The sequence below is a fragment of the Mytilus trossulus genome, chromosome 14, assembly GCF_036588685.1.
Source record: "Mytilus trossulus isolate FHL-02 chromosome 14, PNRI_Mtr1.1.1.hap1, whole genome shotgun sequence".
In the NCBI taxonomy this organism is placed as follows: Eukaryota; Metazoa; Mollusca; class Bivalvia; order Mytilida; family Mytilidae; genus Mytilus; species Mytilus trossulus.
Window position 1 is genome coordinate 55236605 of NC_086386.1, and position 121050 is coordinate 55357654.

Consider the following 121050-nt stretch of genomic DNA (forward strand, 5'->3'; position numbering starts at 1 on the left):
CCTATCCATATATACAAAATGTAGGTAAGGTGTTGAAATTGAAGTTCAAATGAATACAAATTCAATTAGATCGAATTATTAACTTGCAAGTGAATAATTCATCATCAATATTTCTTAGCTTAATTTGACAAAATTGAACCACACTGGCTGCTAAAAGCGAATTATAATTTTTACTATTGCACTTTCATTAATGATTGAACAAATAAAATCATACTTTATTTTGTTCATATAACTAATGCAAATGCAAATGCCCGTTTATGAAATGATGAATATTTAAATAGTATTATGATTATTATTTAAATTTACACCCAGTTTATAAATACCGTAAAAAATAGTGTGCGGGATAAAGACAAAAGAAGGAGTACACTGTCAGTATGGTAATTCTCAGTATAACATAAAAGGAAATATTTATTTTTGAACCCCCTCTGTTAAGAGTATAAGCTTTAACATACACGAAGAAAAGCTCCATTGGAATTTTTGCCCACAAAACAAAAACTTCACAAACGGCAAATTTTTTTTTAAACCCGAAACAGTTTACACAACTTTTGTGTAGGGGTTGTCTGAGGACTTAGTCTACCTCCGGATGCGGGATTTTCTCGCTGCGTTGAAGACCCATCGGTGGCGTTCGGCTGTTGTCTGCTGTTTAGTCGGGTTTTTTGTCTCTTTGGCATATTCCTTATTTTCATTCTCAATTTTATTATATTACTGTTCATCATCTCAAAGTCACAATGACGTCTGCAACACGTGAAAAAGGTCACACATAATTGAAAGAATAATTCCAAAAACATTTTTTGATTGATGCCATCTGTTAAATTTTTGCAATACCACATGCGACTACTTTCTAAGCAAAGATACCTGTACTAGTATATACATGTATGTTCACGTGTTTACAAGCGAGAAACACATGCTTTCTAAACACTGAATTACTCAAATGACATTTTGGAAACAGGCCAGTTGATAGATCTCTTGCATTACCATATATATAGATATGGGTTCCTATCCAGTAAAGTTTTATCATGTTAACAAGTATTTAAATCACAAATAATTTCAATAAATGAAATAAATTCGTGCATGATCATCTGTGTAACATGGAGATATTGTTTAGAATGTTGTAATAACGTTTATCCAATCTCTTCTGCCATTTTTGTGCATATATGTTTGCACTTAACACTTTAAAATATATATCTTAAAAGCATTCAAAAACTAGACATGTAACAAGTAATAATTGATATATGCAGCGATTGAAGGGAAATTTTCGTGCATAATATAAATATGAACCACGAAATTGCGTGACTGTTATTTTCCGTTGACTGCGTGGATATACAAGTATGTGTTGTACCTGGTAAATAGTTAATGATCAATCGCACTGAATATGCAGAAAAGAGATTACATAAGGATACTTACACAGTGGATGATCTACATGTAAGGTTTTGAAAGGGGCTTTATCCCTGAAAAAATATACACACGTAGCGAGGCGAACATTTATTTGTTTTTAAGAATTATATTTTTTTTTTATTTGCAACAACTACTTCAATCTGCATTCATTCCACACCAGGACTATTTTCATAAACGTTTGACAAGGTTATAATATATGATATACATGTAAGACTTATTCATGTGAGATACACTGATTTTTTATTTAAATATGCAGATTCCAGCTTCACTTTGTTGCAAAAAACATGCATCTTATAGTTTAGTTTAAACATTTATTTATAGTGGATTGGGAAACAAGTTTTTCAACTTATATTAATCCCTTTCCACTTTGCGGGTGCATTTTATAGTATTTGTTATATGAAGTTCAATTTCTAGGATTCAAAATCCGTTCATACTTTTAGAAGAGTAAAACCTCCAATTAAGGTTGCCGCGATTAAGCGAAACCCTGTATTGTTGGGTCACTCTCTCTTTCGACCACTGTTGTAATACCAGTCCAGTCTAATTCGAAAATTATTTCAAAGACCATCACTCCATACAGGAAGGCCATTTATATCTTGTCCCAATGGTGACCTTATCAACATGTATACGAATATCTGTTATGTTTCTCTAACTCTCTTACAGTACTGTATGTCATAACGACTCTGTGGTTAACTGTAAATTGTACATAATAAATACTTCTTCCTTTTTAATGTTTTTTTTTTTTTTTTTTTTTTTTAACAAATACGGAGATATGGTATGATAGCAAATGCGACAATTATCCATCAGAGACCAATATACTCTACTAGGCCATCGTACTGCCTTCCTAAATGAGCAAAATCAGTACCGTATAGTAAGCCATAAACGACCGCTGACAGAAAACATTTTAAACAATTCACAAGAGAAAACCATTGTCAAGATTGATGCTACAATTAGCAAAAACAAAAAACAAAACAAAACAAAAAAAAAACCAAGAAAATTAGCAACTGACTACATGTAAACCTTTTATTGTGTGTATAGTTGTTGTTTAGTATATTATTTCATTAGTCCTTCTTTTTTTTTTTTTTATCTTAGTTTGGATATATTACTAAATTAAAGTATGTTATTCTGTGTAAAAATCTTATATGGGCGTTTTTCAATAAAAGCATGATTTTCAGACCTAAAAAAATTGGAAAATCAACTTGTCTAAAATTTAATTTCAAGAGTTATTTTGAATACCTCTATAATAGACCTGTTTGTAAACAAAAATTGCAATCTTAAATATTCTTTAAAATGATATTATTTTCATAATTTGTGTACTGTTTCGTAGGGGACTTTTGTCCCCTACGAAACTTCTTCTAAACACATATATTTTTTGCAATATTAAATGTTTCCTATAGACATTCCAGTTTTTTTACTTTAAAAACTAGAAAAGTATCATTTTTTTCTGAATTGGAAAACCATTTTGATCGATAAAGATTAGACAGTACTTCACATATGAAGGTTCAACTCATGTTACGTAGTGGACATTTTGATGCGTTAGGTAGTGGACAAAACCGTTTCGTAGTGGACAAAAAGTTTCGTAGTTGACATCAACCCTATCATATGTTAATAAAAACATAATAAAAATTACATGAAACTAATCCTTGTTATTTGTTTTGCACGAATATAATTAAAAAAATATTAAAAAAGACTGCATGGTAGTGGTAGTGTCCACTTCGAAACGTTTTTCTCCCATACTTGTTTCGTAGGGGACCGTTTCGTAAGGGACGTATTTGCATGTTTTATTTTTTCCCCACAATTCCTATATTGCAATAGTAACAATACTGATTGTATTCATCAAAGCATTTATCAAGCTGTACACTGATATTTTTTTCATCATTTTAAAACCAGATACTGAAGGAGATATGACCAGTTTCGTAGTGGACATTATCAAAAATACGGTATCACTCTGGTCAAATTAATGTGCTTAATTTTTCTTATCAACAATTTAATTGCCGTTATAAAAGCATCACTTCTTTTGTAAGACCCTAATGTTTATATCTCTTGCAAATAAAAATGACATTGAATTTATAAAACTGTTTATTGACAAATTTTAATGACTTCGTTTCGTAGTGGACATTTTATGAGGGACACACCTTCTGAAATTAAAAAAACCTATATTGAAAGCTGTTTATTAAAATATGTTGGCTTTGAACATACTTTTGAATTATTAAAGAACCTATGTTAAGTAAAAAACCCATTTATTTCTTCATTTTTTTACAATATTTTAGAGTATGAATGTTGAACAGGCGGTCTATGGACATGCCATTTTGGTTGTTTTGGACCATTCAAGAGTCAATATCTTATCAATCCCTCTAAAAAATAAACTGTTTTTTTGCTTAAAAATGTTAAATCTAATTCAATGTACTGACTGCACAAAAAATTACTTGCAAAGATCAAACACATTTTTTTTAAAGTGGCTGGGACAAGAAAATAGGTTTTTATTGAAAAACGCCCATATGTGTACATGAATAGTTCGTTATTGATGTTCTAAGCTACGGCTTGTTAGGCTATACATTGTATACATTGTAATTCTAAGAGCTTTCACAAAATATATATAATTGATTGTACCCTATGTATTGCAACAACAGTTTTATTATCATTTTGCGTTCTCATGACTTTTTACATGCAACGGAATCTCTGCCCATTCAGCTGGTGTCTCTAAAACAATCAGAGTTATCTTTCTTATTGCACATCGAATACATGGTACACATTAATAGTGATTCGCATATTTCAGATCTGTTATAGTCATGATAGCTGGTTTATTTTCAGTCAAAGTAATTTTCTATTAAAAAAAATATGTATAAATAGTAACTATTTATTGTTTCATGAGCAAATAAATTAATTGATTTAAGCAAAGAAAAAATCTGAAAGGTTTAAATGAATGTACACACATTTTCAAAATTATAATAACAAAACACGATTCACGCTATCTGCTGTAGGGACTAATAGGGAAAACGGTATAGTATAACATTTTCCCAACATCGAAGAATGTCAATTTAGGAGCGCTGTGATTCCTGTAGGATGTAAAGGTACAATATGTTTTTTTTTATTCTTATGAGACTATGAATTATTGCAGTGTCAAATATACAATATAAAATTGGAAACCTATTAAAATATTGAGAATTATTCGAGAAAAAAATAAAATAATTCACATGAGGTGTCAATTGACGGTGGGTATGGATAACACAAACAAGCTCCATTGGTAGTCGGTCACGATACTATTGGCTTCATTGTTTTAAGGAATTTGGCTTCTCGGTTTCAAAATAATTAACTTTTCAAAACACTAGCATATATTGATACCGGTTATATTGATAGGGGATTAATAAAGGAATTAAAAGAGCAAAACATATATATATATATAGGTCACCGTGCTTGTTTTCGAGATATTAGCCATTGACATTTTAGCGGAAAAAATTTCTCTCTTGACTTTTCATAGCTTTATCATTGACAAGTTAAAGTCCACAAAAACTATTAAAAATAATTAAAATTTTAAAAGACTTTGACAGACAGTTTATCATTATACATGTAAAAGAATTATAAAAAGAAAACTGGGGGTCACCGGCCAAATTTGTTAAGGCATTCAGATGGATAAAACCAAAGAATTCTGAAATCTGACCAAATTCAAAGATATGAGAAGCGAGTTTCCTTAAACAGAATAATAAAGAACTAACATCACACACCTGTGTTATTCCTTTTTTTTTAAGTGGAAAATCTAGAAAATGTTTGTATGGCAAAACAAATAGTACCGTTTTCCCTGTATATAGATCCATGTTATATACAACTCGTCTAAACATCAACCCAACAATGTTAGATCTGTAAATTTGCTCCATGTTATATATATATAGCTAATTTATGAACGAAGTGCGACTTTAACTCTGAATGTCAATTATTCTAACATGACGTTCTTCAAACGCTTTGAGTACACACCCGTGGTAAAATTTGAATATATTTCATGGGCTGTTCCGATCGTACTCCCACGTCATATGCTTTTTTATGAATGAGTTTCGCGACGTCATAATACGATGACGTTAGAATATGAGCATTTTACGGGAAAATACACGCTTGAAAAACCGAAAATCATCACAACATGGCAACGTAAACAAACGATGCTAAAATGTGTTATAAGCCATATTTGTTTAAACATTTAAGACATATAAGTAAATTATCATTTAAAATAATTCAAAACTATCTATATGCGTTATTTTAAATAGTTTAAGCATGTCACTAATTCAGTTTACTCCGTTCTTTTACGCCAATTTAATAGTGCGTTTATTTATGGGAATGGCAAATATTTGCCTCCACCTAGAGCGCTTCGATCCAAAAGAATTGCCGTATTTGACCTATTAGAATCGAAATAATTCATGGGGGCTTGAATATATCTAGATTTTACCACGGGTTGTCCCTTTATGCCGATATTTTACCCCTCGCTATCGCTCAGGGTAAAATATTTGTCATAAAGGGCCAACCCGTGGTAAAATCACGATATATTCAAGCCTCCATGAATTATTTCTTAATTCTACAAGACTTCCTAAAACGGATTTAAAAAAAACTTCGGTCTCGTTACGTAAAGGCTGGGGCTTTTAGAAAAGCTATGGAATAATTTACAAAACACCACAGACTGAAAAAGATATGAAATATCTATAACCTAATTCTATAAATATATGGATAAAACGTCTCAATCACAGTGAGGAGTGTACAGCAAACAATGTCTCAAAATGTAATGGGACAAAATGATTGTGTGTATTCAGACATGTCACACTTTCTAGACCTGCATTAGGAAAACGAAAGCAAAGAATATTATAATTATTTTAAGCGCTTTCAATTTATGTATAAATGTCCACTAAATCTTGCAATAATGTCTGAACTGTTAAGTGTCTCACAGTAAATTTGTTGTTTCTTTGATGTAATGTGTATTATCGAATTATTCTATATGTCCTTAGTCTCATTTTCACTGTTTATTTTTTTTAAATTCTAAGCTCCTTAGTTGCGTTTTTTTAAAGGTTAACTTAATGTGTCATGCATTTAGAATCTCTAGAGGCTTGATTGTGATTTCATTTGTACACATATTGTAGTCATTTTTTATGGTCCGTGGGGTTGTTATATGAAGGGGATGGCAACATTTCTGTATTTTTTCAAATATAAAGACATAACGATTGTCCACTGTTATAAATTGCTCGTTTAGAACAGTTTCTTTTTGTTAATATACAGTCAGGGGCGTTACTTAAACAAGTTATTTTTTTTTAATTACTTATATAAGTATTTTTTTATTTTAAAAATAATAAAATTACTTAATAGAGTTATTTTAATTTTCAATAGAAACTAACACTAAATGTAGTTTTCATGATTTTAAACAACATTTTATATCATAAAATAAAGAATTTATCAGATTTGAGAGGAGTAAAGAGATAAAGGGTTACTTTGAAAATAATGACAAAAATATTACCTGAATAAGTTATTTTAAACATTTTTGAAAAAAATAGCAATAACACTTATCTAAGGCAAATATTTAATTGATTTAGGTTACAAATTATAAATAACTTCAGGTCTTAATTAATTCACAAGTATCTATCTATTTATATCAGTCTACCTTCAAGATTTTAGAGGAAAATGATAATTTAATAGTCCCAAGAGACCAATCTTTGATCCAGAAGCGTCGGTATGAAAGATAAGTGCGTCGGAAAGTTAATTAGTGTTTCAGAAGAATTAGTTTTTATATATCAAGGGAAAAATAACCAGATAACTGTGAAAATTATTTAAAGCTAGTAAAATCTGTATTCTTGGACACCTTTAAAAATAATATTCAGAAAAATAACTTTTATAAGTTATATTTAAATTAGCCTCGTTTTCAACATTACCGGTATAGGTAATTTTAATTGTTACTTGTTTAAGTAATGCCCCTGACTGATATACACAAACAATCTGGTTTCTAAACCTTGACCTCCTTGGTACAGTTGATGAGGGATAGATAGTCATTATATATATTTTTTTATTGGTGTTTGTTGTTTAATCAAAATGTCAATTTTGAAATTTGAAACACAGACTTTCAACAGATTAAACAGTTATTATAAACGCAAGTGAGAATTGTTACACTAATGGATGACTGCATGACCATTCATTTTTATACGTCCATGCTTAATATTATAATTATGGGCATTGTGTGTTCTGGTCTGTCTGCCTGTCCGTTCCGCATTATGTTAAAATTAAGTTTTGGTTAAGATTTACAATTATGTTAATATGGTCGGTTTAACTTGAAATCATGTACACGCGTTCATAATGGTGTTATAACTTAATGCTGAGTTCACACGTAATTCGAATTCGATTCGCATTAACTAATTCGAATTAGTTTAATTCGCATTCAAAACGTTAAATACGTTCTAACTCAATTCTTATTCGAATTGAAATGCGCGTCAAAATCGCTTTTCTGTCCAAACGTGGTTCACTTTTAATTCGTATTAACAAAAAAGAATTTCTAATGCGAATCGACTAATTCGAATTTGTTAATTCAAATCAATTCGAATTAAAAAAAAAAAAGAAGAGTGTGTGAACGCGATAAGCGAATTTGATTCGCATTCGATTCGAATTCAATTCGAATTAAATGTCCGTGTGAACGGCGAGGAATAACTGTCTTTAATATGACAAATTTCCAATTTGGTTTCGGTGTATTAGTCCAGTAAACATGGCAATATAGATTAGTACGAGCTGGTCACTGTCATACTAACACATTTTCGTGTCTATCTTCATTTTAGAAGTATTTTCTTAATGTTACACAATAGATATCAATCTGATAACGATGTTTAGTATAATCTTTTAATTTGTTCACACGAACAGTTATCTTTCTCAAGTAAGTGCATGTGTTTTTATATTCAGTAATATATTGTGTAATAATCTCCGCGACCTAAACATTAGTGATAGCATGTAAGATAGACGAAAACATGTTTCTGCAATACATGTACTTGTACGAGAACAAATAATCGACCTGTTTATAAATTTCGGTCAGAGATTAAGGAAATTCTAGTCAACAACTTTTTGTCTGAGTTAATTCATGCAACACGCGTTTTAAAGGCATTCCCTTTTTCTTCATGCAACACGCGTTTACAAGGCATTCCCTTTTTTCTTAAAAAAGCAAATAGTGTAAAATAGTAATGCTCTTTGAAATCTTTTTTTGTTTTAGTATATCATTTATTTATTCTTATTGATTTATATGTCTGTGTTCATTTTTTAACCTCGCCACACTTTTACCTTATTAAGTTCAGCATATTTACGGATCCAACATTTGAAGGCTTATATAAGTTAAATAAACAACGAAAACTTATCTAGCGTCAACAACCAGATTGAAACTCATTTCCAGGTTTCAGGTATTTACGAACTCTTTAACTAATGAGACATATTTCAATCACTCCAAAGAAAATTTGCCACCCGGATCCTCAAGATTTAAGATTAATAATTCGTGTATAAGAAAAGCCAAGAGGCTCCCCTTCAAGGACGTAAGATAGATAAAACTTTTCCATGACGCTGTGTAAGGGCAACTAATCATTAAACAAAAATCTATGTGTCCCGAAAGATAAAGTTCGGAATCTTTTCTTTTCACTCTGGAACCATGGGAAAGGTAAGACATCCGGGCATTTTTTATTTTTTTCATATTAACCTCTAAATTATAATTTTCAAATAGTATAGTATCTTTATTAATAAGTGAAGAAAAGATAATATATTCTATAAATGATTTGTTATTTTCCTTTTACTTTAAGACAGTACCAATATGATTAATATTATTTATATAAAATTTTGTTTATTCAATTAGAAATAGTATTTATGATAACGCGAGAAACTGATAAATTATATTTTGTCACGTTTGAATCGAATGAATGAAAAGAAATTTTACGATAGAACTAATGCCATTCACAAATTCAATCATTGATTTCTTAACTTTATAAAGGACTTGCAAAATAAAAAGATAAGACTACAATACTAAGCGCCAAAATCACTGATAACCCATATAATAATGATAATGTTAAAATTGTCTTTTAATATTGACGAAACAAAAATAAAGCTAAACAATATTTAACCTATAGCTGTACAATGTAACCTATGGAAGTGCAACCCGAGTATAAATCCCAATAACCGAAAATTATACCATAGCTATCCATGGTATAATTTTCACAATTATACCATGGTTTTGTTGTATAAGGAATTCAAAAGAAAAAAATGTCAAGACCTGGCCGCGTCCGCCCGAATTTATTTTATAGAAACAACAAAGTTAGTGTGGGGCCACTAAGCTAAACTGCCCGCTTTGCACCAGCTGAAATAAATGATTGCTTAGGGTGGGAATCGAACCCACATACACCAACTCTGTTGTCCTATATTTTAAATGAACCAAGATTGGCTCTTAGAACAAACATTTTTTTTTTAAAATATGTTGATTTTCGGTTTATATTAAATGGTAAACTTTCTATAGGCTCCACTGTACAGCTACATTTACATGAATCACAACTTACCGTTTGTTTGGCTAGGCGGATTAGTTTTTAAGTGACTTGGGGGGGGGGGGGGGCTTTTAAAGAACTTTAAATATGGTAAACAAATAACCTATTTAATAATATTTTCAAATGTTGGCATGCTTTACCCCACCCCCACTTTAAAAGTTTTTGATCCACACCCGGTTAATAAAACATTGCTGACATCTATACTTTTCATGAGGCTATTCTCTATGTTTGACCGTTAAAATTAGATAGTGTTTGTTTACCCTAAACAGATTTAAGATATACTGATTCCAGCTCTAAATAAACGATTTCTATTTTTTTTTAATTATATCGTCGCATGTCAATGAATTTAATCGAGAATATTTTGAAATCCCATTTAATTACTGTACGACATGGCCAAGGGTGGATAGGACCTTTATCGGGACTCCGGGATCGGGTGTTTTTAACCCCGGTGTCCGGGAATTCTTTTTTTTTTCGAATTTCGGGACCTCGGGATTTCGTGTTTTTTAAGCCCGGCATTTCGGGATTTCGTGTTTTAAAGGCCGGGATTGCGGGATCAGGACTTCTCCACCCTCCCTCATGAACTTCTGGTTTAAAGTTAAAAGTGGAATAATTCATACAAACTCTCAGACAGATTCTTGTAAAATTAATTTCCTCAAAATCATTAATATAAAAAATTAAAACATTTCGAACATTTTGAAAACAAATAATAAAATTATAAAAAAACCTACCTTTTGCAGTTCAATTGTACGTAAGTTTGGGAGTGCAGCAATCTTCCAAAATCTCAGAAATCTGTACTAGAAAGTTCTTGTGTCCTTATCCAGAACATCTTCAACAGTTTTTTCGTCACCACTGTAAAGATGCATCCATCGCTGTCGAAAAGTCTTTTCAAACTGAATACCCGCTGTTTCTGAAGCTCGCGCTAGTTTTAAAAAGTAGGCGGAGCCTTAAGTGTAAGGTCCGAAAAGGGTTATTTTACAGATTCTTAATAAACCATTTCGATGTTAACAAACAAAAATATATGAAATACACAATTTTTAACAGCGAAAGATACAATAGGTTAAAACAGATATTTCATATTTTTTGGAAAGTTTTGTGGTGTTTCGTAAATTATACCATAGTTTTTGTTAAAACCCCTCGGCAACCTCACTCGACTTCGTCTCGTGAGGTTTTTGCCGGGGGTTTCAACAAAAGCTATGGTATAATTTACGAAACACCACAAAACTGTCCAAAAGATATGAAATATCTATAACATATACTACTTATTTTCTTTACAAAATGTCCCTATAGATTTTCAAAAATATATTAGTATAAAGTCTATGCCAGTACAGGGTACCTTTCTGTAGCAACCGAAATATTTTGATCTTCAGAATATCAAATTAATCTTAACATATTTTGTTTGTTTGTTTGTTTACTTATTTATCTATATTTATTCGTTAAATATTTGTTTGGTTTGTTTGACGTTTACTTTGATTATTAGGTATTCATTATTAACTTAAATGTTCACACTGGTTTGATACATTTTTTGTAACTGTATCAGATCCTTAATGATTCATATTTGTATTCCATTTTTTTTTCATTACTTTGTTTTTTTAAACGAGTATATAAAAAAGAAGATGTGGTATGATTGCCAATGAGACAACTATCTACAAAAGACCAAAATGACACAAACATTAACAATTATAGGTCACCGTACGGCCTTCAACAATGAGCAAAGCCCATAACGCATAGTCAGCTATAAAAGGCCCCGATAAGACAATGTAAAACAATTCAAACGAGACAACTAACGGTCTTATTTATGTAAAAAAAATGAAGTATAGTACTTTTATGATAATTTTGTCAAATATGTTTGAAGCGTAATTAAATCATAAAATGCATTGGAAAACATACATATACACGACCATGATGCTTTTAAAGCTCAAACAAGAACAGGCACAGTAATGAAAATAGATTTATAAATTTGTCCGAAAATCCCATTTCGTTGGTTGCGATTTTGATTTACAGATAATATTATAATACACGCATGCATTGCTAACTTTGAGACATTCCTCACATAGAAAAAGTGACTCGATTTCAATGGGTTAAAAAAAAACAATTGAACACAATCAGAGGTGACCTTTTGCAAGGCAAAGTGTCTGCCCCTTTTCAAAAAGTAAAATAACAAAAATATCGAACTCAGAAAAAAAATCAAAACGGAAAGTTCTAAATCAAATGGCAACGTCAAAAGCTCAAACAAATTAAATGAATGGATAGCAACTGACATATTTCTCATTTGAACAGGCATTCTCTAAAGGTGAAAATGTTGGATAAACCTGTTTTTTTTTCGCTAGCTAAACCACTAAGTTAAACTCGTATGACAGTCGCAAACAAATTTCATTGTTTTAACAACAATGTGTAAAGAAAACAAATTATACATTATATGTATAAATGTGAAAATTAGGAGTGCAGTAGTCAACACTGTTATCACCTTAATCAATATAAAAACCACAAATATGTCAACTACAAAAAAACAACAAAAAGGCATATAAAGAAAAAAAATCTATAAACAACTTCAGTACCTAGAATCTAAACTTCGTGCAATGACCGGATATATAAGAACCGAGCCTCATTTCCAATATATATATATATGCCCGAAATAATTGCCACTGAACGGCAAGCACGTTATATTCCATACATTAATACATAGAGTCTCGATAAGTACAAAATGTATCAAATTGGTTTGTAAATATTATATAATTCAAAAATCAAAATAAGAATGAGGGCAAAAAAACTTTTAAAAAACAGCACACTTAATAAAAAAGGTTACAGAAAAGAAAAAGAGAAAACTTAAAACATATTTTTTGTATTGAAATAAAAATGAAGTCGCATTTAATTAATCAATTATAATACTTCAAAAGACATTTGATGTCAATAATTCTGTTGATGCGAACTTATCGTAAATGTTTTGACAAACACACTATCTTAAGTCAACAGGTCATTTATTTTGAAATACAGTTTAATTTTAACAGATTTTTCGGTCGTGGACATGAGTGGCTCGTAGAGATAGTTTATATGAAGACTTTATCTGGATGTACCTGAAAGTTTAAATCAGGTTAATTTAGCACACATTTTTCGATCTTATTTTTCCCCCTGTCCGACATGTTTTGGGTCTAATTTAGTATCTAAATATGTTATGTCTTGACTGTGACTGGCTCGTAGATTGTGTATATGCAGACCTTATTTGGAAAATTTTGGTGTCATCCTTCAGACCTGAAAGTTTAAATCAGGTTAATTGAGCACATAGATTTTAGTTTTGCCCCTGTCCGACATGTTTTTGGTCTAATTTAGCATTAATATGTTATGTCTTGACTATGCATGGCTCATAGATAGTATAAATACATGCAGACTTTATTTAGAAAATTTTGGTGTCAACCTACATGTACCTGAAAGTTTAAATCAGGTTAATGGAGCACATCGATTTTAGTTTTGCCCCTGTCCGACATGTTTTTGGTCTAATTTATCATTAATATGTTATGTTTTGACTATGCATGGCTCATAGATAGTATAAATACATGCAGACTTTATTTGGAAAATTTTGGTGTCACCCTATGTACCTGCAAGTTTAAATCAGGTTAATTGAGCACATGGATTTTAGTTTTGCCCCTGTCCGACATGTTTTTGGTCTTATTTAGCATTAATATGTATGGTCTTGACTATGCATGGCTTATAGATAGTATAAATACATGCAGACTTTATTTGGAAAATTTTGGTGTCACCCTTTGTACCTGAAAGTTTAAATCAGGTTAAATTATATCTTATTTTTGACCCTGTCCGACATGTTTTTGGTATAATTTATTAACTAATAACGACTTGCCTTGACTGCAGCTATGACCTGTTTTAAGCTTTTTAAATACCCGTTTGGAATTTTATCAGGCTATGATAACCTTTCTACGGATACAAGTTCAATAACATCGATTCTGTACTTAAAGTGTTAAAACTATCACCCATTTAACTGTCAAAATTTATAAGTTGAATTTTAATACAAAACATTGTACTAGTAAAAACAAAAAGAGAAGTTCGTATTACGTAATTGTATGAAAATGCACTTATCTAACTTTAAAGGTTCACATGAACTATCTATTTACTTTCACCTACTTTGCAAAGTTGATTTAAAAACGGGAAAAAAATATAAACGTACTACATGTACAAGGGACGATTATGTAACGACATATATCAATGTGTACGAAAATCAGTTTTAATCCTTAATCCAAAGTCACATTACACTGCATATAAAAATCGCATTAAAAGTTCTAAAAAAAAATGACAATGTGTGTTGTACATGTACATGTAGTTATTCGTTCCTTTAAAAAAGTGTATTTGTTTCTATAGAGATATTAGCCAGCACGGTACCTGGCTCACTGACTGCAACACTTGTAAACGCTTACAGTAGCCGAAGTGTGATAGGCCACGATGCCAGGCTACTGAGATATCTCATATCGATTTTAATTTCACGAAATACCCGAAACAAGCATGGGGGTCTAGATGGGTTTTAAATAACCGATAATAATGATCTCAAAATAAAGTATAGAGCTAAATGGGAAATAAAAAAGAAAAAAGCACAAAAATGTTAAAAAAAATATAAAGAATGCATGCTAATAGTATAAGGTTTTAAGTTTATTTTATAGGAAATATGTCTCATGTATATTTCAGGAAGTAGAAAACAGGCATGGAGTAACAAGGTAGAGTTCTTCCTGTCCTGTGTGGGATATGCTGTGGGCTTGGGGAATATGTGGAGATTTCTTTATAAGGTTTTAACTTTATTTTTAGGAAGCATGTCTTATGTACATAATGTATATTTCAGGAAGTAGAAAGACAGGCATGGAGTAACAAGGTAGAGTTCTTTCTGTCCTGTGTGGGATATGCTGTGGGCTTGGGAAATGTGTGGAGATTTCCTTACAAATGTTACAGGAATGGAGGAGGTAATTTTTACGTTTTTCAAGTACAAATTAGTACTGTGGATTCATTATTATTTGTTGTATACCAATTTTCGTGGGTTTCGTAGTTAAAGGTGAACTACGAATTCAAATGTTCAACGAACAATATATTTTCAATAGGCTGTGTATACAGTTATGGGCAAAACCACTTTATCAAATATCCACGAAAATGCAGTTTTCATGAATCCACGAAAATTAATACCCACGAAAATAAATTAATCCACAGTACCTAATTATGATTATGTACTATAATACTACATATACAACGATAAATTTTCAAGTCATAACTGGAATTTATCGTAAACTATCATAATATTGAAATAGAAAAACAATACCCTGTTAAATCTATTACAAAAATATTTAATGCAAAACTAGTGCACATGGTTTAGAAAATTTGATAGTTTTCAAATATCTGTGATGGGCTTAAAAACAATTATTAAAATCTATTTCAAGTTGCAAATGTTGTTTTTAACATTTAATCAAAAACATGTTTTTCTTGAATATATATATATAAAAAAAAAGAAGATGTGGTATGATTGCCAATGAGACAACTGTCCACAACAGACCAAAATGACACAGACATTTACAACTATAGGTCAACGTACGGCCTTTAACAATGAGCAAAACCCATACCGCATAGTCACCCCCGATAAGACAATGTAAAACAATTCATTGTACATTGTAATTGCGAATATTTTTTTTTTTGCCTTTAAAATCTGTCAGACCTGATTTTTTTTTTTTTAACACGATTACCATTTGACTCATCCGCGATTGCGAGCAACATGTTATCCGGCTTTCGATAAACGGGGTTTGACTTAACAAGTGTTTATCACAAAATGAACGAATGGATGGAGAGTTGTCTCATTGGCACTCACACCACATCTTCCTATATCTAATGTCATTTCCATGCATATTGATATTGTTTTTTTTTCCTTTTGCTTCTTTTAGGTGCATTTCTTATTCCATATATTCTTATGTTGGCATTAGTTGGTTTACCATGTTTCTTCCTCGAACTTGCGTTTGGACAGTTTGCATCATTAGGACCATTTACGATATGGAGAGCTAGCCCCATATTCAAAGGTACACAACATTGTATACACGTATAAACGGTTAACAGGAATTCATAAAATATACATAAACGGTTAACGGGAATTAACAAAATAAACATAAACGGTAAAAAGGAATTACCCAAATATACATAAACAGTAAATATGAATTACACAAATAAAGATAAACGGATGACAAGAATTGTACAAAACATTCATAAACGGTTAACAGGAATTACCAAAATATACAAGAACGGTTAACAGGAATAATTATTAAAATATATATAAATGGTAAACAGGAAAAACCAAAATATACATTAACGGATAACAAGAATTACACAAATATGCATACACGGTCAACAAGAATTACCAAAATATACAAAAATGGTTTACAGGAAATACCAAAATATACATAAAGGGTTACGACCATTTGATAAATATGAGTTATTTCTGAATAAAAAATGAATAAATTTTTAGGATACTTATAAAATACAGAAATTACAAATTATTAAACAAAAAACAATTTGTGTTTATCTTTTAAAACAAAACAAAAAGTTATGTCTTATTTTCGAAAGAAAAAAATACGGCCACAAATCTGAATTTTGAGCAAATATACAAAATTTCGACCTCATTTAACTCAAAAAGTAGCACATGAAGGTATATTTTTTATAACATATTTGATTTAATCAGGCAAAACATTGCCTATATGGAAATTTTCTTCAAACTGTAAATACAGGATCAAAACTGTGTCGTATGCCCTTAACAGGAATAACTAATTAAAAATATGCAAAAAATGTTAAAAAGAATTACCAAAATATACAAAAACGGTTAACAGAAATTACCAAAATATACATAAACGGCTAAGAAGAGTTACCAAAATATACATAAATGGTTAACATAATTACCAAAGTACACATTAACGGATAACAAGAATTACACAAATATACGTAAACGGTTAACAGGAATAACTAATTAAAAATATACAAAAAATGTTAACAGGAATTACCAAAATATGCATAAACAGTTAACAGAAATAACATTATTATACATAAGCGGTTAACACGAAATGCCAAAAATAATGGACAGTACACTCGTATAACAAAACAACAACCAACAAGATAGACGCAAAACTAAAAAAACGTAATACCACATGGTCCACGTAGCTTGACTCGGTACAAGCCGAACACGCGATTGGATAAAACCAGTTGCATAAGCACACAATAAGACCAGTTTTACGTGTATGTGCGCTTTACTCTATATGATTAAACCAGTTTTATGCGCGCATAATGCGATAGGGAAAAATCACAAACAGAAATTCGTCTATATTAACAAAACTTCGAATCATGCATAATGGATTTCACATTAATTCTATGATACATAAAGGTTTCATCTTTAAAATCATGAAACAGTAAGATTTCCACATTATTTTGTCAAAACGTAAATTATACCATATTATTTAAGAATTGAATGCTTCTTTTTGTAAATTTATTGGGTGGTAAAAGCGTTGACCGAAGTACATTTTGTGTGCGCTTCATTCTAAAAATGTACGCACGGTCAACGCTTTTACAACCCTATAAAGTTTCAAAAAGAAGTATTCAATACTTATAATTACATTTTTTTTAGCTAAAATCGTGAAAACACGATTTTTATCCATTTTTATTTAATTCACCTGTGCACTTTTTTGTGGGACCTCGTGTCATCATGCATGATAAATGTTATTGTCTGATGCAATTGTTTACGGAATAACATGTTAGCCAATCAGAATAGCGTATTATAATGAAACTTACATCTAATGTAATTATTAGTAACTGTATGACATGTACACATAAAGGTTTCTCGTATATTTTAAAGATACATACAGGTTTCCATATTATTGGTGTGACCCTCAAGGTGTCACAATTATTATTATGATACATACAGGTTTCCATATTATTGTTGTGACACACAAAGGTGTCTCATTTTTTTTTTTATGATACTAACAGGTTTCCATATTATTTTTTATATTTTATAGGAGTTGGTTTTGCCTCCATTGCGTTATCTGTACTTGTGAGCATCTATTACAATGTGATAATAGCCTACTCCTTATTCTACATGCTTGTGACGTTTGTCAGTTTTGATGGCGATGTTCCCTGGGCTACTTGCAATAATCCATGGAACACGCAATTCTGCATCACAGAATCTATCAGAATTACAGAAGATATGAATGAAACACAGAAACTTAACATAACTTTAGGTAAAGTTATTGTGTTATTAATGAAAATTGTATCTACGAACCACGTTTTCTTTTAATGGTACTTTTTACTCAAGAGTCAAAAGATCATCAATATAAAAAAATCAAGAATAATTGTTTTTCTCTTAAAATAATACATTTGTAGTGAGTGTGCCTTTGGTCGCTCAAAACACGTAAGGTTTAATCAGCTGGACACACAGCACAGGTTATCTTCATTTTGTTTTAAGGTAGATTCTTGGTATACCGCCATCTTGGATTGTACTATTGCAGTACACACTCAGTCTAGTTATTTGCCCAAATCTGCAAATGTGTACACTGATTTGCAATTTTATTGGTTAGACTGTTTATATATATTTATATAAAGAAAACTTGCTGATTTATTGCATTTTCCAAAAATATTTAAAGAAAAACTAGTAAACAGTTATGTCTTAGAATCATTTTTATTCAACTAAGCCATTTAAGTGGAGATAACTCTTTTAGTAAATAAAATATACTGGACTGATAGGAAATTGTTTTTAATTTTCTTTGTAGCAAGAAAACAAGTTCGGTGACATCATTTTTAATTTTTAATTTCTTAAAACATATTATAAAACTTATCTTCTCACAATTTATTTTAAAATTCTATGTCATAGATTTTATGCACAAAAATGTGTTTTTTCATTATCATTCTAAGCAAACTTAGGCAATTTCCGACGACTCCTAGCTTAAAAAATAGCACGCTGACCCAACCTTTTTATTATATTTTTGAAAAGAGCATAGTAAAATCTTCATTAGAAACTTGTATCTCGGGAAACATATACCGATGATCTAAATGTACCTTAACTTTAAGGTTTTTACAATATTTTTTGCTGAAGTAAGTTTAGTTAACCCAGATAATCAAATTTAAATTTGAAAACGCTCATTTATATAACCTTAATTTTTACGGATTTTGGAAATTGTTTAGTATGCATACATCTACCAACAAAGGAGTAGGTCCAGTAAGACCTTTTTTTGCAAAATTTACAAAATGTTAAAATGTAAACTTTTAGTTAATTATTGGAAAGACGAATGCTTCTTCTACATAAATATGGGATGTTTTTGACAATACAATGCACATATATCGGGTAATAGCATCATTAAGTCATGCTAAATTACTGAAATCGTCACCATTTTAGCATTTTAGTTAGACGGTTTCCGTCTGAAATGAAAGTGGCCGCATTTGTGTTCATTTATAATATTGAAATGCAAGTTGTATTTGATGATAATACATGACATGTATAAAGGTTTAGGATGAACACGGATGCGACCACTTTCATATTTGACAAAAACCATCTGAAAAGTTAAAAAAAATGGCATATTTGATAGATTTTTTATATTTAAGCTAGAATCGGAGCGTTTTTAATGAGTAAATCCATTAAAATCTTTCACATAAACTAATTGAATCAACTGAAATAGACACTTACGTGTTTAAAAAGTGTCCAAAATCGTTCGCCAGATGAACCTTCTTTGATGAAAGCTATTATTCAACAATATAGATTACTGTCAGTGTTTGTACAATTACAAGTTGTGTTTTTCGTATACAGATATATTAACCTTGGTTGTATACGTCCTTCAATGCAAATTCTTAGGTATAAGCTACATAAAAAGAATACATTTGATATAATTCCATAGTGTTTTTAAAGATTATTGTTTGTCAGCACTATTATGCTATTTCGTGGCGGCAGCTTTTATTAATTTTATTAATTGCGGTAGTTGGAGTGCATCACCAGGCTTCGGTAATTTAATTGACATTCCAAGTAATAACAGGCTATTGGTATACAATCTTATAGATTTTGATTCTGTGTATAAAAAATACAAAGAAAAGTGGTTCTAACTCTCTTCTATAGGAATGCAAATATCATCAGCGCTTTCGGACATGGTTTCTAATGAAGACCAATACTTGGTTTGTCAGCGGTACTCAAATTCGCATCAGGATGACAAGAGTCGAAATTACACTTACAAATCGTATATACATATCTCATCAAACTTCATAGAACGCTTTTATATTTTTGTAGGTCGTATGAATACTACATGTGTGGATAACATTTTAAACATGGGTGGCATGAATTTTACTGACCTGTCCTACAACTTCACACAGACAAATCTATCAACATGCAGCTATGTCGGACGTTACAAACTGCCCAGTGACGAATATTTCAGGTAAATGCCAATAAAAGAGGCTTTTTCGTCTTAAATTAATTTTATTTAATTTCATATATGTTATAATCATTAAGAACAAATCTTACAAATGAATATGCGACTACGGAGAACTTTACAAAATCCAGAGTGACAGATATTTCGAGTCCTGTGCCAGTCAGAGACTCTGCTGCACTTGTATCTATCTTGATTTTAGAAACGTTTAAACAGTCACGTTTCCTATTTAATCAATTAAAATATATAGAAATATTTGAAAATAGTGTAGAATTAAATACCAAAGCGTAAATCAAAGTAAAAAAATGGACCAATATCATCATGATGCCGATAACAGACAAACAAAAGTTCACAAATCGTAGCACAGAAGTCTGAAGATCATGCAAACACTGTGACTTCATTATACACGTTTTATTCAAAATTATCAAGCGGAGAGTTATGTATCAAATCGGTAGCTTTAAGGTAATAATTGCGTTTTTTCTGGCAAATTTTGCTAAATAATGATCATACATGTGCGTAGACGGCACATGCAGTATCTGTATTTCTCTATTGCAATATTTTTGTTTTCAATTTCAGCGGAATTTTGTGTTTGTTTTTCCCCCCTTTTTTCATGACGCTTTCATTTCAGTATTTCTCTAAGAACGTTCAGTACTTGACGTTGTCGTGACAGCCATGGCGACTGGAACTCTCAGTCTAATTTGATATTTGTCTTTCAGTCGGTATGTTTTGAGACTACACGAAGCCACTGATTTTGGAGACGTAGGGGGCATCAGTCTGAAGTTGGCATTAACCTTGCTTCTAGCATGGATATTTGTCTTCTTTGCATTAAAGAATGGAGTGAAATCATCCGGAAAGGTAATGTATGACCATATATCAACCTCCCCTAAACGGTGACGGGTGAACACTATATTAATCATCATTAAACAAATCGTTAGAATTGTTTTGATATTTGTTGTTACGTCATTTCCTGTCACGTGATGAAAATTGCAGACGACTATTGATGTCGTTTATAAGTTTACGAAACAGGTTTTTGAATTTACCACGAACAAATGATGCAACAACAATTCTTAAAATAATTCTCTATAAAGTGATTGTGTATGCTATGCTTTACCTTCTTTTTTATTTACTTATTTTAGATCATATATTTTACGGCTCTTTTCCCTTACGTTGTGTTGGTAATCTTGCTAATAAGAGGACTTACATTGGAAGGATACATGGAAGGAATAAAATTCTACGTCATACCAAAATGGGAGAAACTGGCAACACCGCAGGTATTATTTCAATACATGTAGTTTAACCGTCCAATTCTCATATTTATGAAAGTTCAAAACTTACAACATATAATAAACAGTATGAGAAATACTTCGAAAACACAATGTCATACTCTTGCAGTCTGTATCGCGTTTGTTGGATAATGCAAACACTTTAATGATACAAGAGAAAATATACCGGAAAGGGGTTTTCTTACATTTGGTTTACGTTCACATTTAGATGTCGGAATCAGCAGAAAGAATGCTGTTTTAGCTGTATGTGGAATTTTTGGTCCTGAATGCTCTTCAACTTTGTACTTTATTTGGCCGTTTTAACAAATGTTGATTCAAGCGTCACTGATAAGTCTTTTGTAGTAGAGACTCCAGTCTGGCGTAAATATAAGATTTAAACCCTGGTATCTATGATGAGTTATTTTTACAACTACTGGGTAGATGTCACTGCTGGTGGAGTTTTAATTCCCCGAGAGTATCACCAGCCCAAAAGTCAGCACTTCTGTGTTGACTTGAGTTATCATTTATAATTATAAATTAACAGTTAACAAAAGTTTTGATTTTTAAAATGCTAAGGCTTTTCTAACTCAGGAATATGTTACCTTAGCTGTTTTTGGCAAAACGTTTAGGAATTTTGATCCTGAATGCTCTTCAACTTTGTATTTTATTTGGCCTTTTTAACATTTTTTGATTCGAGCGTCACTGATGAGGCTGTTGTAGACAAAACGTCCACCTGGCGTAAATATTAATTTAAATCCTGGTATCTATGATGAGTTTATTTAGCCTGTGTTTTTTTTAATAAACATTTTTAACAAAGCAAGGATATAAAAATGTATATGCATCTGCAAGTATATTCTGTTTTCTTACAATTTACATTAAATATTATCTTATTGTCTGACTTTTAATGGAGGTTTGGTTGGTCAGTAAATACATTTCACTGGACAAAATTACACAATTGATTCTGAGCCAGTTGAAGCTCGTCTACCGGTGCGAGATTTTCTCACCACACTTACGACCCTTTGATAGCCGTATGCTCTTTGTTTCGTTTGTTGGCTCATTGACACATTCCTCGTTTTAATTCTGAATTCTATTCATATTCAGCCGTTTACTTTTCTTACATTGGCTAGCGGTATAGGGGGAGGGTTGAGATCTCATAAACATGTTCAACCAGCCGCATGTTTGAGTCTGTCCCAAGTCAGGAGCCTCTGGCCTTTGCTAGTTTTATATTATATGTACTTTTAGTTTCTTGTGTAACATTTGGAGTTTAGCATGGCGTTTATTATCACGAAACTAGTATATATTTGTTTAGGGGCTAGCTTAATGACGCTTTTAGGTGCGGGAATTTCTCGCTGCATTGACGACCTGTTGGTGACCTTCTGTTGTTGTCTGTTCTATGGTCGGGTTATTGTCTCTTTGACACATTCCCCATTTCCATTCTCAATTTCAATTTTAGGTATGGGTAGATGCGGCATCACAAATCTTTTATTCGCTTGGACCAGCATTTGGAAGTTTACTCACCATGGCAAGTTATAACCAATTTAAAAACAACTGTTACAGGTAAATGTTATAATTCATTTCTGTAATGACCCCCTTTAGTAAATAACCGTCGAGAGACTATTCAATTTTCAGGTTCAGATTTTAAAGGAGGCACTGTTTATTACCTCATATTTTTGTGAATTTATAGAGCATGCAACTAGCAAATAGTATTTCTCGGAACATGTTAAATACGTTTTAACAACATAATACCAACGGACTCATGTTGTTATTAAGAATGAGAGCAATATAACCACTCCTATTTAGTTTATTAAATCTTTTTGTTCACTAGATTTCGAACAGAAACGTCATTTTTGCCGTTTTCCCTGCTAATCAGCGAGCATTCAACGTATTACAAATATGTAATTTCAGTCGATTTGAAATTCAATTTGTTTAACTTTCATAGACATACTCTTAATTCCTTAATTTAAAGGACAATAAATACGTCTTTGAATTTATTCTAGAGACGCTATATTAGTTGCCGTCATCAATTGTGCGACCAGTGTATTTGCTGGTTTTGTGATTTTTGCTGTGCTCGGATTCATGGCTCACGTGACTAACCAAGAAGTTGGCGATGTAGCAACTGGAGGTAAATAGAATGTCTAGATTGTAATTAATTATTATGGTCTGAATAATTATCATATTATAAGTAAAATGATGCGATTTTTGTTTTATTCTACTTCACAAACGTATAAAGGACTATTCTATACTATTGAATATTATACCAGTATCATTTCTTTACGTCTTTTAGAAACCTATATTGAGAATAACAGAAGATGAAACATAAGACTTAAACATGAAATGGCAATTGAACCAAATTTTGGTCGCATTACAAAGCTTTTGTCGTTACATGTAAGGCATAACAAAGAAAAGGAAGATATTAAGAGTTTCAACGCCGTGCATGACAAGGTTTGCGCTAGGATGATCACGTTGTACATAATTTTACCTTCTGCGAGAATTCAATAAAATTGAGAATGGAAATTGAGAATGTGTCAAAGAGACAACAACCCGACCATAGAACAGACAACAACCGAAGACCACCAATGGGTTTTCAATGCAGCGAGAAACTCCCGCACCCGGAGGCGTCCTTCAGCTGGCCCCTAAACAAATATCTATACTAGTTCAGTGATAATGGACGTCATATTAAACTCCGAATTATACACAAGAAACTAAAATTAAAAATCATACAAGACTAACAAAGGCCAGAGGCTCCTGACTTTGGACAGGCGCAAAAATGCAACCTGTTTGATTTTCTGATTTGTCTCAATATATGCTTGTTTTTATTTTTTCCATTTTGCTTGAAGAAACATTCAATAAATATGGTTCTAATAGATTTGTATCTATGAAAATGAAAACTGATAAACACTACTGTAACATTAAATGTTAGTTTTTAATTTATTTGCAGAGTCTCGAAGTACGACAATCGCGAATTCTGTTACTACTCATATGATTCCGCTAAGCACGATCATATGAACGAACAGCTTTTTATTTAGTATTATTTAATGCGTCAACCCCCACCCCCTTTGTAAAAAAAACCCCAAAAGCTCACAGAAAACATAATCAACAAAAAACAAAAAACAAAGAAAAATAACATAGAACGAAAAAAATTCACTTAGAAGCATTCATATATATGTACGAAAAAGACAAATAAAAACGGCTTTAAAGTGTCTCGATAACTGACCTCTACTTCCGTTTAATATTTACAGGTCCTGGGCTTGTATTTATCGCCTATCCAGAGGGTATTGCCAGAATGCCTTATCCACCAATCTGGGCATTTTTGTTCTTTTTTATGTTGCTTTCACTAGGAATGTCAAGTCAGGTAAGCACAATTATAATATATATTCATAATCTAATTTTTGATAATAATATACGCAGATGTTACACATGTATAATTATACATAAAAAATGGGTGCATGTGCAATGGAAAAAGAATACTTTAAAATGTAGCAGTTTTGGTATTATGGCTTATGAACTATAGTTCCTACGAATCCACGTCTTTGGACTAAAATTTGTCTCATTGGCATTCAAAGATAATTCCAAATATAAAGGTGTTTAAATATCCGTTCCCAATTATCAAATTCAAAAAAAGCTTTAAGAAACCTCCATTTGAATTCGGAAAAAAAGAGGTTTATAATCGTTTCGGTTAAAAAGAGGAAACTTTTAGTTTGAGATATATGCGTGTGGAATACAGTAAACAAATGAGTTGGAGATTTATTTCTTTGGGAAACAGGAAAGTTGAGGTGAAGACAATTTCCTGTGAAAACCAGGAATTCAAAACAGATATGGAGAAAAATGCCAAGTTGAAAAAAGTAAAAGTTGGTCTTTTCAAAAAAAAATTTCGTGTTCCTAAAAAGATGTACATGGAAAAAAAGTCAGACCGAAAAGTCATTGATATTACATAAATGTAAATATTCATTTTCAGTTTGCAATGGTGGAAGCCATCATAAGTGCTTTAGCTGATGAATTCCCTAGTACACTCAGAAAACATAAAGCAAAACTTTGTGCTGCAGTTTGTCTTGTACTGTTCTTGTGTGGCCTGCCTTTAGTAACAAATGTAAGCATATGTTTCGTTTTACATTTATAAAAACAATTTATGTGTTTTTCGTTCTTATGTGTGTATAGTGTGGATATGTATTTCGAGATATGTGTATATTGTAAGTACAAATGTATTTAAGTTTTGTTCTTAAATTCATTTAAATAAATATCTTTATCATGGCATCATTTTATTCTCTCACTTGGTTGTTACGAACTTGTTGCGAAATGTAGATATATTCCCAGATTCTTCTCAATTAGTTTTGATTTATACAAATAAACGCTGCATCTCTTAATGATCAATAATCAGTATACATGTACCAAATGTATTGTTTTCTAGTCTGTAACAGAAATCTTTGTTTCAAATACCTTAATATTAGATATGTTTAGGTTTTGTCTGACAAGTAATGAATAACAAATATTCCCTAGTTGTCTGAATCATTTGACGTATGTTCAAAACACATAACAATTATCGAAGACATTAAACATCAAACCACGATCTGTTGTAATTTAACAACATGTATAGCAGTTACAGGTATATTGGAAGGGCTTATTATAACATTTGAGTAAAACACAGTTCAACACTTTCCCATATTTCCAAATAATCTGTGGCCAAGATAATTATTTCTATTTCTTCGCCTATAATATTGTGTATTTTTACAAATCGATTACATTCTTTACAGGGTGGTATTTGGGTTCTTACTTTAATGGATGACTACTCCGGCAGTTACTCTTTGTTGTTTGTGTGTATGATTGAATTAATTGCTATCACGTGGGTATACGGTAAGTTCTTATAGTCTGTTTTACAGTTAAGGCATCTGAGAATCGGACAAAAAATGAATGGATACCGCGAGACATGGTTGTATAAATACTCATAACCCCAAAAAAACAAATAGACAACAACATTTATAAAAAATACAGAAACGGCAATGAAAAGTCACCAATACTTTACACAGGCGCATGGGGAATGATTCTTTTTCTATTTTATCTGGTTTGAAGGGTACAGAGGAGCAACCTACATAAGATATTGTTATTGTAATATCGTACTGCTTAACATATTAGACAAGTATTGAAACATTTACAGAATGTTTACCAAAACAACAAAAAGAAGGTAAAGGGTAGAGGGCGCATTTCCCTATGCGCCTGTGATACTTAAAAACACTACAGATTTAGCAACACATACATGCACCTCTCTAAAATCAATTTTTAACACCATTGTTTTAAACATGACACATATTATGAAACAGTTTTTAAGATTAAAAGAATTTCTTTTCTTAGATTGAAAGAAGAATTTCATTTCTTATTCTCAAAACTTGTGTATTTATTTGTAGTTTTAAATATGTAATACAAACTTCATAATCTTGCATAATCAAATTTACTTAATCGTTACAGTTAAATGCACATGGTCTGAACTTTCTTACTTTCAGGTCATAATAGATTCTTAGAAGATCTTTACATGATGCTTGGCTTTAAGGTGAACTATTACTGGGTTGCAATGTGGAAGTTTGTTGCTCCTGTTATAATTGTGGTAAGTTGGTGTTTTTGTTATGTTTTGTTTCGTGTCTATATGTGTTTTAAAACATAAATCGTTTTTTAAGACCGTTTAGGACAGTAATGCGATGTAACAGTCACTTAAATATAATGTAATAATAATCAAAATGGCGGGTTTTTCAAATGGAGTAAAAACTGCTTACCCTTTTTGATTAATTCAATGTTTTAACAGGGCTTGCTATGTCCTATTTTCATTTCCATGTCTGTTATTGTTAGGAAAATTGACCTTTTTGGTAATTTTTTCGGTAAATTAGAAATAATAAGTTGCCATCTCCCTAATGCAAAATTGACCTCAGATATATTCTTCCATTCCTCCTTTTGGTCTTGCAGCTCATCATGTTTTGAAGAATTTATACATTTATGGCTTTCGATTAATTAGATTTCAGCGTTCCAAATGGAGGTAAATAAAAAAAACATAAAAAACACATACAGCTTATACATTGTACAGCGTCATTTAAATTTGATATATACAAAACACATCTTATAAATGTTGTTCCCCAGGATTCCATTTCTAGATGGGAAGGACTGAAACCGAAAATAGTAAAGCCAAATGTAGCCAGTAATAATTTCAACCAGTTCCTGTTTTCTGATATATCATTGTAAAAATATTTTATTTATCCAAATGTTATCATATCTTTCGTTTTTATTTCAGCTAATATTGATTGCATCTGGTATACAGTTTTCACCATCAGGATATGGAGACTATGTCTTTCCAACCTGGGTTCAAGGTGTTGGATGGGGACTTGTGTCAATACCAGTTATTCTGCTGCTTGGAACTATGCTTATTCAGCTCATTAGATATGGCGTAAGTCTACACATTACTATTTTTATTTGTAACTTGTGTAAGATGTTCATTAGTTTGTTTCCCGTTTAACTCGTTTTGCATTGTTAACGTGCATAAGCAGCCGAGCGCGAGAGGAGATTACGGTGTTCAATCATCTTCTGTTAAAACAATTGAGCTTACAAATAAAGGGATAACCTAACATTTTAGTAGCCAGCACAGCATGGGCAGGGAAGTAATCTTTTGTTTACTCATCTGCACGTTGGAAAATTATCTTTTCACTTTATTGTGATGACTTACCAAAATGTTGAATACTTTTGATTTAACAAGCTGCTGATTGGAAAACAATGAATTTTCAGCTTTCCAGGCAGTCCATTATTATTCAGCTTATGTTCTGAATATAGAGAGATAAAACGTTGTAGACATATGTGAAATTACTGCAATATGGCTGAAAATGAAAACATGAAAACATGATATAAAATGACTGACAAAAAAAAGAAAAAAAAAAAAGTTTTCACGTGTCAATATCAACAAATAAATACAGGAGAACATATTGAATTAGTAAATCACATGAGTTTTAGCTTCAACAATTGTCGATATATGATTGATTGATTGATTGTTGGTTGCTCAACGTCTAGTAGCAAAATGTTATGCTTGTTTAGGGTGAGAACAAATTAACAAAAAATAGGTAGATATCGTAAAAGATGACGTTTGGGATGATGTATAATTTACTAGAGCTGCAATCATTGTAATAGACTTCTATAAAAGGAACACAGCCCTTGGCCTCTTGTATAAACAAGCAGGGCACCAGTTAAGCTAATGGTTGACAGCAGTAGTGCAATATGTTATTAACAAATATTTAGAACATGCAACATAAATGAAAAAATATTTAAAATAAGCATTGTTTCTTCACTTATTTTAGGGTTTTCGAAATGCCTCCAGACCACAGAAAGACTGGGGCCCAGCTCTACCAGAAAACAGAACAGGTCGATATGCAGATTACTTGGAAGTTGTTTATGAAACAAAAAAAGAACATATACAGAAAAACGGAGTCATTGAAATGGACAAAAACGAACCAAATATTGTAGAACAAATGAAGAAAAGACGAGAAAGCGCTCAGTATAATAAAGGATACGAAATGGACGAAAAACCAGTGGCAGAACAAAATGGACACACCGTGCAATCTGAAGATGATAAATTGTGATTTTGTTTTAATGTAAAGACGATATTTTAACTAAAAGCATACTCTGTACATTTCAACTGATAAAAGATTTGATGATAAATCAATGTTTAGCGAACAAAACATGAATTAACATAAATATTTCTGTAAAAGTCATAATTTTAATGGATAATCTATTTTAAAAGGTTCTTAAAACTTTCAAAACTACGTTAAAAGCCAGACTACAATTTCAAGATTAAGACAAATCACGCTGATATTAAATTGATTGTAAAACAAAAAATTTAACTCACAAAGTTTTAACCACTTAATGAATAATAATAGCATTTAAAATCAAGAAATTGGTAACCTATAAATGTTTTGTAGATAGGTATTTTTAATAAGAAAGAGTTTTTTTTTCAAATTTGAAAATCTTTGGAAGGCTTTAATATCAAGTGCGAGAATAAAGGGAAGATACCACTGTTATTTATTAGCTCTAACTGAAGTTGAGTCTACCCAATATACTATCACGTACTACTTCCGAAGTTCGCCGACGAATTCCGAAGTTTTACGAAGTCATAAATGAAACGATATGTGTAATCAATGCAAGACTTTATGAAGTTTTGTTTGATCTTGGTCCCTTCGGGGTTCTGACCATGACAGAGCACGGGTACAATAATTTAATCATTATGTGTCTTCAAATTTAGTCTGTATTTTTCTATAGGGTTGCTCATTCTTTTTTAAATATGTGTTCTTATTCCTAGTATTACAATGTATTATTATTTCATAATGTTTTTGTCTTTTGCTGCGTCCCCTTTAGATAATGGTTTCAGATAACCATTTGAAGAGGGGTGCTACCAGGGTGTTTATTTACTAAATCCTGATTTTGTTTATTTTTTCCCATTTCCCACATGTTTTCCTTACGTTTCCCTAGATCCCTTTTTGTTTACCCCTATATCATAAACTCATCACATTTCCACCTACTATATTCCACATTCAAAAGCGTTTCATCCCCCTTTGGTATCCAAATGTTTCATGTACAATAAACTGTCTATAAGATGTAAATTGTACAGTGTTCTAAGTTGTACTAAGCACTTTCTAGTCAAACAACATTGGCCAAGTCAATGACTGCAATATTTAATATGATATGAGCGTCACTGGATATGAGTGTCACTGATGAGTCGTATGTAGACGAAACGCGCGTCTGGCGTACTAAAATTGTAATCCTGTTACCTTTGATAACTATTAAATCTTAATAAGATATTTCAAAACATTATTACACACAAATATTGTCTTTATAATGAATATTTACTTTACAACAGATGCATTTAAGGAAAATGTGCATTGTTTGATGCTAAAAGAATATTTTACGGATATTCTAAACACTAGCTGGAAGTATTTAAGACAATATTAGTAGTAAATTATTATAGCAAACACACTGTACTGTACCAGTAATTTGTTTTATTTGTTAATTTTTAATAAATATTTCATGTTTATAGATGACGATGACATTAAAGACTGTATTCAAGATCTGGTTCCATAGAAAATGATTATATTACCAAAAAATTATAAAATTAATGGGTGCAATATTATATGCACTCTTTTGTTGCAAATAAATATCAAAATTTAAAGAATTTCAATTGTTTCTCTTTTTGCTTAAAAAATGTTTTACGATTACGAGCCTGCCAAACTGAATCTTTCTTCATGGGAGAAAAACACAAACACAAATATCATTGTATGAATCATCAGAAAAAAATAAGTAATAACATCGATATGAGGTATTTATAAATGACAGGGCAACACAATAACACAAAAACATGATATTCAGAGATCAGCACAATTGATAAATATCTAAAGATGTGTCTATCCCAAATCGACCGGCATATTTATCATACATTAAGTCTCTGTGGTTGATGAAAGCCGTTGAGTTTCTTTTGGTGTTTTATGTTGTTCGTGTTGTTCAGTGTTTTTGTGTTGTGTAGACTTATATTTCTGTTCGTTGTTGTTTGCTACGGTCTTGTCTGTTGGTCATCGACTATTGATTTTGTATTCGTCTCCTGGTACAAATGTTCGTCTGTCACTTTTATACGAAAGGTTTACGCGGTAATCATTTAATTTACCAGATTCTGTATGTGTCAGAGGTCAAGTAACAAATAAGTACGACGAAAGCAATTGTCTTTATACAAAATTACCGAACTCAATGGCAAATTAGAATAGGGTAGGTCCATAATAACTGCAAATCAAATGCTATCAATCAACGAAAGAAGGGAAAATATTCCATATATCTGACTTAGGCATACATAAAGATTATATATAATAGAGGATTGAACCAGTTGTAGAATAGTTTACCATTATCTATCAAAGCTAGTATATGTTAAGGAACGGACTTGTATATTCTTTGATATTTAAAAAAGAAGGAATAACAAATTGTATCATACTTAAGATTTATTACAAAAGGCACGTAGAATTCAATATTTATAAAATGCAATAACATTATGTAAGTATCGTATTATATCATTTGTTTTTATACACATCACATACAACAAAATATAACAATCAGCACCCATACGTACACACAGTTCCCAGTTTCCTCACTAATTTTAAATCTTCGATGACATTGTAATTTTGGATACAACTCGGAATACCAACACAATTTGAACATTTGTTGTATGGAAACATATTACGTGTCAGTCGAGCATACAAATCAGATTCTTTGTTGTGTAAAATAATGGGAAACTAAAATAAGATAGATTTTTTAAATATTAACAAGCAATTTAGTTTGCATATATTGTTTTTTTTAAGAATGGTCACGGAATTCAGTTGGTATCCCCATAGCTTTATAATATATCGAGGAATATTGTTATTTTCACTCCTGTGTAATTAAATTAGCATGACAGGAGACAGCGTGTTTGTTTTCTGAACCCATTTGTTAAACTGTGTAGTTATAATGTATAAGATGTAATGTCATTTAGAATTTGAATATTTTTTACACTAACATAGGAATAAAACAACACACGTATGTAAATCATCAATGTGCTGCAAAATGTAACATAACATTCAACATCAATGTCCAACGCAGATTTATATCTCCTTAGTTCTCTTTGCAGAAGCACTCTGTGCCACACACATCACACAAAGTTGATTTTTCCAATAATTTTGATGAATAAAATGAGGTCTTTTGTTTACCTGAAATAGAACATAGTACATTTAATCATTGGAAAAAACACCACATACTGGCAAACAGTCCAAAACGTAGGAAAAAAATGATAAAATAATGCAATATGTTCATTAGTTTGGAAATTTCCGTTTTGTTTGTTCTCGGAGTTTTTGTTATTTTACTTTTTTGGGGAAAATGTTAGACATACATACTAAACAAAACAAGTGTTTGTGACCTTTCAAACTTCAGAAAACCAATTCGTCGGTATTGACATGGCAAACAGAATACTTTTTATTTGTCAATTTATAGATCTTTAACAATATGCTTGTGCCAGCGTCCTCGAATTACTCCCTAAGACAAAACTGGTCATCAAAGGCTTCATTTGTTCTATTAAGGTCCTTTCTAATTTTATACTCAATTCAGATATATATTAAGGCTTTGAAAACAATTTGATAACAATCATTCCTGATAAAACTTATCCCATAACAAGTGTTTTGCGCATGCAAATCCTTGTTTTTGCACTAATATCTATATAAACATATGCGCTTATTTACATAAAAATACTGCTATATATTTTTCCATTAATAAAATTTATTTTTTAAAAACAATTGTTTTCCTTTTATCGGTAGGATTTAGGAGATGAAGTGGATTTTTAATTTAACAATTCATGTTCAAACATTCAACATAAGTATCTCTGAAAAAATTATCAATATCAAAACAATTGGAATATTATATAAACTAAAGTTTATTTGAAGAAACATTTAGTGATTAGGGAGAGACAACTCGAGGTAAAACATGCAAACTGTGTGCATTGCATTATCTCTAAAAGGAGCAAGAATGGGTGCTATATAAAGCATGACTACAATGCGAATTCACATTGTAAATATATATTCATTATTTAAGGAATGACTTTAATATTTTTTCTGTTTGTGAAAAAATAAATCAAAAAGTGAGGCACACTGAATAATCGGCTTAGTGGGTTATTTAAAAGTGTGCACCATATTTTTGTTTATGTAATACCGAATAGGCAGAATTTTTTGTATAGACATTCCTAATAATTTAATTCTAAAAAGCTGTAAATAATGGTAAAAACGTTGATGACGTCGCGATAAATGACAAACTTATGTGTATGAGCTGATAGACAAAACACTGTAAAAATTAAATTATTCATTATTTAAGCACATCAAACTTACTTGGCTCATAATAGTCATATATTCTGACTGGTGATGGTTGCAGCTCTGCCACTCGATCAGTTCGCACAATATTCAGTGATACACATTGTTCCAGAGCATCAAACTAAAATAATGAAGACATGTTAATTAAAATAGGTGTAGTAATCGAGGGAAAGGGAAATAATCTCATTTAAAAGAAGATTGATAAGTTACGGTTGTGTGCAGAGCAATCATTACATAAACTGGGCGCTGTGTGCATCATATGAATTATATAATACAAATAATTAGGTTTTTAGAGATTTGAGGGAAACATAAACATGATAAACAACAATAAAAAATCCGAGAATATTCATAAAAAATCCAAAATAAAATAAGAGTGTTTAAGAGTGCATTTAAAATGGTAATAAGTCCAGACTCATCATCACTGTTCGACAGCCATATTTAAATTATCATGTCTATTTTGTTTTGAGTCAAGTGATTTCTGAGTACATTCAATTATCATAATTATCAAAGGTAACAGGTTTTAATTTAATACACCAGACACAAATTCCGTCTTCATTAGACTCATCAGTTACGCTCTAATCAAACTATACAGTCGGAAAGACAAACAAGTACAAAGTTGAAGATCAGTAAATTTTTAAATATTATTTATACAAGATACATGCATTTCATTTACGTATTGTATACATACCTTGTCAAAATACAATACTAGCTTTCTAAATAATTCTTCTTTTCGTTTATACTCTGGAGCTAAAGTAAAATCAAGAGATTCATAATCTGGTGTCATTCCTGATGGTATGCCAATCTCCATTATAGACATTCCAGTTTCACCTTCCTGACGCCATCTGTTTTAAATTGAAAACAAAGATATTTGTTTATTTCTAATTTAAATTCATTATTTCAGACATGATTATTCAAATACGTATTATCACAACCATGACCTTACTTTACTTTTTTCTGTCAGATTTACCCATATTAGTGCGTGTATTTGAACTCCTTCACAAAAAAAATGATCGAAACTGTTTTCCCATCTAGCATTTTGAACTGTTTACCGTACAATAATGAGCTTGTGAGCTTTTTTCCGGTTTTAACGACTGTCCTATAATATAGGTACCAAATCAAGTAAATTTGATTGGATGATTTTTTTAACTCAAATTCACGTGATATAGTAAGTTTGCATTTGCCTGAAGCAAACCTGATCTTAGATGATTTAGCCTGTTCCCTCTATGCTCATTGGTGAATTGTTATTATTTTCATATTTAGAATATGTGGCTCTATAATTTTTTAGTTATACTAGCTATGATTTATTTGTTCTAGCACTACAAAAGTCAAAAAGTCTGAAAAGACCAGTTTTTGTCTGAATTTGCATGAATTTTTACTTGACATTCTTAATTTGTCTGCATAATTTTAAAAAATTCTTGACATAGTATTAGTTTGTCTAAAAAGGTTCTTGATTTTTCTTGACAAGTGTCTTGACAGTATTAATATTGTCTTAAAATTTCTCGACACTTCCTGTAACATCCGATAAGAGTCTGGATTAGTCTCGACCAATTCTTGACTGTCTTAAATTTGTCTCGATCTGTCTTGTTATATTCTTGACATTCTTAATAATGTCTGAATATGTCTTGACATATTCTTGACATTCTAAATAATGTCTGAATATGTCTTGACACATTCTTGACAGTATAAAATATGTCTTGACACATTCTTGACAGTATCAAGTATGTCTTGACACTATTTTAACAGTATGGATTTCGCCTGAACGGTTTATGAAATCTTTTTGGTTTGTGTGGCTAAAAAAAGCGGAGGGGGGCTTTCGTGTTGGTCAAATAATTGTTCTCATCTTGATTGAAACTGTATTTTTTTAGAACAACATAAAAACATTTTTTTTCATATTTGGGTGTTGAATTTTATTATTTTTTATCAACAAAAATTTGTGATAACTCATTTCCTGAAAAGATAAAAAAAAATGTTTAGATCCATATTATGTATGTATGTTTGAGACCAATGAAATCATTGATTAAAAATTATAAAACTCAACACTCAAATTTGAATAGTAAATAGAAATCATTGATGGGACCCATTATGAATACTTTTTTTTATTATTATTCCTGGAGTAGATAATAATTTTCTTTTACTCTTTGGAATGTTTATGGCAGGTCAACTGATAAGTTGTATGGCTGATTACAGGTAAATCAGTAATTTCTATTTGACAGTTGCGTGTATTCTGGGGTGTGTTATAACTTAGTTCCATGGGGAACATCCTGTCCATGTATAATACTTAATATATATTCCAACAAATGACATTACACAAATTTTTCTTCTGTTAAATGAATGAATTTTATATCATAATAATTTGCTATTTATATAAACCACATTTTTGTACAATAATTATTTACCATATTAACATTGGATATTATGACCGTAGAGGGAAATATGTCTACCGTATGATTGGTTTTAATCATTTAATTAATAAGATTTAGGAATCAAAATTTGTATTTTTTTAAATAACCCACATTTAAATTGTTTTATATCAACACACCCTCATTTAAATTATTATATACATTAGATTGCATAGCCATACATTGTATTTGCATTTGTGAAACTATTTAAATACCCAATTTTCAATTATTTTACATGTTCAACTTTCATATTTGTTGTAAGGAATGTAACTTAAAAACAACAGTATATTATGTAAAGAGAATGAAAGATCAAAGTTATATTATGAATAGTGGTCATGATTTTTAAAACTCAGACCTGTCAAGTAAATTTAAGACACATTTCAAAATATTCAGAATATGTCAAGCCAATCTGAGAAAGAATAAGAATGTCGAGAATATGTCGAGAAATTTCAAGACAGTATTCAAATGTCAAGAATTTGTCAAGAAATTTTAAGACCATATTCAGAATGTCAAGAATATGTCGAGTAAATTTCATACAAATTTGATATAAATGAGAAATTGTCAAGAAAAATTAAGACACGAGTCATACTTTTGGAGAATGTCAAGTAAAAGTTCATGCAAATCAAGACAAAAACTGGTCTTTTCAGACTTTTTGACTTTTGTAGTGTAGAATAATGACATTTTGGACACTCACATTATCTAAACAGCAGTTGTGAAACTAGACTGATGTCGAGTTTAACCTTGAATTAAAGCCAATTCTGTCCAATTAATTTCGCAAAATAATAACATACCTTCCACAAACTTGAAGCCTTAATCCTTTTGTTGTTTCTTCTGATATTGTGGTATTGATATCAAATGCTGACGTTTTAATGTCATCAGCAGTGTAGAAATAAACAGCAACCTAAAAGTAAGAGATTTAAATTCAAATTATTCATTTAAAAAACGGTGAAACAAGTGTTCTTCATTAAAATGTTTAAACCGCTTTTCCCGATCAGTTCCGGAAAACACTTGATCCTTTTTTTATTCAACACGATTAAAACTAATTACACTTTATACATTGTTATATGAATGAATAAAATTCTTCTTGTTCAATCTCAAATTTTATCATTGAAGACAATTAAATCATATTTGACTAAAATTGTCACTTTTGTTTAGATATTCGTTTAACAATTATGAAAAATAATGCTATTGGTAACAATTGATAGTATTTTCTGACTAAACAAATAATCGAGACATACATATACCTAAATGCTTTCAATAATTTCCTGTATATTTGTGTATGAAAACAAATGCTTTTTAAACGGTAATGTCTTTTTTAATTTGTATAAGATTAAGATATGCTGTGACGAAATAATTTGTCTTGTACATCATGTACATAATAATGTAATTGTAAGGAATATATAACTCACTATTCCTGTTGTAATCTCAAATTAAGAGAGAAAAATAGGTCATGAGGATTTGTTTGTGGAAAGAGCTGTTGATTTAATGAATAATTCATTTTTTAAGGTATGCCTGTCCGTTTATTGCTAGTTATATGCTGGATGCTTATACTTTGTAATCAAAGGCAAGTTTTATTGGCCATATGCTGATTCATTCTTACCTCCGCTAAAGAGACTCCTTTGCCCTTTGCAAATACTGTGAGTTCCTCTACTCCAATTGGAACCTAAATAAATATATCAAAGTACACATGAATAAAAATTAATTTCAAACTATATATTTGTAGATATAAGACTAGTATAAAAAGTCTACATCCAAGGACAAAAACAATACAATAGCTGCTAGTTACGATATGGTTTAAAATTATGATCAACCATAAAGCCAACACGTAGCTATAAAAAGAATCATGACAATTAAACCGACATTATAGAGTGAAGCATACAATAAATGCATACATCTTAAACTAGAACATTGGAAAACACTTTTATTAAAGTCTTTAGTAATATAAGGTGTTCAGAATGCATGCGTATATATATACTGCTTCAAATGCGACAACAACGTCATACTATCGCTTAAATACAATTTTGATTTTAGTTAAAGGCTGTCTTGTTTTAATGTTTTCGAGAGTTACACAGTCTATAATTTTCTATATTGTGTTTCATTTATCGTTGTTATCTTTTGTGTAGCCATGTCATTGTCATTATATCTCCCACATTTAAGTTTAAATATCCCTTGAGTACCGTTCATCTCTTTTGGAAATAAAGTAATCAAATATATGCATACATGATGTTTTTGTTTAGCAAAACAGTAAATTTAGTAGGAATGGATGAACGAAATTACAACATGATCTTTCTCAACTTACCTCAAATACTTTCAGCACTAGGGCATTATCGCGAGTAATGATATGTTTATCTTCAAACTTTTCACCTTTAAGGCTTTTAATTGTTATTTCCATGTTAAAGTCATTAGAGTATATCTCCCCAGCAAACTCGGCTAAAGCTTGTAATGCAATAATTGTGTCCTGCAATATATTTAGAATATCGATATTATTCTTGTGTTACTAAGGTAGTAGTTCTTAGTATATAAATTGAATTTTATTTTTACATTATCAAATTGATATTGATGTAAACGATACATCTTAAATGAATATATCATCCTTAAATTTATAACTTTTACACGGAGACTATTTATAACACGGATATCAAAACACAATATGTGACGTTCCTGTTCTGTACATGACCCACCGATAGTGTGAACATAAAATAATCATAGTGTCCATTAATTTTCATGATGCTGCATCATTTATAAAACCTGTTAAAATAACACATTTATTCATCAAACGAGAATACAACTTTATAAATTACGGGAACCCTGAAATCGGACAGTTAAAATTCATGGAGGCTTAAATGCCAAAAACAGAAGAAGATCTATGAAAAAAGAGGGATACACCCAGTGCAGCCGAATCCATATAAAACCAACTATTATTTGATTATCTTATCATTAATCATTCATATTTTATCCACAACAAGAAGAGTTAGATAATAAAAAAGATTTAGCAAAATCTAGTCCTTTGTGTTGACGACAATGCAGCTGTATTTAATATCCTTCTATTATTATCAAGTGTAGTTTAATGAAAGTATAAATCAAATGATCCTAATCTATCTTTTCCTTATTTTTGTTGTCGAAAATCATCTATCCTTCTTAATAACACCATACCAATAAGAGTCTCGTAAAAAAACAAATAAAATTATAAATGATAAATCTATCTTTTCCTTACTTGTGTTGAGCAAAATCCACCATTGGGATTTCGTTGTGATGTCAACCATCGTAGTACGGGTAAACCATTTTCAACATCCATGTTCATTGCATAGTTCATAAGAATATATGAAGTCAGTTCAATATCTATAGCATTTGACTGACTGTGAGGAGGGCTCCAATTTGAATATTTTTTTTCGTTTGACTCTTTAGCATTATGTTTCCAGTACCTTGTGCCATCTAAAAAAAGAAACAACACCATTTGATCTAACACAACAACAGCCTAACGCAAAACAGATTTATTCATTCAGACGCAGTATTAAATAAGTTATAACCATGTGAATATCTTAACGTTTAACCAGTTAATGGCCTCCCCCATACATGTATATCCTGGAAAAATCCTTCCTCTCTTACTATTCTCTTTTATATCCCACCATACAATATTGACAACAATGTTACTTTAGAATTTTCTGTCAACAAAAAGATAATAAACTTATTTATATATGGTCATCATCCCGATGCCCATGTCTGTGTTATTGTTGAGTTATTCAAATTTTGATGTTTGGATTAAAATACTCAATCGGAGCAATGCACTTGAATTTTCACTCTGGTTGCGACTGCCACACACTGTATTCGAAATATAGATATGTTAGTGACAATAATTCGTTTGTTTTTTGCATTACTATGTTTTTTTGTAGGAATATTACCTTCATCTACAGCCAACATCTTCAGTCTTTCTAATATGATGATTGATTTTGGACTGTTTACAAGTTTTAAAGCATACGATACTATTGCCATTTCGTAAGTGTCAATCAATCTGTCAACCTCTCCCTCAAGGTACGTTGTTGCCCGTTTAATAGATCTTGCAGTTCGGTCACTGGCCTAGAAAATGATTGAACATACATATCATTAATGATAAAGGTGAAGAAGAAAATGTTTTATTTTTCTATAAAAATCTTTGGTTCACAGCAATGGTTTCAACTTTATGTCTACGATTGTCTCCTATACTTAACATGAATAAATTGTATGCTGACATTCAGGTTTAAGAAATCTCCTATCATATAGAGCATCAAATTTTTCAAAATGACTGCATTGAAATAGCCGTCAAATTTCAATTTGAAAAGACAAGAAAGAAAAGTGGTGTTTACCAACTATTAATTTGTATTTAATAGGTACGTCTTCTTAATAAAAAAAACATATTATATTATTTTTTTAGGTTGCAGCTTTTTTGTAACACGTACATAAAAAGTATTTATGGGATTTCGACTTGACAAACATTCAAACAAAAGCGAAACATTATTGAGTATTAATGACAATACGTATAAGTTGTATTAATTTCATGATTTGTAACTCAAAAAGCCATATGTTGACGTCTGGTTCTCTTTTACTATTGTGTTGTTTCATTGATTTATATCAAATATCTCCGTAAATTATTTAAATTGTTATAATTTTGTTTATCTTACCCCTTTAATAACATCGGCTTCTTTCATCGCAATCAATACAAATGCAGTTAAAGATCTCTCACCTGCTGCTGACCCGCCCTGTAATTATATCATAAGAATCGTGAATCTTATATATTGTATATATGTTTAGTTTACAAATGATTATTCCATTTGTTTTTTTTAAATGTATTTTTCTTTCAAATTGACATAGGAAGAATTAAAGAACCTTAGTGAGCACGCTCACATACCCCACGTCCCCAAATTGGCATTGGAGAAATTAAATAAGTGTAAAAAAAAATGTATAAGAAAAAATAATGACTAATAATTTCTAGTCAATATGCACATCATGCACATCTACATAGTATTGTCATGAAATTCTGTTGTGTGGTTTCAGAAGAGTTGAGATGACAAACTGTTGTAGAAGTACATTGAAGCAAATGAGTTCAAAGGGGTGTAACTCCTAGAAAAAATTTCCCGTCGATATGCACAACTGCATAGTATGTCCTTATTATCTGAAAAGGTTTCGTGAAATTCTGTTGTGTGGTTTGAGAGGAGTTGCGATGACAAACTGTTGCAGTAGTACATAAAAGTAAATAAGTTCAAAGGGGCGTAACTCCAAGAAAAAAAATTGAATCGCAATTTCCCGTCGATATGCACAACTACAAAGTATGTCCTTATTATCTGAAAAGGTTTCGTGAAATTCTGTTGTGTGGTTTGAGAGAAGTTACAAAGTTGAGAAACAGGACTGACGGACGGACTGACAGACGGACGGACGGACGGGTCAAAAACATTATACCCTCCGCAACCCGTTGCTTGGGGTATAAATATGAAATTCGTTCTATAATTTCGTAATATGCTATTTTGCTTTAATTTAATTGGATGACGATACCACCATCATTATTTTTTATTTTAAGTAAGAATAACTGTCATGATAAATTTTAAACCCATCACATATATATCATTTTCAAAGCTGGGGCATTTACTAGTTCTGTGGATTCATTATTATTCATTGGATACCAATTTTCGTGGGTTTCGTAAGTACAGTGAACCACGAATTCAAATATTCAACGAACAACAATTTTTTTACGGGGACTGTATGCAGTGATTGTCAAAACCACGAAATAAAATATCCACAAAAAACGCAAGTTTTCCTCAATCCACGAAAATTAATACGCATAAAAATAAATGAATCTACAGTATTTTAACGTAGTCAACATACCTGCATAGCTTTATGTAAAACTTTACCGGGTTCTTTGAATGTTCCAATTTCTGTTTGTTGTAATACAAGCCAATCAAGTGCTTTATGGAATAATTTGTCGTCAATGAATATATCGTCAGACGCTTGAGCAAAAGATTTCACGACAAATGCAGTAAGCCTACAAAAGAACAATTCAATGAAATTTGATGTGACTGTCATAATAGTGAGAGATTTAGCTAGCTATAAAACCAGGTCCAATCCACCATTTTCTACATAAGAATTAACATGCCTGTACCAAGTCAGAAATATGACAGTTGTTATCCCTTCGTATGATGTGTTTTATCTTTTGATTTTGCCATATAATTAAAGATTTTCCGTTTTGAATTTTCCTTGAAAATTCAGTATTTTTTGTGAATTACTTTTTTCTCTTGAGATCTAGCAAACATATTTAACCAGCCTTCCCCAAACAGGAGCCTGTGCTAGTCTTTTGGTTTTATTTAAAAATGTTGATTTACTTCTATGTTTTAGATATAAGTTAGGCATCAGGTTATCTTCTCTTTAACACATTCCCGTATACCTTTCTTAATTTTATTAGAAATTCACTCAACAACTTATAACTTGAAAATAAGAACAACGACCAATCTTTAAAAACAACTGCTCAGATTTATATTGTAATGATTGATAAGCCATCAAAGAAACTTTTTGTATTTTACGGTGACTTCACCTTTTTCCTTTGCGATAATTTCATTTTGACTTTCCATTTTTGAAGTTTGATTGTTTGGTTATTGTTTGTAATATAATAGCATGATTTACGTTGTTTTTACCCGTAACTTTCCTTTGTGTTTTAAACTTACCATGTAGTGCCAGATTTATCGCTGTTTCCAAAAGCACTAAAAGATCCATCGTCATGTTGGTAAGTAAGTTCTCTCTGATATCCTAAAAGTTAAAATATCTTCTAAGTATAATAATAATTAAATGCAGCAATGCAACGCTGTACTTATAAATTGGGATATGAAACAGATTCAATTATGTTAATGACAGAAACTAGTTATTCTTTTGCATTTAATAATCGTTTTGGGTAACTGAATGAAGGTATTTTTAAAGAGCGACAGAAGTTTACCAATGTTTAAATCTAAGAAATCCATTAGGGAAAGAGTAACATAGGCAACTAATACAAGCCAAGATAATTGCATAAACGTTTAATTCTATTTGACTGGGTTTATATATGATTACTTTTTATCTGAATCCCATTTTGAAAATTGTCCATGTCTACGATTAATTATATTTGAACATATGAAAGCATCAGCTGATCAGAAGTTATCGTTTGTAGATGTGGTTTATAAGTATTTATTGTTTCTCGTTTTTTATATAGATTAGATCGTTGGTTTTCCCGTTTGAATTGTTTTACACTGTCTAGTAATTTTTAGTGCCATGTATTGCTTGCTGTTTGGTGTGCGCCAAGGCTCCGTGTTGAAGACCGTACTTTGACCTAGCTATACTGGTTCACTTTAACAAATTGTGACTCGGATGAGATGGTTGTTTCAATGCCATTCTTACAGCATCTTCTTGCATTTCTTACCTTTTATCATATACTCCTTTGAATCCGAATCCATTTTAGACGATAGATTGTTTGTCACATTCAAATATCTTCGTACAAATATATTTGGTGCAAAATTTAACATGTTTTGCTCTCCACAACCATAAGGCATTTTGATTAATTTCTCCAAACCATTAATTGAAGGTCCCATTAAATCACCTGAAAGTAATCAAAATATATACATACTACATTCCCTAAAGATTGTTCCGGTTCCGGTTTTGTTAATGATGATGGGAAATTAAATCGCCAAATTTAACATTCATCGTTAATCAACTTACTCATTCATGAATTTACTTTGAATCTTTATTTCTCAGAAAATGTTTTTAGAATAACGAACGGTAAACAAATGGCGTGCAATTGGAGGGTTTTATTAGCTATGAAATAAGTTTTAGCCCACCATTTTCTTCGGAACGAGTTTGACTGTCCTTTTGGAACTTTCGTTCCTCTTCTATACTAAGTGAGAAAAATTATAGTTGTTTTTTATTCATTCTTTTTGTTATTATAGTCGAGCATTGGATTTCTCATAATTCATAGGATAAAATAAAGTCAGAATAAAGTCAACTTCGTACTTTATTTGACCGTTGAAACATTTTTATTTCATTTCGTTCTACACTAAAGAGTCTTTTGTAGATGAAAAGCGTGTCTTACGTGGTCATTTGGAGTATCAATGATCAAAGTCTTGACGTCTTGTGAACCTGATATATATTTCGTTATTGTTGCCTTTATATCTTACTTACCTATTACAGATGCTGTCACACGTCGTGAACCTGCAGTGGTATTGGCTGGGAAGGTAATATTTACTGTTTTATTAAATGTACCCACTGTCTTTAAGTCTATCAGTACAGGAATATTATATTCCTGGGCTGTTCCAGAAGGCTGCAAAATGGTAAATTTAAAAAAGTTATACTCATATTGATATTATTTAAGAAGCTGTTCAAATCGTTCGAACTGAATAACAGCATATATTGATCGTACAAACATTTGACGAAGAATTCAGGAATATTATGCAAGAAGCGGAGTTTGTCCAAATAAAGGCTTGTAATATGTTTGGAAATCTGTTGTTGAGTCCGAAGCAGAATAATCGACTGGTGGAAAAAGGTGTAAACTTACACTTATCGATTAAAAATCAAAATGAATTTACGTTAAACTAATGTAATTGATAAATCAGGTCATAATTGCACACCTAAACGTATCTTGGATCAACTTAACGATAACAGAAATAAAACTGTAAATTTTATAGATAAAGCAGTTGATTGAAATATAAAAACCGAAATTACAAATTAATTTACCTCTCAAATAGGCCCTATGGGATATTCATAATTTCAGTCTTTCAATATGAAGAGACGTTCCATGTACGATATTTGAATGAAATTTACATAAAATTTACAGAATGATCATGTTTTCCCAAAAATATTACATTATTTTTATGTTATTTTATAATACCTCTACAAGAAGATCCTTGTCTACGGCATCAGACGCCGATGCAGTCTGCGCAGTAACGGATATCTTCAACTGACCAACTGCAATAGGAACAATTGGAAAGAAAACAGAGCCAATTCCTCCTTTCATCAACTGAAAATGTAACACGATTTATAATTTTGAATAAGTGAAATGCATTTTAAATTATACCCCATTTTTACAACTGCTGAAGTCATCTTGGCTCATAACATCTAGCATTAGTACACATTACTGCATTGATTTCCCGGGACTTAAACTGAATTGCTACGTATTAAACACTTCTTATTTGTGATCAAGTAGATAAAGACGGCAGTAGTTTACCGGTGTTCAAAAGTCAAAAATCGAGAGAAATTACACCCGGGTTTCAAACCAAAACCGAGGGTAAGACTTCAACTATTAGAAGAAAACAGAGGAACAATTTGAACTTCGAAATGCAAAACAAAACAAAACGGCTACACAGATTTATACAATAAAACTACTGCCATATTTATGACGTGGTACCGTACATTTTAATACATTTTTGCTTGCCAAGGGTTTCGATCCAGTCGCCTTCGCACCACTCTTAGGGAATTAAAATAAAATTTCGGAGACGAGAATTGGTCGCAGTTGTAACTAGCTGCATCTTATCAAAAACCACCTTTAAGTCGATCACACGTGACTGTAGAAATTGTATATAAACAATTGTCACGTGCTAGTTGTGCAACAACTCTTTACCCCAAAACCATTGGTCGATATTTTGAGACAATTTTAGAGCTCTTTTGTAACTAATTGAAGTGCCGGGGTATTTTTCTAGCGCTAATGTTGGGATGTCAACATATATTTTAAGTCATGTTTCATGAAATTTGTAAACACTAAACATGACCATGCTTACACTCTACACTGAAGAGAGTTTAAGTGCTGCTTTTGGTCAAGCATGACAATGTCGGAATGGGCGTGACTTTTATCTTCTGGCAGTTGGCGTAGCACTTTAATCACAAATATTGGCTATATCTGCCAAGGGTACAGAAGAGCGGTATGGATCGTTAACCTTGGCTAGCGATGATGATTTAAAGATGCAAAATGGTTGTTTAATGGCATGCTACTCCCACCCCCTACTGCTATATGACAATCTAAAATCTAAAACTGAGATTGACAGATACATCAACTTAAACGTATGTTTACATTTAATGATTAATTAAATTTGAATTTATTCACAACAAAACAGAAGATAAAGTATAATAAACATCAGCATCATGTGTTGTTAAATAGAAACATATAAGATCCAACAATAAAACAATTCAAAATACATTGATCTGATTTTGATTCATCATTAGAAACCTGGAAATGGTATCAAAGGACAACCAGGACGATGTTGTACATAGTGTGTATGCATCAAAGTTCATATATGGATAAGACTCACCTTAATCCACCTGCCAACTTTAGCATGCATTCGTTTCCTTGCTCCAGAGCTGTATGTAATCTCATTTTCCATATCCATTTTTTTCTCCAATATCACTAAAACCTACAAAACATAATGTAAGCCACACATAAAAATGTTTTGTATGGAACCGTAGTGGTTGCTCTTAAACTTCGTACTTTATTTTTCCTTTATAACTTTTTGGGATTGGCGCGTCACTGATGAGTCTGTTGTAGACAAAATTCGCATCTTGCGTAAACAAAAAAAAATAAATCCTGGTATCTATGATGAGTTTAATTAAAACCTAGAAGGGACATTACTTCATTATGGTGTATACGTATGTCATTCAATATTTAAAGAACGCCAACGCAACAACTGGTAAGTAATTCAGCACTCATTACATAAAAAAATACATCTGCGTGTACGATCACAATCATCAATTTATTGGATGTTCTGATCACAGTAAAACTATTTTTTTGCTGCCTAATATTGAATGAGGAAATGTAATGTGATCTTTCTAATAAATTAACAGCCGATTATATTGAGTTTGTAGGTGAATGTAATATCTTTGGTTAACTTACTTACAGAAAGATATATTGGTTATCTCTCCGACTAATTTACTCTGAAAGGAGGATAGTTTACCTTACATAATTATGACTTCACGGTTCAGCTAGCAAGCAAGCTAATCATAGATATTACCTTTACCTACACACTCAAAGCAATCGGCTGTAACTTATCAAAGTTCAGAATTAGACAGTTGGTTGACATTCTCACTGTTGCATTGATAAAATTCATCTACAAAATGGAGTTATCAACTAGGGAATACTACTATTTATACATACCCATTCACTGGTTGCTAAATAATTGTGTATGTTGATCTGTAAAACTACAAGTTCTCCTCGTACAACTGAATATGGTAGTACCAATTGCATAAAGAACGGCATGAAAACATTCAACTGTAATCAGAAATAAACATTTTAACATAATAAAATCAATCGTTAAACAATTTAATTTAGTCTAGAATGTAACGCGTCTTCTGATTAACTAAAAGTGTTTTGTATATCAGCTCATAGTCGTAATTATAACAGGTGACCGTGAACTCCTCAACGTATTTTCATGATTTACTACGGCTTAAAATGGAATTTCGAATTAAATTGTAAGAAATGACTGTAATATATTTTCTACTTCTCAACAGTTACATAACAAAATGTGATGCACCCTTTTATATAACCCGCAAGGGCGTTATCCAGTGTGCACCACATTTTTATGTCATTCCTTCAGACAGAAAAAAAGTCACAGTCTTTTCTTAAAATTTTTTTAAAATTTTAAATGAAAAATGATTGTAATTTGAACTCGTTTCTTACACTTCTAAGATTATTTTTGTTATGTAAATGAAGTATTGGATGATATCATATGAAGTATAACGACGTACAATTCATAAAAATGTGAGTTGATACAAAAATCACTTTTTCTTAGTAAACTGCATTTGCGAAATGAACACAACACGTTTCTTGCTTGTCTACACCATATTTTTAAGAAAACAGAAATGCCGTTTGTTTGGGAAAAAATATTATGAGAAAAAAAACTAAAAACATACGTTTGATGGTTGAGCTGTTAGTCCAAGTCCAGACTCGGGATTGACTGCAAAAGCTGTTGCTACCCATGAAGTAATAGTATCTGGAACTTTAACGTTTATTGTTGTTTTCCCTGTGTCACTGTAAAACAAAACATAAATTTTCCAGATTTTTGTTCCGAGAAGGGTATAGCTGGTTGAATATTATTTCAGGTATTTTTACCAATTCATTAATAATTGATCGGAATTCATATTTCTAAGTTGGCAATTATAACTTCGTAATATTAAATTCAGATTTTGCTAACTATACGTTATCGTTATAATTCATTCTACGAAACATAATTCATAGTAAACAAACAAAACAGATATGAAAAAACAAAAAAACAAACAAAAAAAAACGGTAATACTAAATGTAGTTCGAGTTGTATATTGCTCTTTTATTCAAATTATCTAATTTAAATGATCAAATAATGAAAAATCACATTTATTTTTTAAGTTATATCTGTTGAAAATGAATATCATCTTACAATATATTTAAAGCTAAACAATAACAAAATACATTTTTCAACATTTTGAGATATCAGACATGCTATACGTTTCACATCACATGCAACATGCATCAACTTGTTTAATAAATACTCACATTTTAATATCATCTCAATTTGATTCCTACTATTCTCATTTTTACTTGTCAAACTTACCTTTCGGTAGCCAGGTATAGTGTCTCTCTGAACTTATACTATTCAGAATATGGAATTTTTAAAATTTGCAAAGAAATAGAAAGCAGTAGATAGTTATCCTGTTTACAATAACATTGATTTATACTATTTATAAAATATGTATGTTTTGACAGGCTCGGGCATTACATTTTGATTTGTAAAGTATGTATACTTCTTGTATTTATCTTTTATATATATTTATGTATACTTGGACTGCACTATATAGACAGGATGACATAGAAACGAGGATATATTTCTTACATATCTAGACAAAAAAGTTTTAACGCGTTGGTACAGTAACAATAAATGGTCATATGCAGTATCCATGATATCACAGTATTTAACTAAAGGCATATCTCACACATAAGACGTATCAAGCTAATAAATTTATTTAGCAATTAAAATAACAAGGAAGTGGATGCTGATAATATTTGATAATTTATGAAATATGAGATTCAATAATTGTTAATATCACTTTCCTGACAGGTGTTTAACATTATAATCAAGTAGTGTTTTTTTCAAAAAGTGTAGATATTTTCTTAATATACTAGTAACTTTTATTATATACGTTGTTAAGTATAGATATGTTTTGAAGCTTAAAACTATAGAACAATATAAGGACTACCCCCTGGTATTATCAACTCACGAAATAGTCAAATTACTCCATAACCAAGTCTCTGGAAATATCTTTCGGACACGTTTAATTGGTTCTAAAGATGTTTCCTGCATAGATAAGGGCCTTACGGAAGTCGTTGTGGTCGGTGGTAATGTTGGCATCACGAAAAGTCTCGTGGTCATAAATGGCGAATAGTACAATGGATCTTAAATAGAACATACAAAATCTAATGTATTTGCATATGTAACGGAGCTATGGACACCTGTCATACAAGAGGTCGGTTCAATAAGCTAGAGCACCAGAACACCAACCATGAATGAAATATGCATATAGGTAAACAAAAAAAGGATGTTAAGTATAAACTAAACGTCAAGCAACATAAAGCAAAAAGCAAAGCATGAGCGCATGTTTGATGTAAACAAAGGACAGAACAACAAAAAAAATCTGTTTATATATTTTATATGTATCTCCACCATCCTCCGCATTAAACTGTTGTCAGTTGAAGATATTCGTTATTTGAATCTGTGTCAAGCAATTACTCACGGAATCGTTTCATTTAGCCACATCCAACTTTCAGGAAAGTGTTTCCTTATTTGACTCGTTGGTTTTAAGACGTTAGGACGAATATTTTCATTTTCGAGATGATTTGAATGTTGATCCTGTGACATGCGTAGACCCTCATCGTCATTCACATCGCCATTCATATAGGCACTCACTTCATAGACATCGTAGTAATGAACTTTGAATATGCATTTGTATACATTTAAAATGAATATACTAACAGGTTAAATCACAAACATATTGAACTCAAAATGAAAATAAAAAATGGAAAGTCCCTAACCAAATGGCAAAATCAAACACATCAAACAAATAGATAACAACTGGCATATTCATCACGTGGTACAGACAATGTTGTATTTCTATAAAATGGTGGATTGAACCTTGTTATATAGCTAGCTAAACCACTAACTTGTATGACAGTCGCATCAAACCCCAATTTTTAGTGTAACTTATGGTTAAATCAAATTAAAGGGCTGAACAGATTTTCAATCCTATCTACCTGCAACATCTAACTTTTTTAAGGAGATTCACCTAGGTTTAGAGTTATATCTATTTAAAACATTCTCTATTTTGTATATGTTAACCCTTTCATGAATGTTCTCATGGTTTTCGTGGATTCTAGTCACTTAGCTTGATTTGATTTAGTATGAAGTATTAATCAGCTCCGACTATTAAAGATATTCTTAACATAAGGATATGCCCTAATTTTTTTTTGTACGAAACTGCGTAATGATATCATGAATGTGATGCATTGACAATAAAGATATGTGGCAAAGTTTTTACTAAATTAAAGAAAAGAAGCCAACAAAATACCTTGTGTATACAAACAAAATGAAGATACAAACAAAACAATTTAAACACACCTTATATCTTTCAAAAATCTAGTAAGTTTGTTGTCTTAAAACATCTGCAGAGTGACGGAGATACCTTAAATAGTATGTCCTATTTATAATTGAAGATGGGCATATAGTGATGTAATGTACGAAGCTTTCACCTATTTAATGACACATAGAACTAGCAGTATTATAACAATGTGTGTCTTAGAATGCAATGCCTTTCACTTATGAAGGATGCATTAAAGTGTATAAACTGTTACAACTACAAGACAATGCCTTTATTCTAACATAAATTAATTGTAGCATGCAATAAACATGATGCTGTTTGCAATACATGACATTCAAAAATGCATTAAATCAAAATTGCAGTTACAATCTTGAAAAGTAATTTGCCAGTAACACCAATAACATCCGTTTATTTATAAAAATATATGGAATAGGAATTCAGTATCCAAGTCCTTGAAAGAATTAGATGCATATAAAGACAGAATGATTGCTCTTTCTAAACGAGACTTGACTCACTCAGTCGTTTTGTTTATCCATAGCCAAGTTTCAGGGAATTCAGTTCGAACTTTTTTAACTTGCGACAAAAGTCCAACTTCATGTCTGCCTCCATCCTCCATGTAGTACACACGTGGCGTCCCTTTCAACATACATTTGAATTGGTTTGTAAATGACTATGATATTATTTGTCGTACAGTCACAAATCCAGTTTGCATTTTAAATGAAAGTCAACATGTTTCAATGGAGGAAAAAACAGGGATGTAATTTTATCCCTGTATTAAAATAGTTAAGTTCAGTACAATGTGATAAAAATCTAAACAGCGGACATATTTATCCACAATGTTTTTTTCATCAACTCACAGAGACCATCCACACAAACAAGTTGTGATAGACACGGTTAAAATGCTCGGAAAAGTCAAGCCAATTTGAAAATTAATCCTTCAAACACTAAACATCCGCAGATTGATGGAAATATAACAGATATATAAGTTTTTCTTGTATGGACGATTGGCGGTCAACCGTCATAAAACAGCATGGCAACGCCTTTTTTTCTGATATACATCAATTGATGCATACTATCAAAATGATGTTGTTCACAACAAATTAATTTCAAAAACAAATGAAGAGCTCTAGTAAAATGATTTTGCACTGAGACTAGCATTTTCAGTTGAACAGATCTCGAAAGACATGTTATAGATATATGTCATGTTGTTTCATTTAGTCAATGTAAGATCATATATTTGGGAGCAAAAATAAGAAACGATAGTAGATGTAATGTACATACTATGGATTCTTTTATTTTAGCAGTATCAATTTTCGTATATATTTCATATTTGAAAATTTTGGAAACATGTCTGTATTTTTTTTAGTTCGTTAAATACTTTACAATGTAGTTGCACTAGACCGAAGTCATCAACATTTAATGCTGTCCTTAATATAGTTGAAACTTTTATTAAATTGCGCCATTAGATCTATTTCCGGTATGTTTCCATCCTCTATGTTATACACACGTTCCTTTCCTTTCCAAAAAATGGATGTCTCCTTTTTGAATTGACCATGGAGTTCTGTATTATTGTTTTTTTGTTGTTGAAATAAGTATACCTTTTTACCAAAAAAAAAACCAGTGTTGCTTTTGTTATAACAAACACACTATAAAAAGGGAAAATAAAATGCACAAAAGATGCATTTCGAACACACATCAGATAAAAAAAGTTAAATTTACATAGGAAGGGAGATTAAAAAAACTAAAATTGTAAATAAAAGCTACCAAACTAAGTTACAGGGTGCAAACATGCGCATATATTAGATGTAACGAAATTAAAACACTTCAAAATACTAAATAAATATAACAGCTTCTATTTGTACTCGTTATATATTTACCTAAACTAAGAGCCGCATTTTACTATTCTGAGAGAGAGAGAGAGAGAGAGAGAGAAATATATATTTGTTTTTTAGCTGATGCAAGCAGCATTTACTCACGAAATTGTTTCATTTAACCATATCCAACTTTCAGGAAAATGTTTCCTAACTCGACTCATTGATTTTAAATTAACTGGAATATTTTCATTCCCGGGGCTTGAATCCTCCATAAGAAGACCATCAACATCGTCATATCCTTCATCGGAATCGAAGTAGTAGTGTGGGGTGTCTAATAAATCACATAATCACAATAGTTATCAAAGGTACCAGGATTGTAATTTAGTATGCCAGACGCCTGTTTCGTCTACATAAGATATTTATAAATTCAAACAAGTACAATGTTGAAGAGCATCGAGGATCCGAAATTCCCAAAAGTTGTGCCAAATACGGCAAAATTTTTTGCCAATTCAATTGCATAATCATTAACTAATTTTGGAAATACAATAATCAAATAACCAAAGATACAGTCCTTAATTAAATAGTCATGAAATATTAACTCTGGAATCAAATAATCACTATAAAAATTAGCCATGTAATCACATAATCAAACCCCTTTGAGGAGGCTCAGTTATCATTGGGAACCTACAGATGAGTATTTAGTAGGGTTAAAACCATACAAGGGGTTAAATAAATCTATCTGATCTATAAGCAGATTCTAAGTAGTTGAAACAGATATCCCTAGGTTAAGGTGAACATAACATTCTTTGCGTTTATCAAATGTTGTACGGTCAGACTTTAAAATAAATTTAGGAACTGTATAATTTTCCTTTTTTTTTTATATTTCAAGGTAAGCATAAAGTGATATTGTATAAATATACCGTTTAGACTGCTTGAAATAACTTTCAATAAGATATCTGATAAATAAAATGTTGAAGTCGTAAATATCTATGTTTTGACATTTCAGATGTTTAATTCAAAAATGGACGTTCGGAATTAATAAATGAAATATACTAGTGGCTGAAATAGCATCCATTTTTTTCCAACCTATATTAATATAAAGTATCAAAATAAATGAATAAAACAAATGTGTATAGGTAAGTACGATTGCTCTTTCTAACAAAATGGAACACACTCAGCCGGTTTGTTTATCCATTACCGCATTTGAGGGAATTACAATTTAAACTTGCGTCCAACCCAAACTTCCGGTTTGTCCTTATCCTTAATGTAATACACCCATTTATTTTCATTTTCGACATAGAATTATCTTACCGAATGTATCTTTGATATTAATTGGCATATGTCTTGTTTATATATGTCAAGTGAAGTCAACATGCTTACCCATTAACTAGAAACATAATAAGCCGTTAGCTTGATTAAAGTATCAAAAATGAAATATTGATATTTCAATGCATTGAGGAGTTTCATATCCCTATAATGGAATAACTATGTATACAGCGGACGTACATTTTTTTAGTTTAAATGTGTTAATGCAAATATTTGCATAAAAAATCTACATAGACTAACAACGTTAACGAATAGTGAAAGACCATGTTCGAATATTCGAATAAAGTAATGTGTTTTAATGCATCAAAACCAAACCAAAAATAGGTTTTACTGTATTTTAATAAGGAGATGCTGTATGTTTGTCATTGCCAACTATCCATTAGAGATCAAACGCAGTAAATGTTAGCAATACTAGTCATTCATATTAATGATTGTTGTTATTTGAATTCTTTTTTAAATCAAATTTAATGTGCATTTATTTTTAAATTTTGGTTGCAAACGAATCTTTTAGACATCATCGTTTAAATGAACAGATTAAAGATACCCAGGACTAAATTTTGTATATACGCTAAACGCGTTTCGTCTACAAAAGACTCATCAATGACGCTAAAATCCAAAAAAGTTAAAAAGGCCAAATAAAGTACGAAGTTGGAGAGCAGTTAGGAACCAAAATTCCTAAAAGTTTTGCCAAATCCAGCTAAGACCATCTATGCATGAGGTAGAAAAACCTTAGTTTTTCAAAATTCTAAATTTTGTGAACAGTTAATTTATATATTTAACCATATCAATGATAATTCATGTCAGCACAAAAAGTGCTGACTACTGGGCTGGTAATACCCTCGGGGAAATAATTCTAGCACGAACCGTACCGTCAAAAATTGTAAGCACAAGTTTATATTGATATCATTTACTTGTTAAATATTATCAGAGCATAATAAGGGTAGCCACGAGACAATAACAAAATAAATCAGCAGTCAAATGCCATTTTGATATGCAAGTAAATAAAAGAGACTGAATAATGAAAGAAAAACATTTCCATATGCACATGAAAATAATTTATAGTATATAGAATGAACAATATAGACCATGTATTTTTAATGCCATTGATTTTAATATGTATAGTATGTTTCTATATACTAGTAAAAGAAATAAGGATAACAATGCTGAACACAGTCTCAATACATGCATATATATGTAAACAAATGAAAAATAGATACAAGCAAAACCCCGCAGAAATTGCTATAATATAAGGCATGTGTTGTATGAACAAGCGCTTCTAACCACACAAGCATGCAAACACAACGAACTTTCTTTCTATCTCTTATCATAGTAAATAGGTGTGGATGCCGTTGGTCCAAAAATGTTAATGACCATCAAATAAGCCAGTATCATTTATTTTCGTTTCAAACACATTAAGTCGAAGTTGTATTCAATTAGTAATTAAAAATCACAAAAGTATGAATATGAAATTGAATAGAATTCGAACACAACCAACAAGTGAAAAAACAATTGTTTCGTATCAAATTATACGTCAAAAAGATGTGTTGTCGGCAGATGATCACTTTATTATTGTGCTTATAAAATTTTGAATAAAAATAGAATATTGAGAATTATTTTTAATCCGTAATTGTAATGTTTCAAACAAGTTAATACATTTGTAATATAAATGTTACAAAGAACGTGATTTAGAACAAACATCAAAATGACCTTTTTGACAGCTGGTTTTACATTTTTGGATCAACTAGCAAACATCTGCATTTTTAATAATATAAAACTCACGGCAGTGTTTTATTCAACCACATCCATGTTTCCGGGAAAATCTTTCTGACTCTTGTAACAGGTTTTAAACCATTTGGGGATGGTGGACCCGGTACACCACCCATACCACTAAAAGCAACTGGACTGTCCATCATCATTACTGGCATAGGCCGGACTAAAGCATAATTATTGAAATGAATTTATCGACTGGGATAAGACAGTTTATATAAACAAAATACAACAAAGACGAAGAGGGATAGGTATAAAGATAAATTAAAGAGTAGAAAGAAGTGTTGTGTTTGATAGCAAATTAACAAACGAGCAGCTTCTAGCAAGCGTTAATTAGCAAATGAATGCTATATCATGTTGCATAACAAAGGCTTTTGTAAGCTATGGTTTTAAAGATATTTGAATCTGGCACCAAGTATTATGCACTCAAACGTGATTAGTTTGAATTAAGCATTTAGCAAGTAGCAATTACAAAAATGTTACTGCAAATAAGTAGAATTTAATTCAGATTTTTTTTAGCAGCCGTAAACTCATGATGTTAGATCCTTATATTTTAATACTTTCAGCCATTCGGAACATAGCAAATGCTTTAAAACGATTACCCTATTAAAAAATCCTTCCACAACCAGGTTTCTGGGAATATTTTTCTAACTTTTGTTATCTTTTTCAATGTGCTTTGCAATGGTTGGGTTAGTCTTGCAGATTTCATTGATTTTTTTGCAAATATTCGCTCTTTAAATGGTCGCTGCATTTTATAGCGTCTCCATGAACCTTTAGGTTTTCTTAAACGACGACGACGAGATGCGTTGTCTTGAAAAAGAAGAAAATACAATGATGGGCTGTGTAATACAATTGTCTTATTATTATGCAATATTTGATTTAGCTGAATCTTTTTTTTCTGTTTAAGTTATTCATAATCTTCAAACAAATTGTCAAAACAAAGTTGAAAGTGATATATCGGTTTTTTAAAACACTTGTATTGAAGAATAACTTCTTGTATCAAAGGTAGTTAGCATAACTAAAAATTAAATATAATAAATGGTTTTAAAACAGATAAATGCTCTTTCAGTTAAATCTACACTAACATTTTAAACGTTTTCTATCCTAAGGGAGTAAAATAAAAAGGGTTCTCTTATCTTAGGGCCAATGAGGCCACCAGTAGTATACCGCTGTTTAAAAATCATAAATCTATCGATAGAAAACAAATCTTGTTTACAAACTAAAATCAATAATTGGAATTGACAAACACACTATCTACTTTGTTACCACAAACAAGGTTTTTCCTTAATATTAACATCGTGTTTTCAAGCGTGTATTCGCGAATTTCTTTTTGATAAATGGTAGGTCAAATGTATGTGCACTTCTATGTGAACATAATAACAGAGTAGTTGAAGTTCATTTATAACACAGGGTTAAGTAATAGTTTATTTGCCATCTATTCGAATATAAAAAAAGATTGTCAATGCAATTTTTTTTTAAATTAGGTTTACTAGCATTAACATCGTCAGCATATGATATTTGATTAGAGGCTCCCGATATCATGGATAGCCTTGTTAAAGAATAGTTTGATTTTATTGTATTCCTTTATTTCAATCAGTTATTTTTGCTTTTCTGTAAATGATTGATTTTGTCATGATCATATAAACAAGTTGTATTTGCTGTATTTGCTCCATTTTTGAGAATACTGCTATGTACCCTATGGTCTATGCTTAGCAACAACAACTTGGTATCCAGGCAAACATTTAGATAAACATGAATATCATTTGGCCAGTAGTATCGGAGGAGAGCACGGTTTTTAAGTTTATGACTACAGACGAACGACAGATGACGAGGGCTTCTTTTGAATTGTTCACCGTGTGAGTAAAAATAATAATCCTTTCACTAAACCTGTACGTTAGAAGTATAAACAATATACACTAAGTGTGTATAATTCTTGTGAACACTTCACTTTATCTCTTATTACTACCAAAAAAGAAGGTTCAACCAGCGTTTGAATTGCAATCTGCAAATTTGATATCAATGACTATATCACTTTTGTTTTTGAAATTTTGACCCATACTTGATTAACTAAAAACCACTTTGACATGTTTGACACAATAAACGACTGCAGTATAGATTTGTAAATTTATTCCACAGCGGGCAATTGCTTTTACATTGAAAGTTACAAGTAAGTACGCTGAGCAAAAATCAGTTTTTGGCTTAAACACTAGACTATACGCATGTCGATGTTAACGCGTGTTACTACTTATTCCTTTTATTGTAGCCATTCAAAATGACAAAACATGGAACTACATATATATCATCTCATTCGTCTGATTCGAACAGTATATTAAATGGTCGAAACGAAATACTTACCTATATCTAATAATTTGACGCAAGTCAAAATCCAAGCAAGATTTAACTATTTCTCCGAGTTTCTTCTTACCTTTACTCATCTGAATGCAATTGATTTTGTATAAGAATAAGACAAATAAAGGGTCCTGAGATTTCAAAGACATTTTTGTTTCATATAATCTCTGTTGCTTTCATATTCTATACAGTATGTACAGTATGTATCTGTTAAGCAGGAACTGCAAACATAATTTTCAAAAGTGTGAACATCAAATAGTTGAATTTTTATTCAAAGCAAAACACACCATTGTTTTGATCTTGGTATTGAAATTTGAAATTAATTGTAACTCTCATGAAATTACGGAAAAATTGTCTTATTCTTATCTACACTAGCTACTAACTATAGTAATAGTGAAAATGATATAATCTGTTTAAACATGTAAAAAAATGTCAAATCAAATATAATTAATTGTAAATGTCCATAAAATTTTAATAATATGGAAATTAACAATCTTCTCAGTTATTTTAGGTTCTGGCCACTACTCAAATGATATAGGTTTATTCAAAAATTTAATCTCAGAATTAAATAATTTTCACTCAATCGTTAATTGCTAAAAAAAAAACATTGTTCATCTCTTTTATCACAACTCTCTACAATAAAATGAACTTAATAGAAAAATCTTTTGATTTGGATCAATTTATTCTCGTGTCATTCAAGTAATTACGATACTACACAATACGGCGGTCGTCAGATCAAGGTAAGTTAAATCTGCAGTTCTTACTTTTTAGCCGAAATAATATCAAATTCGAATGAAATATTGTGCTGAATAACAGATTTTTTTTTTTTTATACAAGAAGAACTTTGAATCAAAATCAAACTATGTTACTCTTAAAATCTTACTATGTTGAATATTAATTTTGAAATAAAATGTTCTTGTATGCGAATTTAAAATTTCATTTTCTTGTTTTTCAATTTTGTAATCAAAAAATTAATATGAATTTTAAACAGTAATTTTTTTGGTAAATCCATAGCCACATATTAAAGTTTATGTTTTATCGTGAAAATTACCAATTTTATTTTTAAAAAAGGTAAACAAAATAAGAGTATTTCAAAATTGCCAATTTACAAATAATGCACAAAAAAAAGATTTTAGAAAAACAGCTACGAAGGTAAGCATACTGTATTTAAAAAGTTAAAACAGATGTTAAAAAATATGTTTAAAACAATCACGTTCTTTTATCTAATTGTTATAGAAAAACGGAATCAAACGAAGACAAAGGTCAAAAGTAAAATCAACTTTTGTGTCGTGTCCCCGAGTATGTACTCCTATGTTATTTATAATATCAAATATTTAAAAAAAACATAATTTTACTCATATCATTGGTAGAGGTATATTACAGAGAGGAACAATAAAGTATTATGATTAGGTTTTAACAGTTAACAAAAACACCTTCAAATCTTCCACCACAGGGGAACTTACCCTGATGAAATATTTTGCCATAGCCAAGTTTCTGGGAAAAGTTTTCTAACTTTTGTCACAGGTTTGAGATTGCTTGGGGCAGGTCGTCCCAATTCGGACATTTCTGGTGCCATATTAGCCATAGGCATCGCTCCTCCTTGGAGCATAGCTTCGAGCATAGTTCCTCCTCTTCGCAACATTATAGGACGGACTGATATATATATATTTAAAAGTATAACAATGTGGATAATAATTTTTTTTTTAAATCTGAAAAATCCTACAACGGATGCAAGTTTACAAAAGGCAAACAATCGTTACTAATACAAATATTGAATAAGAAAACCAATATCCAGAATAAAACTAGTAGAATCCTATTTTTACTAGTATAACTTCATTTACCGCACGATCGATTGAACTGTTGCTTGATCAAGTCACGTGGGGTACCACAAACCTAGCTATAATAGCTTACACTGTTGGTAGCCACAACATTATATGTACAACTTCATGTATTTTGTTAGTGGATTTTGATGTCAACAAAGTTTTGATGTTATTTGAAATTTAGAAGAAAAAAAACAAACATATATACATAACTTGTATATTCTGCAAGTTCATCTACTAAATTATGTTAATTATTAAACCATTTGATGCAAGTTTTCAAATAATGAGGTGAGAAAGAAAATTGCATGCAAGTGATGAAGAAAGAGTATTGTGTGCAAGTAAAAAAGGACACAGTTGTGCAAGTGAAAAAGGAAAATTGTATGCAGGATGATAAACCAATGCCTGAATAAAAAAATGTTCTAAGATGTTTTTTGATTTATTTGCAGAAACTTATACATAATTTTTAGATTTATATACGTCTCTTATTTGTCAGAGTTGCTTAAAAAAACAAGTATACAGTAGTGTTTCTGTTACAGCAGGAAAAATATAGTATATAATTTCGTGTATACAAGATAGTTATCAATGAGTAAAACATAATAACACATAAGCTAAAAGTCTTGTTTGATATAAATATTGAAAATTACGACTGAACAATACACGGTAAACTACACTTTAAAGGGAGGATAAGAACTACACAAATTGATCCATAAGATATATGAATGTGCTCATTAAAAATTAGTCTGCGATGGTAAAAAGTAAAAAGTTTGTGTTTTCCATCTTAAGAAAGTAAATTATCCGTGATTTCTTAGTCAAAGAGTGTTATAACAAAAATACGCCTTGAGCAGGTTCTAAGAATATGCTATCTAATCTTCTGGACTCTTTCCCATTAAGTTTCAACGTTTTAACAGATTGAGGAAATATATTATAATTAGTAATATCTAACAGTGTATAGCACTAAAAATGAAAGCGGATGGAGATAGCGAAATAATAAGTTAAAGTTATACTGACAATCCAATGGCAAAATTAAAAAAACAAGATTAACAGATGAACAGTAAAATTACACTCTACAAAAACAACTTTAAAACAAGAATGTGTCCTCAGTACACGAATGCCCCACTCTCACTATCATTTTCTATGTTCATTGGGCCGTGACATTGGAGTAAAATCTCTAATTTGGCATTAACATTAGAAAGATCATATCATAGGAAACAAGTGTACCAAGTTTGAAGTCGATTGGACTTCAACTTCATCAAAAACTACCTTGACCAAAAATTTAAACCTGAAGCGGGACAGACGGATGAAAAGACGGTCGGACAGACGGACGGACGGACGGACGAACGGACGCACAGACTAGAAAACATAATGCCCCTCTACTATCGTAGGTGGGGCATGAAAAAGACTGACAAATATGAACCCGTTAAAAACCGGCGCCATCTGATTCTAATCAACATGTGCCACAGTTCGTGTTGCTATCATAATTTACTTACGACTGAGTGTTACCTCTATTCATTTTTATATTTAAATCCTCAAAAATATTCTTTTTTTTTTTATTCTAGACCTCGTAATTTTACTGATATCATTTCGTACAGATTATAAAGATAAGTCATCAATCCAGACTTTTCTAAAGAACAAAACAAAACATATTAAAATATGATACTAACAACCACTGACAACTTTCCAGATTGGGTATGTAAGAAACTTGTGGTTGAGTAGAATTACGGCTTAGCGTTCGAACCATGTAGAGTTCGAATCGAGTTTTGTTAATTTCTACACATACATCATTTGAATAAAACCTTCAAGCAAGACCAAAATTCATCTCATTGATACCAAATCATGATCACTGATCAGAATTCGAAAAGGGATTGTACAGACAGTACAAATTATTCAACACCTCCCAATATATTTTCTTGTAAAAGGTCATTTAAAATCAATAATTGGAATTGACAAACATACTATCAATTTAGTTACCGCTACTAAGGTTATTCCTAAATATTAACATCGTGTCTTGAAGGGTGTATTTGAGAATTTCTTTTTATAAATGGTAGGTGAAATGTATATGCAATATATTAATAACACAGCGTTGAGTAGTAGTTTACTTTTTGAATATAAAAAAAATGGTCGATGCACTTTTTTTTTTAATTAAGTTTACTAGTATTTAAAATGGTCAGCAAAATATATTTGATTAGAGGCTCTCGAGAGCATGGATAGCCTTGTTAAAGAATAGTTTGATATTTATTGTATTCCTTTATTTCAATCATTTTTTTGGCATTTTTGTAAATAAAATTGAGAATGGAAATGGGGAATGTGTCAAAGAGACAACAACACGACCAAATAAAAAAACATAACAGCAGAAGGTCACCAACAGGTCTTCAATGTAGCGAGAAATTCCCGCACCCGGAGGCGTCCTTCAGCTGGCCCCTAAACATATATCTTGTAAATGATTGATTTGGACCTATCCAAGCAAACATTGAGATACAAATGAATATCATTTGGCCAGTAGTATCGGAGGAGAGCACGGATTTTAAGTTTATGACAACAGACGAACGACAGATGACGAGTCTTCCTTTGGATTTTTCACCTGGTGAGTAAAAAAATATCCTTGCTCTTAACCTGTACGTCAGAAGTATACACAATATACACATTAGAGTGCATACATCTTGTGAACTTTTCTCTATATCTCTTATTTGCACCAAAAAAGAAAGTTAAACCAGCGTTTTAATTGCCATCTGCATATTTGATATCAATGACTATATCATAACGTATTAGCACTATTACGTATCACTTTTTTGTTTTGAAATTGTGACCCATATTAGATTAAATAATGCTTTTGACATGCTTGACATAAAATATGACTGCATTATAGATTTTAAAATTTATTCCACAGCGGGCACGTGCTTTTACATTGGAAAATACAAGTTAGTACGCTGCAAAAAAATGATTGTATGCTTTAAAACTAGACTAGACGCATGTCAATGTTGACACGTTTTACTACTAACTCCTGTCATTGCAACCACCAAAAAGGACAAAATATGGAAATATTTATATTATTGTTTTTTAATCTTATTCGTCCGAGTCGAACAATAAATTAAGGTTGTACAATTATTGGAGACCATGTATTTAATTTCAACCGACAGCATCAAATGGTGGAAATGAAATACTTACCTATATCTTACAGTTTGACTCAAGTCATAATCCAAGCAAATTAAACTATTTCTCAAAATTCCTACTTACCTTTTACTCATCTCAATGCAATTGATTTTGTATAAGAATAAGACAAATAAGGGGTCTGGGGATTTCAAAGACATGTTTGTTTCATATAATTTCTGTTGCGTTCATTTTCATAAATATATGTTAAGAACGAACTCCAAACTTAATTAACAACAGTGCGAATATAAAATAGTTGAACTTTTATTTAAAGCAAAACACACTATTGTTTTGATCTGGGTATTGAAATTGGAAACTGATTGTAACTCTCACGAAATTACGGAAAAATTGTCTTATTCTTAGCTACACTAGCTACTAACTATAGAAATAGTGAAACTGATAAAATCTGTTTAAACATGTAAAAAAAGTAAAGCTATGTAAGCAAATATAATTAATATCTACTCAATTATTTTAAGTTCTGAGCACTACTAAAGTGAATTAGGTGTATTCTAAAGAATTAGGTTCAGAATTAAATCGTTTTCACACAATCGCTAAATAAACATTGTTCATCTTTTTCATCAAAACTCTCTACAATGAAGTGACTTAGTAAAAAAATCTATCTTTTAATTTGGATCCATTTATTCTCGTGTCATTCAATTAATGACGACGATTCATGATACAGTGGTCGTCAGCTCGATGGAAGTTTACTCTGCAATACTCAACATTGCCGAAATAATTACAGATTCGTATTAAATATTCTGAAGAATATGATATCTTGTTTTTTTCATAAAAGACGAATTTTAAAAATAAAATCAAACTATGTTACTTTAAGAATCTTACTACCTTAAATGTTATTTTTTTAATTTAATATTCTTGTATGTGAATGTTGTAGTCAAAACGAAGCCAACAGTCAATAGTAAAACCAACTAGTGTGTCGTGTTTTGGAGAATGTACTGTTAGGTTATTTTAGATTTCAAATAAAAACAAACAAATAACTTTTATCAAATCATTGGTAGAGATTTAGAACAGAGATGAACAATACCGTATCATGGTTAGGTTTGGACAGTTAACAAATACACCTTCAAATCTTCCACCACAGGGGAACTTACCCTGATGAGATATTTTGCCAAAGCCATGTTTCTGGGAAAAGTTTTCTAACTTTTGTCACAGGTTTGAGATTGTTAGGGGAAGGTCGTCCCATTTCGGACATTTCAGGTGCCATTTTAGCCATAGCCATCATAGGCATAGCTTGCAGCATAGGTCCACCTCTTCGTAACATTACAGGACGGACTAATATGTATATAAAAGTATTTCAATAAATTTGAATAAAATCATACAATTCCTGCATCAGTTGAAAGATTACAAAAGGCATACAATCTTTACCAATACAAATATTAGATGAGAACACTTATGTCCCAATACAAACCAAGTGAATTCAATGTTTACTAGAATAACCACCGTACGATCGATAAGAGTGTTGATTGAACAAGTCATTTGGAGTTTCACGATCCAAGTATATCAGATCGTTGGTACCGGATATGTAATATGTACTATATTGTTGGTGGATTTTGACGTTATTAAAGTTTCGATGTGATTTGAAAATTGCCAAAAAAAACCAACACATATATGTACTATTTGTTTACATGCTCATCTGCTAATGTTAGATATTACACCGTTTTATCTTAGTTTAAAATAATGTTGCAACTGAGAAGTAAAATTGCATGCAAGTGATGAAGAAGGCGTATTGTGTGCGAGTAAAAAAAGGAAACAGTTGTGCAAGTGAAAAAGGGTAACTATATGCAAGATGATAAACCAATGCCTGAATAAAAAATTGTTCAAAGATGTTTTTAATTTATTTGCAGAAATTAATACATAATTTTGAGATGTATATACGTCTCTTAATTGTCAGAGCTGATTATCCAAAACAATTATGCAGCATGAGTAAAACATAATAAAAAACTTAGCTCAAAGTCATGCTTGAAATAAATATTAAAAATCACGACTGAACTATACACGGCAAATTACACTTTAAAGAGATGATAGGAACTAAACAAATTGAACTATAAGGAATGTAAATGTGATCATTGCAAATTGATCTGAGAGGGTAAAAAAGAAAGTTTTGGTAATCATCCCACTTAAAATAGTAAATTATTGGTGATTCCATAGTCAAAGAGTATTATAACAAAAATGTGCCTTAAGGAGGTTCTATAGACTCTTCCCAATTTTGTTTCAACATTCTTACAGATCGAGCTAATATACTATCATCAGTGATGTCTAATAGTGTATAGCACTAAAAATGACAGCAGCTGGAGATAGCGAGAGTATAGGTTGAAGATATACTGACATTCTCATGGCAAAATTAGAAAACAAGACTAACAGATGAACAGAAAAATAACACTCTACAACAACAACGTAAAAAAAAATCAATACAATATTTTCTGAAGATCAAAATAAAACAAATTAAAATATGATATATTACAACCACTGACAAATTGCCACCATGGGTACGTAAGAAACATTGTGGCGGAGTTAAACTACGTCATAACTTTGGACCATGTATATCTCGAATCGATTTTTGTTAAGTTTACATGTACAACATTTAAAAAATAGCTTCAAGCAAGACTCCATTTTAAATGATTGATACCAAATCATGATCATTGATCAGAATTTGAAAAGTGATTGTACAGGCACTACAAAATGGTCAACACCTCCCATTTTATTTTCTTGCAAAAAGGTCATCTAAACTGTTATATCTATTCTCTTCTTTTCCATACTTGATGGAATATAAAACTTGAAAACATTTGAATGGAAATTGGTTTTTTTTTTTGCTAAAAGCAGCATGAGGATGATGAAACGTCTTACTGAGTTTTGTGTTTATGAGAGCAATCTTATTCAAGAAAACATAATGTTTCTAATTTTTAGTCGGTTGATACTTTTTCTGGCATGTTTATGTTTCTATTTTGATCAACTAGTTTTTTTTTAATCTTAGGTCTTTGCCGCTTAAAATTCAATAGTGACGAAAAATGTTCATTCTTTTGTCTTCTATTTCCTATTTTGAAATCCCGATTTAAGGGATCCATATCTTATAACATTACACATAAATGACATGTAGTATTCTAGATCTATGGCAACGAAAGGCTACGATTGTATGACTATCGAGTAAAAATCTTATCATCGTGCAATACGATGTTTCTCTACCATCGACATTTATTTTTCTAATATGTAACTGTCTCGTGTGTTTGAGAAAAAAATATTGTATCACAGTGTCAGTTTAAATACATTTAACTAGTATGTACTTTTTCTATATAGGTATGAAAATACTTACAAGGTTCTTGATAATTATACAACAAAGCATCAGTTAGGACAGTCATTCCATTATTCTAAAAATTATATTTAATAATTAAAAAAAACAAATATAAATAAATGAGTTTAAACAAATAGACCCTTATTTTAAAGATAATATTAAAAGGTCACGTTTAAAAGATAACTTCAATAATTTGTAACGATGTGGAACGATCTTCCCTTCCGATGGAAAAATGTATGTATTAAATGGTGTATGTTGTAAAGTTTTAAGGTGTGTGGTGCCCGTGAAATAATGTATGGTGCATGAATAATGATATAAAGAATCAAAATTAAGAATCTGTTACCTGTTTAAATACTGCATTCTAAGATAAAATATGAAGCACTTTTAATAAATAACCCCTTGAAATAACAATTATCATGTGTATATGAAAATGATAAAGAAAATTTTCTGAATATAAAGTAGCAATAATGTAGAAAAAAATAACTATGATTAGAAATAAAATGTAAATTTCCAGTGATTTTGTTGCTATAGTTCTGTAGGATAAACCTCTTACTGATTTTTCTTCTTCCTAAAACCTGTTCAATTGTAACAATTTCTGCTCGTTAACAACAGAAAACATCACAACTATATTTAAGACCAAACCAACCAAATTTTATTGGGTACAAATCTTGTTTGATTCAAATGAGAGAAAGGGGGAGAAACATATTTGGTATCAATAGGAAGTTTACACCACTCATGGAATTTATTGTCAGGGCTTCCAAAACATTTGGATACATTTGTAGTAAATATACTTATTAAAATTGCATTCATGTTGGCTTACGAGACCCCTCATAGGGGTGTCTACGTAATCACATATTCACATATTTTGTGCCAATATGATCACATAACAAATAACTATATTTTAAACGAGATAATCATATAATCATAAAATATTTGGTCTAGTAATCAAATGACCACCATGAAAACGACCAGGTAATCACATAATCAAAACACTCATATAGGGGATTACTTACGTCAAACACGTCTGAAGCATCTCTGCCTGTGCTTGGCCAATACCACATTCTAGCGTAATATGGATAATATCCTCCTCCTGCGTTATCATATGACTGCAGTTCCTTTGTTATCTAAGACAAATATAGATTTTATTTAAAAAAGGGTGTTCGTCTTTAATCAATCTGAGTATGGGTTTAAACAGGTTGGTGATCTGATTGTTTTATGTTTACATGGTGCATATCTCTTTCGATGCTAAATTTCAGATATATTTTAATAATTTTAAGTTCATGCAGAACACAATCATTCATATTTAAAAATATATAACAAAAAAGATATATATACATAAAGATATATTTAAAACACTTGTATCCAACCTCTTATGAAGTTAAATACAAACAAAATGTGTAAAACATCAATAAGTTGTTGCGATCTTTGTTTATCATTACAGAAGAAATCATTAGTACCTGATCTTCGCTGATGTCATTTCCTGTTTTCAAGAGAAGAACACTTTTATCCACAGCAAGTACATTAATTTGAGACTTGGGATCAGCTTGTAGGTCTACTAACATATTGGAACCGGGTAAAACTTCATCTTTCATGAATTTCAGTGATACCTGAAACATTATGGACAATACAATACAATAGTTTTTTTTTAAATTAATCAAAGTGCCATCACCTTTTATTAATTTCAGTGATACCTGAAACATTATATACAATACAATACAATAGTTTTTTTATTAATCAAAGCGCCATCAAGAAAGCAGCAGATTAGAGTTGAATAAAATTTACAAAACGAAAGATACATTACTAATATTAGAATAAGAAGATGACGAATCATCGCCAACGAGAAAACTCTCCACAAGAGACCAAATGACACAGAAATCTACAAATACAAGTCATTGTGTTTCCATATGTTTAGTTTAATTACATAATGTGTGTATGCATTAGCAGTCGACAAGCTACCTTATGCAATCAATTTATACTTTGAATCTAGAATGAGACTCATATGGTATTTGTCATCTGCTTTAAGTGTTTGTAAATCATTTCAAGGAAATTGTGCACGAATGTACGAACATTTGCATTATAGAAACAAAACCAGCAACATATGTTCCCATCACAAATTACTAACACAGTTTTATTTGGTACGTTTTTTTTCTCGCATTTTTTCATATAGTTGTTAGATTAATCTACGTTTGACTTCGTCACTTTTTATTAACCCAATCCGTTATGAATTTACCAAGTTTGAGTTTGGTTTTTGTGTTATGCCTTTTTTTAATTGTCTGGTATGTATACAATAAAATTGATCTTTTATACCACCTATGTCGTAGTATTCGGCAAAACGAATGCTTTTTGATTATCCTACATTGAGACGTTTCATTATTTGTGCTCTCTATTAGCAACTAGCTGCTACTGAAAGCGTCTTTATAATGAAAGAACATTGAGATAAATTTTGATTAGATGGACAAACTGAGAACGCCATGAGAATACGTCCCAGTATATTGTCGATGGAACTTTGAAGGTAGATTATGTCTGAAAGGAATTTTCGAAAAAAAACCAGTCCTAAGAAGAAATTTCCTTCACCTATCCTCAACATTATATATCTAGTCATAAGTGTTAACAAAAAGGACATGAACAATAAATTTAAATAGACCATCTTATAAAAAATATTGTACCCGAAATTATAAATCTTACCTTATTTTTGAATATACCGTCAACACTAAATGTCACCCCATCAGTAACGATTTCACCATCAGGTCTGACGTAGTTGATAATCAGACGAGCTTTAGGAGCCATCTCAGGAGTAATAAGTATTTTAAACTCTGTTTGTTTGAGACCTCCCATTGGTATTTCCCCTGTCTTAACTATGTTTCCTTTGGAGATCATCTGAAAATAAAAGGTTTATTCAAGTGTAATATACCACGAAATAATAATGTGTCACATTCTGTTGCATTCGAAAAAAAGGGTCGAAAAATTAGTCCCTTGAATTAAAAAGCTTCAGGAAATTAAACCTACATTTCATTGCAGTAAAAAATGACTGAGTCAAAGACATATATCTTTGGTGTTTTAAAGCACTCATATTTATTTATTGGTGTTTCAAAAAAACTGTTTTAAAATACGTAAGGTAACATGGTTACTATAGATTGTAAACAGAAACGAATGGGATGGATATTAAAATGCTTTATTTCCAGTGATGGTTATTTTCTTATATGCAATGAAGTATCAAGTGAAAGTTTGTCTAAAGTACTAGTCAGGACAGGATACAACATTACTCATGCCAAATATTTCTTTTATTACAACTAGAAGAAATACTGCACATTTTTTTTTTCAAAAGTGCACATTGAACAAAGACAAATATGGTAAACACATTATGGTAATATACCAACTACAGTTAAGTTACAAGTTAACAGTTCGTTTTTACTACAAAATGATTCACACTTATTTGTTTTACGTCTTTTTTCAAATCATTTGAAATCATATTAATCAAACGAAAATCATATCATACATGTTAGAAGAAAAATTAGTGTCCATCTTCCGGATGTCCTTAAAGTTCAGTCGTGTTACCACTTCAGTTGTCTTTGTGTAAATAAGATAAATAAAGTACCTGATAAAAGACTTTTTCTGGTGCTTCTGTAGCCTTAACATCAATTGAAATTGTCTGTCCAGCCTGAAATAATATTAAATTTATAAAGAGTTGCATACAATAAAAGCTCACTAAAATGCATTTTATTATAATGTGCTAATTGAGTGAACATAATTACAAAAGAAATGTGAAATCATTGAAATAGATTATTGATACCATCACACCATACAATGCAAATTTTATATGGTTACCAAAGAGACAACTAAAGTCGATGGATATATCATCGAGCACTTATAACAATTTAACATATTTAGATCGCTCTCATATTTAATTTTGAAAAAAATCATCATTTTATCAATGAAACATTAATAAGACCTCGATCTCAGATTTGTAATGGATGGACCCCAAGTTAAAAAATGGGTTAAATATAAGTAAATCTAAACCAATCACGTTCCTATAATGCATCACTAGTTCTGAAATGGTTCATTTTGTTGGTACTTACCATGGGTTTTTCATTCAGAAGACGAACTTGGATAAAACTTTTGCTGGGCGATTTGAATGGCTGTAAATACTTGTATGCCGACTCTTTCATGTATCTTGCCTTTAGAAAATAAAAATCAAGTGAAAGAATAATTATAATGCATTAAATACTAGTAGCTGATTTTGTGTAAGGAAAACATGTCATATAAAGATAATTAATACAATGTTCGATGACTGTCGATTTAAAAGAGGGACAATGCATTTCTTAAAGTGTTAACAAATTTTAAGAAATGCATTGTAAAGTTATGTAACAGAATGAAATGTAATAATATGTTATGTGATGCTTTGTGATGGTATGCATTGTTATTTTCTTATGCATAATAATGTAATATGATAATTATATCGGGTAACATGACCGTCAAAAGTCTTCGAAGGTCATTTTGATTGAAATTTGGTAATGTCTAGACCACAAAAAACGAATTGCTGATGCATACATATCATAGAGTTTGTTTATTGTTAAAGTCATATGAAACCAGTGATTGGTGAAAAAATAATGTTTATCCAATTCTTGAACCAATGAATGTATATATCATAAATTTAGAACTCTGTGCACGATTTTGTCATTTTTTACGCAAATATATCGTATAATCGTCAATTTGTTTTCTTTCTGCCTGTTATGATTTAACAAATATGGCTGATCATTAAATGCCGGGTTTTAAAGCCGAAGTTTACCGATTGCCACCTTAAAGTAAACACATAACAAAAAGCATGGGTATTGAGCATGTGTTTAACATGTACAATCAGATAATTGTTTATTTCAATGACAGATCCATGCGTATTGCGATAACCTGATTTTTACGAAAAGGGTTACGACCAGGTCACTATGTATACGGAAAATATGTCGGCGAATTGCTTCCTGAAAGCAAGCTGTTAGAAAGAGGCAAACTTCTTCTAAATGTTGACAAATTAAAGAATTATCCTCAGAAAAAAATATATGTATATAAGTTGTATAATGAAAACTATCCATTTAGTAATAAAAAAACATATACGTGTTTTTTTTAACTTGAGGTTTCTTATGACTTTAATTACTTATTTTAGACATTTTATAATGTTAATCTACGTTTAGTATGTTACTAATCTAATATAAGAATTTGAGTCAAAACGGTGAACATAAATTTCAGCTTACGCCCCTTAAATAATTTATATATACCTCAATATCAAAGGAAACAGCATCATTTGGTACATCGATATCAAACTTCACAAGACCGTCTGGATTAATGTCTAAATACATGACTGGTATTGGAACTCTTTCTGTTGGAGGGACAAGAGGTCCACGCCATGGATCATAAATTTCCGGTTCAATCAGAGCTTCAACAACCGCGGTCAGGTTTCCTTCCTCTGGTAGGGGTGCTGCTGTCGTTGTCGTTGTTGTTGTTGTGGTAGTAGTTATAACCTCTACATTGTAGAACATTTCGACCTTGACTCTGCTACTTGGATTAACAACTGGTTTATCATCTGGTTGTGTTACTTTCAGCTGAAAAATCAATTAAGAGTTTAACAGAGAACATGCAAATTGTGTCTTTCTGTTTCTTCTATACATCGCGTTGTATAAGTATGTTGGTTCTAGTCATTAATCTTAATGAACTAATTGTCTTTGTTCATTTGGAAAACAACAACCAATAAACCTTTAAACTTTAATAAAAAAAATCCAATTTCTTTGGCAAACTAGCTGCTTGTTTGTTTTTTTTCGTGTTTTTTTTTCGTGCAACAGTTTTTCCTTGAAAAAATAACAACTGCAAGAAAGAACAAACATAAACATCTAGTAAATACTTCACAAACACAATCGGCCGCATGGTTAGTATTATAATTTTATAAATTAATTTCTTGTTTTTAGATTTAATGATTTTTAGAACATATGAACATATTAAGATGTATATGTAAGAAAAGACAACACCAATATCTTTATTTGAATGGTTGATTACAAATGAATTTAACAAAATAATGAAAACGGTATGCTTACAAGTGCTGTGTATATTAGCCCTGGTTTATAGTTAGCTGGTAAAGACTCTACAAAATCAATCTTGGCAGGGTTGTCATAAAATTTAATTTCAGCTGAATCTTTCATCTTTAATCCTGTTACACCTTCTGTCACATTGGCTTCTATCACAAAATCAGTGTAAGCAAGGTTTTGCTGTAATCTTTTTAACTGCCCCAAGGAGAAAGTGAATTTGGATTCGCCATCAATCTGAATATAGAGTAAAAAACAAGAATTCATAAACAAAAGTTGTTAAATTTCATTGATAGTTCAAATATGATGCATATCATTAATCAAAAGTATTATTTATCTTACATAAAACAATATTTTTTTTCAATGCTGAATATAGATATAGGAAGATGTGGTGTGAGTGCCAATGAGACAACTCTCCATCCAATTGATAGTTGAATATACATTTTACATGAGAAAACAAATAATGTTTTAATAAACTTTTAGGTTATTTCCTGTTCTTTGTTTTCTCAAATTGAAGACATGGTATCTATATGTTATGTGCGTGATACCAATAGAACAATATCATATTAAGTGATATCCGATATGATTAAATCCCAATTGGTACCAATCTGACTTTTATTCTTTGTAACGTTAATTTGTGACGAAACTCGCCTTTCGTATGTTAGATTAAAATAAAAACATAGTGTAAGGTCTTATCATCTCACAGCGATGGTACATCTTTTTCTAGATTAAATCATGTTATGCATAGCTATAATCTGCTCTTTGTTCAGGTTGTTGCCTGCCTCTTTGATATATTCTTCATTTACATTATCATTTTTTTTAAGCAAACATGTTCCTTTAAATCATAATTAGATGGTACACAAGACATAAGTTGCGCCCGAATGAATACAATAATTGAGAAGACAAAGGCAGGTTTTTTTACTAACACAAATTCGCTTTTTTCATATTGTCATCATAGATTACAAAAGCCTCGTTTTCGCAATTTATCATAATGTGAATCACGTGATACTTACCGGAAATGATTGTTCAATACTATCTACATATTCCTCTGGGTGGTCTTGTCTCCATCCCCATGACCTATGGTTGTACTTCTTTTTAAGTCTAATATTAGCATTTCCACTCACGGATTTGCCATAAGTATATCTGAAAAACAATCATTTATTATTCATATATTTTACTATATCTGAACTACAGATGTAACTTACTGGTATCATAAATTTAGGCTTATTTTGACGTATTTTTTTCTTCTTTTTTTAATTTCCGCGGAACTCATTTGTAGTTGTTTCAACTCTCCTTATTTCATTTTGGTAATGATTTTTTTGCTTGAATTTACTATGTAAATCAGACGTGGTATTTGTGACACAAAGTTAAAGAATGTCAAGAAGGCTTAGACTGAAACTGTTAGGCATTTATTTTTTTTCGCGACACGTTGAAAACAATTTTTTTTCTTTCAATTTTAGCATTACATATAGTGGCAGCTGAGGGTGAAACAAACATTTTTTTTCTTCTCAGAATCAAAAACGAATTATTTTTTTTCTCCAAAAACTGGGAACAAACTATTTTTTCCACCCCCCCCCCCCCCCCCCCCCCCCTAAAATCAAATAGTTACTGCCTTAGACTGATAAAAATGGATACTTACTTTGCTTTTACAGTACCGTGAAACATCAAGTCTGTCGTCAATCCATACGGTGGTAAATCTACTGTTACTTCAAATTTTGGAAGAACTAAAAATAAAATTAAAAGCTCCAATATCAATTGTGTTGGGTTTTTTTTAGACGATGTTTATTCATCCGGTCTTATGTATATATCATATATCAACTAAGCCTAGTGGCTACCTTATTCGTTTATGAAATGATATAAGTGCTTGATATAGTTTCTATATGAGTTGATTACAATGATTAATTAAACGATTGGTTGTTGTATTTTTTGGTTTATAATTTTTACTCAAAAAGCTATTTAATAAGAACAAAAATTACATTAATAGAGGCAACAGTAGTATAACGGTGTTCAAAAGTCATAATTCGATTGAAAAAAAAATATTTCGGGATACAAACCAAACCCGATGGAAACATATCAAATGATAGAGGGAAGAAAAGGAACACAATATTGGAAATGCCAAGTTGCTTTTTAAAAAAATTTAAATAAAAAAAAAGACGTACCATATTCATCAACTGTAAACACCTTTTCTTCGGCTGCCACCTGAAATAATATAAACAAGAACTATCTTTAAAAAAGATATCTGACGTATTTAAAATTGAGTTTATGTTTTTAAAAAAAAAAAGTCGGAAAAAAATATCGGTATATCATCAAAATACAATTTCTATACTTTAAATCGCAAAGAGTAAATGGGTATGATGAATTCATATAACGGGGTCTACGTTAATTATTACCGACATGCGATAGGGAAACTCACAACCCTAGTCAATTAAGATTTGAGTTGAGTGCTACCACAGGATCGGGGTTTTAACTCACAACTTGACTGGCTAGTGATTACAGAAGTACATGTAACAGTTACTGCTTAGACAACTCGGCAACCGAGGCCCCAGCTGTTTGTATAATCTGTCCATTCCAGGATATGGTTTTGTGCGAAAATTCGTAGTAAAAGAGGCAAAACTTGAGCCGAAAAGGGAGTTCCAATGGGAAATTACATTGTCAGAATCAGATATATAGAAGAAGTGCAACTTATTTCATATATTATAGCCTAGGTAACAATAAACAAATAAATCGTTAACCTTCCTATCTACATTAATTGTATCCTATATTTTTTTTCTAAATGCAGACTGGAAACAATTACATATATTATGGACTTAAAGATGAACAGATACATACGCCTTGTGTAACTTTCATTTTCCAGTCCCCTAGAACTGGATGGTCTGACATGACGAGTTTGTCTGCAAAGACACCATTCTCTTCTGCTGCGTCTCTCCATTGGGCTATCTTGTTCCCTTTAGGGTCCTGCAAAACAAACTTTGATACTGTCACTCGAACAAAGTATAAAATCATACACCCGAACAAAGTATGAAGTTATAATCAAACTACAGCTCGAACACAAAATAAAATTTATAGTGATACTGCAGGTCCAACACAAAACATAAAGATGCATGTATATCGATACTGCACTTCGAACACTTCCTGTTGTTTTTATCTACACAAATAGTCACATATTGATTTTTTTAAACTATTTGTAAGCAATGAAATGTGGCATCAATGTCAATAAAACAGATATCGGCCCGGGAGCAATTGATGTGCAAATTACCATTCGTAGGTCCATTTTTTGTAACCGTACGACCTTCAACAATAAGCAAATCTTATTCCGTAAAGCCAGCTTTAAAAAAAAAGCCTGATTTATGACAGACCAATAAAAAAATACCAAATATGACAGAGAGCAATCAACGACAACCACTGAGTTTTAAGCTTCTGCTTTGGGTCAGGAACATACAGAAGGTTACAAAGTTAAACATATGTTTGTGTAATCAACCTTCATCCCTAAAAAATGTAACTATGTATTTGGTGTTAAAAAACCAAAAAAAAGATAGATAGATAAAACAAAATGTAATCTGATTCTGATATACAGCCAAAACTATAGATCACGAGTGTTGAATAGTTCATACTTACATAAATGTCTATGTCGAACGTCTGTTTGACGATAGAAAGATCTGGATACACCCCCAAGATACGGAATTGTACTGAAAAATATAGACGTTATTAATAAATTGAAAATATCAAAACATTAATATCAAATTAAATGAAATGTCATAAGCTGAAATTAAAATAAACATCTTAACTTCTACACACTTTGGTATCCGTAGGATATTTAGTTGTCACATATGCAATCATACCACAGCGTTTTATTTTTTGTTTACATCTCATGGCATCACAAGAATGATAAATCTAAGTTTATTTAATATTTATTAAGTATTTTTCATTTATATATATAGATACAAAAACAACTTCCCTTTTATCATTGTAACTGTTACAGACATGTTTACGGACGGCTCCAAGCCCCTACCTCATTATCCCAACCAATCTTCTTTTCAGCTGAACGTTAAAACTTGACCCCCATCTTAACCCCGGTGGCAACGTTAAGTTACATAGTTGTTTCTTTCTAAAAACGCAAACATGCCTCATTTTTATTGAATTAATACTAGTATACATGTTTGTTAAGTGGCTAGGTAAAGTCCGCTTCCGGAAGCGGGATTTTCTCGCAGTGTTGAAGAGATTAAGTGAAATGAACTGCTCTTCGATCTGGGAGTTGCCTCTTTGGAATATTTGACATTTCTATTCTCGTTTTTATTTTCATAAATGCCACCGGTTGACCCGCACCATTATAAATGTTTAACATAATTATACTAACTTGTCTGGCCTGGTTTGTATATGGCTTTGTCTGTCTGGATCAGGATAGATGTACTTTTGGCTTGGAAGCTGACTTTTGACCAGTTAGCAAATCTCTGTCCCCCTGTTCCTTCTATCTTTAATCCATAATCTAACCCAGCTTTTAGGTCTATGGGAATCTAGAAATACACCATAATACAATATGAATAACCTGTTTTGTCATAAACATTTTTCTTAAAACACTTTCTTAGAATATGACAATTCGTTTCTCACTTTCGAATTTCAACAATTTATTACAGTTTATTTTTACATTTATGCTATTATTTTGTTTTATTCTTTATTTTTCAGAAAGAGTGAAAATTATTGGGTTCATACACAGCACTAATGGTTTGTTAGAATTTACTGGAAATTTGATTTGTAATAACCACGAACAACATGCCTAGTGCCAGTATGGAACCGAAGTCCGCTGATCCTTCAGGAACACCTTCGGTCATCAAAGTATTGTCTGGGTTTGTTAGTTTTGAATTATTCGTCGTATTTCAATGAATGCTGTTTTCGTGAAATTGTGAATTTAGATTTTATTTTCTAGCTTCATCGGTTCGGTTTTTTGGATACTCGTTTTTTATTACCATGGTCTTCACAATGATGGTATAAGTGATCCTTCAACACTTGATCTGCTTTTAATGGTGTGTTTGTACTACAATGTACGTGTGTTTACCTTTAACTGTACAGTACTGGGTGTACCGACAGATATGTCTTTAGTACCCGACGCAACTGTAATGTTTTTGCTATCTTGTAAGTTTGCTGTCACTGTCACTGGGCCGGTAGCTTCTAGTATGTTGACATAGACCTCTGTCACTAGGCCTGGACGTATTGTCCTCGGAAACATCACAACATACGTGCTGGAATCAAATATATAAAGGCTTTAAGGGAGATGACCGGGATGTATTGATTGATTGATTGTTGTGAACGCCACTTTAAGGCTATTTCATGGCGGCCAGTTTGTATTGTTGGAAGAATTTAGTTAGAAAGACATGATAAAATAACGACTTTTGATGACATATAAAGAATAACATATCTTTTAGAAATAACAATTATCCTAAGAATTAGAAAAAACTAAGCGGCCATTTGTTTAAATCCTACCCAAATAAAAATATTCATTTGTACTTTGCTTCTATTGGCTTAAATCTTTTCAAACGGTCGACTCTATATAACTTTTTCTGAATCGTGGCAATATAAAGTTAATCGTGTAGAATGATTGATTATTGTTATAGACTGTATGATGATTTCTAATATAAAAAAAAACACACACCCAAAAACAACAAATTAAACGTGTAGAAGGGTCCGTCTTATTGACGTATACGTTATGTCTCTCTTTTTACTGTTGGAATATTAATGATTTCAGCTGTCATGGTTTTAATGAATCATAGACCCTGTCCTACTTTTAACATCCGTGTAATAGCGAGGCTGAAAAGGGGATAGAAAGTTGCTGATAAACCGGTAGCAAAATGTGCTGAAAGTTTAAAAACAACTTCAATTATCATGTTATTTATTTAGGAACTATGAAAAATAATGCTTTTGTAAAAGTAAATACTATTTCTGTTATATACACGTGAATATGAGGGTATGGATGGATTACACTGGATAGTGAAAAAGGACAAGTAGTATATACATAATAAAGGATGAAAAAAAGAATAGATAAAAAATAAGGACAACAAAAATAAAGTATATAAAACAATTATTCGCAAAATTATATAAAATAAAAATAATATGGGCAAAATAGAATTCAAGAATAATGAAAAATGGGTTAAACATTTAAAAAAACAGAAATGATTGTTCTCGTTAGTCGAATTAGCTGATTAATTATACATGTACATAGAGGTTGCTTGGTGCTGTCAGCTCGCGTTATAATTATGAATGAAGCTGTTATGCGCTGTCAACTCGCGTTATACATGTACATCTACAGGTGATTTGTAATGCTCATTCTTCTTTAATTTGACACGCGATGAAGTGTTTAAGCAGCAAAATGTTTAAACTTGATGAATGGACATTTAAGGAAAATTTGATTTATTTGAAAAAATGAAATGTTGTGCCTCATTATGTCAGTTGTAGTCCTACCTTATTTACATATTTTTTCTGAGAACATGAGATATGAATCTAGAACATAAGAGATGGATGGACATATGCAAGTATACTACACGATGTATGCCGTATGGGCTTTGCTCACTCTTGCAGACCGTACGATGACCTATATTTAAAAAATATCTGTTTTATGTGACCTCTCTTGTGAAGAGTTGTCTAATTGACAACCATACCAACTCTTCTTTTTTTATAAGACAATTACAGAAAGTCTATATATAAATAAGGAGGTACGATTGCAAATGATATGTACAACTATCCACTTAGTTCAAATTAATGTGGATTTGAGCATCTTTTGCAGCTACATGTATAGGGCCTTCAACGATGAGAAAAAAACATATCACATAGTCGACTATAAAAGACCCCGACATAAAACAAGTCAAACAATTCAAGCGAGAAAATTATTAACAGCATAATTTATTACAAAACTATTTACGAGAAAAGAAATGACAGACATGAATCAACGACCGCCACTAATTTTGGCAATAGGTGCCCAGGCCCGTAGCCAGGAATTTCCAAAGGGGGGTTCGTTTGACTCACAAACTCGACTTTAACAGTCACAATTCGAACATAACATAGACTTTAACAGTGCTTATTTGTTTTCAAGGGGGGGGGGGGGGGGGTCGTCCGAATCCCCCTGGCTACGGGTATGGGTGCCAATATGAATATCAGCAAATTGTCGATAAACGTAATTTCCAAAACATACGTAAATGTTGTCAAGAAAAAAATGAAAAGCATTTCAAAACCTTATCATCACAGTTCCAGTACGTATTTCCAGCACATTTATGGCACTTGTTCATTACAGAAGAAGACTTTATATGAGTTGATGCGGGGAAATCCACAGCCAGATTTGCATAAGACCATTTAGACAGATAAGAGAACTTCTGTTTGATAAGATTTTGTTTTAATTTAGTACTGTAAACATATGGTCAGCGAATTGTTAACCGAATTGAACGGCCCATCAAAATGACGCAATTTAACCGAAACATCCAAAGTGTTTGTCACTCCAACAATACATGTAGATAATTCCTTTAAATTATTAAATTATCATACGCTTTATTACAAAAATCAATAACAGCACATACATATATCAAAGATGATAAAAATTATGTTCGTCATAAAATAGTGGATTAAGAACATAATGTGCTTGTAGGTTGTTAGGTGCTAAAGAAGCTTGCGTTTAAATCACATGACATTTTTGCACTTAAATGCAGTGGTACATATTTTACGCAATGCATACCATAAATTTACCGAGGGGACAGTCTCAAATGCATATGATGCATGCATTTTATTGACAAGATAATTCATCTAGTTACCCATAGGCTAAGTTATGCAATATTTATAAATTAAGACGTCTAATATATGACAAACTTATAATTTTTCACGGATTTTCAAATTATGATTAACCAAATTGTTTCAGGGGATTTTATGCGAGACTTGACTACATGACAAGACCGTTGCTAAGGGGTAAATATGTTTTCGTCGTGTAATCATTACCATAATGATAGTATTTATCTTTTTATCAAGCCGGATACACAAGATAAATTTAACATTGTAAACAACAAAAATAGTTTGTTTACTATAATATAGCGGATCAAGTATACACGAACTCGCCGACATTATGTTCTGATTTCAGATCAAATGCAGTCGATACCTTGTTTACTATATGTACCATATATTAAAAAAGCTGAAATTAACACTGTTTCCTTTCAACTGGCTTAACCTAAACCATATTTTGCAAAGTCATAAATATCGGAACTTCAAAAAAAAAAAATGAAAAAAAAATGTTTGATTCTCACATGAACTTATAATTTTCAACTCCTTTGCGGAACACCGGTCTTTTCCAAATGTCATGATTCTAACTTTCTGGACGGTGCTCTTTTTTTTCCCTTTATGGTCTAAACCATTATGCTATATAATACAATGTACACTTGTGCACGTTATCGACTTGTTTAACCACAATCATGTTGAAAACCGTATGTGACACTCTTTGTCATTTTGTGAATGTTGTGTTGCTGACTGAAAGATGTATGGGCTTTGCGCATTGTTGAAGGCCGTATAGTTGTTAATGTTTGTGTCATTTTGGTCTTTCGTGGATAGTTGTCTCATTGGCAATCATACCACATCTTCTTTTTTTTATATTGTATACCTATATCTCCATATTTCACTTTGTCACAACCAGAAACTCGGTCAGTTATTCATGATCTTTCAAATTTAAAAAAAATATTTATAGTACAGTGTACAAAAGAAGACAACCAATCAATTTTCGTACGAAGTCGTAAAATAGAAAATAGGTACAAACGTGTTATAATCAGTCTTCCTAACTTTTGTAACATCATAGTACTAGATGTTTTTGTTGATGTAAGTGACGAACATCAAACGGTACGTAGGGGAAAGAATGTACATGTCATCAAATATGTCTGTCATTTTGATAAAAAAATGAAATTAATCACATGTTTATTATAGAAGGAAAAGTGTTTGAAATTAACATCTATAGTCCGAAATAAAATTAATAACATGTTTATTATAGAAAGAAAAGTGTTTGAAAACAATATATATGGTCCGAAATGAAATTAATAGCATGTTTATTATAGAAGGAAAAGTGTTTGAAAATAACATCTATGGTCCGAATTTGCCATGAGGGAATTGTCTCAGGTTATATGTTAAGCGCTAGTGTACGTGCAGTTCAATCAGGACTTTAAACAAAAAGTTATAATTTAGCAATTAAAAACAAAACAAAATCGAAAATGTATATTCAGTTTTGTATTCAAATTTCCAAAAAAGCATTTACGACTGAATCAGACCATGTATATTATTTAAGTTGTAAGTTCTGGATTTTGGGGGAAGTTATTTTTTTAGGGACAAGATAGGCGTACTGCGTTCTCTGCCTAAGACCAATAATTTTGATAAGAAAACATTAATACGTATAGGCTACCTGGCAATTGCAGAAATTTAAGTAGCTTGAGAACATGCAATGGCGGATCCAAGGGGTTCCGGGGGTTGGAATCCCCCTTCTTTTGACGATCAATGCATTTGAATAGGAACATGTAGTTGGAACAACCCCATTTATGTCCTGGGTTTGGAACCCCCTTTTTAAAATGGCTTGATCCGCCCCGACATGCATTCAATTTTAGAATGTATGGAAAACGCATTGACTTGTATCGTTTGTCTTGTTGACAAGTATAATATATTGCCTGTTGGTAAGCCAATTTGACTCTGTATAAAAATGAGAAGTTGTTGTATGATTGCCAATGAGACATGAGCTTGCCGTCGACTCAGTGCTTAATAGTCGACTTTTCAAACAAACATAAATCACGTTCTTCGTTTCATTGTTCCCTTAAAAGAATCAGTATGAAAAACAGGACCCTTGATTATATGAGATAAAAAAAAAAGAGAAAAACACATGGACCTTACCCCAAAGTCAAAGTTGAGCTCTACATATATTTTACTGTATTCAACTCAGATTCTACTTTTATAAACTCTATGCTATCTAAATAAAATGCAAGACAGTTGACTTATAAATAAGTTAATGTATTAGGGTTTTACTTGCTCGTAAGTCATTTTAACAAGTACAAATTTAAAACTGTACCAAGTCAACTGATTATACATATAATGTCTGACACATATACAGACCGACACATATATATAAAATGTATAAAAGAAGAGTCTGGTAATATTTATACCGAAGGGTAGAAGAAAATACGATTTATCTCTTAAATGGGCTCACAATATGCATATTACAATATCATACATTATTTTAGAAAATAACTAAAACGAAACAAAAAATTAGTTAACCTTTTTATGACTTTTGTATATTTATTTTTTGAAGGGAGGGAGCAAAAGTAGAAACAAACAATATGCATAAACCAGTAACAACTAGAGCCTAAGCTATTCAAATGTGGTAATTTCTCGACTTTGAATATATAAACATTCCGCACATGCTTTCAGCTATTAAATGGTACATCATATCTTTAGTTTTTTACTTACTTTTTGGCACATGATATCGAAATCACACTAAAAATCAGCACAAAAATTAATCCGTCTCGCCTCATTATGTTTTCCTATAAAGATTGAAAATAAAAAATCAACGTTAACAGATAAATGAAGTTACAACCATGCCTAGGGCCGTGATACGTCAAAAATACAGGAGTTACTTTTATTAATGCAAATGATTACAGCTTGGGGTCACTAGCGGACCATCTTCGTGGTGTTTACGATGCAAATATGCTATTAACATATTTAATCTTTGTCAAAAATATTTATCCCTTAAGAGTGCAAAGTTGAAAGAAATAAAAGGTGTAAAATTTATGTCCGTCAAACAAAATATTGATAAATGGACAAGTAGAAAAGCTAGGGGAGAATTGAATGTACCACGGTAGAATTAATATGGAATAAATGAATTGATAAATGGATAAATAAATAATAATTGATAGATCATTGATTAATTGATTGATTGTTGCTTTAAGCTTAAGTCGCCACAGCACAAAAATGTTATGCTGCAATAATAAAAGATTAAGTAAACTAAAACTTGTACTAGGACGTAATCACAAAATGTTTTAATCTAAAGAGCTTAAAACGTACTGTAGCTTGAATGCCCGTGCAAGCATTGACGATTTAAAATTGAACATATAATATTTTTTTTAACAACTGTATGTACATGTAAATACGATTTGCATTAACGAAACAAGATTAAGGAAGCATTTTATATATTCACGATCAAGTTAGAAAAATATTAAAATCAATATATATATGCATTTAATGATAAGTATTTTGATTAAAAATCAAATGCATCTAGAATTTAATAATTATTTTTTTTGTTTCATTAATTGTGTTTATAACATAGAATTAAGTTAGGCCTTACCACACTAAGCCTTTATTAAGATTGGTCTAATTCTATCAACAAATATGAAGCAATTTACAGGTTTCTGCCTTATATATGTATTGATTACAATTTTGTAAGCAATGACTTTACTATTTTTTAGAAGACGTCAATCATCATTTTCATTTCACAGGACTTTCCCTCTGCTTTGTAAGCGGCGATATGATTGGTTATCCTCGACTACTTTTCAACGTCATTTCAAAACATCTCGTCCGGTATGATTATGCTATAATTAGAAATACTGTCTTCAGGGGAAGGATTCATCTACATGCACTCCAAAACCATATAATTGAGACATCACATATTTGTAAACAAACTAATATTGCGATCATTTAATCGTAACATTATTGGGATTGACTTTATTCGTGTTTAATTTGTTTTCGTGACTGGTACATGTACGTCTCTGCCTCATCCTCGATCTTGTAGGATTATGCGTCTTTTTGCGTCGTTTTTATAGAAAAATTCCTGTGTGTCTCCAGGACAATTTTTGCTATGCATTTACTACTTCACCATTGGCAATTCGATAGTTCAACTAAAAAATAGATCGGGAGCCTGCTGTTCAGTGGTTGTCGTTTGTTGATGTGGTTCATAAGTGTCGTTTCTCGTTTTTTTTACTGGTTTTCCTGGTGGGATTGCTTTATACTAGTTAATATAGGGTCTCTTTAAAACATACTAATTGACCTATGATAGTTTACTTTTATAAATTGTTATTTGGATGGAGAGTTGTCTCATTGGCACTCACACCACATCTACATTTTACCTATATCTAATTTATCAATATACGTTCGAACCAATAAATTTGTGACACGGTATAAGTGAAAACCGATGAAACGCGGGTTAAATGTTTTGTCTATATTCAACTTCGTACTATATTGATAAAGCATCATAACTTTAGAATGTCAAAGCAGAAAATTTTCAACATTACACCAGAACAAAAATCATGTCAACCACCTTAAGCACTAATTTCGTGTGAATCAGTCAAACAAAATATCTTTAATGTATAAAGACTTATTGAATTGAAGACTAAAAGATCTAAAAACATTGTATCTTCATATGGTTTTAATATCACTTGCATGTTGCATTTCTAAAGTTGCATCACACTTCCCTTTTGGATTTAAGTCTTGATTGGGAAATAGTTTGCCTAAATCTTAAAATATATTTAATAGCTTTTTCCTTAAATATTATTAGAAATGGGATTTTAAAAGTTTTTGTTGATATTTTATTTTAAAGGTATATAGAATATAGAGCAAAATGTCATCTACTGCAAACATCGTTTTATTACTCTGGAATGACGAATGAAAAAGAGTGCGTACATGTAACAAGATACCGATCCTTCAAATAATGATTTTTTTTGCAAGATGATTTTTTTAAATGTTTTTTCTTCCTTAATTTTCAAACTGATTATTTTACTTTCCTTCTATAACATAATAAAAAAAAGAAAAAAGTTCACTAACAAAAGATAAACGGTCAGTTCCTTACTGTAACCTCAAATGTTTTGGTATTATTTAGTCTTAAAATGGCTTGCCCTGTATTTGCATGAAACATTTGCAACTGAACGTAAAGCAAACAACAAGCAATCAAATAAAATGGCACGAATCATAAACAAAATAAACGATGAACAGATTTGCAAATGAGTTTGTGACTTTTGAAATTTAATAGGGGTAGGTCTAGGAAGTTTTAAATGAGACTTTATTAAAGAAAAGATTAAATCTCCACAGACGTTTTCTTGCTCCAATGCGGTATAACTGCTATTAAAGCGGGATATACTAGTATACAGAAATAAAGTTTTTATATAACAAATCGAGCTTTTCGGGTGAACTACATTTTTTTCTTTGGGGTCACAGTAAGGATGACCATACGTACAATGTATCTTGCAACTATAGAGACATATAAAAATAAATATATAGTAAGTAAATATATGCATGTAAAATTGTATATTGTAAAACAATCAATAAAACAATACACTGAAATCCCGTTTTGCAAAACCATACCTACAGCTAAGGTCCTCTCGATTATCTATCACATTTATTAGCCCGATCTGCTCGACTTGTGTGGTAAGCTTTGTATATGTACGGGAAGTCGTTCTGAGATACAAGTCAGGTTAGAATCTGCTTATTAATACCATTCCGGAGCACATAAGATCACCCCTAGTTTTTAGGAAGGGTTCGTGTTGGCTTGCTTACGCTTTAATTATCTATGTTGCGTCTGTTGTACCATTATTTGTCTGTTTGTTTTTTTTATTTATAGCCATGGCGTTGTCAGTTTATTTTCAATCTATGAGTTTGACTGTGTCCCTCTTCAGAACATTGCATCTGACGTCATAGTACAAACTTTCCTTGCTGGCGCACTATTTGAAAAAAGAAATCGCAAATTGGACGTATGAAACCTACATTAAAATTTCCAAGAGTAACAACTATATTCGCCTACTTTATTGTCCAGTAATACTAGAGATTAAGCTTGTATCAGTTTCAGATTTTTATGATGTTGCCGCACAATATAAACCTTCAGAAACACCATCCGTCAGAATGGAAAATTGTTTGAAATAAGATCAAATAACCTTTCACGCCGCTTTTGTATTGAAAGTCTGTTTTTGTCCTTTGTTCCACATAAGCAGAATTATTGAAAAAAGAATAAAATGAAAGATTGCACTCGTTAACTTAAAGAGTATTAATTTTGACTATACTAAACGGACAAACACTTATCATATATTATTATTTTTCCCGACTAAGACGAACGTTTAGAAATTATTGCATCAAGTTTGTGAATTCATTATTTTTGAATATTTAAGATATAAGGAAACTAAAGTTATAGGTATAATATATGAATGAAAGTTTGATTCTAAAACATTATACATCTATATATCTTAAAATACAATCCTTTTATTACTACCTCATGTGTTTTCAATAAACGAGACAGTAAATATTAACGGAGTGGCTATTTGTCCGGCTAGCCGGACGAATAGTGTCAGGGCTATTTGTCCGGCCATTGCAATGCGCATGTCATTATGAGCGTTCGGAAGTGCGTGTAATATTATCTTCTGTGGCACCAGGGGGTCGCGTGTAATCCGACCACTGATTTTCATTTTAAGATCATGGCTGAATATCAATATTAATTTTGTGATAAATTTTGCAGTTTTCGGATTTTTACAATGGAATACGATAGAATGAACTTCAAAGAATGATACAATACTCGCTATATACAGCTGTATAAATGTTGGAAAAGATTTTCAAAGCAAGAGTAGTTGAGAAAGGCCTTTAGAATGGCATGGTGTCTAATTAAATTAAATTATTTATTTCGCAATTGAATCTTGCAATTAGATCTCGAAATTGGATATAGTGGGGTGTGGGTGGCCGGGGACGAGGTCACCAAAAGTGGGGATGTTAGGTATAGAATTATAAAAAGTGGGGTAATGAAATATGAGGGACAACAAAGGTAAGATCTGGAAAAAAAGTCACCCGACCCCCTCATGAAAATTAAATAAAATCCCACCTTGAATTTCTGAATAAGATTTTTTTTTGGGGGGGGGGTTATAGAAAAATCTCTAACCTCTCACTCAAAATATGGATAACGTTATCGAAATATCTATAATTCTCTTTGACAACTACAGACAACCTGTTTCCGCTAGACAAAAACCTTTATGTTAACTTAAAATGCACGAATTAAACACGACCCAAGTTTGTTTTACATGTAATTTCTTCTCTCTTCTTGAAATGGAAATATATATGAGTTTTTTTCTAATTATTCATTGTCCACATTGGACTACATACTAGTATAAAGAAAACAACAATTTCAATTACCAGTAACAAGATTCCATGGGCCTTATCACATTTGCTACCCCCTGGTACTGCTGAAGATGATATTACACGCAAAAACTAATAGTGACATGCGCATTGTATTGGCCGGACAAATAGTGCTGGTACTATTCGTCCGACTGCCAAATATAAAATACAAAAAGTTTTTGATTAAACAATTAATTTCCCGTTGAAAAACTACAGAGTAAGATTTCTCCAACAGGATAAAATATGATAAATCTAAATTGCTCATTTTGAAAATTAAAACAAAGAAAAAGTTGTTGCCGGCATTGAAAATCGATTTTTTTTTCAATCTTTCCGGTCACAGTTGTAGCTAAATGAAAGGGAGCGATTTTTTTAAAGATATTATTAAGCAATTGTTTTTGTCATAAGCTAAATTTACAACAATTTAGTTTTAAACACTGAAAATTATTATTTTAATTCACATTCGCTGAGTAGTATTTGGTTTATGAATATTTCTTGCCTTACAGCTAATTTCCTAATGCATGTAGGGTAAAACTTTGGTTGGCTTCCTTGCGTTGTTTGTATTAATATTTACTCAAGCTCTGAAATTAATATTGACATCTTTATATATAGGTATGTAAACTTGTATATACGTTATCATAATATAATTATACAAAATATACAAACAAAGCAAGCAGGCAAAACCAAAATGCTGATCCACAGGCATTAGGAAATTAGCTGTAAACTTTAGTGAGATTAGACGATATGATTATCATTTCTCTTAAAGACATATAAGACCATAAGAGTTTGTCAAATAAGCAGTATAAATAAATTTTAACTTCATTGCAAGATCGGACATTATTTTACAAGAATCATCCAGACATCAGTTACATGCACATGTTACCAGTAGGTCAAAACATTAGGGATCATTGATTATCGGCCTAACCTTGTGAATACTCAATTTTTAATTTTTTGAAAAATTGACACTTAAAAATTAACCAAGAACTTTAACCTGAAGCTGAACAGACGGACGAACGAACGGACGCACAGACCATAAAACAAATTTCACCTAAGCTAACCGGCACAAACGAAAGGCAAATATCTACGCAAGTGAAAAAGAAAAAAATGAAATGCAGATCGACACAAATACATGTACGAGACAAAATCTACGCATGTGAAAGAATAAAGATAAAATAAAATTTAGAACGGCGCAAATGCAAAAAGTCGAGATCAAAATTTATATATTTTTTTTTTTATTGGAACGAAGGTTAATGAGTTTATTTAAATATAGTGTAGCATCTTATGTGTTCATTTGTGTTAAATATCCACATGATATTAAAGTAGCGCGACGTATAATATTTCCTCTTTTCTTGGGAGATGTAGCGTACCTACGTAGCGTACACCATGTTGGAGTCCGTGAAAAACGCGAAAAAGGACGTTACAATTTGACGTTTATTCATTGCTAGAAACAACGTCATAGAGCTTTTATGTCACTACCAAGTTGCGTTAGCTGATGCGCATAAACAATAGGCTGTTTGGTCTTTAAACTTAAATGTGAGTACATTGTATTCCACCAAATACTGCTAACTTCTTTTAACATCATCGATTCTCAGAATAGACGAAAGGAAAACATATTTTTAAAAAGGGGATATAGATATCAAAAAGGAAAATATTGCATGTACTGTAACCTATTTCGGGGCAATTTAATTTCAAGATTCTATAATTTACTTAATAAAGACTAGGATGAAAAGTTCTGTACAACATTTTTTTTTAGTTGTAATCTCTGTCCTGCCTTTTTTTTTTTGTAATTTATTCTGACTTTTTATATATATTTTTTCAACCTAGCCCCCCCCCCCCCCCCCCTTTTTTTTCTCCTTCTCCTCCATCTAACAATTAAATGGTAGCTATCGTAGATTGGGTTTGGTTCTGATTCATATAAAAATCATATATTATTAACAAATGGTCGTCCTGATTTCATTTAATATTTGTCACTGGACAACATCCTCATCTTCATCATCATCTTTATCCATCTCATTAAGTACTGTTTCCTAAGAATACATGAATTTTCTAACAAATAGATTTCTGCATACCGGAAATGTCTATCGTATTAACTTAGCTAATCGACTGCCGAACAGAACGCATCTCGAACAGAATTAATTTTGCCATGTTATAATGGACTTTCCGAATTGATTTCCTCTAAGTTCAGTATTTTTGTGATTTTACTTCTCATTTCAATAGTAAAATACAACAACGTTCGTGTTTTACATTGGGACCCGGAAAAAAATCATATGGATCAAATGACATAATGTATCTAGAAGATATTCTTCAAAAAATCATTCAGAATCACGTTAATCGACTTTCGTCATACATAGTATTAACATGCTTTCTCAATGCATTATACTTTGTAACTTACCGCTGGACGTTAAACAGTCACACCTAATCATCATCATTGTCCTTCGACAATAGAAAATCAATCAGTTAAGTAAAGTTTATTGCAACTCAGTAGCTTTATGTTTCCTGTTATTTTATTCTTAAAGAAAAAATCTAATGTGAAAATCGTGCAATATAATAATAATTGTACAGTCTATAAAGGTTCGCAAGTATCCCACAATTAATTTTTAATAATTTACGTATATAGCAAAATGACAAGCAAACATCTTCAAGCTAAATATACTTAAATGTTTGAGAAAATGAAGTATGTTCAAATGAATCGATAATATAGACATAAAGGAGTGGGTCCGGTAAGGGCCGATTTTGGCCTAAAATTTCAGGTTCATCAAGCTAAAGATTTTGGACATTTTTTAAACGGTTAAGTGTCTATTTCAATTAATTCGATTAGGTAATGTTAAAGTTTAACTGATTCAGTCATTAGAAATGCTACAATTTAAGATTACATATGAAAAATCTATCAGATATGCCAAAAAACGTCACTTTTCAGATGTTTTTGTGAAAAATGAAAGTGACCGCACCCATGTTCATCCTAAACTTTATATAATTTTATGTTATGTATTATCATCAAATACAACTTACATTTCAATACTACGAATGAACACGAATGCGGCCACTTTCATTTAAGACGGAAACCGTCTAAAATTGTACTAAAATGCTAAAATTGTGAAGATTTCAGTAATTTAGCATATTAACTTAATGATGCTAGTACACGATATATGTGCATTGCATTGTCAAAAACAGCCCATATTTATGTAACAGAAGCATTTTACTTTCAAATAAATATCAAACGATTACATTTTCACAATTTTGTAAAACTACTAAATTTTGGGGCCAAAAAGGGGTATTACTGAACCTACTCCTTCAGTGAAATGCATGATATCATCCAAAATCGTTACTGCTATTTTCTTTTGTTTCCTATTCTGACATCGAACTCGGACTTCTCTTGAACTGAGTTTACTGTGAGTACTATTTTTGCGCCTGTCCTAAGTCAGGAGCCTCTGGCCTTAGTAAGTCTTCGATGATTTTTTATTTATAATAAGTATATTGTGTATTATAAGTTGGAGTTTAGTATAACGTCAATTACATGTATCACTGAACTAGTATACATGTATATTTGTTCAGGGGCCAAGTGAATGATGCCTCCGGGAGCTTCACGTTGCATTGAAGGGGCCGCATTGAAGACCCATTGGTGGCCTTCGGCTGTTGTCTGCTCTATGGTCAGGTTCGGTTGTCTCTTTGACATATTCCCAATTTCCATGATTTTCAATTTAATTTTATATCAAACATAAACAGATGTGATATGATTGCTATTTAGAGACGACAACCACCATAGAAATGAAGTACACAGCTACTTTTGCATAGGTACTATTTCTGTACTAAAAATATGTAGTACTGGAAATTTACTTTTAATATTCAGTACTATTATGTTACTTTAAAATTATTGTAATATTTAGGTACCTCTATTTTACAGTACTTAATTTGTACTTATAATGTATACATGTACTATACAGATTTTTGGTTACTATCGTTACATTTTCAGCATTTTGAAAGTTTTTCTATTTCAAATCTCTTAAAATTATGATTTTCAAACATGGAATATTGTATTATTTGACCAGGCAGAAGCTAGCGAACAATAGCTAGCGAACAATAAGCCAGCGAACAATAAGGCGATATATAGAGAAACCAAAAAACAGAATAAGACAACAACGGCCGTTAAATAAAAAAATATTCAAAAAGGCAGAAAATCATTTAAAATATAGCAATTTTAACTCAATTTTTAAATGGTTTTTATCCAATCCATTGATTTAACAAATCGCATTACTTTTTAGGCTAATATTCAGTACCACAATAACTCTGCATCTATCAAGATTATTTGTAGGTGGAGGGCCACCAATGCACCCACTTTAATTTAGAACGTATGTAAAAGTAGTCCTACCCTGTAAATTATAGCACCTTTTATGTCATTGTTTAATTTAGAGCTCAAAATTTGAAAAAAATGTCAAAAAATTAGGGGGTTCGGCCTATTCCAGGGCTTCTAGAGAAAATTAATGAGGGGTGTCACGGGGAATGACTATATAGGTCTTGTAGAGGAGAAACAGGCACTTCTTTTGCACTAGGTATCGAAGGGCGCTATGTTCAAAAATCTGAAACTAGGGCTCAAAATTTGAAAAAAATGTCAAAAAATTAGGGGGGTCGGCCTATTCTAGGACTTCTAGAGAAAAATAATGAGGGGTGTCACGGGGTATGACTATATAGGTCTTGTAGAGGAGAAACAGGCGCTTCTTTTGCGCTAGGTATCGAAGGGCGCTATGTTCAAAAATCTGAAACTAGAGCTCAAAATTCGACAAATTTGTCCAAAAAATGGGGGTAGGGTCGGCCTATTCCAGGAGTTCTAGAGAAAAATAATGGGGCGTGTCACGGGATATGACTATATAGGTCTTGTAGAGGAGAAACAGGCGCTTCTTTTGCGCTAGGTATCGAAGGGCGCTTTGTTCAAAAATCTGAAACTAGGGCTCAAAATTTGAAAAAAATGTCAAAAAATTAGGGGGGTCGGCCAATTCTAGGACTTCTAGAGAAAAATAATGAGGGGTGTCACGGGGTATGACTATATAGGTCTTGTAGAGGAGAAACAGGCGCTTCTTTTGCGCTAGGTATCGAAGGGCGCTATGTTCAAAAATATGAAACTAGAGCTCAAAATTCGACAAATTTGTCCAAAAAATGGGGGTAGGGTCGGCCTATTCCAGGAGTTCTAGAGAAAAATAATGAGGGGTGTCACGGGGTATGACTATATAGGTCTTGTAGAGAAGAAACAGGCGCTACTTTTGCGCTAGGTATCGAAGGGCGCTATGTTCAAAAATCTGAAACTAGAGCTCAAAATTCGACAAATTTGTCAAAAAAATGGGGATAGGGTCGGCCTATTCCAGGAGTTCTAGAGAAAAATAAGGAGGAGTGTCACGGGATATGACTATATAGGTCTTGTAGAGGAGAAACAGGCGCTTCTTTTGCGCTAGGTATCGAAGGGCGCTATGTTCAAAAATCTGAAACTAGGGCTCAAAATTTGAAAAAAATGTCAAAAAATTAGGGGGGTCGGCCTATTCTAGGACTTCTAGAGAAAAATAATGAGGGGTGTCACGGGATATGACTATATAGGTCTTGTAGAGGAGAAACAGGCGCTTCTGTTGCGCTAGGTATCGAAGGGCGCTATGTTAAAAAATCTGAAACTAAAGCTCAAAATTCGACAAATTTGTCCAAAAAATGGGGGTAGGGTCGGCCTATTCCAGGAGTTCTAGAGAAAAATAATGAGGAGTGTCACGGGATATGACTATATAGGTCTTGTAGAGGAGAAACAGGCACTTCTTTTGCGCTAGGTATCGAAGGGTGCTATGTTCAAAAATCTGAAACTAGGGCTCAAAATTTGAAAAAAATGTCAAAAAATTAGGGGGGTCGGCCTATTCTAGGACTTCTAGAGAAAAATAATGAGGGGTGTCACGGGATATGACTATATAGGTCTTGTAGAGGAGAAACAGGCGCTTCTTTTGCGCTAGGTATCGAAGGGCGCTATGTTAAAAAATCTGAAACTAAAGCTCAAAATTCGACAAATTTGTCCACAAAATGGGGGTAGGGTCGGCCTATTCCAGGAGTTCTAGAGAAAAATAATGAGGGGTGTCACGGGGTATGACTATATAGGTATTGTAGAGGAAAAACAGGCGCTTCTTTTTCGCTAGGTATCGAAGGGCGCTATGTTCAAAAATCTGAAACTAGAGCTCAAAGTTCGAAAAATGTGTCCAAAAAATGGGGGTAGGGTCGGCCTATTCCAGGAGTTCTAGAGAAAAATAATGGGGTGTGTCACGGGATATGACTATATAGGTCTTGTTCAGGAGAAACAGGCGCTTCTTTGGCGCTAGGTTTTAAAGGGCGCTATGTTAAAAAATCTGAAACAAGAGCTCAAAATTTGAAAAAAATGTCAAAAAATTAGGGGGGTCGGCCTATTCCAGGGCTTCTAGAGAAAAATAATGAGGGGTGTCACGGGGTATGACTATATAGGTCTTGTAGAGGAGAAACAGGCGCTACTTTTGCGCTAGGTATCGAAGGGCGCTATGTTCAAAAATCTGAAACTAGAGCTCAAAATTCGACAAATTCTTAACCGCAGCAAGATGGCAGATTATCAGCATGAGAGAGGCAGGAATGTCGCTGTGACAATTGCACGTATTGTCGGTCATCACTTTTCCACTATAAGTCGTTTAGATAATAAAAATCAGGCAATACACGATATAAAAGACTATCCGAGATCAAAAAGACCCCCTTTGCCACCTGCTAGGGAAAATCAAGCATGAAGAAGCTTAGTCAGAAAGAAACCCATTGCATACAAAACAATCCTAAAAAGAGAGGACTGGGCATACAGGAGCCTTTTAACAATAATTGTTCGAGATTGAATCATCCCTTCTGGTTATTGTGCGATAAGACCATTTCAGGGACGTTTGCTTACGAACAGACACACAGTTATCCGTATCCAATGTAGTGCAGAGCTCGCCAAAATTGAAAATTAGCATCGTGGAGGAAGATCCATTATTCAAATTGAATTCGGTTTATCTTCCTTGGCCAGATCGTAGCCCGGATCTGAACCATAGCGAGCATATTTGGGACACTATTGGGCGGAAAGTGCACAAAAAGACACACCAGTTCAAACACATCATGAAATGAACAACGCCCTTCATCAGAAATGGTTGTTGCTACCTTAACAACATATTAGCCGATTTATGTGTATATATAATACAGCCGTGCGTAAGATGGGTCCATTAGGGTTGTTAACTAAGCGTCTTTTTGAAATAAGTCACTCGCCTATTGCAAATAAGCAGTCAATGCTCAACATAAGAATACAACGACTCGCAACTATGTGAGTTAAATAACATGGGTTGTTAACTATGCACTATATAACCGACTTCATCTAGTCAGCCGTTTAACAAACCTCATCTTCACAAAAGTACAAATCGGTCTAGGTGTCTCTAGAAAAGTTTGTTAAACGGATAAAATATTTCGACGTAAATTCGAGAAACGATGCTTGATCGTTGTTCGTTTGAGTGAAACTTGGATTAAAGAATTCACGTTTATTCTTCGCATCATTTATGTTTTACTCGCCAATATGACTAAGTGCCGCCCAAGACCAAGAAGTTGTGATGATCCAGGTTGCTTTTCATACCATATTCAAGTGCAGCCTTTTCATAAAACTATGGACGGAAAAGAATTCAGCCACAAAGAGATCAAAGTACTATGTATAAAACACTGCGTTGATGTCTACTCTATCGATCCCGCAAGATTTGAGGAAACTCGAGTTTTTCTCGACCACTGAGATCATACCATGATGGGGAAGATGAACAAATACTTTAAAAGCAAATATATTCGCACTTGCGTGATTGGTACTTTAGATGATCTCATTAACCAACAAAAGCACCACCAAACAGCAATCGACTTAGGACATGTGGCCGCAACTTATAAGAAATATGAAAGATAATAAGTTGAAGTGTAACTTGTATGCAGACATACTAACTATACAGCAGGGTCAGTTCCGCGTGATTACCAATTCCAGAATTTTAACAATGAGGAAAAACAGGGTTCCCGAACTTCTGAATACCTCGTATCGCATCTATAATCCTATAATTGGGGTGATGTAAATGATCTCTTGGAGGAATGGAAAGGTATTCTCAGTCATTTATTTCTTGGTTCAAACAATAAGACATGGAGTCACAACCTCTATTTTCAAACACAAAGGTTCGTGGTTTTATCTCCGTTTCTGGGAGACAATTTCAGGGATCAAATTTTCGGCTCTTCCTTCACACCATTTGCGAGTATTGTCTTCTGGAACAACGATAGTCTGTCAGAAGAATACGCGACTGATTACATGTTAATAGAGAGCCACACCACTTGCACGTAAAAACTTGTTAGCTTCCAAAAAATAGCAGGCTAATGGCGCTACAAGGCAGCACTCGCACAATAAAAGTAGAAAGGGGTATGATTAATTTAACTCATAATAACTTGTTTCTAAATACACTTAAAATAACTATGCTTAAACTATCATCTCTAGAAGTTCTATATTTTTGATGATTCTCCAGGACTGTAAAGGTTATGAGAATGTAAAGTTTACTACTAGTAACCAATGATTCAGCGGTTTTCTCTGATAAATCAGAGTAGCTACTATGAAGTTATGCTGCATTCTATTAAACAAGAGATGTCGACGTTCATCAATTTAATTGGCGTGCCGGTGCTATTGAAAGGAGTGACTTGCGGGTAGACATTGTCTGTAGGTGAAATTATGATATGTATTGGTGTATTAGAGGCAGTAACATGGCTACCTTTAAAAAACGATAGTATTGACGGGTAAGTTATAACTAGATGATTGTGAGGATTGAATAAAAAAAAAATCTAATTTAACGGATTTCTTAATCTTAACGAACATTTACTGATTTGTTTGCTAAATCTCTTCCACCACCTTTTTATACGAGCAATCTTCTACAATTTTATCATGATGACCTATATAAATATCACTTTTTTGTGAGTATGAATCTAAAATTCCTCAAATTTTATATCGAAACTATCCAGTTATGTATCCAAAATTCTTCTAAAGTCTTGTAAGTGCTCGTTCATTTCCGGAACAAATGGAAATAAAGGACTTCATATATATAAATAACTATGTGAGAGAATGTATTATTTAAGAAAGATGTCAAAGTGACGTGACATTACATTGAGTGCGGCACATAGTAAACGCCATGTGTGTGGTATTTACGAGAGGTATGAGTATGATGCAACGTATTACCCTCAATTATTAAGGTTTCGATATCTACTCTAGTTTTCTCAACACATCTCACTCCGTGAATCTATTCAATTTCTCTTTCTTGTTCTTCTTGTTTTGCTTACCAAACATTCATCACCTGGATCTCAGCTGCCGTTTTATTTTCGTGAAGTTAACAAATCAATGGTTCTGCATGTTTGAATTTGTGGTCATACTTGTCCAGCTTGTTCATTATATTTTCTCACGTTCTTTTATTGCTGCATCATATTCTATTTGCATCCATTTTATATCCGTTTCATACGTGCTTTTGAATGAACCTACATTTCATTACAGCATCCGAAATGGCCCTCAGAGCTTTCAGGATGGTGATATTGTGGTCATTCATGTTCCAGTATCTGAAGAAACTGCACTTGATCGTCCCTTTTTATCAATGACCCTTTCTGTTGTTATTTTCCCTGAATAGTGTTATTCAAGTTGGATGACCGTTTCCGATGGATTTGGGCTCTTTTTGGTGAGTCGTCCAAGTTCGTCCCAAATATGTCCCATTGGCGATAATCTGAAGACATTACTGGCCACGGCAACACTCGAATGCGATTATTCTCCAAAACTCATTAAAATGTGTTTACAACGGGCGTTTTCTGTTAAAAATGTAGTTTAACGATGCCTTCGGAGAAACGGGAGAACTAGTGGAGCCAGAATTTCGTTCTTATACCTTTTTGCATTTCTGTTTCCTTCACTAATTGTCAGATCGGGGCGTTCCTGGTAGGTTATCCATCTCATACCATTAATTCGCCACCCTAAAGCCAATTTGTTTCCTGTACGCACGCATCAAAAAGCATGCCTTGCACCTGCGGCAAACCATGTCTCTGCCGTCGATAAATGTCAAGTTAAATTTCGATTCAGCGGTAAAAAGGATTTGTCTCCATGTTAGTCCTTGTCATCGAATCCGTACCCTCTCCATTTAACTCGCGACATCCTTCGATTCTGCGTAAGGAAATGTCACTTCAACGAACGACGAGCTCTTAGACTGCCTAAAATGAAGTCGGTTACAAACTGTTTTCGCATATAGCCTATTTTTGTTTCTTCCATGAGTTTCTCCAAATCGATTATGGAGATGAATAATGCGGATTTGCCAATCTTCACACAACCTCGTTTCACGTGAGTTGCAACCTCGGGGACGTTAACATGTTGTACCAGTATCTCTGAGACGAGTCTTTAGCGCCTTTCAAATTCATTCTAGAGACATTGAATAGTGCTTGATACATTTAATGATCAAAAGGAAAACTCAGTTACATCTCTATAAAGGTAAGTGGTTGAAAAAAAATGCGTTTTTGTTTGAAATCGGAAAATGGCGTAAAGTTATCTTCGAATTTAAAAAAAATACTAAATGATCATGAATAAATTATTCAGGTCATTAGTTTTACTCGTGAAAATATTATAAACTAATATATTAAATATATTTTACTGAAAAAGCAAAGTAATGTTTCTTTTTTTATATATACACATGGAAAAAAGTATTGCAAAATATTGATTTATTAAAACTTGAATAAAATATTGATTTATTAAAACTTGAATAATCAGCCTTTTATTTTGGATGGAATATGATAAAATATTTGTAAAATAATATTGAAACATAGTTTATGAAAACATTGGCATTTTAACGAACAAAAAATGATTGAAAAAACAAAATGAGGTGTTTTTTTGTACAAAAAACTGCATTTTACCACTTTTACTGTAGTCGAACTTTACAATGTCAGACATTTCAAAATTAATCTTAAGATGATTGTTCACATCATGGTTAATCGTTATACGCCAAAGAAATAGAACTTTGTGCGCAGTCTCCATTTAAACGGTCAACCGCCACTTAACGTCTTATGATTTCTGCCATAAATCGACTAATTTGTTGCTTAGGTAGCAGCAACCATTTCTGATGAAGGGCATTGTTTCTTTCATCACGTGTTTGGACTGGGGTGTCCTTTTCTGCACTTTCCGCCCAATAGTGTCCCAAATATGCTCGATATGGTTCAGATCCGGGCTACGATCTGGTCAAGGAAGATAAACAGAATTCCATTTGAACAATGGATCTTCCTCCACGATGCTTATTTCCAATTTTGGCGAGCTCTGCACTACATTGGATACGGATAACTGTGTGTCTGTTCGTAAGCAAACGTCCCTGAAATGGTCTTATCGCACAATAACCAGAAGGGATGATTCAATTTAGAACAATTATTGTTAAAAGGCTCCTGTATACCCACCCCTCTATTTTTAGGATTGTATTGTATGCAAAAAGTAAAATCACAAAAATACTGAACTCAGAGGAAAATCAATTTGGAAAGTCCATAATCACATGGCAAAATCAAAAAACAAAACGCATCAAAAACGAATGGACAAGAACTGTCATATTCCTGACTTGGTACAGGCATTTTCAAATGTAGTTTCTTTCTGACTAAGCTTCATCATGCTTGATTTTCCCTAGCAAGTGGCATAGGGGGTCTTTTTGATCTCGGATAGTCTTTTATATCGTGTATTGCCTGATTTTTATTATCTAAACGATTTATAGTGGAAAAGTGATGACCGACAATACGTGCAATTGTCACAGCGACATTCCTGCCTCTCTCATGCTGATAATCTGCCATCTTGCTGCGGTTAAGAGTTGTGGAGGACCTATTTCAAGGTGTCAATCACATAACTTTATAAACTTGGTTATTTAAAGTGTTGAAAACAATGAGGATGAAAACACACATTTTGCTGTGTACGGGTACAGTAGCTGCATGTGTAGATAAGAACTTATCGAGTCTATAATTATTGATCAAACTCAGGTGATATTTAAATAGTGTTTAACTAGTTCTATTTTAACAAATTATATCAGAAAAAAATAAAGAGTGCTTTTTTTTAATTTCAATTCGGTTATATACCAGCTGGCATTAGCACAAAAGTTCTTTCATCTTCGTCGTTTTCTTTTCGACATACCCTTGAAAAAGAAAATCAGCCAGTAATCAGCATTTTTTTTTATCAGTATTTACATAACACATTTTACAAAATACTTTTTTCCATGTGTATACATCTATTTTTATCAGACAACACCCGGACGTGGACGAGGGTACTTATACCGTCTTTAAGATTGTGGCGCTTGTATTGTCATTGATAAAGTTAACTGGTATGTATGTAGTTTTACTATCATACTTTTTTAACAATGCAGTACTCTTTGCTGATTTTGTTTATCTGGTACAAAACCTCTGATATGAAAAAACTGTTGAAAGAATAAAAAGTAGACTGTCTATTAAGTCTGTAAGTGTATATAAAACTTTAGGTTATATACCAGCTGGCATTCGCACTAAAGTTCTTTCATCTTCGTCGTTTTCTTTTCGACATACCCTTGAAAAAGAAAATCAGCCAGTAATCAGCACTCTTATTTATCAGTATTTACATAACACATTTTACAAACTCTTTTATCATGTTATTCGGATGGGAAAATTATGACTTTATATGACAAGATTTTGAAAATTAGTTTTTACTGACTCTGATATGTTTGTTTTTTTGGTTTTCGCGTTCTTGTCTGACAGTTGAGTTTTTCATTAATTTTTTTAGTTCCTTTCGACAAAATTGAACATAGCACCTTTTGAAGTCTTACGCAAACGATGCGCCTGTTTTCCCTTCACAGGACATTCACTGATATATTGTAGACGAAACGTGCGTCTGGCGTAAATATAAAATTAAAATACTGGTATCTATGATGAGTTAAAACTTAAAATGCAACCACTGAGTCGATGCCACTGCTGGTAGAGAGGGTATCACCAGCCCAGTAGTCAGCACTTGTGTTGAATTGACTTATCATTAATATAATCTTATAAATTAACACCGCTTTGAATTTTTTTTAAAAATAAGGTTTTTCTACACCAGGAATAAACTGTCTTACCTGTATTTGACAAAACTGCTAGGACTGTTTGGTTCTCAATGATCTTCAACTTCGTCCTTTATTTTGGCCTTTCAACCATTATTTTGATTTGAGCGTCACTAATGAGTCTTTTGTAGATGAAACGCGCGTCTGGTATTTATGATGAGTTTTTTTGTGTTATGCCGCTGCTGGTCGAACCCTCTAATTTTTGACATTTTTTTCAAATTTTAAGCTCTATTTTCAGATTTTTGAACATAGCGCCCTACAATACCTAGCGCAAAAGAAGCGCCTGTTTCTCCTCTACAAGACCTATATAGTCATTCCCCGTGACACCCCTCATTAATTTTCTCTAGAAGCCCTGGAATAGGCCGACCCCCCTAATTTTTTGACATTTTTTTCGAATTTTGAGCTCTAGTTTCAGATTTTTGAACATAGCGCCCTTCGATACCTAGCGAAAAAGAAGTGCCTGTTTTTCCTCTACAATACCTATATAGTCATTCCCCGTGACACCCCTCATTATTTTTCTCTAGAAGTCCTGGAATAGGCCGACCCCCCTAATTTTTTGACATTTTTTTCAAATTTTGAGCCCTAGTTTCAGATTTTTGAACATAGCGCCCTTCGATACCTAGCGCAAAAGAAGCGCCTGTTTCTCCTCTACAAGACCTATATAGTCATATTCCGTGACACCCCCCATTATTTTTCTCTAGAACTCCTGGAAAAGGCCGACCCTACCCCCATTTTTTGGACAAATTTGTCGAATTTTGAGCTCTAGTTTCAGATTTTTGAACATAGCGCCCTTCGATACCTAATGCAAAAGAAGCGCCTGTTTCTCCTCTACAAGACCTATATAGTCATACCCCGTGACACCCCTCATTATTTTTCTCTAGAAGTCCTAGAAAAGGCCGACCCCCCTAATTTTTTGACATTTTTTTCAAATTTTGAGCCCTAGTTTCAGATTTTTGAACATAGCGCCCTTCAATACTTAGCGCAAAAGAAGCGCCTGTTTCTCCTCCACAAGACCTATATAGTCATTCCCCGTGACACCCCTCATTATTTTTCTCTAGAAGCCCTGGAATAGGCCGACCCCCCTAATTTTTGACATTTTTTTCAAATTTTGAGCCCTAGTTTCAGATTTTTGAACATAGCGCCCTTCGATACCTAGCGCAAACGAAGCGCCTGTTTCTCCTCTACAAGACCTATATAGTCATATTCCGTGACACCCCCCATTATTTTTCTCTAGAACTCCTGGAATAGGCCGACCCTACCCCCATTTTTTGGACAAATTTGTCGAATTTTGAGCTCTAGTTTCAGATTTTTGAACATAGCGCCCTTCGATACCTAATGCAAAAGAAGCGCCTGTTTCTCCTCTACAAGACCTATATAGTCATATTCCGTGACACCCCCCATTATTTTTCTCTAGAACTCCTGGAATAGGCCGACCCTACCCCCATTTTTTGGACAAATTTGTCGAATTTTGAGCTCTAGTTTCAGATTTTTGAACATAGCGCCCTTAGATACCTAGCGCAAAAAAGCGCCTGTTTCTCCTCTACAAGACCTATATAGTCATACCCCGTGACACCCCTCATTATTTTTCTCTACAAGTCCTAGAATAGGCTGACCCCCCTAATTTTTTGACATTTTTTTCAAATTTTGAGCCCTAGTTTCAGATTTTTGAACATAGCGCCCTTCAATACCTAGCGCAAAAGAAGCGCCTGTTTCTCCTCCACAAGACCTATATAGTCATTCCCCGTGACACCCCTCATTCTTTTTCTCTAGAAGCCCTGGAATAGGCCGACCCCCCTAATTTTTTGACATTTTTTTCAAATTTTGAGCCCTAGTTTCAGATTTTTGAACATAGCGCCCTTCGATACCTAGCGCAAAAGAAGCGCCTGTTTCTCCTCTACAAGACCTATATAGTCATATTCCGTGACACCCCCCATTATTTTTCTCTAGAACTCCTGGAATAGGCCGACCCTACCCCCATTTTTTGGACAAATTTGTCGAATTTTGAGCTCTAGTTTCAGATTTTTGAACATAGCGCCCTTAGATACCTAGCGCAAAAAAGCGCCTGTTTCTCCTCTACAAGACCTATATAGTCATACCCCGTGACACCCCTCATTATTTTTCTCTACAAGTCCTAGAATAGGCTGACCCCCCTAATTTTTTGACATTTTTTTCAAATTTTGAGCCCTAGTTTCAGATTTTTGAACATAGCGCCCTTCAATACCTAGCGCAAAAGAAGCGCCTGTTTCTCCTCCACAAGACCTATATAGTCATTCCCCGTGACACCCCTCATTCTTTTTCTCTAGAAGCCCTGGAATAGGCCGACCCCCCTAATTTTTTGACATTTTTTTCAAATTTTGAGCCCTAGTTTCAGATTTTTGAACATAGCGCCCTTCGATACCTAGCGCAAAAGAAGCGCCTGTTTCTCCTCTACAAGACCTATATAGTCATATTCCGTGACACCCCCCATTATTTTTCTCTAGAACTCCTGGAATAGGCCGACCCTACCCCCATTTTTTGGACAAATTTGTCGAATTTTGAGCTCTAGTTTCAGATTTTTGAACATAGCGCCCTTAGATACCTAGCGCAAAAAAGCGCCTGTTTCTCCTCTACAAGACCTATATAGTCATACCCCGTGACACCCCTCATTATTTTTCTCTACAAGTCCTAGAATAGGCTGACCCCCCTAATTTTTTGACATTTTTTTCAAATTTTGAGCCCTAGTTTCAGATTTTTGAACATAGCGCCCTTCAATACCTAGCGCAAAAGAAGCGCCTGTTTCTCCTCCACAAGACCTATATAGTCATTCCCCGTGACACCCCTCATTCTTTTTCTCTAGAAGCCCTGGAATAGGCCGACCCCCCTAATTTTTTGACATTTTTTTCAAATTTTGAGCCCTAGTTTCAGATTTTTGAACATAGCGCCCTTCGATACCTAGCGCAAAAGAAGCGCCTGTTTCTCCTCTACAAGACCTATATAGTCATATTCCGTGACACCCCCCATTATTTTTCTCTAGAACTCCTGGAATAGGCCGACCCTACCCCCATTTTTTGGACAAATTTGTCGAATTTTGAGCTCTAGTTTCAGATTTTTGAACATAGCGCCCTTAGATACCTAGCGCAAAAAAGCGCCTGTTTCTCCTCTACAAGACCTATATAGTCATACCCCGTGACACCCCTCATTATTTTTCTCTACAAGTCCTAGAATAGGCTGACCCCCCTAATTTTTTGACATTTTTTTCAAATTTTGAGCCCTAGTTTCAGATTTTTGAACATAGCGCCCTTCAATACCTAGCGCAAAAGAAGCGCCTGTTTCTCCTCCACAAGACCTATATAGTCATTCCCCGTGACACCCCTCATTCTTTTTCTCTAGAAGCCCTGGAATAGGCCGACCCCCCTAATTTTTTGACATTTTTTTCAAATTTTGAGCTCTAAATTAAACAATGACTATAATTTACAGGGTAGGACTACTTTTACATACGTTCTAAATTAAAGTGGGTGCATTGGTGGCCTTCCACCTACAAATAATCCGTTGATAGACGCAGAGATATTGTGGTACTGAATATTAGCCTAAAAGGTAATGCGATTTGTTAAATCAATGGATTGGATAAAAACCATTTAAAAATTGAGTTAAAATTGCTATATTTTAAATGATTTTCTGCCTTTTTGAATATTTTTTTATTTAACGGCCGTTGTTGTCTTATTCTGTTTTTTGGTTTCTCTATATATCGCCTTATTGTTCGCTGGCTTATTGTTCGCTAGCTATTGTTCGCTAGCTTCTGCCTGGTTATTATTTGTGTACCAAAATATTAAAAAAGATTCTTCATGCCTTATATTTCATGTACTGTAGTACGCCGCTAGATTAAAACTGACGAGGAAAGGTAACACATGGCCAGCGAAAGCTCTATTATTGTTGGTGGCGATCCGATGGATACATCTGTTGTAGAGTTGTCACTGACTCAGACGTAGATATAGGAAGATGTGGTGTGAGTGCCAATGAGACAACTCTCCATCCAAATAACAATTTAAAAATTAAACCATTATAGGTTAAAGTACGGCCTTCAACACGGAGCCTTGGCTCACACCGCACAACAAGCTATAAAGGGCCCCAAAATTACTAGTGTAAAACCATTCAAACGGGAAAACCAACGGTCTAATCTATATAAATATAATTATAATTATTTTCTGTGACTGTATCTTACATTAGTTTGCAGGATCCTTTACTATAGATAATTTAGCTGATCTGTAACAATAACTTCTTCATGCCTTATATATCATGTACTGTAGTACGCCGCTAGATTAAAACTGACGAGGAAATGTAACACATGGCCAGCGAAAGCTCTATTATTATAGAGCCCAGGTGGTCGTGTGGTCTAGCGGGACGGCTGCAGTGCAGGCGATTTGGTGTCACGATATCACAGTAGCATGGGTTTGAGTCCCGGCGAGGGAAGAACCAAAAATTTGCGAAAGCAAGTTTACAGATCTAACATTGTTGAGTTGATGTTTAGACGAGTTGTATATACATTATGTACACAGCCATGTATCACCATCATCGATGGCGATCCGATGAATACATCTGTTGAAGAGTTGTCACTGACTCAGACGTACTTATATATATTTAATATACATACAGATATCTAAACTGTTAGATAAGGGAGCTAACACTTGATTTTTTTGGCTATGATGAAAACTTTTGTCGTTTTTTAAGTGGTAATCTCTGTCCTGCCTTTTTATTATTCAGTCTATTTGGTAGCACCCATCATGTTAGATGTTTATAAATCCGATAAAGAAGCGAAAAAGAGTGTTAAAAAAATACTGAACTCCAAAGCCAATTAAAATCGGGGAAGTCCATAAAAACTGACATTAACTAATGCTATTAATCAACAGAACAAGTGAAAACAACTGCCGTAATCCTAAATTTGTTTCGGCTTTTTCCGAAAAAATAGTTGGTTGAACCTGATTTCATGACAACCAAAACCTCCCACTTGTATGAAAGTTTTTTTTACAGGTTATACAGTAATGACAAACTGAGTAGGCAACCAAAACACACATAATAGGTTCATGTGACAATATTTGCATGGGATCCTGCAGTCAAAACTGTGTCAACAAAGATAGTGTAGTAAATAGCGATAACTCATTGTATTTGCCAAGACTTAAGTTTGTACGCCAATATTAATTGTAATACAATACAGCCTTCGAAAACTTTTCTGTGACATTCATACATTATGTAATGTACTAGATAAATTGATGATTTTTTCTTATTGTTTACAAAATGAATGACATATATATATATATAATGTATATACAATAAATCTATTGGATTTGTACTAATTAGGTATTTCCACTTTTGTGTGGAAAGACCTATTGTATTTGTTCTGATTATTAGGTCTTTGCACTTTTCCGTGGAGAGACCTATTGTTTTTGTTCTGATTATTAGGTCTTTCCACTTTTCTGTGGAAAGACCTATTGTTTTTCTTCTGATTATTTTTTTTTTCTTCCGCCTAATTTTGTTCTTGCGATAAACATTTGTTTCGCAATATGTCGCTTTGATATTTGGTATAAGATACCGAACAGTTTATGCGCTTTTGAAATTTACCCTGCGTAACTGAATACTTTTTTTTGTAGGAGTTATCTCCCCAAACACTGTTTTCCTTGTGTCCACAACTCTTATATCTGGTTGGTTCTAAATACTTTTATATTAATAAAGCTAAAAAAATAGCTACTTCCGGTTTACAAAATATCACTTCCGGTCAGAGATGGGTCCGATTACTTTCAATGTAATTGATTAAATTACAATTACTTTGTCATTTGTACGATTAAATTAAATTAATGATTACATCATTTCTGAAAGTGTCTGATTAAATTAATGATTACATTGGCTAAGTAATCATGATTACATCTGATTACAATGAATTAAAAAAACATTTTGCATGATGTGAATGAGTTAACGTTTAATATATAACTATAGCATTTTTTAGAAAGTGTTGTGTTTGCTATAGGCCTATTATAAAATGAACTCATCTATTTAATAAACCTCAAAATTTCACTTCATACATACATGCACATTGTGTCACTGGTTAAGACCCACCCATTGCACTTTATCATCATTAATCTCTGAATTATTTTGACTTCAATTGAATATAGCTTTATAAAAAGCATTTGCTGTTTGTCTTCTGACATATTCTAGACTTTAATTTATATTTGTTTCAAGGTGCAGTTTGTGGGAGTTTAAATATCGATGAAATTGTACCAGTTTAATCAAATTGTTAACAAAATACAAGTGCGAATAATCATTGCATTTTACATGTCCAGTCAAAATACATAAAAAAATTTGCTTGTTTTAAACAAGATATTTGTCCAACTTTTCATTAATTTTGTGCTAATTGGATAAATTATCACATGTCTGATATATATATATATATATATTGTCCTACAGCTATACTCAGTTGGTATTATTGCAATAAAAACAAACCTTAATTGGTTCCCTACCTGTCATTTCAAAGTTGACAAAAATCACAACATTAACAAAAGATTATAATTAAGTGTTAAAGAAAAGTATTACTTGAATAAAAAACTTATTATCAAATATATATATATATATGTACATCTTTAAATTGTGAATATATGTACAATATCTTTTACTAAGGCCATGTATTATATGTCTCTTTTTAGGCTTTTGACGACTTTTCAATTATAACTGTAGAAGTTTATTTTTTACTGAAGTATACAAACCAATTGTCATGCCTCATAAAAAAAGTAAACCAAACTATCTTAACATGTTCAATATAAATTGAATATGAATAACAAAAAGTTTTCCTTTATTGACCATAAACACAGTTTAAGATTTTTTTCATTGTAATCAGAATGTTATCATAAAGTTATCAGGATTACAAGGTATTTTGAAAAGTAATTGATTAAATTAAATTACATGTAATCAGATTTTTGGCTGATTAATGATTACAATGATTACTTGGAAAATTGTAATCAATTACAGCTGATTAACGATTACAATTACAATTACCCCAACTCTGCTTCCGGTTGTCTTTTTTCAGGGTTAAACTGTTTGATACCTTTTCCAAAAGTTTCATAGCTTAATCATGTATACATATAAAATAAAAGCAAAGGTCAAAATCTAAAACGTCAAATTAAGCTATGACCTTGAGATCAATTTCAAGGTCATGAACTAAGGACCTCAAATCAAAAGACCATAGGTCTTAATTATTTTTGGTTAATGAGTTATATCACCAAACGCGTATATTTAGATACAAATGGGGAGAAAACTCCCTTTTACGTTCAACGTACCCTTGCAATAAAAATGTATGTGTTACGACATGTCGCAATTAACAATTTAGTAAAAATAATTTGTTGATATCTTATACGGTCTTTCAAATATTAGAATACGACCTTGACCTTTGACCTTGATCTAATTTTCATTCTTTTAGACCAAGGACCTCAAATCAGAAGATTCTAGGTCTCTATCACTTATGGTTTATAAGATAGAAGTGCATATCACTTATATCAGATGCATAGGGGGAAATAACTCTCATATGGAGCGGTCATATTGCTTCGGTCAAAATAGGACAAATCATGCGAAGGATATAACGAGCAATTTTATTAATTAAATTTGTCGTTATCATTCACGGTTACGAATACATGTATGGTGAAATAACTGATAAACCAAATATAATTAAGACCTATGGTCTTTTGATTTGAGGTCCTTGGTTTATGACCTTGAAATTGATCTCAAGGTCATAGCTTAATTTGACGTTCTAGATTTTGACCTTTGCTTTGACCTCACATGTATACATGATAAAGCCGTGAGACTTTTCGCAAAAGGTATCAAATCATTTATCCTTGAAAAAACAACCGGAAGTGACCTTGTGTAAACCGGAAGTAGCTATTTTTGGTACTTTATTAATATCAAAGTATATAGAACCAAAAAATTTTGGAATCAGTGTCAACTAAATATTTAAATATTATCGGAAGTAACATTTTTCAAACCGGAAGTAACAAATCATCTCCCTTATTTAAAAAAAAAGAGTATAGAAACCATATATTTTAGGAATCAGCGCACACTAAGCTATCATTTAATGATTGAAATAGATTAAAACTTAATTTTACAACTTTCATATTAAAATACATTGTTTTTGGTGGAAAGACCTTCAATTGTTCTATGAACAGTTGGTTTATAATTACCATTATAGTCTATAAAACATGATTGTTTTACTTGTTGTCATCCATAAGTTTGTGTATAATTCTTTCTCAGCTCGGTTCTTTTGGCCTAAGTTTTTTTTTGTTTTAAATTGTTTTTGTGTGTGTGTTTTTTTTGTGTCGATCTGTTTAGTCAACCCTTTTCAAGATATGTTTTGGTTGGTTCATATTTGTTTGTTTGTTTATTTTAAACCCCTTTCCAGGTTAAAGCGCCTTTGCAATCATTTTCATTTTGTATGAGTCTGCATGGTCGAGCACAAAAAGTGGTCAATTCAGACTCTGAGCAGTTGCATAACAACGATTGACAAAAGAGAGCCGTGGTGTAGTGGTTAGTGCATCGGACTACTAACATAAAGGTTCCTGGTTCGATTTCCGTTCGGGATGAACATTTCAGGAACTCAATTTTCGGTTCTTCCTTGACACCATTTGCGAGTATGGTCTTGAGGACACGATGATAGTCCGTCGGAAGGGGACAATAAATGGCTGACCCGTATTAAGAGAGAGCCATATCTCTTGCACGTTAAAGACACCCTTTTGATTTCGAAAAAGAGTAGGCTAATGCCGCTACAAGGCAGCACTCGCACCCGCAAAGTGGAAAGGGATTAATATAAGTTGTAAAACTTGTTTCCCAATCCACTATAAATAAATATGTTTAAACTAAACTAAACAACGATACTGCGCAAGAACAAAAATTAGGCGAACAAAAAATAATAATCAGAACAAATACAACAAGTTTTTCCACAGAAAAGTGGAAAGACCTTAATATATAATATTATTGTATACTGTAGCAATATAATATTTTCCACAGAAATTAACCAAAAGTTAGCGTGTAATAAATCTTCAAAATTCATGACCGTCATCAACGACAAAACCTCAGTTTAAGCCAATTTTTACTTTCAAATATTTTATTGCTATACAATAAAAGAATTATTGCATGAATATTGGGAAATATTGTCCCTCGTACAACATATATTGCACTCGCAAGCTCGTGCAATATAAAATTTTACTTCGGACAATATTCCCCAATATTCATTCAATAACCCTATACTAGTATTATCACACTGTCGTCAATTGGGGTTATATCCCTTAAGAAAAGGTTCAATTTCTTTGATCAAAACAAGGTTGCATTTTAAAAACCTAAACGTTTTTCGCTCTTCAAAACCCCTACATATCACGCTTTCGGAGATTATCACCTTACAAGGTCTGGGGTCACAGGTCCAGTTCAATCTAGTTGTTTGACCATGAGGAACATTGTAATTTTAAAGAGAAATTTCTGAATTCGAATTGAAAATGATGATGACGATTTGATCAACTGGGTAGGACGTACGATTTCTGTTTTTTGTGACCTAAAGACATCGGTTCATTTATTACAATCCTATTAAAGTCATAAGAAACCTCAAATCAAAAAAAATAATACATATGTTTTTTATAACTCAATGGATAGTTTTCATTATAAAACCTATGTACATATACTTTTTTCTGAAGAAAATTCTTTAATTTATTCATATTTAGAAGAAGTTTACTTTATTTCAATTGCTTGCTTCCCCCGACATATTTTCCGTATGCAAAGTGACCTCAGTGTGACCTACCTCGTAAAAATCCGGTGATCACAATACGCATGAATGTACATGTCCTTAAAATAAACTATTATCTGAATTTACATGTTAAACACGTGCTCAATTTCCATGCTTTTTGTTCATTTTATGTCGATTGTTGAAAAACAGGTGACAATCGTTAAACTTCGGATTCAAAACACGAAAAAATTGACGATTATACGAAATTTACACGAAAAAAATGAGAAATTCGTGCACAGAAGACTAAGTTTATGATGTTTGTATGCATTGGTTCAAGAATTGGAAGAACATTATTTTTCACCGGTCACTCGTTTCTTATGACTTTAAGGAATTTAAATCTCCGGTTGTTTTACTAACATTTACTGCTACAGTGTTTATCCGCTAGTAATTGTATCTCCGTTACAAACAGAATACTCTATACAAACAAAATTATGACTCATAGAGTGAGTTCCTGATATAAATATATGCCATGGGTACACAGTGGTATAGTGTTACGGTGGTAAGACTTAAAGAGTTTGGCGGAAACAAAAACAACGGAAGAATATTTTTTGGAAAAGGAGAGAAATAGAATTACATTTTTTGGTCGAACAAGGAATTTAATTTAGAGGTTATCATAATTTATCATTATGCATAGTAAACTAGGAATCTAAAGTACAGGCTGATATTCCCGTCAGAATATATAATTCAAGTTTTGTCTGGTAAAAACTATTCGAGGAGACTTGTGGTGTTCCGTCGATCTGTTAACTTTTCAAAATCCCAAATTACATCCTTGTGGCGTTTGTCTGAACTCTTTCTTTTTAATTATTAAAGGATATGTGTTGCTGTCTCATACTACACCAGCCTTTTTTATAATGGTTATTAAGTATATATATTTATTAAAGGTATTAAGTCACATGACGTTGTAACGGTCAAGTGATTGTTTACTATAAACACGTGTGTGTGTTTATATCAAGCACATGGTATATGTTTACGTTCTATTTGATTGGATGGCATATACCCGTACTGCCGGTTTTACGGGTATATGCCCTCATGATTTTCGTTACATATTTAATATATATGTTCCGGGACATAATGAGTGTTTGGACCATACGCATATGGTCATTACCATTATCATATGGGTATAAACTCATATGGTCCAACAATACATGCATGGTACATGAACGACCGTACGCGTATGGTCGGGGTAATTAACACACACGTTAACTTTTTCGACTTCAAAACTCTTCACATAGAATGACTGTTTTAATTGTCGCGTCATTTAAAAGAAGCTATCATAATTATATAGACGTCATTCTATTATAATATTATAGTGTCATAAAGTGGTGAGACTCTAATAAAATATGGAATCGGAATTTTTAAAAAATAATTGATAAGCAGTTTCACATAGTTGATTTTACTCACTAGTCAAAATTATGATAACTACATTTTATACCGATGGTAATTACCGCGTGAAAGGCAATATGTCGACATGGGAGATAACGTTCAAGAATTTCTATTAAGAACTGTTTCATTGGCAAACATACCACATCTTCTTTTTTATATTTTACACAAGCATGCAGTCACCGTCATATATTTATATCTTAAATTGTGTTGTGATTACGGTTTACTGCAGTCATGTAACGATATTTGAGATCCGGGGCTTCTTAAAAACACCGTAGACACATTGTAATGGCGAAATACATCGGTTTCACTGCACGTGCTAAGTAGGTTAACTATTCACTCGTAAGCAAGAGGCTTGACCGAAAAGGATTATGCAGAACAAAGACACGCAAATGCAACCAAAAAAAAATACATAGTACTATGTTGAAGTAAATGTCATCTTTAGCCTACATGCAGGAATGCAGTTAGCGATGAAATCTAACTTTGACATCAATATAAAGTTTTTATTTAGCATTTGAATTATAAAATTATTACATTTTCATGTACATTTCATAGGGTTCTTTATATAAATGTTATTGTATTATTGAAACGTTTGTAATATATTTAAAAAAAAAACTACCTATATTGTGCAAATACTCATAGCGTCCGGTCCGTTTAAAACAAAACGAGTATCTACTCATATGGTAGGACTATACGCGCACGGTCATATGATCCGGAACATATATATTATAAAATAAGTATTTAGAACATATGCTGGTTGTCGGGGTTAACTATTAGTAAATATATACTCGATGAACAAACCTTTCTCCTTAAATAAGCAAACTATGTGTACGATTCCAGACTTGGTACAGAACATTTTAAGTAAAATATTAAATCTATATTTTCGAGCTTCTTCTGAGAAATGACTGACATGACCATTACATTTGTTTGCAAACACAATAACGTTTGTGCACAGCTTTTGATTACATTAGCGCGTGTTCATTTTACAGGTTATGTATAATTATCACAAAAGATATCCACCAGAATATTATATAAACAAACTATCAGTTTATATATACGCAATAGGTTAATTTAGAATCTAAAAATATCTAAATAAGATTAGATAATTTGGATGTCTTATGCTGAGTCAATTACGTAACACTTTAATTAACTATAACTTATAGTCTTAAACGTTCCTTCTCTTTTTCGGTTGTTTACTATCCAAACCGAGTAGTATAGTCTATATCTTGTTGCAATCTAATTAAAATATTGATCTCTGATTACGTACGTTATACTGCATATTACAATATGTAGTTTCACTTCTGACAATTTCACACGTGACTTTTTAAACCAATTAGAATCAACCTTAACAAATCTTTGCAGTCCATTCGATACCTAAATGTATAATATGGCTTATCTATATCATGAGGATATGTCCTGAGAACATCGAAAGATAAAGGCCGACAGTTTATTACTCGCTTCAAAAACAAAGTCGATAAATTTTCAGTTTTGTAGACATCGACATCGAATTAACATTACAAAATAACATTCAATTGAGATGTTTCTCTAAGTAGGAAGCTTAAACAGACATTTGTTCCGCTCAGTCCCCCCCTTTTTTCGATAAAACGAACCGTGGCCAACTTTCAATCGCAGGGTTTTGTTAAAATTTACCGATTTTACGAACCCCGAAAAAAAACCATGGTTTTACTACAAATGAAAGGCAGGCATTGAGTTTGGAGGAAATTGTTCCAAGGGGTGGCGTTTTTTCTCTCCAATTTCTTTAAGGGGTTAATTTATATTTGTTTTTTTCTCAAGAACTATGACAAAATTTCTTTGAATCCAATGTCAGACACGTCACAGTATCAACTGTTCAGGGTTTGCTCAGTGCGGCATTTTATTATAGTATAGAATTAAGATTGGCAGTTTAATTGATGCATATGTTTTCTGGTGGAGATTGAAGTTTCTTAAGGGCAAATTATTGTCGCAGGAAAAATGGGACACCAATATTGCAGACTAGGGTGACGATTAAGACACCATAAAGCACAAAGACTTTAGGCGTGGTGATAAGTGTGGGCCATTTTTCTGCATTAACCGAGTTGTCCAATTTTAAGATACCCTATCATAGTATATTAATCTGAAAGTATAAAAATTGTAAACTAAGTTTACAATTGTGTTCCAATAGATATGAACAATATATTTGACTAAAATATTTGCATGCAACAGAGCTCTATTCTGTCATTAACTTGCATACCAAAATGCGGCTTTCAAGCCATACTGAATTCTATATATTTGAAAAACCTAAAGTAACTTTACTTTAATTGAAACATTTTAAACAAGGCTAAAAGAATATATAAAGTTACAAGTAAAATTTGTACCTGAAGCGGTGACTTTCGTCTTCCACCTTCCTGAGTGTAATATGGACCAGTGACTATCTCGAAAAGTGCTTATATTAGTGTACATGTATATATGGTTAATTTTGAAGTGCTTTGGGTTCATGCACAACTCGTGCCATTTGAATATATATAAATAAAATTTAAATAATAATAAAGAATTGCTTTAATTTTTTATTGTACTAATTTAAATATTCAGTACGTAAAACCAAACATAGTGTACAAAGCAATAAATTGTTTCAAAATATGCAGCGCAAAACTATTTGTCATCAATCGTCAAGAAACATGAATATAAATATGATATGAATGTGAAACATATAACACTGATAACACAAATAACACAATATGTTCAATAATGAAACAAAATTGATACATATATCCGGTGACACACACCCCTACCTGCAAAAAGTTCCGTCTCGAAACCAATATATCAAACCTATGACATTTTTGAAATTTGGGCAACCTAGATGTGCATGCGGTAAACGCCTCTATACCATATATATAGCAATGACCAAAATTCAGGACACTTAATAGGATTCAAACAAATAACAACAACAAAAAATATTAAAAAGTCATATAAAATAAACAAAAATTTCCCTCATTACTATGATCAATCCAAATTCTAGCATATCAAATGTAGGATGTACCTTATCCACTAATCTGTTGCACAAATATCTAAATTTCCCACTCTAACATATAAATATATATCATTTAAATAATAATAAAGAAATAGGTCCGATCCATATATGCATACTTTTTCAAAATATGCATATGGTCTGAATGTACACTTACGGTCTGCCAGATTATAAGACGTTGGTCAAGTTTATTCGATACATATACATGTTTATCATTAAAAGTATAAACATCACAGTTCAACACAACCGAAATCTTAAATTAATATAAAAAGTTCAATTGTAATATATTGAAATAAAAAATTAATGTTTTAACTTTTAACTATTTAAAAGTTAATCTCCTGTACAGTATATCGCGGAAGAAAATGGACATAAATTATATAAAAATATGTTCATAAAAAATTAAAAACTATAATAAAATAGTGTTAAAAAGTAAGCAAAGAATGAAAAAGTTTTCATTTTGGTCTTTTGTGGATAGTTATCTCATTGCCAATCATACCACATTTCCTTTTTTATATTTGTAACCAGGGACAAGAATGCTAAAATAAGATTGAAACAGACAATTAAATACAGAATTATTCAATTTCAATTGATGTAATGTTTTCCACTTTATTCCCTTAACTGTCTAATATTAATAAGTAATACTCAATAAAAGTATTTTGATAAATATGTGTCTAAAATAAACCCATATGTTCCAAATGCATGTACGGTCAAGCTTGTACTAGATCATATGAGTATACTCGTACTGGACCGTACACATACAATCCAAATACTTATATGGTCTGGAATATATAAACATAGGTACTTTCTCCTTGTTATGATGTATGATAAAAAGTAAAAACACAAAAATACTGAACTCCGAGGAAAATTCAAAAAGGAAATCCAAACACATCAAACGAATGGATAACAACTGTCATATTCCTGACTTGGAACAGGCATTTTCTAATGAAGAAAATGGTGGATCGAACCTGGTTTTATAGCTAGCTAAACCTCTCACTTGTATGACAGTCGCATTAAATTCCATTACATTGTCAACAATGCATGAACAAAACAAACATACTCAAAGAGTAAAAATTTCAAAAATAGGGGTACAGCAGTCAATATTGTGTTATCATCTTAATATCACTATAAAAACAACAAATGTAACGAAGAAGCATAAAAGGGCATACATCAAATTTAACATACTCATATTGCTTTTCTTATACGACTTAATTTATCTATGTAAAGTCTGCCCGTGAAGGATAAAATTGCGCGTTTGAAATTTGCACAGGTTGACATAAAAATAATTTTGTCGTTCGATTGACGGCATACATAAATGCAGAGTCACGTAAAGTAGATATAACAAAAAACATACTTAAAGGGGCACTAGCTGTCAAATTCATGGTCACCAATTTGACTCAAATTCTCACATTTGATTAATAACAATGTAAAACATTTATCCAATCTATCAAACGTTTAAAATAAACAGTTTACGGAGCATGGGGTAGATGATATGTAGGTTCGTTTCGTGTGTATTAAAATCCAGATGCCATCTTATTAACTATCGATTTGACCTCAGATGACCATATAAGCGATGTAAACACAAATAAAGATATGAATAGGTCAAACCAGCACGTGCAATTGGATTTTTATAGGTCTGTTTGATTTGAATTTATAGATTAAAAATATAAGTTTCTTATTGTTTTTAACCGTATAAGAATGATTTATGTGGATCGAAATTAGTAATCAAATGATTTACCGTAGTTTCACTTTCATTGTTGACATTTTGTTTCTTTAAATAACCAGTTCACGTACAATGCATGCGTTGTCAGTCTCTAGCTAGGGGGTTAAATTGAAGTTCACATAAATACCGGTTAGAATGATGATGACGTATTCACTTGCAAGTGAATCAGTCAAAAATTATGTATAATCGCTTATTTCAACAAAATTAAAGCAAATTGATTGCTAAAAGCAAATTATTATTTCATTATTCCAATTCAATTAATGATTAATCTAAAAAAAATCATACTTTATTTTTTTATATATATCGTAGCTAGTGCTCCTTTAACAGTAGAAGTAATAATAATAGATAAAATAATTCTGTGGTTCAAAGTATGACGGGATACATAAGTACAGTTTCACGTCAAATGTATGAAAGTATAACAATAACTATTTTTCAGATAATTTCATTGGATGGACCTATTCTTCAATGTAGTAAATACTCATGTATGATTGGAAATTTTGTTATGTAAGGCCATGTAACATTGTGTAATTACAAATGACTTAAAAAAAATAATAATTACATGTTTAGGAACATTCTTTAGATATCATAATATTGGAAAGTATTATATATATATATACCTGTAACCATGTATACATGGGCTTTGCTCATTGTTGAAGGCGGTGACCTTAGTCCTATAGTCATAAATTGTTAATTTCTGTGTCATTTTGGTCACTTGTGGAGAGTTGTCTCATTGGCAATCATACCACATCTTCTTTTTTATATAACATACCTTGATCCTATTGAAGACTAAAAAAGACCAGCAGCAATATAACATTTTTATTCCATTTCCATACTTCAGGACTATGACGATCCAGCAACTTTCAGCATCAGTTCATGATGTAAATTAACTCATTCAAAAATAATTAATTACAATTGCAAACTGTTTATTTAGAAGCAGTTTGACAACTGAATAACCATCTTGAGAATGATTTATGGTGACGTTTATTTCCCATGTTTTCAGCACATCAAACTAATAATAGTTTATGACAGAATTCTGTAAAACAAAAAAAGACAGAATATTTAATTCATTCAATCATTAATGAAATTGACAGTTGATATTGTGATACATAATTTTTGGTATATATATCAAAAATGTATTTGAGAACAAACTTAAGATATACATGAAATAAATAGACAATAAACTAAAAGTCTATCCAGATACTTTTTTTTGTCTTTATCATCATGATTATAAATTTAAAGTATTATATCATACATTATACATACAATACATGTACCATAGGCTAAGATCTGCATGTTAAAACTCTGGAGCTGGTTCACAACCTAGATCTGTAGTGCCATTCTCATCTTCATCTTCAGATGCTTGTAGTGGCTTTTTCTGTGTCACTGTCTGTGTGTTTTAAGAGTTCCCTCCACCATGTTATTTGTTTGGCCCAGTAACAAATTGAAAGAAACATTGTCAGAATCTAAGGTTTTTCAGACTGGAGCCAAAACTTACTACTGTTTGATCAGACACTAACCTGAAATTAAAGAGTTTTATAATTGGTCTTCATTAATCCCTTATAATTGTGTAACACTTATAAATGTAAATTTCCAAAAATAATTTGTTGAAAAGCTGATAATCATCCCAAAATTTGTAATTTATATTGTTGACTTTGTATGACAGGACAACAATTTCTGGCCATAACAAGTTGTACAATAAGCTGTTTATGGTTTTTACCTATGATATTGTTTTCTCAAATAAATATATATGTCTGACAAAATGTCATGAGGAATCATGGAATATATATGTATCCTTTGCATTTATAATATAGATTTTTATTTGGTCGGGTTGTTGTCTCTTTGACACATTCCCCATTTTCATTCTCAATTTTATTATAAATTCCTAGGCTTTGGAATGAATTGTGTAAGCTTTTAAACAAAGTGCTACAAAAGGAAAAGTTAAAAGTCACGAGTTTTACTGATGCTATCTGACATCATCAGTAAGTTGACCGTTTTGCAATATCCTTTTCATAGATGATGACCGAAATGTTTGTTCTATCCTAACTACAACCCTGCTTTTGATGGGGTTTTATTGCTCTGTATTTAGTTTTTCCATGTTGTGATTGTGTATTGCTGATTTTTATATTGGTGTTTTTCTTTTTTAACCATTGTGTTGTTTTTTTTCATATAGGAGTTTGAAGGTCCATGATCGATGCATCTTGTATCTTTTGTCCCTCTTCATAAGATAAAACTACAGTATATTAATGGGAACATGACAACTCAACCTTTTACAAAATAAATAAAATTTGTAAGTTTACATGTACAAGTATATGTGCAATAACAAGCCATTAATGGCACACTGACACAACAGTGTTTATCATTCCCTTTGCTTATCTTCTCTGCATCCACCTTTGTTAAATTTACCAACCTTAGTCTTGATTAGAGTTTTCAGAATGGAGTATATATAGTATAAACAATGTACACATATATATAGAGAGAGATTTTAACTTCTATGTAATGTTAGCTCTTGTGGAGAGTTGTCTCATTGGCAATCATATTTTTATAGCGAATCACTGAAGCATGTCTGGAGCCCCCTCCCCCATAGGTAAGTCAGCTGGACCTGCAGACAAACCTGAATTTAGTTACTAAGCTATTGTGACTAGACGGTGAAACAAAAAGAGACAATAGTCAAACTACAAACATGCATTGACAGAACAGGCATATTTGAAACTGCTGTTCCTCAATACAAACCTTAACCAGTCATGCCAGTATATACTTATTTAAAGCACAGAGACTTTGACATATTCACCATTTCCTTTCTCAATTTTATGTTATATATCTTCGTTTAATAGATCATTTATATAAACTTTGTAAAGGTCGGCACTAATGTGACATCTTGTCGGACACCTTGTTCAATATTGATTGCATTGTATTGTTCATGGTTCAATTTCATTGACACTGGATCTTGAATTTTTATATAGATCATCAATCATTACTATTTCTTGCGGTGTGATATAAAATAATTTACGTCAAAGGCTTCAAGGTTTTACTAGGTCAAAGGCTGACTTAGCATTCTCTTTTCAGATCTTTGTTCTCTCGTTTAAATTCCTCCATAATTACTGAGCAATATAAAGGAGATGCATTCAACATAATGATTTCAAGAAACACAAAATACATAGGTTATCACTTTTTAATATACTTTTTATTAGAAGTAATATGAAAAATATAGAATAATTTAGAGTTATAATAAATATGTTTCAAAATTAATAACTATCAGTATATTTCTTGTAAATTATCTTTTAAATATTAACCTTTGTTACCAGTAAATTGTATAATATAGTCAATTAAAATTAAGAATGGAAAAGGAAATGGGGAATGTGTCAACGAGACAATATCCGGCCAAAGAGCATACAACTGTCGACGGCCACCAATGGGTCTTCAAGATTTTAATCAAGACATGCGCGTATAAATACTGCGTCCTACTGTCGGTCAAAAAGGTATTAAGGGAATTCAATATCTGATAGACTTCCTATAATTCAAAAATCACACCATCGTTTGTCTGACACTCTTTTTTATGTCACCTTTAAGTATAAGATCGATATTTATTTAAACTCCAAGGAAAACAATAAATCAATATAATTAATTAATCATATATAAAACAAATATGGTCCTTTTCTAGTAATTTACCAAGGAACTGTAACGACTCTGGAAATTTGTTTAATAATCAACATGCATGTTTGGCAAATATTGCTTGTACATGTAAGCACGATCTATTTGTATAACTTTCGACATTCGTTATCAAAGTCAGGTTCGTATGATATATCTGGTCTCTTATAGCACATTTTCTGCTGAACGGATGCATATGCTGATATGATATTGAACTTCCTATAGAATAGTTACGCCAAGTTCGCATGCATAATTACATGGGAACCTAGCTATATATGTGGCATTGTTATTGTCATATAAGCCAGATGTTCTTTGGTTATTTATGCAATTGCACTACTGTCTCGTTGACACACACCTTACGCTCCATTTTTTTTAAATTAGCTGATGAAAATGAATATTCTTTGTAATGTATGTCTCTACTTTTTGTCAAATGAAATTTAAACGGATTTGGTTTTGTAGTTTTGATAAAACAAAACTGTCACAATGACTGTCTGGTATTGATGTCAATAGTTTGTATAATAGTCCAAAGGGAACTTAATATAAAAAAGAAACATGTGGTATGATTGTCAATGATACAACTGTCCACAAAAGACCAAATTGACACATATATTAACAACTATAGGTCACCGTACGGCCTTCAACAATGTGCAAATGTTACATTTTGATTATAAAGATGTCATACTTTAAAATTCTTGTAAAATGAGCTTAATAGTCTCAAAGGTGATGCAAATGTTAACCGGATAAAGGATCACTGGGGTAAAGCTGATGACCGTAACTGCATTCACGGTCATCCCAAGATGTCGGATGAAAAATTAGGTCAGTTTCTGTTTTGTCTGTTAAAGTGTTTCTATATCATTTTCTTTACAAATCATACATTGAAACGATGTAAATTTATAAAAGAATCACTCGGAAATCACTAATTACTTCCGAGAAATGTGCATGAAACGGGAAATTCGATTTGAAAAAATCGCTCAGATGACCGTAAATCACAATCGAGATGACCGTAACAGAATCAGCGAGGGTGACCGTAATTGCTTTTAAGATGACCGTAATTGGTAAATGATGACCGTAACTTTTAAAGGATGACCCTCAATTCTAAGAAATATCCGTATGTATATAACTACCTGTTTGTATCAAATGATTACTCGTGTTGGTATACACGTATTAATATGAGAGTATTATCCTATAGGTAGAAGAAAATAAGACGTGCTTCAAATGCAAAGATT

General features: G+C 32.0%; 2 protein-coding genes across 7 annotated transcripts; one reads left to right on the plus strand and one right to left on the minus strand.

Moving 5' to 3' along the window:
• The first annotated feature begins 8808 nt into the window (after positions 1–8808).
• LOC134696311 (sodium-dependent proline transporter-like) lies at positions 8809–30775 on the plus strand. The gene is made up of 15 exons (XM_063558035.1): positions 8809–9040; positions 14749–14866; positions 15830–15961; positions 17939–18160; positions 20191–20335; positions 21043–21181; positions 21463–21597; positions 23042–23145; positions 23586–23710; positions 24828–24940; positions 25544–25675; positions 26337–26436; positions 27081–27181; positions 27857–28009; positions 28908–30775. Exons 1-15 carry the CDS (start codon positions 9032–9034, stop codon positions 29187–29189), a joined length of 2010 nt encoding a protein of 669 aa, XP_063414105.1. The 5' UTR covers positions 8809–9031; the 3' UTR covers positions 29190–30775.
• A 793-nt stretch (positions 30776–31568) lies between these two features.
• LOC134696310 (CD109 antigen-like) lies at positions 31569–85423 on the minus strand. Of its 6 annotated transcripts, none has more exons than XM_063558029.1 (35): positions 85395–85423; positions 82512–82585; positions 77104–77287; positions 76408–76564; positions 75669–75739; positions 74883–75008; positions 74213–74252; positions 73693–73777; positions 73067–73196; positions 72066–72290; positions 71256–71579; positions 70068–70166; positions 69587–69649; positions 68677–68868; positions 67449–67598; positions 67005–67115; positions 66013–66067; positions 49607–49802; positions 47753–47870; positions 46998–47111; positions 46159–46260; positions 44745–44873; positions 44039–44177; positions 43284–43460; positions 42559–42640; positions 41726–41882; positions 40528–40605; positions 39772–39946; positions 39087–39304; positions 38172–38330; positions 37473–37535; positions 36664–36773; positions 34162–34315; positions 33492–33594; positions 31569–32327 (listed from the first exon to the last, which is right to left on the minus strand). In XM_063558029.1, the coding sequence occupies exons 2-35, from the start codon at positions 82574–82576 to the stop codon at positions 32233–32235; spliced, it is 4446 nt and encodes a 1481-aa protein (XP_063414099.1). In that variant the 5' UTR covers positions 82577–82585; positions 85395–85423; the 3' UTR covers positions 31569–32232. The 6 variants fall into 6 exon arrangements, with proteins under 6 accessions (XP_063414099.1, XP_063414098.1, XP_063414104.1 ...); XM_063558028.1 differs by having other exon boundaries at positions 85399–85419; XM_063558034.1 differs by lacking the exon at positions 49607–49802 and adding an exon at positions 55387–55540 and having other exon boundaries at positions 85399–85419.
• Between the last annotated feature and the right edge of the window lie 35627 nt (positions 85424–121050).

Bases quoted from the DNA above. Each gene is read 5' to 3' on its own strand.
- LOC134696311 (XM_063558035.1), top strand. The intron at 23,146-23,585 runs GTAAATGTTATA...AATTTATTCTAG, and splicing joins TTTAAAAACAACTGTTACAG to AGACGCTATATTAGTTGCCG. The intron at 24,941-25,543 runs GTAAGCACAATT...ATTCATTTTCAG, and splicing joins CACTAGGAATGTCAAGTCAG to TTTGCAATGGTGGAAGCCAT.
- LOC134696310 (XM_063558029.1), bottom strand. From the start codon at position 82,576: ATGAGGCGAGACGGATTAATTTTTGTGCTGATTTTTAGTGTGATTTCG. The intron at 47,112-47,752 runs GTATGTTTTTAG...TTCTGATTACAG, and splicing joins TAACAGCTCAACCATCAAAC to TTGAATGTTTTCATGCCGTT. The intron at 46,261-46,997 runs GTATGTATAAAT...TATGTTTTGTAG, and splicing joins ATTTAGCAACCAGTGAATGG to GTTTTAGTGATATTGGAGAA.